We start from the raw sequence: 111,391 nt of genomic DNA on the forward strand, positions 1-111,391 counted from the left end.
CCTGGCCCCTCTTGAGCTCTCCCTTTTTAGTTTTATTTCTCAATATGCATTCTTCCCTTCTTCTATAGGCACAGAACCCCTATTTTTACTTGGGCACAGGGACACCCAGAATGAAGACTGTATTTCTCAGCTTCCTGTGCGGCTCAACTTGACCGCACAGCTAGGTAGCAGCCAATGAGGTGTGAGGAGAAGCGATACCTGCGACTTTTAGGTCATGCACTTAAAGGGAGGGGGACATGCCCTCACGTTCCACCTTCTCCCCTTTCCACTGGTTGGGATGCAAACCCGCTCTGGTCGAGCATAACAGAAGAGGAGCATAGGGATGGAGAGGCACAAACAGAAGGATCATGGGTCCCTGATCAGCCTGGGAAGCTGAGCCGCCCTACCTGCCTCTGCACTGTGATGAGAGAGAGGCGGCCACTTTTGTCTCATTTCAGCCACTGTTAATTTGGTTTCTGTTAGAGCCCGCACCCTAAATAACACAAAAATTGCCAAAGCAGTCACGAGCTCCCTGAGATTCTAGGGAAGGGGACACAGACGACAGGAAGAGTGTCAAAGGACTTTGACATTTAAAGAATCTCGGGGGCGGGGCACTGGGGTGGCTCAGTCAGTTAAGCATCTGACTCTTGATTTCGGCTCAGGTCATGATCTCACGGTTTGGGGGTTCAAGCCCCGCACTGGGCTCCGCGCTCAGAGCATGGAACCTGCTTGGGATTCTCTCTCTCTCTCCCTCTCTCTACCGCTCCTGTGCTCTCTTTCTCTCTCAAAAATAAATAAAATAAACTTATAAAAAATTAAAAAAAAAAAATCTCAGGAGCACCCGCAGAAGACCTAAAGGATTATCCATCCACATCTACCTCCCTCAGGTCCTGCACTGTGTCACAATGTTCCCTGGGGCCACAGTGCTTCTGCCTATTTCTTCTACCCCAACATACACCCAGCTGGCCAACTCCTTCAGACCTTGGCTAAACCTGGCAATCTCAGGGAAGCATTCCACACACCCCAGACTGAGTAAGGCATCTCTGTTATACATGCGTCAGAGCATAAGCCATGTATCACTCTACTGACATGTGATACATAAGCCATGCATCACAGTACTGACAGCTTTGAAACTTTGTATTTATCTCAGTGGTAATTTGATGGTCTCGCCTTCACCAGACCGTAAGCTCGGCGACGTCAGGGACTGAATCTATCTCCTTCACTGTTGTTTCCCCAGCACCTAGCACAGTGATTGGCATATAGTAGACGCTCAATTAGAACATAAGTAGATAAAGCATGAATGAACGAATGGATGGATCCCGACCTGACAGGACAGGCTTCATGCAGGACGGTGTGAATACCGACTCCTCTTCCAACGAAGAAAAGCAGAGCTCAGAATCCTGAATCGTTTGTTGATCGCTAACGTGAACGCACACATGCGCTGACCTCCCACAACCATCGTTTTTCACCCAAGTGTGCACTTTGAAGTGTGAACCTGCCCAAAGTCACCCACCTGGGAACGGGCCGACCCCCCGGCCATTACCCTCATTTCCCACACGCGGAAACTTGGGGAAAGAGGAGGCCGCCGGCCGGGAGCACGAGAAAGGAAGGGCGGGGCAGCAGGACGGCGCTCCAGACGGCTGCATCCGGAGGCCGCGGGGCAGCCGGGCTTCCGGTCCCCCAGCCCCGCGGCCCGGGCTTCGGGGACGTGCGCGCCGTGTGGGGCGCGCACGCAGGGCGGGGCGTGCGGGGGCGCGCGCGTGCGCAGGCCAGGCGCCCAGGGCCAAGGCAGAGCCGGGGAGCTGCCGCCAGGTCCGCTGTGGGTCCACGCCGCCCGCCGCGCCGCCCGCCAGCCCAGCGTCCCCAGCCGCCGCCGCCGCCGCCGCCATGGGAGTGCAGGTGGAGACCATCTCCCCCGGAGACGGTGAGTAGGCGCGCTCGGCGCTCCCAGAGTGCCCCCTCCGCCGCGCGCATCCGCTCACCGCTCCCGTCTGTCTGTCTGTCTCCTTAGGGCGCACCTTCCCGAAGCGCGGCCAGACCTGCGTGGTGCACTACACGGGTGAGTCGGCGGGTCCGCGGGGTGGGGGGGCCCGGCCCCGGGTGGCCTGTAGCCGCCGCCTGGGGGCAGAGGCCCGGGGCGTGGCGGCGGCGGCGGGGCCCGCGTGGCCCGAGGCGGAGGCCTGGGCGGTGGCAGCGCCCCCGAGGGGGCGGCCTCGCGCCTGCCGAACCCGGGACGGTGTGAGCCGGCGGTTTCGCGCTTCCCGAACAGCCCTGTGCCCACTGCACAGATGGGGAAACTGAGGTTTGGGGAGGCGAAGTCGCCGGCGCAAGGTCACATGCTCCGGAACGGGCAGAGCCCTGGCCCCGGACCATCAAAGGATTTGTACCATTTCTGTGTCCCGGGTGACACCCAGCCTCCCCTTCCGGCCCTCCCTTGGATGGAGATAAGAAGGGCGAGGTAATTTCCAGTCTGCGGAGGGGCCTCTTCCAAAGTCGGGATTCATCCTGGTTCCCAAGGCACGGCTTTGACTTCAGCCTGGCCTCGGATGAGCTAGATCCGCTCATCTTACTTTTGAGCCACTTTGAAATCCAAGCCTCGGTAGCCACGACGGCCTGGGCTGCCTGAACGTGTAATTTCGCCCCTCAGCCCCTGCCCCCCAACCCTTCTAGGAGTAGAGGTTTTCTCATCCCCATTTGAAAGTTAAGGAAACTGAGGCCCAGTTAGGGTAACGAACAGTAATGAAAACCAAAGGAGATTGTAGACCTTCAGCCAGAATTCAGACTTCAGAGTCTGGTGCCTTGAGACCATCTTTTAACTCCATGCCCTTACAAGGTCCTCCTGGGTTGTATTGGGGAGGGGGGTGGAGGCTAAGCAGGCGGAGACTCTGTGGCTGTGGGCTGGAGGGAGGGTGGTGATTGGTGTAGCTGCACTGTAGATTCGAATAACCTTCCCTCCCCGTCCTTCTTCCCCTTTCTCCTCCTTCCCACCCTTTCCTCTGTTCCTCCTCCCCCTTCCTCTGTTTCTTCTCCTTCCCTCCCTTCTCTTTTTTCTCCTCCTCCTCCTGGGTAGTAGGCTGTAGGCAGTTGTGACCAAGCTGCTCAGGCATAAGCTTTACCCTTCCCTCCCAGATTATGGGGGGAGCCCTGTGTTAAGGGAAGTGACTTTCACTGGGAAGGAGAAGGAGGCACCCAACATCCCCTTTCCCAGGCGTTTTGACTTATTTGGCTGTTTTGTTTCTCTGGCCCTTCTCCGTGGGCAGAAATGGGGGCAGGGGGTGGAGGGAGTCAAGAACTAGAACCTTTTAAAAGGCTACCAAAGGAGGAGGTACTGCAACCCATCTTCATAGGGAACTTTCTCGTGCCTGTGAAATGAAGCTGGAAAGTGGTTCTGACGTTTTTAAATGGCCATTTTTGTAGGCCATGGTCAGCACCCGAGCCTGGGAGGTCTAATGGAGGAAAGCTTGTCAGTTTGGTTGCTTGTGATCGGTGGGATGAGAAGAGTAAGCGTTGCCTTTTGCAGTGCTGGGGTGAGTGGGCAGTTAATGCGGTTCCCACCGCCAACTTGGTGCGGACCCTGGGACTCGGAGAGGTAATGAGGTGACTGTCCCACCCCCATTTTATAAGTTAGCCATACTAGGATAACTGGCTCTATCTGTCTCACTCCTGAGTCTGTGCCCCTCAGCCTTGGCTTACCCGTCTTTTAGTGCTCATGGCGGGATTGGATCCACAGCATGTCGACAGAACCATGCCTCACTGTGCCTTTTGGTGAAATGTCCCCACACAGCACGTCTGGAGCCTTTCCTAAGAGAACAGATGGTCGTGGGACCCAGAACACCATCAGGGCTCCCAGTGCCTCTTCTCCAAGTCTGTGTTTTCCTTGAGGGTGGCACCCACCCACACATTCCCCGAACAGCCGCAGGACCCTGGCATGCATCAGGACAAAAGCTTTCTTTTTTATGTCATTTTTGATAAGCTCTACAAAGACGCCTCAGTGAGGAGCCAGCTCTGCCCCTTGCTCACAGAATAGGCTGTTCTTGGGCAGGCGGCTTTGTTCCTGTGGGTCTTTGCCACCAGCCTCCCAGGAAGAACCTGTTTGAGGCCTGTGGGGGCGTGAGAGGAATGGGTAGGCGCTTTGAGATTTCATCTGTAGCAGTGAAGGCTTTCAAGCCAGTGGGAGCAGAATTCATCTTGATGGAACATAATGGGGGTGGGGAGAGTTACCATAAGGACCTGAGGGTCTTCCCAGGCAAGGAGCCCACTGGGGCTCAAGAAGGGAGAAGAAATTCTCATAGCACTCCTAGTTTTTCTCCCTGTTTTTCTCTACCTGGTTGCCCCAGTATTCCCTTGTCGGATTCGTTTTTCTTTGCTTCTCCCAAGTGGAGATGTTGGATGTTGGAAGGCCCCTGTGTGCCCTGCCCCTCCCACCCCATGCCCAGTGTCTCCGTCTCCTTTTGAATATCCAGCTTACGTTGTTTGGCCGTGGGACTCCAATGATGATAGTTCCTAGGAGGGAAAAATCTAACTGGCCCAGGTTCAGGTCAGGCAAACACTCTTGATCCAGCCTGCTCTGGCCTGGTATCCCCTGCTGCTGACTGGGGGCAGGTCCAAAGAAAGAGCAGTGGAAATAAGGTCTCAGCCAGCAGAGACATGCATAGCCCAGGCTGACTTTGACCACATGGACATTTTAAGTGCCGCTGGTGGCTGCCAGTCGTAGCCCTGATGCCACTCTCAGGGCTCCCTCTGGTGCCTTCTGTGGCCCCTAGCAGAGCACAGCCTGCACGCGGCTTCAAAGAAAGGCCTGCGTCACCTCTTTGTGGTGCCAGAAGGGAAAACGAAAACTTTGCTGCCACCAGCCCAGCGCCTCCCAGTAGCATGACAGGCACTGAGGTGGGAGGAAGGAGGTGGAAGGGTAACTTGCCAAGTATGTGCCTTGAGGACCAAGTGGCTTCTCACAGCTCCCTCCTTGCCTCCAGTAGTTCGTCATCTGTATTGTTGAGCCTGTCCTGACACACAGCCAGGCTTGTGTCCCTTTTACTCATGTCAGCAGGCCACATGCCTGCCTTTGTCAGAGCAACCTTAGGTGGATTGAAGGAATTCTGGTTTTATCCTCTTGAAAAGTAACTGACATCATGTCCTTGGGGTTGGGTTTAAGCTGTCAGCAGCCTGGCTTCTAAACGAGGAGGACCAAGGGTCCTTCAGCCCTGTCTCCTCAGAAGGTCCACTTAGAGGGCAGCCGAGGTGACCACTGTCCTGTAGCCCTCTCCCCAGCCCCTTGCTTCTCTTTAACCTCTGTCTCCCCTCCCCTCTCCTCTCTACTTTATTCCGTCCCCCCCCCACCAGCCGAGTGTTTCTCGGCTGATCGGATGTCTGGAGGAAGGCTCACCCCCAGCAGAGGCTCCTCCAACGGGCCCCCACTTGGTGCTGACTTCAGTCAGAGAGGCTGTGACTGGAACAGGACCCTGTTTCCTTCCTACGGCAGGTGTTCACTGAGCAGCAGCGACAAGCCAGGCACTAGGGACATGGCCAGTGGACGACATAGGCAGAGACCTGATGTGGTGGGGCTTCCTTGCGTGGCAAGGCCCAGGCAGGTGCGAATGTCAGGTGGGGAGAAGCACTGTGGAGAGGTGAAAGCAGAGTGCAGGCGTGGGCAGGGGGTCGCTGCTTTTGGGGAGAGTGGTTGCCAAAGGCCTCTGACAAAATGACACGCTAATATTTACCCACGGGAAGTTGAGTGAGCGGTGTGGGTGTCGGGGCAAGAGTGTTGCAGGCAGAGGGCCCGAGGCTGGGGCGTGCTTGGTGTGGTGGGAGAATGGCAAGGAGACCCGTGTGGCTGGACCGGAGGGCGTGAGGGGAAAGCGGTGGGAGGAGGGGTGATGGGGGGGCCTTGCAGGTTGGTGACTCTCTCTCTGAGTGAGATGGCAGCCCTAAGAGGGTTGTGAGCTGACCTGGATTTTAACAGGCCCGCTCCCTTCTGGCTCCTGTGTGGACGTTGAACTTTTTGAGGGCAGGGACAGAAACAGGGTTCCGGTTGTATCCTGGGTGTGTGGCGTGCCAGCCTGGGCAGGTGGGGAGAGGTGGTGCCAGGTGGACGGTGATCCCCGAAGAGGAAGTGGGCCCTTGGCTAGGTTTCGGCTCTTGCGCCTGCCGGATAACATGTTATGAGAGCTCAGCCGAATTGTCCCACTTTTCTCAGCCTCCGTGGCCATCCGTAAAATGGGAATAAGAACACCTGCCAGGAGCAGTGACAGTGCTGCTGTTATTATACGACTGTATGAAGGCTGCTCGTGTCCCAGGCACTGGGTGATGCGTTCCCCGCCCTCCTCCCCACCCCACCCCCCCGCCCTTCCTCCCACCAGCACTGCCCGTGATGTCTCAAGTGGGAGAAAGGCAGAGCCCCGGTGTCAGCCCTCAGTTCCTGGAGTGGCCCAAACTCCCACGCAGGGCGGGGTTGGCCCTGAGACCTCAGCCTCTGTTCCTCTACAGATAGGGAAATGGGCACTTATAAGAGAGATGGGTCTGAGTGAGGATTCAGGTTAAAAAAGGCTAACCTTGGGGCCCCTGGGTGGCGTAGTTGTTAAACGTCCGACTCTTGATCTCGGCTCAGGTCATGGTCTCATGGTTCCTGAGTTCAAGCCCCGCATCAGGCTCTGCAGTGATATTGCAGAGCCTGCTTGGGATTCTGTCTCTACTTCTCTCTGACCCTCCTTCACTTGTGCTCAGTCGTGCGCTCTCTCTCTCTCTCTCTCTCTGTCTCAAAATAAATAAACTTATAAAAAAAAATTTTTTTTTTAGATAAAATAGGTCTAACCTTGCCTACAGAATAGAATAAATTGGCTAAGAAAGTTGTAGCTGAGTTGCTAAACGTGGGTACCGAGGGGGGTTGTTGGTGTTTGTTTTCCTTTCTTGTGTCTTGAGGGGCACGAGCCGAGCAGAGTTGGGCCGTGGCAGCTTGGCTGTGTAAGCCGAGGTGTTGGTCCTTTTTTTTCCATGGAAGCATAGCTGACACACGACGCTTCGTTGGTTTCAGGTGTACGACACGGGGATGTGACAAGTCCGTGCGTTGTGCTGTGCTCACCACCAGCACAGCCGCCATCTGGGGGTGTCCGTTCCTCTTCTCCTCGAGCTTCCTTAACATAATGGGGTTTTAACATTTTGGAAATAGACCTTGCTACGGAAGCATCATTTTCTTTCCTCTGGGATCGTGGTTACCAGAGTACAGAATCCTGCAGGTGCCCTTTTCTCCTTCCACCGGTAAGAGTAGGAGGCTCGCCGGTCTTAAGTGAACCAAAGGCCCCATAGCATGCTTGTGTATGTGTATGTGTGACTCTTACTTGCGAAGTTTTCACACATAGAGAAAAATCTAAACAAATAGCCACGTGCCCACCACCAAGATTCTGTGATGGTTGACATTTTGTTGAGTTTGCCATTTCTGTCTCCTTACAGAATATGCGTGTGTGTGTGTGTGTGTGTGTGTGTGTGTGTACATGTGATCTGTGGGTTTTTCACGGAGTCATTTCAGCCACAGACATCATGACACTTTAAATACTCGAGCATGCTGTAAGAATACGGATATTTGCCTTATCCTCCTACTGGTCACACCTAAGAAAATTTGAAATGACTTAAGTGACCTAAAACCAGATGCATTATTGTAACCCCCCCCCCCCCCAGTGGTCCTGAAAGTGTTTTTTCTTTCTTTAAACCAGAATTCTTTTAAGTTTTACTCATTGCAGTTGGATGTTGTGTCTACTGCCAATCTAGGAGAGGCCTCGTGCTGGTTTTTTCTTAATGGCCCTGGTTTTTCAAAGAGAACCGTCTTGTGATCTTACCGAATGAATGCCCTGCGTCCGTCCACTCGTTTTCTCCCGGTGTCATCTGGCCGCTTCCGCCTCGTGTCGTCTGCCGTCCAGTCATGCCTGGTGTTGTGTGCTCGATACTCAGCACACCGTGGGGAACAGCATTATTGGTGGTGCCGAATTTGATCTTTTCTGTAAGGGTACGTTTCCCCCTTCGCAGTTAGCAGCAGTTAGTGGGGCCCTGGGCATCCTGCCCGTGCCTGGTCTCCTCCACCTTCCCCCTCTGGTGTGGACATCATTGCTGATTCTTGCCAGAAGTCTCCATTTCATTGGCATTTGCAAAGAGGCGGTTTTAAAAATTCCTTCATACCTTCCACATTTATCAGCTGCCATTCCATAAGATAGGGTAGAGCTTAATTCTTTCCCTTTAATTTAAATCTTCATTTTAAAGAATTTGTTTTGTCATCTTTCCCAGGGGTGGCAAGAGACTTTCCCCCCCTTTATCCACTTGTTTGTTTGTTTGTTTTTAGTATATGGACTCATAGTAAATTTTCCTGAGGGCTTAAAATCATTGATACTCATTATCCTTCTTGATCCTCACGTTGTCCCAGATTCGGCCAGCAGGAGCCCCTTTGGGCTGGCTCCGGTACCCTTTTGATATGCTCGCCCTACTCCCTAGTCACTTCCTTGGTGTCCCTACTCTGGTCCTGGCATCAGTTGTTCTCTCCAGAGAGCTCTGGTTCCTTTCAGTAGGTCTCATGGGCTTTTTTTTTTTTTTTTTTTTTTTTTTTTCATTAACAGCTTTATTGGATATAATTTATGTACTATAAAAATTTAACATAGGCTTTTTAACTTGAATGTTTTTGGTGGTTAGAAACTGATTTTATGGGGCACCTGGCAGTAGAGCATGTGACTCTCGATCTCAGGGTCATGAGTTCAAGCCTCATATTGGGCGTGGAGCCTACTTAAAAACAGATTTGGGGGGCCTCTGGGTGACTCAGTCGGTTAGGCGTCTGACTCTGGCTTTTTTGGCTCAGGTCGTGATCTCACGGTCTGTGAGTTTGATCCCCATGTCAGGCTCCGAGCTGACAGTGTGGAGCCTGCTTGGCATTTTCTCTCTCTCTCTCTCTCTCTCTCTGCCCCTCCCCAACTCTCAAAATAAATAAAACATTTTTAAATAACTGATTTTATGAGGTGCTAATGGGTTCATTGTATCTGTAAACTAGGAATTGCTTGTCTGCTTTGGGATTTTCTCTAAAAATAGTATTGTCACCTTTTATTTCTCCTGGAAAAGGCTGGGGGTACTTTGGATAACTTAGGCATGTACTATTCAGTTCTCCCTTTTGGTGCTTATGATGATGTTTGTTTATTTTCATTATTTTTTTTTACCGTTTATTAATTTTTGAGAGAGAGAAAGAACACAAGCGGGGGAGGGACGGAGAGAGAGAGAGAGAGACATAGAATCTGAAGCAGGCTCCAGGCTCTGAGCTGTCAGCACCGAGCCTGACTTGGGGCTCAAACCCATGGACTGCGAGATCATGACCTGACTCTCGCATGACTGCGAGATCACTGACTGAGCCACGCAGGTGCCCTTGTTTATTTTTATTTCTATTTTTCCTCTCCTGTTCTTGTACCTACTTGAAGAACTCAACTGAGTCCTTGTGTGCCTTCCCCTAGCTCACTTTAACTTCGGCCAGATAAATACTAGCTGTGGAAAGAGGAGGAGGAAAGGGAGTGGGGAGAAACAACCCTCTCCTGGGTGCTGTCTTCTGTTCTCAGTGCCTTTTCTCTCCCCTCCCAGGAGCTCAGACCACCCTGGCCCACCTCCAGTTCCTGGGACACACCAAGGGCCCCCCCCCCCCCCCCCGAGAACTCTCTGGCCCTGTGCTTAGGTGCCACCACTCCCCACCTCAGGCAGACTCCTATCTATCACACTTACATGGCACCCCCTCAGTGGGTCTTCCCCGATTGACCCTTGGCTAAAGTGGTTCTTCACAAATGCATCACACACGTACCTTGGATTCTCCGGCAAGGCATCTGTCCATTTCCTTCATGGCCTTCCTCGCGGTCAGGTTGTATACAGTTACACCCACCCTTTCCCCAGTAGACTGCAGGCTTCAGGAGGCCAGAGGCCTAGTGGTGGTGTTCTCCAGGGCCTCTCCCCATCAGTGCCTGGCATGGAGTCTCTCAGGGACAGTTTGAATAGTGGTCACTTAGGACTCTAGCTGGAGTGGAGAAAGGCCACATTCCTGTTACATTTGGTATAACGTTTCTGTTTCCTTTAAGCTAGAATAAGAGCAAGAATCTACCTTCTGCACTTTGCCCAATCCCCGTGGATTAGTAAAATTGTGACTGTTTTCTCTCACACCTACTACACACAGGGCAGCACACCAAGCCCTTCCCTCAGTCATTCAGCAAACATGTTAGGAGCTGGGGAAGGCTTCACCCTTGCCCTTGAGGTGCTTACCTTGAGGGAGTGCCTTCCCCTGCACCTACCTTTTCGAGAGAAGGGCCTTGAGCAGCCCCCACCTGGAGTGGAAGGGCCACGTGGTCTTGGATGTGTATGGCTCGGGCCGGCAGGAGGGGAGAGCTTGCCAAGTGTGTGCAATGGCCTGGAGGGGGAAAGGGTGCCTTTGGTTTCTCTACAAGCACTCACTGACTATCGATTATGTGCAAGGCACTGTTCCGAGCACCAAGAACATAGGACTGAAGAAGACACAGTGCCCGTCCTCGTAGATCTTACACTGTAGTGGGAAAGTGGTTAACAAGCGAAGATATATTGTATGTTAACCAGTAAGTGTGAAGGAAGGGACAGGAGAAGGTTTAGTTTTAGATAGACCAGGGAAGACTTTAATGAGAGAGTAACATTTGAACCAAGACCTGAAGGGTGTGAGGGAGTAATCCATGTGACCATCTGGTAAGAGCATTTTAGGCAGAGGGAACAACAGGGACAAAGGCCCTGGGGTGGGCGTATCCCTGGTGTGTCTACAGAACAGAAGGAAACAATGTTCTTGCAGCGGAGAAGTATGAGAGTCACCAGGGATGAAGTCAGAGGGATGGCAGTGTGGGGTGGCAGCTCTTACAGGGCCTCCTAGGCCATTTTCAGGACTTGAGATTCTGTTCTGAATAAGATGGGGGGCCGTGGGAGGGTCTTGAGCAGAGGAGTAGTAGGGTCTGGCTTGTATTTTAAAAGAATGTCCCTCTAGCTGCCGTGTCAAGTTTAAACTGTAGGAGAAAAAGGGCAGACGCAGGGATACCAGGGAGGGGATTACTATGGTCATCTGGGCCCAAGCCCCAGAACTCACGCCATTATACCCTACAGCCTCCCGCCTCCGTGTTTTCTGGAAAAGAAGAAAAGCTAAAGATCATGCATATTTCTCCCATTACCAAATAGCCACTGTTAAGTATTGTTTTCCTTCTGTGGGCTCTCCCCCACCCCGCCCCATGAGATACAATGTGGCGGTATTTTTACTCATATTATGATAAAGTGGAAGATGGAGAGGCATGCCCACAAGGATTTTATTCTGGTTTGTGTACTTCCCATCATGGGATCTCCTTTGAAAATACACTTTTGGTCATAGAATCTAAAGAGATTTAGCAAAAGTTTAGGAGCATTTCCAGATAACAGAGGGGATGTGTTCTTGTGCTCAGTTGGTGCAATGGTGGGGAGGAAGCCGGCTCTCTCTTTGGGTAGGCACTTGGCCTTCGATCATACCACGTTTGTGGGGCTGTCAGAGCTCCCAGTTCAGGAAGGTTGCCCTGGGAGTGCAAACCCAGAGGCCTGGAAATGGACATGAGACATAAACTTTGAATTCATATGTCTTAGCTATCTCAGGTGTAGAGTCTCTTTTCATTCATCATGATGGGGACTAGTGGGTAGTTGATCGTAAAAATGACATGACTTCTCTAAACATTTTATTTCAAATCCAAACATAAATCGTTTACTCAAGGCCCATGTCTTTCTGTTAGGATGGCTCTTCTGGTAGAGTTTCCCGTCAAGGTTCTTGTAAAAACTAATTTGGATTCTTTTAAAGCCAAAACAGCAAGGACTGTTGGGAGGTCATCTCAACGCCCAACCTTTCTATATGCTTAAGATTTCTTTCTTCAGACATACATCCGTCTCATCCACACAGTTACTCACGAGCAGTATTTTTCAGTGACTTGCCTTTATTGAGTCTTTCCAAACAGCTAGGACCACTCTTTTTTTGTTGTTCACACTCCTGTTTCATTTTTTTGCATACTGTTTGATTATGTTTTCTCTACTCGGTAAGTATAACTGACATAAGTGAGTCTGGGAGTCAGCATAGCTGACCAGCCCTTGGTAAGCATAAAGCTCACATGGGAAAAAAGAAATGAGCATCACTAGAGACTAGGAGATACAGGCTCTTTCTCCACTCTGGGGCTGTGCATGCTGCGGTTTGTAGGAGTCTTTGGTGAGGCAGTTAAGTTAAAGGCTGTTGAGGAAATTTCTGTACATAAGGAGGAGAAGGAAACAGCTAAGCCTGGGTCGGTACATCCATTTGTATCTAGGTCAGTACAGCCATTTGAGAATGTTCCAGGTGGCTTTGAATGCACGTCTGCAGAAAAATTGGTGACTTTTGGTTCAGTTTCCCCACCTCCATTCAACCATTGTACTTTTGTACTTAAGAAAACACGTGTTGAGGGGCGCCTGGGTGGCTCAGTTGGTTAAGCCTCCCACTTCGGCTCAGGTCATGATCTCGTGGTTCGTGAGTTTGAGCCCCGCGTCGGGCTCTGTGCTAACAGCTCAGAGCCTGGAGCCTGCTTCGGATTCTGTGTCTCCCTGTCTTTCTGCCCCTCCCATGCTCATGCTCTCTATCTCTCAATAATAAATAGACATTAAGGAAAAAAATTAAGAAAATACGTGTTGAGGGGCACCTGGGTGGCTCAGTTAAGCGGCCGATGTCAGCTGAGGTCATGATCTCTTGGTTCATGGGTTCGAGCTCCGCATCAGGCTCTGTGCTGACAGCTTGGAGCTTGGAGCCTAGAGACTGCTTTGGATTCTGTGTCTCCTCTCTCTCTGCCCCTCCCCAGCTCGTGCTCTGTCTCTCAAAAATAAACATTTAAAAAAATTAATAAAAGAAAATATGTGTCGAATTGAACATAGAAATCCTTCCTCCCTCTTCCAACTGTGAATGGCAAGAGCTTTGTTTTGTTTGGAGGTTGGGATGTTCTTTGTTGTTGTCATTGTTTGATTTAGCTTTGGGTTTTTTGTTCTTAATTTAAAAACTTTCTAAATTCTGCACCCTGCAAAATGCCTATGAAAACCACCTGCAAAGATTCCATCCGCAACCGAAAACCACACTGTGAGTCACAAGCTTGAGCTGCAACAGGTGCCGGAGCCCTCGCTACCGGTGCCTTGTGCAGCCACTTCCCTTACCCTGTAGTGGGGATATGGGGGTACTGCCCCCCTGAAGCCCTGGAGGTAGCTCCATTTCTGTTGGATTATTAGTGAAATAATAACCCAGTGGTCCTCTCGAGTCTCCACATCCTGGCCTTGGGTCTTAATCACTGCTTCTTGGGCAGTGACTCGGGCCAAGTACCAGGAGCAGAGTCCGAGGGCACGTGCTCCTCAGCAGCTGCTGGCCAGGTCTGCCTTTGCTGGTTCCTTCTGAGCGAGCACACCCTGAAACAGAAGAGCAGCAGGAAAGAGCAGGCTGCTGTGGGGGAGGTGAACTTGAGATTGTTCCCCACTTTTTTTTTTTTTTTTTAAGCCCTCCTGCTCCCTCCCCAGGGATTGGAGTCTGGTTCTTCCCCAAAGGAACAGCTAAATCGTTCGGGAGGAAACTCAGACAAAGGTGACATAAAACTGTCTTGCAGCCAGAGGCTGCTTTAACACTCCCTCCTGCAACCCTTTCACACAGGCTTGTGCTTTTAACTGGAGACCCCCAGATTTTCACATTTTTTCTCACTGATTAGTAATTCAAAGGTGCTAGAAGTAAAAGCTGCCATTCTGGGATTACCCCTCAGATCCTTCCTACCGTACAGGGAAGAGGTCTAAATATGGAAGCCTCATGCTTGTCCTGCTGATTCTTAAAAATCGTGCAGGCAGAGCCAATCTTAAAGTAGTCGCGAGTGCCGCCAGCACTGCGGGTGCCAGGGGTGGAGCTGAGTACATAGCACATACAGGGACACAGCACTTTGCGTCCAGGTCTGTGACCTTAAGCTGCGTTCAGTCAGGAGAGACAAAAATTCATTCTCGAAAGGGAGACTATGGAGCCATCCCAGGCGGTCTGTGGACCATGAGGCGTAGCTTTGTGTGTAGTCAGAAGGGACATCGGTCGGTTCCGCAAATGGAGGGCCATGCCGTTGCTGGTTTCTGCTGGGAGTGCCCTTTGGAGCTTAGAGTGTCAGCTGTCAGGTCTGAACTGTAACCTCAGTTGCCTTCTCTCATCAGAGCGTGCTTTCTCTAGGAAATTACGGCACTGGCTTGGCAGGTGGTTTCACCGTTCAAGGGCTCCCGGTCCTGGCACACAGATGTCCAGAGTTGGGAGCAACTGCTGAGACTTGACGGGCCGCCTGCTTTCCTTGCCCCCTCCCTAAGCAGAGAAAGTCCCTCTCCATCCGCCGCCAGCTTGGGTGTAGGAGGTAAACGCACGTAGGATTTCAGCGAAGCACACTTTCTTCACTTTTTTTTTCCTTTCGGAAAAACCCCCCAGTTTTGTAGAGGCCTAATTGACGTTCGATAAACTGCAATTAATGTGTACAATTTCCTAAGTTTTGGTATGTCCCTTCGTTATCCTCTGAAACCTCCTCTTTCCATCCCCAACAACCACTGGTGCGCTTTTCTGTCAGCAGAGTTTGTATTTTCTAAAGTTTTGTATATACGGAATTGTACAGCGAATACACCCTTGTCTGGCTTCTTTTGCTCAGCATAATTATTTTGAGATTATGCTGTTCGTGTATCAGTAGCTCATTCTTCTTTATTGCTGAATAGTTTCCTACTGTGTGGATGTGGTTTGTTCATTCACCAGTTGGCAGATGTTTGGGTTGTTCCGGTTTTTGGCTATTCAAGGGAGGCTGCTGTGCATATATGTATATAAGTCTTTTTGTGTGGACATAGGCTGATATTTATCCAAGATGAACGGAATGGCTGGGTCGTATGGGAGGTGTATGTTTCACTTAAACGGGCCGGCCTGTTGTCCAGAGTGGTCGGTCCACTTGATATTCCCAGCAGCAGCAGCGTGTGGGAATTCCAGTTCCTCCACATCCTCACCAGTGCGTGATTATGATCAGTCTTTTTAGTTGTACTCTTTCTAATTCAGTAGTCGTCATATCGCCTGGTGGTTTTAATTTGCCTTTTTTCAGGGAAGTATCTGTTCCAATCTTTTGTCCCTTTTTAATTGAGCTCTTTCTTTTCCTATTGTGGAGTTTTGAGAGCTCTTTATATATTCTGGACACAAGTTCTTTATGAGGTACATGCTTTCCAAAGGTTTTCTCCCAGTCTGTGGCTTGACTTTTCATTCTCTTAAAAGTACGTTTTAAAGTGCAGAAGTTTTTAGTTTTGATGACGTTCAGTGTATCCTTTTACGGATGGTGCTTTCTGGCCTCATGTCTAAGAAATCTCTGCCTAACCCACAGTCACAAAGATTATTTCCCTGTGTTTTCTTCTAGAAGTTTTATAGGTTTCATGTTTACAGTTTTTGGGTTGATACTTGATGATGTGAAGTATAGGTCCATGTTTTTACTTTTTTGCCTATGGGTGTCCAGTTGTTCCGTCCCAGTGTCATTGTCGTCTTTGGACCTTTGGTTTGAATCTTACTGCCCTTCTCTACTGATTCTAACAACTGTCAGCTCTGGGTGAGTTTCAGTTGATTGGTTAGTCTCTTTCATTGTGGGTCGTGTCATCCCGCTTCTTTGCATGTGTGCTAATCTGGATGCTAGACATTGTGAATTTTACCTTTTGAGGTGCTGGCTATTTTTGTTCCTATAAATCTTCTTGAGCTTTGTGCTGAGAAGCACTTAAGTTACTTGGAAACAGTTTGATCCTTTTGGATCTTGTTTTTATGATTTGTTAGGTGGGTCTGGAGCAGTGCTCAATTTGGGGCTGATTATCCCCCACTCCTGAGATGAGATCTTCTGGATATCCTCCTACTCAGTGCCTCATAAACCATGATTTTCTCCAGTCTGGCTAGCGGAACAGTCACTGATCCCAGCTCTGTGTAAGCACTGGGCACTGTTCCTTCTAATCCATCCTTTAGATCGTTCTTTTCCTGGCCTTAAGTAGTTTCCTTAAACGTGTGCTGATTAGTTTTCTGCTGAATACTCAAGAGGGACCCTCTGTAAATCTCCGGGGATTTCACTCTACACTTGTCTCCTTCCTGGTTTGTGTCCTTTGGACTCCCAGCTGCTTTGAGCTCCATCCAGGTCCCTCTCCCCGGAAATGCCCAAGGCTGTAAGCTGGGCATTCATAGGGCTCGGCTCGCCTTGCTAGTTCCCCATCTCTCAGGAATCACTGTCCTTTGTTGCAGTGTCCAGAGTCTTGTCTTAAAAACCATGTTTAGCTGTTATCTGGGTTATTTCTCTGTCTCTTGCTCTCTTTTCTTTTCTTTTTTTTTTTAATTTAATTTTTTATTTTTTTTTTACATCCAAATTAGGTGGCATATAGTGCAACAATGATTTCAGGAATAGATTCCTTAGTGCCCTTTACCCATTTAGCCCATCCCTCCTCCCACAACCCCTCCAGTAACCCTCCATATTTATGAGTCTCTTCTGTTTTGTCCCCCTCCCGGTTTTTATATTATTTTTGTTTCCCTTCCCTTATGTTCATCTGTTTTGTCTCTTAAAGTCCTCATATGAGTGAAGTCATGATTTTTGTCTTTCTCTGACTGACTCATTTCACTTAGCATAATACCCTCCAGTTCCATCCACATAGTTGCAAATGGCAAGATTTCATTCTTTTTGATTGCCGAGTAATACTCCATTGTAGATATATACCACATCTTCTTTATCCATTCATCCATCGATGGACATTTGGGCTCTTTCCATACTTTGGCTATTGTGGATAGTGCTGCTATAAACATGGGGGTGCATGTGTCCCTTGGAAACAGCACACTGTATTCTTTGGATAAATACCTAGTAGTGCGATTGCTGGGTCGTAGGGTGGTTCTGTTTTTAGTTTTTTGAGGAACCTCCATACTGTGTTCCAGAGCGGCTGCACCAGCTTGCATTCCCATCTCTCTCTCTTTTCATGACGGAGGTTTTGTTTTGTGTTTTATTTCATGTGTTTATTTCATGCATTTCATTTTGTTTTTGTTTCTATGTGGGTTTTGTTTGTTTGTTTGTTTCGTGGGAGGGTAAATCTGATCCCTAATACTCCACCTTTGCCAAAGCTATTTTGATGTAACAGCTTCTGTCATATTCTGCATTCGGCACTGACCAACCTAATTCACACTCTAGAAAACACTGTACACATATCCATTTCTCCTTCTTAATGGACACTGCTTCCTCTCCTACATCACCTCCTCACCTGGCCTGACAACTTACAGGCATATATAAGGTGGTCTTTTCCTCCCCATTGGGGAAGCCCTCCTTCTAGCCCCTCCTTGCCCGTATAGCCTGTGCCAGTTGCGTGGCATCTTGCGCAGCTCTAGAGGTGATGTTTACCCTTCAGACTTAGATTATAAGATAACCCCTCCTCGGGCGTAAGGCACCCCACCATTACGAACACCACCACCCACCCTTCCTTAAGAAGATTTCTCCTCCAAGGAAGTGGGAGTAGGTGAGATTGACAGGTGGGAACAGTAGTCTGAAGTTGTGGAGCAAGGCTCATGTCCTTGTCCCAGGAGAAACAGCTCATCTGAAATAGGGGAGGAGAATAAGGATCCTCAGCAAAGCTCCTGCTTACAACCCCTTTACTTAGAAATCCTTCTTGGTTTTTCTGGTTTCTTAAAGTAGTAGGGAAAGGCTGTGTCCTTCAGTGTCCCAGAAAACCTGAAGAGATCTGGGGCTAGACAGACATGCTCCCAGACCCACAGTCTCTGCACTGAAGAGCATCCATTTCTCCAGGTTGGCTCAACAGCAGGTAGCACCTTGTGTGTTTGGCCTGGAACTGGTCAGACAGTAAGCATCTGGAGATAGCTTGGCAATGCATTTAATCAGGTATGAAAGGGAAGTGTAGGGAGTCTGTCCCCATACGCTGTGGTTTCTCATTGCAGTCAGAACATGATCTTGCCCTGGTTGGGGTCATGTTCCTATTTGGCTGAAAGAGGCTAATTCTTTTGTAGATACACTGTATTTTTAAAAATTTTTTTTAAATGTTTGTTTATTTATTTATTTAGAGAGCACAAGCAAGGGAGAGGCAGAGAGGGAGAGAGGGATATAATCCCAAGCAGGCTCCGTACTGCCAGCATAGATCCCCATGTGGGGCTTGATCCACGAACCACAAGGTCATGACCTGAGCCAAGATCAAGAGTCAGACGCTCAACAGACTGAGCCACCCAGGCACCCAGGTATACGATATCTTTTAAACTGTGAGTTGCAAGCCAGTAGTGTATTATGACGTAAATTTAGGGGGTCACAGTCAGCTTTCTTTTTAAAAATGAGAAGTGCATCCCATGTCGTAACTATTACGTGTAAGTCTTGTTTTGTTGATAAACATTTATGTGTCCTGGGTCCTGGCAGGGCACGCTGGTCTGCTGTCAGAACGGTGACGGCTCTTTGTGGTGTGAGTTGTTGAGCTCCAGTTTTACCCCCTCATGGCAGCACTGCAGTGGGGTGTGTGTTGCGTACATATCCAGTAAAGGGTCACCTCATACCTGTTCGGTTATTTTCAGTAATATTTCAGCTGACTTAAGGCAAAGCAGATTTTTAACCACCTCAGAACCTAAAGCTTGAGGGAGGCAGTGTGGGGCTGGTTCATAACAATGGGACAACTACTCTGTGGTACTCCTGACCTTCTCATGGTTACAAAGTGGCTGCCAAGGCTCCAGACATCACATCCTCACATGATGGTGTTCAACAAGAAGGGAGGGCAGGAGTTTTCTTCCTGAATGGGTTTCTTTTTTTTTTTTTTACCCGTGAGGCAGGTCTTTCCAGCAGGGCTCCAGTAGACTTCGCAGTTGATCCTAGTGCCCAAACTGGCCCATGTGCCCACTCCACACCAACCCTGGTGAAAGGCTTAGATTGATTCCAGTTCATCTCCTGGGCCATGCTGTTGCTGCTCCTGGAAAGTTGTTCAGTTGGAAAGAGGGATGGGAGTACTTGGTCTGGATTTTCCAAGGGTGTGGAATGTGCAACAGCCTGGGTTCCAGATGGCCCTCTAAGCAGGTTTTTCTGTGTGTGTGTGTGTGTGTGTGTGTGTGTGTGTGTGTGTGTGTGTGTGGTGTTGTTCTTGTTTTTAATTTTTCTTTTTAATGTTTATTTTTGAGAGAGACAGAGACAGAATGTGAGTGGGTTGAGACAGAGAGAGAGGCAGACACAGAATCCGAAGCAGGCTCCAGGCTCTGAGCTGTCAGCACAGAGCCCGACACGGGCTCAAACTCATGCACTGCGAGATCATGACCTGAGACGAAGTCGGACGCTCAACCGACTGAGCCACTCAGGCGCCCCTTTCTCTGTGTGTTTTGTCCAGCCAGCCTTCACAGGCAGGGCTCAGAGGTCAGGGACCACCCTGTCTTCTAGGCTCTTTCCCAGGGGGCTTCCTCACCTAGTGATTTACATATCAAGTCTGCTTAGGAAGCCCTGGGGCTCTATTCAAGGTCTCCTTAAAAGAACACAGACCAGGAAGAGGCTGTTTCTGGTCTTTGGTCTCCTTCATAGCTCTCAGTCCCCATTGGGCTCAATGAAAGCCTTTTGCTAGAGCAGGCCCCACTACCCACTGACTCTGACCTTGGGTGAGTTAACTAAGCCTTGGAGTTGATTTCCTTATTTTTGTTGCAAGCAGTCTCGGTGGGTGCATGGAAAGGCTGTCTGGCTGGTCAAAGAGCGGATTCTGAGAATCCAGCTCATTGTCTGCTCTCACCCTTGATGCGGGGTTCAGTTAGGCTGGGTTCCGTGTATGCAGTAGAGCCTACAGGGGAATGTCTACAGTGAAGGTGGACGCCTATTCTCCCAGCTACTCATTTATAGGAAACTGTTCAAGTCCTGTCATTTGTCACTTCTTTCATCTGGTGGTAGTTGTGTTCTGGTGGAGAGATGAGCTCCGTGTACGCCCCAGCTTGCTGGTCGTGGGGCCTCAGTTGCTGGCTGTGCACTGACCTGGCAGGGGTGGGGCCCCGTCCTCCCGTCTGCCTCATGGTCCTCAGCTCCCAGCTCTAGGCTTCCGGCGGGGTCAGCACCCCCTCTGCTTGGGACATCTGTCTGCCTTCCTGCTCCGTGAGGACAGCAGTTCCCGTTCCCGCCACTGCCCATTTCCTATTCGTCAAAGTACAGCTAGTCTGGTGGCTCTGATAAAGCTCTCAACTGCTCTCTGCTTCCCTATCCCGCTTACAAGTCTTGACATTGTTTTTTAAGTTGGGATTTTGTTAGGGTTTCCCTCCTCCTCTAGAAGTGGCCAAACTCAACAGAATTCTGTGTTTCACGGGGTCTCCTGAGCGATGCTTAGAACCGTGGAGGCCCCCCACCCCCACCCCACGGCCCCCAGTGAAACCTGCTCTGTTAGCTGTATGTCAACAACTGGCTTGCCCTTCCAGTCTGGGATGGACGACTCTCCCGTCGGTCCCTCTGGCTTCCCAAGAACCCACCGCAGACGGTCGTCTTTGAAGGAGGGGCTGCAGGTGTATGTCCCTGTTGTGGCATTCACCCTCTGGCGTCTCCACCTCTGCAAGTCCCCCTTTGAATAGTGGCTGCCATTGTGGCTCGTCCGGCTCCCCGGACACGGGGGTAGTCCAATGAACGTGGCGTTTGGACTGCTAGTCTAGCTTGGGCAGGCGGCTTCCCTTCCCTCTGCCTCAGTTCCTTCCTCTGTGAAATGGGGACAGTGCTGGTGGAGGATCAGGTGCGTGCAATGTCGCTGACTCCGGGTGGAAGCCCTGCCCGCAGTTCGGCTGGAGCTGCCTGGGGGCCACCAGGAGAGGTTTGCGGTGGCTCTTGCATGGCCGCCTCTCCGGCCGTCCGACGCCCACTGGTGTCCTCCAGTTCGGTTCGGCTGTGCTGCCGCCCGCCATCAAGGAAGGCCTGTTGCTCCTGGGCTGTGTGTGACTTTTAGCTGTTGCGTGTGCCTCCGGGGCCCACGGCGACTCTTAGTCCGGGGGCAGGGGTGCCGGGAAGCCCCGTCAGGAGCGCGCAGTTCCCCGTTCTCACACCAGGTAGACAGCCGCCTGCCTCTGGGGCCCGGCCCGCTGCTCGGAGGCGGGAAGAACATGCGCAGACCCGGGTGGAGGGCCCGTCCCAGCTGCGGAGGCCCCCGGAGGACGCGGGACGCCCTGCCGGGCCCTTCAGCGCTGGCGTCTGGGACGGCCACTCTGCTGCCGGCGTCTGACCGGTCGCGCCGTCACTCCTTGTCGCTCATGTTACAACTGCCCTTTTTCACAGGGATGCTTGAAGATGGAAAGAAATTTGATTCCTCCCGGGACAGGAACAAGCCCTTTAAGTTTATGCTAGGCAAGCAGGAGGTGATCCGAGGCTGGGAAGAAGGGGTTGCCCAGGTATGCTCTCGTTTGTTTTGTTTTGTTTCCTAGTGTTTACCTTTTAAATGATGCTTGTGGCTAGGACATTCACGTGGTTCAGAAATCAATGAAGGTGTAAGTGGAAAATTTCACTTCCGTCCCACCCCGTCTTGCCAGTCCCCTCACCCCCAGGAAGTCATGTTACTAACGTTTTCTGTAGAGTTTCTTCAAACACGTACTTTTTTTCCCCCCGCTGTGGACCCACACAGTGTTCTGCCCTTTGCTTTTTCACTGAATCTCTCTTTCACGCTTTATATATCTGCACATAAAGAGGGGAGGAGGCTCTCTTACCACATTCCCTTAGGTGGGTGGACAGTAATTGACGTGATCGGTGCCCTATTGATGGTCATCTCCAGTGCTTTGCTGTCATAAACAGTGCCGCGGTAACCAGTCTTGTGTGGACTTAATTTTACATTTGTGTGAGCGTTGCCGTAGGCAGACTCTCAGAAGTCGGGGTGAGGGCTTCACTGGCTGTGCACGCTGTATTTTGACACTTTGCCAAGTTGCCGTCCGTAGGGATTATACCGAGCTGCCACCAGCAGGCTGTGAGGGGGCCTGTCTCCTCCCAGCCCCTCCAGCACAGTGTGTCGTTAAACTTTTGGATTCAGGACAATACAGCGAGTGAAAAAAAATGTGGTCTTGGTGTGGTTTTAATTTGCATTTGTCTTATTATTGGCCCTGTTGTGTCAGACCGCTTCCGAGAGGTCATACTCCTGGAGAGAGTCATTTTGTTTGTCTTGAGTCCGTTTCCTCGGCCCTTCCTCCCCGTTAGTGTAAACAGCTTTTGTTCTGCCAACATGACAGAATTCCCAGTGGACAACAGGGGACCCAGGGTTGCCAGATTTCAGTTGGGCTCTAGCCTTCCATCGAGCCCAGCAGGTTTTTTCTCGGCGCTGACCAGGTTCCAGCGTCCTGAGACTCGGGGCTTTATGTCAGCCCTGTGTCATAGGTAATTAGTCTCTTTCCTTCCACCAAAGAGAACTGAAATGTAACCAAAGTGGAGAGAAAGATTTCTGTCTTTCTCTTTTCCAGAATACACACTGATTTATCTCCAGATGAACTGTTTAACCTGCAGAAACTTTAAGCCACCCCACCCCCCAAGCGTCTAGATTTCTGTTCCTGCAGGGCAGAGGGTTGGCAGTGCGAGGAGGAGAGAGGATCTTCATGGTTTACTTCCCTTTGGAAATCTCTGTCCCCACTGCCCTCGTCTGGCTGGCTCTTGGTCTGTAGCCCATCCCCCAGCGACCATGCCACCCATTGTCCACACCACAGCCATCTTCTGTGGCTGTTCCGGCACTGGAACAATAACTGCGTTGTGTTCCAAGAGCCGTAGCTGCCCCCGAGATAATGTTATCAGTCTATTTTACATCCCAGGCTTGGTGAGGCCTCGCGGGTGTTGGGGAGATGCCCAGCCTCCCCCCGGACCCACAGCTCTGTCACTTGTGAGAAGTCTGAGTGGTCTGAGACCTGCATAGAGCATCTTTGAAACTCCACGGGGTATTTGTTTGAGTGAGTTAAAAGCACAGGAAGAAGGGGGGTTATCTTGTGCCCCTTTTCCCTTTCTTCTGAGATCGTTGTTTTGCTTTACATGTTTACAGGTGTGCAGTCCTGCCACAGGTACTGTTTTGGCAGCTTGCTTTTTTTCCTCTGACTGTGTCTGGGCCATCTTTCCGTGTTAGTGCATTTAAGGCCACTGTGTTCTTTCTGGTGGCTGACCCATGTTGCAGATGTGCCAATGAAACCACTCCCCTTATAATGAGCATTTCGGGTTGTTAGAAGATTCTGGAAGTAGAATTGCTGAGTAAAAGGACATGATCTTTTTTAAATTTTTTAATTTTATTTTAGAGAAAGAGCGTGAGCTGGGGAGAGGGGCAGAGGAAGAGAGAGAGAATCTCAAGCAGGCTCCATGCTCAGGGCGGTCTGAGGCAGAGCTCGATCCCACAGCGCTGGGATCATGACCTGAGCTGAAATCAGAAGTCAGATGCTCAACTGGCTGAGCCTCCCAGGCGCCCCAGGACACAAACGTTTTGAAGTTCATTAGATTAAGCCATAATGCTTTTAACTAGTCTTATCACCGTAGTTCTGCGTGTCCTCGTTTCCCAAAGGAGAGGGGAACACGGTTTCTGAGTTGTGTTAGAGGAGCGCAGCCTGCAGCTCTGTCCTTAGTTGCTGTCTCCTGGGCTGGGTCAGGGAGCCAGGAGTGCACAACGGAGGGCTTAGCGGAGAGTGCTGGAAAGGTGGGCAGAGCAGAGAGCCTGCTCACCGTTCAGAAAATATATATTGAAACTCACTTAGTGTAAGTTTTGATTTGGAAATGAAAAAGGACAAATGTATTTTTTTTTTTTAATGTTTGTTTATTTTTGAGAAAGAGTCAGAGTAGGGGAGGGGCAGAGAGAGAGGGAGACACAGAATCCGAAGCAGGCTCCAGGCTCTGAGCCATCAACACAGAGCCCGATGCGGGGCTTGAACTCACAGACTGTGAGATCATGACCTGAGCCGAAGTCGGACGCTCAACCGACTGAGCCACCCAGGTGCCCCCAAATGTATTTTTTAAAGTGAAAAATTTCCCTCCACCCTGGCCACTGTACTCTCTCCTCCCCATGAAAAACCTGGTATTATTTGTGTCCTTCCAAAGGTGTTTTCTGTTTATCTAGGCAAGGTACAAGTATATAAATATTTCCCTCTTTTTACACTATTGGTAACGTACCATACATGCTTCTTTGTAAAACTATGTTTTTTAAAAAGTTTTCTATATGTCTGACTAGAAGTATAAATAAAGTACAGAAAAAGTAGACTACCCCATATATTACCTTCTGTGTGTGTGTGTGTTTTCTTTTAAAGCGGAGTTTTGATCAGAATACTTTTTTAAGAGTGTAGGTGCCACACACATATGCTTTGGGTGACAGGCCACCAAAGGACTGAGTGGTGACACTTCTGTGGCGCTGGCTGCCCAGAGCCGGGTCAGTAAACCCTGGGCAGAAAGGTGGTTTTTATCCGCCATTGGGCCCCTGAGAGCCAGATGCAGGGATCGTGCAGCCTGACTGTCAGCCTCCACGTTCCGCACGGTCGCTGTCCTCGCCCCGCTATGCCGCACCAGCACACCCCGGTAAACGGCCCTGCTTCTTACAGGGACAGCTGGGGAGGGCGTCCAACTGAGTCTCTCTCTTTGTTCTTTTCACAGATGAGTGTGGGTCAGAGAGCCAAACTGACCATCTCCCCAGACTACGCCTACGGTGCCACCGGCCACCCAGGCATCATCCCACCGAATGCCACCCTCGTCTTTGACGTGGAGCTTCTGAAACTGGAATGACAGGGACAGCCCCCCTCGAGCCCCCTGTGCCCCGTTCTTGGGTGAGGAGCTGAGTGCCCAAGGGCCTCCTACCGCCTTGGCACCCCCCCGTTTACCGCCTGTTTGCTGGGTAGCAGAACCAAAAAGGCCTTGGGTTTTCCCCCTGCGTTCTTGCTCTATTGGGTAGTGTTTCGATTTTAGTTACTGGTATACACCTCAGATGCCACGGTTGGTCATCCTGGGGAAAGGAAAGCCACGTGCTGTTGAGCAGACTCATTGGGACGGGGCCGCTGATAGTAGCTGTTGAAATAAAGTATGTTTTTGTATATAATTTGCAAACTAAAACCGAGCTGGGAACCGGAAATACGGCCGGCATTTTGCTGGCCGTATTTATAATGCTGGCATTTTGGTTCTGTAGAAGTAACACTGTTAAGGACTACACCCTAGTGTGTGCAGCCCCCTCGCCATGTAGAGTGTGGTCACTGCCTGTCAGAGGGTGTGAGAGAGGCACTGTCACCCGAGCCAGCTGCCTCGGGGGCAAGTCCAGGACCCTGGAGCGCTCAGGCCAGCTCATTTTCCGTGCATGGGAAGCTGAGGCCAGGGCGTGCTTTTGAAATGTAGAGGACACTCCCAGACACTCCTAGGAAAGGACCTTAGGGACCATCAGCCTTCCTGCATAACAGGTGAGGAAACCGAGGCCTGGAGAGAAAGACCTTACTCGAGGTCACTTCCAGACCGTGGCAGACTAGCACCAGAACCCCTTCCTGGGCTTGTTTTCCTTCCTTTACCCTCATTTCTAGGAAGCCAAACTCCATGTCGTAATGACTCATAACTTTTCATGTGGGTTTTAGGATCATAAAACACACGAATGGTGTCATCTTTCCAGCTGGCCCCAGACCTCTACTTTTGCCCCCTTCCTGGCCCTTGGAGCCAGAGGACCACAACTGGGGCCTGAGGGAGAATGCCTTTGTTCGAAAGTGGTCACAGGTGGCTGCCAGCCTGTCTGTTATGGTCTAACCTTGTCCTGCTGTGGACTCCGTTAAGCACAAGGGCTTTTGAAATTCTTAGCTCTTTTCCTCTCCCTGTGCTTTGAGCCCTACATACCTGGGTCATACAGACCTGGGCCAGTTTGCTGACCTTGGCTTCTGTACTTGTCATTCTTACTAGGAAGGAACTCCTTACAGAGCCTCTGTCTGCCCAAAGGTCTATACCTAATCTAAACCCTCTTTCCTGTTCTCTGAGAGTTAAGCCCTTTGGATGTAAAAGTATTTGAGGAGAGCCTTGGGATTATCTTGATTTGGGTACCAGCGTTCTATAAATCTGGTCGGATGGAGGCGGAGGAAGGAAGGGAGAGAGGGCTGTGAGTCACCCTGGCCTACACCTCCCCACACACGGCCAAAGAACATCTCAGACCCTCTTGCAGAGCTCTTGATGGAAAGCCCAAGGGCAGATCTGGAAAGTTGTAGGTTGGAGTAGATGAATAAAGACTGCAGACATTGTCTAAATCCCTTCAACATGAAGGATATACCAACGTGGGGTTGTGCACACGGAAGTCACCTGGGAAGCCTCCTGATGCCCAGGCCACACCTTCGGCCACTTAACCACAATTACTGGCAGTGGGATCCAAGCATTGCAGTTTTTTAAAGCCCCCCAGGTGATTCTTGTGTGCACCCGGCTTGGAGACCCAGTGACCTTGGGGAACTGTACCGTCACTGCTCTCCTCAGCAGGTAAACGTAAGCTTAGGTTCAAAACAAAACAAAAAAACTGCCAATTGAGGCAGGAAGGAGCCTGCTCACCTGGGAATCCAGCCCAAGCCCGGCCAAGCCCGGCCAGAGCGGAAGTGGCTTGTTCAAAGGGAGACCTGGGAACTCTTGGGGGAAGGGACCTGCCGTGGCAGACAGCCTCGAGTCCGCCCCCGCCGCGCACGCAGGGCACTGTGCTGCCGGAACTGACAGGTTTTCTGTCCCCAACAGATGTGCCGTGGAGGGATGTGGCGCCTCCAGATGCGCACACGCGAATCCGTATGGAGCTTTTCCTGATGTTCCACTACACTCTTTGTATAAACATCGACCCCGACTGAATGTGTTGTCACCCGGCTTCGCTCTTTCCCTTTCTCCTCGTATGTGTGTTGACCTAAACTATCTGCCGTAAACCTCAAGTTACTCATTTTATTTCGTTTTCGTTTTGGGGTGAAGGTTCAGTTTCAGTCTTTTGGATCTAGGTTTCCACTTAAGTATTAGTCAAGTATTAACAGCACAAGTAATGGGTTAATTTTAGAATAGGAATTGGTGGGGGTGGGGGGGGTTGCAAGAATCTTTATTTTATTTTATTTTTTTTTTTTTGGATGAAATTTTTATCTATTATATATTAAACATTCTTGCTGCTGCGCTGCAAAGCCATAGCAGATTTGAGGCGCTGTCGAGGGCCGAATTATCTCCAAGTTGAGAGATGTCCTTGGGTTGAATTAAAAGCCCTACCCAAAACTGAAATGGGGAGGGGGAGGAGAGCCTTTGCCTCCACTGCCCTGCCCCACCCTCCCCTTAAACCCTCTGCCTTTTGGAAGCAGATGGTTCTCACTGCGATGTTGGACACTACAGGTATCTGTCCCCAGGCCAGCAGGGACCTCTGAAGCCTTCTTCGTGGCCTGGCTTCCCCCCACCCCCCACCCCCCACCCCCCCCCGCCCCTCCATCCTGTGGTTTTTCTAACGGATATTCAGGACTTTTGTAATCTCATAGCTATCCAAGCTCCACTTCCTAAATTTTAAGAAACTTTAATCGAAAGTTTAAATTGAAGGTGCTGTTTGTAGACACTTAACACCCGATGAAAGCCCAGCCATCATGACAAACCCTTGAGTGTTGTCTTGAGAAAAATGATGCTGGTCATCACAGCTTCAGCATCTCCTAGTTTTTGATGTGCAGCATTGATGTTCAGCTCCCCCTGCTGATCTCAGAGTTTCCTGCCTTTTCCTCCCCCCTCTCACCCCTTTGCTGTCCTGTGTAGTGATTTGGTGAGAGAAATTATTGCTGCCTATCCCCCACCCCCACCTCCCTGCACTATGTATAAGTTCCAAGTTTTATTATTGCAATAAAAGTGCTTTATGCTGGCTTTTCTCAGCGCTGTGTGATGGCGGTTACTTTCAGGTGCCTCCTCGGGCCGTTTGGTCCAGGGGGTGGGCTAGGGGCTGTGACAGCGGGGATGTCGTGTCGGAGGTTGCGTTTTGGCAGAAGGACTGCCGCAGGGATGTCCTTCCCTGTTGGCCCCTCTGGGGGTGGGGGGCAGTGGTACGTTTGTAACTCCACTGGTGGAGAGAACTATCAGGGAGCGCCCTCCTCCCCCTGCCGCACACCCTCAAATGTCTTACCCAATATGTGTTCTGAGTAAAGCGCTCAGCCGGGTTCTCTGGAGTTACCAAGAAGTTGGAGGCAGCGACCAGCTGTTAGGAGATGAGCCACCACCCAGTTGATGTGCTGCAGCAAAGTGATGGAGGGTGACGAAGGGAAGACCGGGGCTTTGAATTGGTGTTCCTTGGTGACATTGGGGTGGAGGTTGTTTGTCATGTGGGGAGGCTGGCTGCTAGCTTCCCCAGCCCCTACCCTGTGTGTGTGAGCAATACCCCCCTCCTCCCTTGTGACGGAGACCATCGGTAATACTCCCACACCTTCCGCAGGTGCCCTGGTTGAGAGATTTTTCTGGAGAGAGCTTGTTCAACGAGTTGCCTGACGATTTTCCAAATCCATCTCTTTGTTTGAAGTCACTGGAGCAATATTTCGGGGTCACAGCTCGTTTTTTCCAAAATTCCCTTATAAAAATCATCGAACGACAATGAGAGATTTTTATAGCGAACCTTTGTATACCCCCCCCCCCCCCCCCCCCCCCCCCGCCGAGATTCTACCATGAACACTTTACTGTACCTACTCCTCACACATCCCCCCGTCCCTCTCCCGGTCTATCCTTTCGTATCACCTTTCAGAATAAATGCCAGACATCACTACAGTTCCCCCTAAATACATATTAGAATTTAGCGTTTGTTTATACTCACTAAGGTTACAAGCTGAAAGGGACTTTGCAGATGTGCTTATGCTCCGGACCCGAGGTGGGAGGTTATCATGGATTACGTAGGTGGGTCAGTAGAATCACAGAGTCTTGAGGAGTCAGGGGAAAGACATCTGAAGATGCCTTGCCTGCTGGCTTTGAGGATGGAAGAAGGGACTAGAAGCCAAGGACTGTGGTGGTCTCTGGAAGCTGGAAAACACAAGGAGACCTTTCTCCCCTGGGGTCTCTGGAAGGAACCAGCCTGGCTAATAGCACTTTGGTGTTAGCCCGATGAGACCCATTTGGGACTTACGACCTCCAGAACTATTGATAAATGTGTGTCGTATTTTTTTTTTTTTAACATTTATTCATCTTTGAGAGACAGAGACAGAGCATGAGCGGGGAAGGGGACAGAGAGAGGGAGACACAGAATCTGAAGCAGGCTCCAGGCTCTGAGCTGTCAGCACAGAGCCTGACGTAGGGCTTGAACCCATGAATGCAAGATCATGACCTGAGCTGAAGTCAAATGCTTAACCGACTGAGCCACCCAGGCACCCCCAAATGTGTGTCGTTTTAAGTCACCAACTTTGTGGTAATCTGTTACAGCAACAATACGAAATTCAAATGGGCCCTTTCTTAGTTTAATTTTATTTTTAATTTTTTTTTTAAAGATTTTTAATTTAAAAAATTTTTTTAAATGTTTACTTATTTTTGAGAGAGAGAGACAGAGAGAGAGACAGAATGTGCATGGGGGAGGGGCAGAAAGAGAGGGAGACACAGAATCAAAGCAGGCTCCAGGCTCCGAGCTGTCAGCACAGAGCCCGATGTGGGGCTCCACCTCACAGACCACAAGATCATGACCTGAGCCTAAATTGGATGCTTAACCGACTGAGCCACCCAGGCACCCCTTAAAGATTTTTATTTTTAAGTAATCTTTACATCCATCATGGGACTTGAACTCACAGCCCCAAGGTCAAGAGTCACATGTGCTACCAACTGAGCCAGCCAGGTGCCCTTCTCTTAGTTTTAATGTATAACAGAACAGAATAATAAAAAGTCAGGATTCAAAAAACAAATCTCTAGGGTCCTACCACCCTAACAAATCACGCTTTAATTTTTTTCTCCTTCCCTTTTAGTATTTCCCTGGGCACTTAGAATTTTTAGTTCTAATCACAGCCTAGTACAAATTTTGCATTCTGGTTTTTTTCCCCTCCACGTAATGTTTTATTAAGAGGATTTGTCCATGTTGCCATACGGTCTTTATAACTATTTTGAAGAGGGGCTGTAAGTAAGATCAAACGAATGTACTAAATTTAACTACCTTGCTAAAGGATATTTATTTTTTAGAAAGTCATGACTCAAGTACAAAACAAACACGTTAAAGATTTTATTTAAGTTGTTCATTAATGAGAGAACTAGTAAGATGTTTTAATTGGTTCAAAGGAGAATCCAAAGAGGAAATAAAAATATAATAAGCCCAGTAGGACTGCTGAAATGAATTTGCTTAGTAGACACAAAACTGGCAAAATCGGCCAATATCCACACAGTAATAATCGGTTACATTTAGGACTTTAGAGTGTACAATTTGTATCTGTATGGACAAGAGTCATCTACATTATCTGTTTCCCTCAATTTACATCATTATAAAGTTGCTTAAAGAGCGTGTGGACTACGTTGAACACCCCATTAAGTGCAGACGGGTTAGGGGGGACCTGTTTCAAAGTCTTGCCACAGTGTTTCCTGACACCCTGTTCTTGGATACTTGGGGTAGTTCCAATTTTTTGCTGTTATTAAAACAAAAAGCCAGTATGTCTTTGAACGTGTTCATTTTTTTTCTTTCCTAAATAACCTTGATTCTATAGGATAACATACTAGAAGGGAGATCAGAGGGTCAAAAGAGATTTTGATTCTCAGTTCCCATTGCCAAGTTGTATAAGCCTTTTTCCCACACATGGAAAACAAACCCCACCCGTGTCCCACAGCAGAAAATATCACTTCCATCAGCTCCTAAAAAAAACCTCAAACTTTCTTTTCCAGATGCCCTCCCAGCCACCCACTTTTCCCTCATGTTCACTGGTGAGAATGAAATCTGGAGAATTGGCTGATTTGGACCAGTTGAGGACTCTCATCCCTTTGCTGGGGAAGGGCTCAGCCGCCCCCCCCCCCCCCACCGCCCCCGCCCAAGCCCAGAGCCCCTGAGGTCAGCACTCTGTTAGTAAGGAAGCAGGGGGTATCCTTTGGGCCCAGCCAGAGCTTGTTTAGGCTGCTACTGGCCGTATTTTCATTGTTTTCCTTCTTGTTTTATTTTTGAGAAGCGTGGCGTTTCTATCCACGGCGCTAGGATTCAGGAAGACTTTCTAGTTCTGCTTCTGCCGATTGCTAAGGCTTAGACACCGGATCGCCCTGTTTCTGAGGTTTTCCATTCACTGAATGCACTTGGGGTGAAGACCACGGGGTGATGGGTCAAAACGAGCAGATGCATTTTAAGATCACTTTCAACTCTACAATTGTAATGATTTTAAGTTTGCTGATCATGTAAGGAACTTTCTGCAGGAAAGCAGCCACCCCCCCCCCCTCCCAATAACCATGATGACAGCTTGATTACAAAAAACCATTCTGTCGACCCCCACTTGTTCTAGGAAGTTGCTGGCCACAGAAAATCCTCCGCCCTTTCCTCTTTTGAAATGTCCCCCAACTGCTCGCGGGCCCGCCTTGCAGCCAACCGAGGATGGCCAAATGTACTGGAAGACCAGCGAGTCTCCCTTCACCCCACTAATCCTACCCTTGCAGATCAGTTTTCAAGGAGACAGTATTTCCTTCTTAGTAAAACATACTCCCTGACACCGTTGAGCCCCCGCCGAAACAAGGGTGGGGGCAGAAGGGTCCTCTCCACAAGTTTATGTGTAAACCAGCTTTGTTAATACTGTCTTGGACCCAGATTTATCTTTGACACGTGTGGGATGTGTGTCTGTAAGAATAATTCCCTTACCGCGTGCCTACTCCCTGGATATATGTGGGTTCACTTTGATTACGGTGTTGGACTACCGTGGCTTCTTAGAAATCACCAAGAAGCCATGGTTTCGGGGTTTTCACTCAACTCTCTAATTAAATTTGGTGACTTAGTGAGGGACAGCTGACACCAAAATGGATTAAAATAAAAATGCCAAGGGCAGCGCTCTCCTGGCTTCCGCCCAGAGTGTGTCTGATGAGTTCCATGCATGCGTAGGGCAGACTGACGACGGACCCATCAGAGGCTGGGCTTGCAGCAGCTGTCCGGCAGGGCACACAGGGAAAAACAGCTGTCCGCTTTATTAGGAAGGTAGAAATGTTTGCCAGTGGGTTTGTGGAACGGGTACACTATTGGGTCTGTGTGATAATTACCACTGTAGTTTTGCCTATTCTAAAATTAATTCATCCATTTCTCAAGGCAGCACATGCCCAAGATTTAGGGATATAAATTCAGCTAACCACAGAATAGATTTATGGTATGCCAGCCCTGTGATTAATGTTTTTCTAGGTGTCCGGAGTAAACACAGGCTAGGACAGAGAAGGGCACTGCTGGTGAGGACCTTACATGCTAGTGGAGAGCCCAAAACGTGAATAAATAAATAATGTCAGATATCCAAAGTGTGAAGTACCTCACTGAGGCTTGGAGTGATGAGTTAGGGGTGCTGGGAAGGTAGGAAGGACCAGTAAGTGTAAGGGGCGGAGTTGGGCAGGAACCAGGTCAGGCAGGGCATTAAATGTGACAGGTATCATGAGTATGATGGGTGTCGTTGGTGGATTTCAGCAGGGGAGTGATGCCTCTGTTTTTAAAAGATGTCTCTGGAAAGTGGAAGAAAGACTGAAGGCTGTTGTCATGGTAGGTAGTCTCCAAAGATGGCCCTCAGTGATTCCTCCATTCGCCTGGAGTCTGGGCTGGCCTCGTGGCTGCTTTGACCTATAGAAGACAGTAGAAGAGATGTTCTGAGACTTCGAAGCCCAGGCGTTAAGAGAACTGCCAGCTTCCACTCCCTTCCTCTTGGAACACTAGCTCTTGGGCCCAGTCTACACAGAGAGGCCACATGGTAGAGAATTGAGGCCTACAGCCCAGAGTCCAGATGAGAACCCAGCCAACCGCCAGCACCAACCGCCAGCCAGGCTCAGTGAGCCACTTGGACCTTCTGCCTACAGATGCCCATGGCCCCAGCAACATCGCATGACTAGAAAAACCACCTCCCTCAGCTCAGGAAAACCTAAGAATTGCAAGATTTAATAAATTGGTCTTGAAGTAGCTTATTTCCTAGCAGCGGATAACTGAAATGGGGGCAAGGGTGGAAACAGCACACCAGTGAGCCAGCTGTTGGAGTCGTTTAGGCCAGAGATGATGGAGACTGCTAGAATGAAGACAGTAAGTAGTTAGATTCAGGACACATTTTATCAGTGTAACTTTCAGGCTGGACTGTGAGAGAAGTCAGTAGAAAAGCAGTGTGGCTCCTTGCCTGGCTCTCCTAACTCCGGACGGCTCCCTAGAGACAACTATTTAAAACTCTTAGCTCTCTCTTTGACAATGAGGGCCATATTGCACCAACTGCTTATATTGGTTCGGGGAAGGTTGTTTTGTTTTGTGTTAATTTTTTTATTTATTTTTGAGACAGAGACAGAGTGTGAGCAGGGGAGGGGCAGAGAGAGAGGGAGACACAGAATCCGAAGCAGGCTCCAGGCTCTGAGCTGCCAGCACAGAGGCCGACGCTGGGCTCGAACCCACGGACTGTGAGATCATGACCTGAGCTGAAGTCGGATGCCCAACCGGCTGAGCCACCCAAGCACCCCTGTTTTGTTTTGTTTTTGAGAAAGAAAATAAGATCAAGTCTTTGAATTGAAAGAATCTTCTTTTAAAAAAAAAGACATCAACACAAAGGAAATTGAAAAAAGATTTTTTAAACGTTTATTTTTGAGAGAGACAAAGCAGAAGCGGGAGAGGGGCAGAGAGAGAGGGGGAGACACAGAATTCAAAGCAGGCTCCAGGCTGTCAGCACAGAGCCCAATGCAAGGCTCGAACCCATGAACTGCGAGATCATGACCTGAGCCAAAGTCGGATGCTTAACCGACTGAACCACCCAGGGACCCCGAAGGAAATTATTAACAGATGTGACCACCTCGAAATGCAATAAAAACCAAAATTTCTCTACCCTGAAACACACCATAAACAAAAGATAAGCCATAATGAAGAGAAAATATTTGCAAAATATAAAAAAATCTCCTGCCCTAAATACATAATAATATGCAAACAAGTATAATAAAACACATAAAGTAAATATATAAAATAAAGAATATATAAACAATTCTAAAGAAAAAGGCAATAGAAACACCATGAACTTGCTCCAAGAATTTCACATCACACTGCTGTGTCTTGATGCCTCACTGAGATATTTTCTCATGTGGCCTCATCCTCCAGTAGATGTGCCCAGCTTTCGCAGCATGGTGGTCTCAGTTCCATTGTGGTCTCTAATCCAGAAGATGAGAGGAGGTCATTTCAAGGCCACTCGAAGAAGATCACTTTAACCTGGAAATGTGTCCTTTAGTCTGGAAGTTTTTCTTGCATTCTTTCTTGGAGAGCTAAATTTTCCACAAATGTATTTTCTCCCAAAACATATTAAAAGGGTGGCATTTCTCTGTCTCTCTCAAAAATAAAATAAACATTAAAAAATTAAAAATATTGCCAACCTTGCACTGGTAGAAAACAAAACTTGGTTCTGTATTCCTGTATGAAAACCACTTAGCCCTTCATTTGTGAGAATATAGAGTATGTGAAGATAGCAGTCAGAGAAATCATGAATCCACTTTGTGCATGTAACTAGCCAGGAGAGAATCTGTAAGGTCAGGTCACCCCCCCCCCCCCCCCCCCACACACACACACCATAGCCAGCGTGTCACTTGCCATCACAAAGTGAATCAGCCACCTGGAGTACCAAATGTCTTCTACCGAGGATATGAGTGCATGGATTGGACAGAAGACATGAGGGTGTGGATAAGAGCATTGGTGAGGTACCCAACTCATCACAAGCCACCAGGAATTCAACACGGAGGGATGGCATTAGTTAGGCATCCCTGTGATCTGGTAGTTATTCTTGCATAAAATGGAGAGCACATTCATACTCCTATTACTAATTCAGAGGACACAGACAGCAATGTAAGATCGAAGTTAGAACCCCCTAAACTCTGCCAAGCGAATGACTGTTTTCATGTACTTTGGTCTGAGCACGTGATTAGTAAGTACACGACAGATCGATGCAGGCAGATCCAGAAGAGACCATCCTTTTATTCTGAAATCATATCCTACCCATGCCTTGAAGTAAGTACTAAGTGACGGATCTCGTCTTCCCTTGGATCAAAGAGAAGGAGCTCTGAGAGCAGAAAACACGGCAGGAGCTACTGGGGTCCGTTGGCTTTTGGGATTTGCCAGGTAAGGGCAGAACATGGCGACAGCCCAAACAAAAGCATACAAACATATAATGGACTTCTACTAAGCAATGAAAAAGAATGAACTGCTGTTACACCTGGTGATAAGGATGAATCTCACAGACACACTGAACTAAAGAAGGCACCCTCTGCCCCTCTCTCTCTCTCTCAAAACTAAATAAACATTAAAAAAAATGTAGGGGCTCCTGGGTGGCTAAGTTGGTTAAGCATTCGACTCTTGGTTTCGGCTCAGGTCATGATCTCAAGGCTTTGTGGGTTTGAGCCCTGCGTCAGGCTCTCCGTGGGCAGTGTGGAGACTGCTTGGGATTCTCTCTCCCTCTCTCTCTCTGCCCCGTCCCCACTCGTGCTGCCTCTGTCTCTCTCAAATAAATAAATAAACTTAAATAAATACATAAGGGGGGGGCACCTGGGTGGCTCAGTCGGTGAAGCATCCAGCTTCAGCTCAGGTCATAGTCTCGTGGTTCGTGGGTTCCAGCCCTGCGTCAGGCTCTGTGCTGACAGCTCAAAGCCTGGAGCCTGCTTCAGATTCTGTGTCTTCCTCTCTCTCTGCCCCTCACCCTCTTGCGCTCTGTCTCGCTCTCTCTCAAAAATAAACACTAAAAAAAAATTTGTTTAAGGCAGACTTTTATCAAAGAATACGTTCTTTGATAGTTCGATTTTATCTGAAGCCCTGGAAAAGATAAGTGTAATCCATAGTGACATAGATCAGTAGTTGTCTGAGGCCTGGGATGGGGGAATTGATCGGGAAGGGGCACAAGGGAACCTTTTGGGGAGATGGGAATGTTCTATATTTTGACTGTGGTTACATGGGCACACACCTTTGTTAAAACTCATGGAAATGCACACTTCAAATGGAGACATTTTATTGCATGTAAATTATACTTCAAAAAATTGACTTAAAAGAAATATACAGGGCTTCCATTTCCAGACAAGATGAGTCAGTCGATTCCACCCTGTTGCTTCCACTTAAAACCCAAAACTTGACAATATATAGAAAGCAACTACCAGACTCCTTTGACGGTGGAAAAAAGGTGAACTGGCGAGACAACTTGGGTCTCAAGGGATGACTTAGCTGGGAGTCCTCACGGGCTTTACTGCTTCCTAGATCCCAGCCTGAGCACCAGAGAAGGTGAAACCGAAGACCATTACCAAGCACAAAGTCCCAACGAAAGCCCGCCTTCCGGAGTCAAAGGGCTGGGAGGGACAGCAATGAGAGACATTCCTTTTGACAATGTTTGCCTTTCTCCAGGTGAACACCATGAAATAAGCCACAGCCCTCCCTCTCCCAGCAAGCTTTGGGGAGACAGACTGGTGTGGGGCTTGTCCACCACCCGTGCTGTGCACTACCGGGTAGGTAGTCCTCTCTCTCCTTACCGGTGACGACTGTGATGTGGAGGTCCATCAGTCAGCCCCATTCTGCACAAATGTGATCAGCGAGGATCCCCTGCCCTCCTTCCCCGTCCCCAAAGGAGTGTTGTGACTGAAGGGTGGAACCCTGTTGCTATCCTTGCTTAGCACTAAGCAAAGCCAACAAAGAGGCAGTATCCACCCCCACACAGCTAGATTGTGTGGGGCGGGTTTCAGAGAAGAGGGAGCTGTAGGAAGAGATTCTTTGAATTTGCGTCTGAGGTCCAGGGCATACCCACGAGTGAAACCCGCCCCCCCCCCCCCCCGGAATTAGCAGCAAAAAGCTTTGAGAACTGAATTACGATGTGGAATACTGTACAGTTCCAGATCGGCCTCTGGGTAGCACACAGCAGGACAGACCAAAATAGTGCCGATTCGAAACTACATTGGTATTACATTGACATTCAAGCTCACAGACCACAAGAGTGAGCCGTGGTGTTCATTCTGAACTTGAACAAGTTGAATGCGTACTAAAATAGATTCAAAAGGGAACCAGTGGGAACATAATACCCAAAAAGTCCAGGATAAAATAAAATATTATGCATCATACCAAAAGCCAGAAAAAGGCTGAACTGGAATGAGAAAGGGCAGTCAACAGATGCTAACATCAGGGGCCTGCCTGGCTGGCTCAGTCGGTAGAGCATGTGACTCTTGATCTCAGGGTCGTGAGTTCGAGCCCCATGTTGGGCGTAGAGCCTGTTTAATGAGAGCAAAACCAAAAACCAGATGCTGACATCAAGATGACAGAAGTTGGGGTTATCTGACGAGGATTTTAAAGTAGCTATCCCCAAAAAAGGAGAAGAAGAAAGGGAGAAAAAGAAAAGCTTCAGCAAGCAACCATGAGCATTCCAGAAACAGGAAAATAGAAAATTTCCGCAAAGAAAAAGAAGATATAAAGAAAAACCAGATGAAAATTGTAAAACTAAAAAATACAGTAACAGGACCAACAAACTTACTGATGGACACTGTGAGCCATCGGAGATGACAGAGGAAAGAAGCAGTGACTTTGAAGATAGATCACTAAAACTTTTACAACTTGAGCAAAGAAACCACAAATGAACAAAATGAACAGAACTTCAGGGGCCTGTGGGAAAATACCAACATCCGTGTATGTCACTGGAATCCCACAAGGAGAAGAGAAGGAGTGCGGTGTAGAAAATAGACTAAAATAATAGCTGAAAGCTTCCCACTTTGGGCAAAAACATAAACCTACGGGTTTAAGAAGCTGCGTGAATCCCAAACCAGGAAGTCATAAAAATCCTAAAATAGTGTGCACTAACAAGAGTTTCCAAGGTTGGGGGACGAAGGAAAACAGAGATATCTGGTCAAATGTTACAAACTTCCAGTTACAAGATGAGTAAGTTTGGGGGATCTAACCTACAGCATAGTGACTATCGTTAACAATATACTGTATTGTGTACTTGAAAGCTGCTAAGAGAGTAGATCTTAAATGTTCTTTGCTAGCCAGAAAAAAAAAAGTAATTATGCAAAACGATGGAGATGTTTACTAACCCTATTGTTGGTAATCATTTTGCAACATATAAGTATGTCAAATCATCATGCTGTACGCCTTAAGGTTACACATTGTTACATGTCAATTATATCTCAGCAAAGCTGGGCAAAAGAATGAGGTGAAAAGTAAAAAGGTAAAAAAACCTAGAACAGAGTATCTAGGAACTGTGGGACATTTACAGAAGGTGTAACGTACACAAAACAGGAAAACTAGAAGAGAAAGCAGAAGACTGTGATGGCTTACGTTTTCCAAAATTAATGATAGATACCAGACCACAAACGCCGAAAGCTCAGAAAGTACCAAGCAGGGGCACCTGGGTGGCTCGTCGGTTAAGCGTCAGACTTCGGCTTGGATCATGATCTCCCAGTTCATGGGTTCGAGCCCCGCGTTGGGCTCTGTGCTGACAGCTCAGAGCCTGGAGCCTGCTTCGAATTCTGTGTCACCCCCTCTCTCTGCCCCTCCCCCACTCACACTCTGTCTCTTGCTCTCAAAAAATAAATAAAACATTTAAAAAATTAAAAAAAAAAAGAAAGTACCAAAAATCTACACCTAAGCATAGCATATTCAAATTTCAGGAAAAGAAGGGTGTGTGGCTGGCTCAGTCAGAAAAGCATGCAATTCTTGGGGCGCCTGGGTGGCTCAGTCGGTTAAGCGTCCGACTTTGGCTCAGGTCACGATCTCGCGGTATGTGAGTTTGAGCCCCGCGTCAGGCTCTGTGCTGACTGCTCGGAGCCTGGAGCCTGTTTCAGATTCTGTGTGTCTCCCTCTCTCTGACCCTCCCCCGTTCATGCTCTGTCTCAAAAATAAATAAAAACGTTAAAAAGAAAAAAAAAAGAAAAGCATGCAATTCTTGATCTCAAGGTATGAGTTTGAGCCCCACATTGGGTGTGGAGACTCAGAAAAGTAAACATTAAAAAAAGAAAAGAAAAGTCAAATTGCAGGAAAACAAAGAGAGTATCTTGAAAGAAGCCAAAGTCGGGGGGGGGGGGGGGAATGCACCTTACCTATTGAGGAACAAGGATGAGAATTACATTAGACTTCTCATCAGAAACCACGCAAGCAAGAAGAGAGTGGAATGAAATATTTAAAGTGTTGAAAGAAAAACACCAGTCTAGGAGCACCTGGGTGGCTCAGTGGGTTAAGCGTCCAAACCTTGACTTTGGCTCAGGTCATGATCTCAGTTTGAGAGATGGAGCCCTGAGTCGGGCTCTGCGCTGACAGCCCGGAGCCTGCTTGGGATTCTTTCTCTCCCTGTCTTTCTATTCCTGCCCTGCTCGTAGAGGATCTCTCTCTCTCTCTCTCTCTCAAAAAATAAACTTAAAAAAAAAAAAAAAAAGTAAAAACTTCAACTTCGTGAAAGAATGAATGTTCTTCATTCTTTCTTCATTCTGGTTCTTCATTCACCAGAAACAGCCAAAATGTTCCTCAACTGGTGAGTGGGTCAACAAACTTTGTTACAGGCAGACAATGGAGTATTATTCCCCAATAAAAAGAAACGAGCTATCCAGCCGCACAAAGACCTGGAGAATCCTTCAATGCCTCGTGAGCTTGGGGAAACAGAGATCTAGGTCATTGGAGGGCTGGAAACAGAGGTCCTGAAGCCTCAGGAACCAGGGGATTCAACTTCAGTAAACATTCCTTTTGAGGAACTGCCTACATGGTGATGTCCATTCTCCTGGAACGAATCCTGAGTACAAAAGACTTTCCGGCACAGCAAGAACTCGGCCTTTTTCCTCTGCTCTGGAAGGATCCTACCTACTCAGAGAAAGTAGCAACTGGGAGGCCCCACCGAGAACCCTAAGGAAAGGGCAAAGGGGGGCCAACACCTGCTTTGCCTGCTCTTCCGCTGGGGCCACCTTGCTTCCCCGAGATCTACCCTTAGCTGAATCTGTAGGAAATTAGGGTGTACGTTTGAGTCAGTGTGCTGTTCCGGGGGATCCGGTGTTCCCACAGCCCTGCGGCGGCGGGTTGGAGAGCCATCAGCATGAAACTGGGAAGGAAGCAGAGGTTCCGGACAGCGAGTGACGCTGCTTTCCAACCAAGCTCTGCTGTAGCACAGCCCATCAGAAAGGAGACGTCTGAGTGACAGGCTTGAAAGATGTCACTTGGGGCCCCAGCCGGGGCTGTGGGGCCTCTGCAGCAGCTGGACATTAGGAAGGCATTTCTTAGAGGCTGGACACGGGGTGGCCACAGTGGCAAACACGAGGTAAGTCCAATGGCGGGGGTCACTGGGAGTTGGGGGCATCCAGAGTGCTGGAGTTGCGCCCCTTCATGCGAGGGGCCCCTATGGAGCATTCAAGGCCTAAGGAAAGCTAGGCAGCCGTAGCAGCAGGCGAGGGGGGTTTGACTTCTAAACAGGGGCCCAGGGTTGGGGCCAGCCATGCGTTTGTCACGTGCTTCTGCCCCTGGGCCTGACATCTCTATCCTCCGGGCTGAGTAAGGCTGGGCGAAGGATGTCCCATCGCATCTGAAGCCCAGAGAAGGTACAACTTCCCTAAGATACACAGCATGTTATAACTGAGTTAGGCCTAGGACTCAGAAGGCATGGCTCCCTGTTCCAGGCTGCCTCCCTCCTTCCCTCCCTCATTCAACCCTTCCTGGGGATGCCCACTGGCTAAATCATTATACGACAGCTTGTCCTATGATACACACTGGGTTCCACACGGAAGTTAGTCCAGAAACCTCGTTCTACGCCTGGCTCCCAACACAGCCAGACTCCACGCCAGGCATTTGCTTCCTTTTTACCAAAAAAAAAAAAAAAAAAAAAAATTAATGTGACTTAGAAGTATTAATTCATTACTGTTTTCCTTTTCCTATTTACAAAAGTATAATTTTGTGGCATTTAGTTTATTTATTTTTTTAAATTTTTTCATGTTCATTTATTTTTGAGAGAGAGACAGAAACAGAGCATGAGCAGGGGAGGGGCAGAGAGAGAGGGAGACAACAGAGTTTGAAGCAGGCTCCAGGCTGCGAGCTGTCAGCACAGAGACCGACGCGGAGCTCGAACTCAACAAACTGTGAGATCATGACCTGAGCCCAAATAGGTCGCTCAACCGACTGAGCCACCCAGGTGCCCCGCATTTAGTTTATTTTTGACTGCCACCATTATATATGTGTGAAGTCCAATAAAAAAATGTCACAATCTGCTTTTTTTTTCTGCCCATTTTCCTTATTATTCATTTTATTTCGTGATTATTAAGGTCAATAATTATGTCGCATAGGGGCAAGGGAGGGAGGAAATGGCTGTTGCACAAAGGCTCTATGCCAGGTTGTGATCAGCCCTGACCTTTCCAGAAACTTCACGCTGACCCCATGAGATGGGCTTTTGTAGCCCGTTTTACAAGGGAGGACGCTAAGTGGCAGAAGGGGGATTCAAACCCAAGGTCGGCCTGACTCCAAAGTGCACGTCCGAAATGCCAGCAAACGTTGAGATCCTGCCGGAGCAAGGTGTGGGGAGGTGGGTGGTCAGGGACGGCTTCTCGGAGGATGCGGCGGCGGGAGAGATGCCCACAGGGGCGGGCAGTGAAGCATGAGGACATGTGAAGAGTCAGGGAACGGGCACTTCCAGCCTGAGCTCTGTCACTCCCTGGCTACATGGCCTTGGACAAGTCCTATCTCTTCCGAGGCCTTGGTGTTTTCTCTCTGGAGTTTTCAAAGACCCAGGGTTCCACAAATCAGACCAAGACACTGAGTGTCTGGGCAATGAGCTTGGCTGGTGAGTGAGCTTGACATTACCCTGCCCCATGTCTAAGAACTGGGCCCCCAAGTCCCCCTGGCCCAGCCCAGCCTACACCCTTGGAGGTGACCTAGGACATGCCCCCTTCTTGCCTCTGATGTCAGGGTCCTAAACCACCAAGTAGGATTATCCTGTTGACCTCCAAGGGTAGTTGTGAGAATTAAAATATCAATAGCTGATACGTATCGGACAATCCTTATATGCCAACGCTGTGCTAAGAGTTTTACACTGATGTTTCTCAATAAATCTTCCCAGCACCTCTGTGAAGTTGTTATTCTCACTGACAGATGTGGCAACAACAGAACCAGAGTGGTGATATTACTTGCCCAAGGTCATATCTCTGTCCTGCTTAGCTTGGTGCCTGTCCCGCAGGAAATGGTAACTCCATCGGAACTAGTTCTGACACATGGGCCCCACACTGGCATCTTAACATTTCTGGAATGAGGATGTTGCCCCACAACTGATGTCCGAGGAACATGTGAGTCAGCGGGCGGAGGGTGACCAGGGGACTTCGCTGTCTGCTGTCCGGTTGTTCAGGGAGCTGCAGTCAAGCCTGATGGAATTTTACCAGATTGGGTCCTTAGATGTCACTTGACGTGACTTCTAAATTGATGCCGCGTGGAAATACAAGGCTATGAAGTATACAGAAGGCTATGGCCAGACAGGCAGTACAATTGGAAGTACAACGTGCCGAATGGACCCAAAGAAAGTTTAGACTCTGGATGTGAAGAACTTTGATCCGATCACCAAAGGAGACGATTTCATAAATAAAAACATACTACTGTCAGTCTTTGAAGGGCTTTGATACGCTTTTGTCATCAAAAAAGCTCTTATTTAAATGGGTATCATATTTGCCTTGAAAAAATGACCTTCCTATTGATGGCGCCATAGAGTCAAGAAAAATCCAACAAAGCAGTCGTGATGCTTCCGGTTGTGAGCAACAGAAAACCCACTTCAAACTGGCTGGAAGTGACAAAGGCGTATTGGCTCCCGGTCATGAAAAGCCCAGGGCAGTTGGCTTCAGGCACAGCTGGACTGGCGGGAGGAAGCGAACGGCAGCAGGTAGATCTCTCGGCCCCCAAGCTCTGCCTTCTCTGCCGCGGCTCCAGTCCCCGTGGAGGCAGAACGGATGCCAGCGACGCCAGCCGCCAACGCTCCCAGGTTTTACGCTTCCAGACTCCTCAGCATTTGGGACCAAACCTGAACCTGACGCCGTTGGCTGGCATTGGGTCACATGACTACCCTGGACAGCTCAGGGAACGGAAGGTAGGCATTGCCCCGTCTGGTCACCTTCCTCCCAATGGACTCAGGCATGGAGTCCACTCCACTCACTGTACCTGGCCGAGGTGGAGGAGGGAGGCTCCTCCCAAGGAAACTTGGGGGCTGCTACCCTAAAGACGGGAAAGTGGATGCTGGGTGACCCCCAAGTAGCAGCCGTCCTTGGAAGGCAGTAATTACCGGTGAAAGGAAATTTTGGAGAGGTGACTTCTACCAGATCATCCCCCTGACAGCTCAGGTGACCCCAGAAAGAAAAAGCACCACTGCCAGAGCCCCCATCAGAGCGGGAAGAGCCCTTGGAGGTCCCTGCCGAGGTAGGATTAGGAAGCTAGAGGAGGGAAGGACTGGTCCAAGGCCATAAGACGGCCCATAGTTGGGAATGAAACCAGAACACAAATCTCAGGTTTCCTGGTTCCACACCCAGTGCTCCCAGCTGGCCTGTGAGGGCCAAAGGGGGCTCTGGAAGGGGACCTCAGCTGGTTCATCACTCTTGGATGAGAAGCCCCTCCACCTCTCCCGAGAGTTTCTCCCAGCAGCCTTAGTGGAGTGTCTTTAACAAGTCTCCTGGGGCACCTGGATGGCCAAGTCAGTTGAGCATCAGACTCTTAATCCCAGGGTCGTGAGATCGAGCCCTGAGTTGGGCTCTGTGCTGAGTGTGGAGCCTGCTTAAGATGCTTAAGATTCTCTCTCTCTCTCTCTCTCTCTCTCTCTCTCTCTCTCTCTTTCTATCTCTCTATCTCTCACTCTCTCTCTCCCTCTGCCCTTCTTCCCCAACTCGTGCACTCTCTCTCTAAAATAAAAATAACAGGGACGCCTGGGTGGCTCAGTTAAGCATCCGACTTCGGCTCAGGTCATGATCTCGCGGTTGGTGGGTTCAGGCCCCACATCAGGCTCTGTGCTGATAGCTCAGAGCCTGGAGCCTGCTTCAGATTCCCTCTCTGCACCTCCCCTGTTTGTGCTCTGTCTCTCAACAATAAATAAGTGTTAAAAAAATTAATAAAATAAAAATAACAATAATAAAAGTAAATGAAAAATAAATAAAAAGCCTCCTGCTCTCCCCCCGCCCCCACGGCACTGGGGTCTCCCAGTCTGCCTCAGATGGAAGGGTGAGAAGTGCCCTAGATTTGCTCAGGCATTCTCTGTCATCGATGGCGCTGATCTAAGCCCTTGATCTTACGTTAAATGCAGGAAGCACAGCCCCTCTTCCAGCTCCAGCTGTCCCATCCTTTCTGGAGCTTCTGGACCCCCCCGCCACCCAGCCAGGCTGGGCCTTTATGGGTCTTCCGTGGCCCTGGGCCGGACCCGATTCTAAGAAACCTTCAGTGTGTCCACATATTGTGTTCAAAGCAGGACACCTGGTGAGCATGAACCCACCAGCCAGGCTGTCTCCAGAACTCCTCTGGGGGAGGGGCTTGGACGCAGCAATCTCATGTGGGTGCGGGAGGGGGCCTGCCTTTAAGCCTCCTTTGCATAGTAAGCAACTTCTATCCAGAAGATGCATCTGTTTGGCTGGCAGAAGGGCTTTTCTGATGGACATGAGGAGGGGGTTAAGCACCCATCCGTCCACCCCTTGGCGCCACCATGGTCATCATCAATTTAGATTAGAGGAAGCCTACCTTAACTCGATGACAGGGTGCCAGTGGTGGGAATCCAAGTCCCTTAGCGGGTGGGGAAGATGGGGTGGGGCGGGGTACAGGACGAGATCTTCCCTAGCACGTCAGGACTTTGAACAAGGATCGCTGAGGGCTGTATTTATGACACAGAAAGCTGTCAATGATGTAAGTGAAAAGGAAAAATATGAGAAAGTACATATATATATATATATATATATATATATATATACACCATGAGTGTGTGTGTGGGTGGGTGTGTGTGGGTGTGGGTGCGTGCACGCGCGTGCAATAACTAAGAGCTCAGGATCTGGAGCCAGATTGTCTAGGTTCAGATCTCACTTTCACCTCTTCCTTACCTTGGGCATTTTACTTAAAACTCTGTGCCTGCATTGCTTCATCTGTAAACTGGGGCTAAATCATAGGGGTAAGAGGAGGATCCCATGAGATAAACCAGGTACGGTGGAGGCAGGTCCCGGAAGACAGTAAGGGCTCAGACGGTGACATCCGATAATCTCGTTCGTCCCCTGAGCAGGGACCCCGTTCTCAGAGTGCCGGTGGCGGGGCGGGCCGCACCCTGGCTCCGGAACCGGGGCTCCCCGCCGCTGTCGGCCCCCCATTGTTGCGCCTTCCTGCTCTGCGAATCCGCCGCCGGGGGGCAGCTCGGGGCCGGGGCAGGGGACCATCCGGCCCGGGCGCCCTCCCCGCGCCGTTCTGGGCGCTCCGCCAAGCCCCTCCCGCCGCCAGCGCCCGGGGACAGAGCACTGGACTGCGAGTCCTGGGGCCTCAGTCCTACTCGGCCCAGCGTCTCTGGCCACCCGGAAAACAGCGGAAAAGCCTACCCTCCAGGGCCGCCCGCGGGTTAAGTGAGATCGCGGGTGCACCGGGGCGGGCACCTGCCCTGGCTCCCCACCTTGAGCACGTCTGTCCTCAGATACTGTCTTGCTCGCGTGGACTTTGAGAATGCTGCTCGCCCGCCCCCCGGGGTGCAAGGGGGACCGATGCAGCTCCTGGTGTCTGGGCCTGAGTGAATTTCTCAGAATATCCTGCCTCTGCTAACCCCGCTCAACCTCTCCCCGGCACAAGGCAAAAAGTGGGTGAAAGGGCTGGGCAGCTTTCCCAGGCTGGCAGCAGGCAGAGACCAGGATCTGGAGTCCTTGCATCCTGGCTCTGCTGCTGAATTGCTGTGTGACCTTGAGCAAGGCCTTCCCTCTCTGAGTCCCAGCCTCCCTCCTCTAATGGCACGGGAGGACAGGTGTGGCCCCTCACCCTGGCTGCCCCGCTGGCTGCCTGGGGCACCACGGGAAAGTAGTTTGATCCCCTGGGCTCAGTTTATCTTTTCTGCAAAATTGTTATGCCCACACAGATTCAGCAGATAACACCTGATCTTGAGATGCCTCTTTCTGCTGCCCTCTGCCCCGTTTCTCTGCTCAGAAAGCGATTTGAGTCTTCCAAAGGGGAACCCCAGCCTCAGGATTGTCCCTCTGCACTGGGCAGGACCACGTCTGGCTTTTGATATGGGTTCTCCCCACCCCCCAGCCCCAGGAGGCAGAGGGGCTTCTGTGGCCACAGGTTGGCTTTCAGTGCTGATGGTGCAGGAGTGAGCCACCCGTCAACAGAGGAAGTTTACTCGGGATTTAAGGAATGAGAAGGAATCGGGGCTTACAAAACCTGTTCCTAGAGTACCCTCTTGCTGCCTTCCTTCCCCCTGCTCCCTTTTCTATCTGCCCCCTGGTCTTGTGGACTGCCACAGAAACCCCCAAACCCTCTCTGTTATGCCGAACGGTTGATCTGTTCCCAGTTTCTATGGGGGCAGCGGGGGTTGCTTGGATACCCCCATAATCGCCATCAACCCTTTCAAAGCCGTCCCAAATAAAGTCACTCCCAAAGAAATCTTAGGAATATATTGTGATTTTGTAACTGCCCCCCTTAACGCCTCCCCCCAAGCCACTCTCAGCCGAGCTTCTGTTCTCACATTCACCCTAATTCATCAAAGGGCTTAGTACGGCAAAAAGTTCTTCCACCAAAAAAGTATCACCTTCCAGGGACAGCCACTGGGAGTATAAAGGCACACTTCCCCATGTGATCTTCACTAAAATTCCACCTTTTGGGAAATGCTGTTCCGATTTTTACGGAAGTGGCTGGAACTGGAAGGTAGGACTGTCAGGCACCACAGCCCCGGGCTCTGGAACGTCGTGTCTTTCCTTCTCTCCAGTTCCCCCTCGCCCTAGGTAGGTTCAGCTGGGCTGTGTGCCGCACCCCAGGGCACAGCTGCTCCCACTGCCCGAGCTCTGGTGGTCACAGCTGCCTGGCAGACACCCCAGACGGAGGCCTGAGGTCCTTGTTAATGTCATTCTCCATATTCCTTCCCATGCTCTGCCCTTCATGCATGTGGTGGGACTACGCCTTTCTGTCCCCTGAGATTAGGTGGGGTCATGTGACTAGCCATGGCCAAGGAAGTGTGAGAAGTGACATCTGTCACCTCAGGGTGGGACATTATTGCCAGGTGGAGACCCCGTGACTACTGACAGCTTTTGAGATGGTGGCTGCTCCATTGCCCTGGGCCCCGGAATGGGAAGCGGTTGAGAGCCCTCCAGCCCTATGTGGACATGCCATGTACATGAGAAATAGTGTTAGGAGCCACTAGGATGTGGGGCTGTTTGTTAGTGCAGTGTGACCCAGCCTACCGAGACTGGCAGAAATCTCCAGAAAGCAAAACCAAAGTGGAAGGGAGAAACAGTGTGGGGGACATTCTGTCCCTAAAGACCTGTTTTGTGTTCTTTCACGAGATGGTCAGTCTGGTGAGAACACAGAGGAGACTTGTTATTTATTATTATTATTTTTTAAGTAATCTCTACACCGTGTGGGGCTCGAACTCACAACCCCAAGATCAAGAGTCGCACGCTTTCCCAACTGAGCCAGCCAGGCGCCCCAGAGGAGTTTCTAACACTCACAGGTCCTAGAGACAGGAGGCAGGAGGCACACAGGCCATGCAGGACCTCGTGGAAATACACCAGGGTAGGCGGGAGGCAGAAGACAGGAGGGGGTGTGGCTTGGACCACGGCATTTATTGGGGTTTCCATGGGAAAGGCAAGACAGGGCAAGGCGGACAGTTTAGGATTGGCTAGTTTGAATGATTTCGGGGGGCTCTGAGCTGTATGGGTGGTCTCTGTTTGCCTGATAGCTGGCTCTGGGGTGATCGAGGAGATGAATACTGCCTCCTGGGGCTCACAGGCCTGAGAGAGGAGGTCTGGCACGGGTCTAGAATACCAAATGCCCAAACCGACTCTACATGGTGCCCCAGGACCGGCAGGGACCAGGGTGACACTGGGCTGGCCCTTTGTTGGATCTTAGCACGTTGGGCATGAGCGGCTGAGACAGATCGCTGCCCACCCAATATCCATGTTCCCCCTTTTCCTTCATAACAGAACCCCAGTGTTACCTGGCAGCGTGCCCAGCCCGCGGACTCCATTCCCAGATCCGCATGCAGCTGTGTAGCTGTGTATCTAGATTCTTGCCTAAGTAAGTTGAGGTCTGCTTCCAGGTGGGCTTCCTGTAGGAGGCTGACCCAGCGAGAGGTGTCGTTCTTGTCCCGCCCCCTCCCTCCTGCCGTCTGGACTGTAGCTGTCGTGTCCGCAGCACTGGCCGCCGTCCTGGACAGTGTAGGTCCTACGCAGTGAGCGTGACAATTGTGAAGGGCAGGGAGACGTGGCATAGGATGAATGCTTCACAAAACATCCTATAAAAACGGACTCCCCGGGAAGGTGTGCCACATGTCTCACGTGGTTTGGGGCCCAGCTAGAGAAGGCCCGCGGTATCAGGTATGTCACAGAAGGGCCTTGACAAGAGGGATCTCTGGGCAGGTTGAGGGGACTGGGATCATTTTCTCCAGGAGCAACTGGACAGCCCGGGGAGTGGGGCTCTGAACATGCCTTCTAGAACTTTCTTCACCTTCATTTCTGCCCCAGTCCCCCAGACCTCCACCCCACAGCCATCCCCAGGACTACTGCTCTGCCAGGCAAACATTCGTTGTAGGGGGTGGTTTTCCCACCTGGGTTTCCATGCAGGTTGCAGAAGGGCGGCCAGGATGTGAGGCAGAGAGAGCTGCCCAGTGGGGAGAGACCCCAGCTCTGCACTGACTCCACCGTGAGCCAGATAAGCACCCCAACTGTACTCAGGTTTCCCGTCTATAAAATGGGGCAATAATACCAGCCCCACGCCCCTCCCAGAGTGCTGGGGGATCATCCTCCTCTGTGCGAGGAGGCAGGCTGGAGGCAAGGGTCAGGCAAGCGTGCAGTCGGGCTTTGTGGGCTAGTCTCAGTCCCAGGAGGCACAAGGCAATGACACATGCGTGGGTGGTCAGGAGCCCTGGCCACGTGTCTGATGGACTTGGGGTCAATAGTGTGACCCGCCACTCGCACGAGCCTGAGCTTTCTCACGTGTAAACGGGGCATTATTCCTGTAGACAGGATTAAAGTAACGGATGTGAACCACTTAATGCAGTGGCTGGTGCACAGAAGCCCTCAGTGACTGGTGGGTCAGCCCCATCCCTGGTCTTAGTGGACACCTGTCATTTTTATTGGCTGCCCTATTTTCAAAGCCCCTTCCCGTATCAGATGAGTCCCCCACCTAATGATGCTTCCAATAGAGGAGCCCCAGTGTACCAGCATGCTTTGCGGTGAGGGCCTGGGCACATGACCCAGGTGCGACCAGCCACAGGCCCCTGCACAGACCTTTGGAGGAATCCGTGACCCAAGGAGGCAGGGGCACATAGGCCCATTCTGGTGGTGCCTCCGTCCAGTTTCTGGAGTCATCAGGGACAGAGGTCTGCAGGGACTGACCACGGCTGGGTGTCAGCGGGATGGGCTGCCCGCTCAGTGCCCCACGCAGGGGGCCGAAGCCATGAGAACTCCAAGCTGGGCCCTCTGACTCTTCTAGCCCGTTGGCTCCCCAGTGGTGTTCGGTAAGTTCCTTTCCTGCTTAAGTAACCCGCGGCCGGTCTCTGCTGACCGCAGCCACAAACCCCCGCTGGCTCTGCTCCCCGCGCCCAAGTACTGACCCTCCCTTTTGAGGCTCTTCCCTGAATTGCTGGCCTTCCCTTACCCCAAGCTCCCTGTGTGTTTGGTTGCTCTCTCTGTGCCTCCAGCCAGAGCCTGGCTGGAGCAAAACCAGCTTTTGCTGGGAAATCCCAAGAGGAGACCCAGGCCCAGATCTGGAGTTGGCACCAGCACCTTTAAGGATACACATTCGCAAGGGGAAAGCATGCAGGTTTTGGGTTCCAATCCCCGTTCTGTGACTTCCTGACGGGCGTGACCCTGGCTCCACGGCCTACCCCTGAGCCTTGGTTTCCTTTCCTGTTACAACACTCTGGAGGTCGCTTTTTGATAGATTTGGGGGGGTCAGAGGAGGTCGGGGAAGGGAAGCCCCGCACCCAGCGTGTTGTTGGCATGGGACTGAGAAGAAACTGGGTCAGGAAGACGTGGCAGAGGGTAGCGTTCGTGTAATTCATGTCAGAATCACCTGAGAGGGGACTCAAAGGCAGATTCGTGGACCCCACTCCCAGAGTTGGATGTGGCGAGGCTGAAGGGGCCCCCGGGATCTGTATTGTTAACACATGTCCCCTCCCCCCCCCAGAGGTCTGTGCTGCCAGTGGCGGGGGCCACTGCTCTTGGGAAGCAGAATGGAGGGTGGTGAGGGCCCATGTGGCTGAGCCAGCACAGTAGTGGGGCCCCTGACATTGGTTTCACTCTCACCAGAAGCTTCTACAGTAACCTTCTCAGGCAGAGTCCAACTTGGACTTATGTTCCAGAAAGGATGCAGGGAGTTTCTGCAGGGTTCATCTTTGATCACATTTACAGCAGTAATGGATCCTTTTCTCACTTCAGCAAGGCAGTAATCCGATAACATAGATACTAGAATGGTCCAAGTTTAGTTAGCCCTTCCCATGAGCCAGGCATTATGCAAGTACTTTATCTGTGCTAATAAATACAAGGTGAAATTTTTCTCCTCATCTCTCAGGTGGGGAAACCGAGGCCCAGAGAGGTAAAGTCACTTGTGTAAGGTCGCGTGGCCAGAGTAGGGATTTAAATCCAGGCAGAGTGGGATTCCGCATCCATACAATAAGATACCACCTTGGGGTAGTGTGAGGGCGTTAGAGGTTGGGGTCTCCGGCAGGTGCCTGTGTTTCCAGGAAAGGGGCTGAGGTGGTGGGTGGGACCAAGCGGGGTACAAGTGCGAGGGAGTGTGGGACATCAGCCTCCTGGGCCTCTGACTCCCTAGGGCCGACAGCTACCACCTCAAACTTCTATGGCCAGTTGCTCAGGAATGGGAGACTCTGAGACCAGGAAGCTTTGTTCAGTTTACAGCCAAGGTCTGGCCTTACCACTCAGGCTGTGTGGCCCTGGGCAAGGTACTTCGCTCTCTAAATCTGGGGGCCGCTGGGAAGAATCGGAGATGCCCAACATGCAGAGGAGCTCCACAGACAGCTCTGCCAGCTAGCATTCAGTGGCGTGGGTGCAGCGGCGGGGCCCCGCCATCCAGAGTCCACGCAGAGGGTAGGGGCCCACAGCTGGTGCTTCTGTCTGCTCAGCAGCCAATCCTCCTTCTTCCAGGAAGAGAGAGCACCTGCCTTTTCACTTGAGCCAGATGACTTGTGTTCCGGTAACTTACAGCCAGACTGATTCCACGAGGAAGTCAGAAACTTAACATGTGCTGAGCGAGCTGGGTCTTAGGCTGGCAACATCTAACCCTCAGGATGAGCCTGTAAAGCAGGTACCGCTACTTCTATCTGTAGATGTGGAAACAGAAGCTGAGACAAGTGTACTACGTGCTCAACGTCACAGATCTGGGCCTCGGATCAGATGCCCCAAGGCAGCCCATCTGTTAAATAAGGGTGAGCCACTGCGTTTGTAACTGATAGAGGGGCATTCGTTTGTTCGTTCAGCAAACACTTCAAAGAGCCTACTGTGTGCCAGGCACGGTGCTGGGCCCTAGGGACAAGAGCCCCACAGGCCGGGCCCCTGCCCTCCCGGAGCGCCCATTCCAGACGGCACAGAGGTTTCATCCCACAGGCTAAATCCAGGTGGCAGTGGCTGTCTACGACATCTAGGCTCCGCGGGAACGGCCGGCAGGGCGCTGTTAGGGGGTTTCTGAGCGTACAGCTGCATATTGGGATACCCGTGTCTTAGACTTTTGAAGATTGTTCACACGCATGTGTAACAGCAGAACTATATCCTGGTCGGAGCACAAGTTCCCATTTTTATCCTGAAAACAGCCGCTATAGATCTAGTAACTAGGCCCTGTCCTCAGGGAGCTTTGGGTTCAACTGGCAGCCTGACGTACACAGGAAGAGTCTGACCCGGAGCTCAGAGGCTGGGAAGGCCCCACGGATGCGGGTGACCAGGGTGCCCTCCTGGAAGAGGAGTGGTCTGGTGGGGCAGGGGAGGCGTTCCAGAAGTAGCAGGCAGGCACAGGTACGGACGTGTGAAGTGTATGTGAGACCGGGGGGGGGGGGGGGGGGGGGGGGAGATTCCGCCTGAAAAGGCAGTAACGGGACAGGCTGTGGAGGCCCCATGTCCGGTCTGGGAGTTCAGTCCTGACCCTTTGGTAGGGAGCCACTGAAGACTGTGGGCAGGGGCATGACCCCGAGAGATCCTCCCGGGTAGCTGGATGCGGGGAGACGTGGGAAAGGGAGGTGGCCAGAACACCGCGGAGTGGAACGAAGCCCCTGCATGCAGGGGGGGGTGAGGGGACCTGAGTTCTTGCCCCAGCTCTGTGCTGACGTGCTGTGTGACCACAGGCAAGTCCCTTACCCTCTGGGTTGGCTTCCTCTCAAAGACCCTTTCAGACTGTGACCGAGTGAACTGAGATGTGTGTGTGTGTGTGTGTGTGTGTGTGTGTGTGTGTGTGTGTGTTGGGGGGGCGGTCACGTGGTTCATTTAGACTCGCTATTTCCTACTTTTCTTTGGCCTTGAAGACCTGGCCTGGTCCATCCCCCATGGCTTATTGCTTCAGACCCATATGGCTCAGCCTTCAGGTATGTCCACACCTCAGCTTCAAGTGGCATTTGTCTCACTGAAGAGAAAACATGACCTTGGAGCCATTTTCCAGCTGTGTAACTTGAGAGGCACTTTGCCTGTCACACCTACTTAGCAGGGAGGATATAAGCCATTGAGACGATGCCTTTAAAACACAGGGGGCAGTAAGTGCTCGATTAGTGGCAACTGCCTTTCTTGCTCCGGTTCCTGTTCCGTTTCCTGCGTAGGACTCTTGGCTGTAAGCCCCCCAGAGGCTGGCAGTGTCTCCTCCGTGGGGCTGAACACCAGCTGGGTCCCCAGTCAGGATGTGACGGACGCCCAAGGCTAGTGCAGCTCTGCCCAGGCCCGTCATGGGGACTATGACGTGAGCCTGCCTGTCCTGTGAGCGGTCTCGATACTCACCCCACCCTGGGTGGGTGCCCTGCGTCATTCCTCACGGGACTGCCCAGCACGCAGGTCCCCAGGCCCTCTCCAGGCACCAAATGTGACAGGCACCTGTGTCCAACCAAACCCAATAGGACCTGAATTATTTTCCTCCCACTTTGCTATGTGATTTTATTTGACTGTTTGGGAGGATAGGTAATACAGTCGGATCTTTCCAAATTTAAGAGGTACCAAAGAGGGTACTAGAAAAAATCCCCTCCCACCCCAGCACACGGCTTTTGTTGCTCTTTCTGCAGACAACCTATCTAAATTCCTTTTTATTTTTATTATTTTGAAAAGTTTATTTATTGTTAAAATTTTTTTTTCTATGTTTATTCAGTTTTGACAGAGACAGAGCGCGAGCGAGAGAGGGGCAGAGAGAGAGGGAGACACAGAATCCGAAGCAGGTTCCAGGCTCTGAGCTGCCAGCACAGAGCCCGACGCGGGGCTCGAACCTGTGAACCATGAGATCATGACCTGAGCTGAAGCTGGAGGCTTAACTGACTGAGCCACCCAGGCGTCCTTAAATACTTTTTTAAAAACAAACTTAATTTGCTCCCTGCCTTACAAAAATCATGAGCATTCAAAGCAAAAACTAACTTTAAAAGCAAACCCACCCCACCCTCAGCACCTTGGAACACATACCCCGCCATCCAGACTTTCCAGCATTTTAGTACATGTCCTCCCAGACTGTTGGCAATGCATATCCGCTTTTCAAAAAAAAAAAAAACAAACCCGAAAACCAAACACAAGATCAGAATCACAACATTGATTTTTCAATATCTTGCCAGTGTCTCAGGAACATTTCCTTGCTGTCTTCCCTTAAATGACATTAACAGCTTTGTGACCTTCTGAAAGCATGGATGTGTTTAACCAGACCCCAGGGATGGGCATTTGGGATTTCCGGATTTCCCTGTGATAAGCAGTGTGGTGATGGGACCTCAATGCCTAGTTTATTATAACACATTCCTAGAGGGGAAACGCTGGGTCACAACTTACGGCCGTTTTTTAAGACCCCGGATACCCATCAAACCGTCCTCATGTTCAGCAGGACGGGACGTTCAATCCGATTCCGATTTCCTCAAGGCCCAGAAGTCTTGGTTCCTACCCCTCCCAACAGCAGCTGTGTGCCCCTGACCCCGCCTCCACATCTGCACTAAGGCCCAAGCCGTGCTCTGGGCCTTGTGACCTGCCTGGTTCACAGGCTCACGGGGCTCTTACCTGGGTCCACCCGGCTGAGTCAGCTGACAGGGGGCGGGGCGGGCACCACCCTTCCCAGAGCCAGAACCTGGCTGGGACAAGGGCCACCACCCTCCAGGGAGGGGAACAGACTCTCTTGGCAGTAGCCGGAAAAGGACGTTCGGCAGCATCTGGCCGGCAGGTAAGAGCGGGGGCCTGTACTGACTGGGACCGAGTCAGGCTTGCTTTCTCGCTATCCTGACCCTCCTGGGTTCCCAGGCAGCTTCCTTTCAAGGTGCCTCCCTCTGGGAGCACAATGTGAACTGGCGTCTCCTTCTCTGACCCCAGCCCGGGGTCAGTTCGAGGGCCCAGTGATCTTTATCCAGACACCGTGAGGGCTGCGGGCTCCTTCTGACGGCCTGTGCCAGTGTTCGAGAGATGGGACCCCCCCCCACCCCCACTCTGTTCCTTGAAGTGTGCTTTTGGAAGGCCAGGCAAAGAGTGGGTTTCCACAAGGCACTGGGAGTGCAGGCCTCGGTTTCTGTTACTTGTTTTCTCTGTCTGAAGCGGTTTCTAGCAACTTCCCTACCACGGCAAGGAAAAAGCTGCTGGGGAGCTGGGCCAGTGGCCTGACCTTCTCAGAACTGGTTTCTTCCTGTGGAGACTGGAAACCTCTCCCCCCACTCCCCACACACACCGTCGGGAGAACTGAATGAGCTCATGGCTGTGAGGGGAGAGTCTGTGCCCTCCACACAGCACAGTCTCAGAAAATGGTGCTTCAGACGAGGCTGCCACACTGGCTCGTTACCTGGGGCGGCCCAAACTAAAACAATTCTTTTTTGTTTTTACCTAGTTTTTCTTTGTCTAAAAATGTTGATTTCCAAACCAGTAACGATTCTGACAGCACCATCGCTGCTTACCAGGGCTCCCTGCGTCCACCCCTGCCCCTCTGGTCTGTTCTCCAAACGTCGACAAGAGGGGGGGCCTGTTAAAATTTAAGTTGGACCATGTCCCTCTGCTGCTCAACGTTCTCCAGTGGCTCCCATCTCAGCAGAGTAAATGCCAAATCCTGGGGAACTGGCCTGCTCACTCCTTCTGTGACCTCTTCATCACTGCTCCCCCTCCGAACGATGGACTCCAGTCTCACCAGCCAGATGACCTCGAAACAACAGGCGTGCCCACCTCAGGGCTGCCGCCGCAGTGGCCACGCCCTCCACCTCGTCACTCTTCCTGCTCTTCCCTACCCCTTTAGGCTTTTACACAAGTCACTTGCCACCCCCACCTGGCAGTGAGGCCCTTCTGGACACTCCACCCTCCATCCTGCGTTATCTTTCTCCCCATCACTTCCTACCACAGCAAACACACTTATCCAGCTAGAAAGAAACCCTCCTCAAGGACAGATTTTCCTTTTGCTCCCTGCCTCAGTACCTAGAACAGCCCAAGGACGTAGCTACTCAGTAAAGGTCCTGAATGAATAGCTAATGATGACTGCATGCCCTTTACGTGCCAAGTTGCACTCTATACAGATCTCTCTTTTTAAGGACCTTTAATTTTTTTTTTTTTTTAACATTTATTTATTTTTGAGAGACAGAGCGCAAGCAGGGGAGGGGCAGAGAGAGGGAGACACTGAATCTGAAGCAGGTTCCAGGCTTGGAGCTTGTCAGCACAGAGCCCGACGCGGGGCTCGAACTCACACACCGCGAGATCGTGACCCGAGCCGAAGTTGGACGCTTAACCGACCGAGCCACCCAGGCGCCCCTCTTTTTAAGGATCTTTACATCCCCACGACAACTCTGTGATGCAAGTACTGTCACCCTGTTACCTGTATCACAAAAGGACACTCACAAGGGACTTGTCCGTGCTTATTTGCACCAGCGAGAGGCAGCAGTCCGAATCCAGTCCTGCCTGCCTCCCAGGATTTGCTCCTGCTCTGCCTCTCCAGGGCCTGCATTTGGGAGCACCTGCATTCCCTGTAGACGTTCACGGCTTTTCTCCAGCATGCGGTACAGCCCTGAGGGGGAGGAGGGTACCTGCTGGTGGCCTAGCAACAGCCTCTTCCTTTCTAACTCCCCACTTCCTGGGCTAATCTGGCCTTCTAGGAGCTATTCCTCTGACACTAACCCACGCTTCCCTCCCGCACACACTGTCTTCTGAAGGGTGGATGAGCTGTCCACAGGAACAAGTAGGAGTCCTGTAGTTTCAGCCGGTTGGAACAAGGTGTGCCAAAGGAGTGTTCTCATCCCAAAGTCCAAAGATGGAAGCTGACGCCCTTGTCAGCCCTCTTGATCTCCAAGGACCTGACTGCTGGACTGTTGTGGGTGGTGGTATTGCTTATATCCAAAAAAAGCACAGAAACTCAGGGATGGAAATTCTGTGAAGTGCAGGGGGAAGGAAAATTCCTTTGAGAGAGATGGGTTATTTTCCTTTCAGAGGAGCCAATTAATTGCAGGAAGCCGGTACTGAACTGAGCACTGTCAGAGCGTAGGAGGCAGCCTTTCAATCTACCTCATCAGGGCACTGGTTTGTTGTTGTTTTTTTTTTTTTTTTTTTCCTCCCTTTCTAGGCCCAGGGTTTCTCTTCAAAGGACTTTTTTTGGCTTTCTCTTCCCCCTCTGTCTTTTCCATTCCTTTAAGAAACAGTAGCTGGATGCCTGCTGTGTGCCAGGCACTGGGGAGGGAGATAGGCAAATACAGCACAGCACAAATCCAATCCAGGAGGGAGGGAGGAAAGAGGGAAGGGAGGGAGGTAGGAAGTTGGTTCAAGAGGGTGGAAGTGGAGTGTGCTACTCCAGGGATAGGGAGGCCCAGACCTAAGGGTCCAGCTGCCTTCCAGATCTTTATTACCTCATTTTTTCCTAGCTTTGCTGCCCTCTACAGCTGGCTACCAAATCCATTTCGTGGCCTGAGCCAGAAATCTGGTGTGAGTTCACCTCAGCTTCTGTGCTTGGGAGCCATACCCAACTCCTGCCCTCAGGATAAATCTCTAAATTTCAACGTGGAATTCACATCTCCATGACCTGACTCTTGTTACCTTCTGCCGTCACACCTCCTCACTTTCCACACTCACCCTGCATTTCATTCATTCCAGACTGCCTTCTGATACTAAAACTCACTCTGCTAGTTCATGCCTCCATGCCTTCTCAGGTGCTGTTCCCTGTCTTGAATGCCATTCATGCCTTCTCCCTCCCCCTTGTTCCTCTGGTGAACTTCAATTCTAAACTTTCTGATCCCTCAATTCTAAGCTTTCCCCCAAATCCCCCCACACGCACAGAATTAGGCAAACCTCTCTTCTCTAGACCAAAGAATCTCATAGTCACCTATTCATCATTCATCCCAAACCATCGGGCTTTCCTGGTTGCCTTAGCCTTTTGTCCTGCATCCCATAAGCCAAACTGCCCGAATCCCTTATAAGAAGCAGTGGGTCCAATTCGGCTGTGGGAAGTGATCTGCCCGGCCAAGCACAAACCCCTATCCTGGGTAGCGGGGCTCACTCAGCCACTATCGGGTGGGATCCCAGGGTGAATCTGCGTAGGGGTGGGGGGACACCTGCAGCTAAGCACCTGGTCAGAAGTCAGCGCCAGGCAAGGAAAAAAACAAAACAAAACAAATAAACGGCGAGAGAAAGTGGGAGGGCCGACGATGTCACAACAGGTAGGAAATACTCGAGAACTGCTTCGGCAGCCTTGGCGAACAAGAGGGACCTTCTTCTCCAGCAACAGGCAGCGAGGAGCGGGGAGCGCGGAGCGCAGGAGTGTCTTTACCCTTCTCCCCTCCCACAGCTGCCTTAGAACAGAATCTTCTCAGCAGGAAACGGATCAACCGCCTACTCCCTCCTCTGGAGGCCGTGAATGGCCCTCTGGAGTCAGCGGCATGGGGTACGCGCGCTCCTTTTAAAGCTCGATTTGAGCCGCGCAGCCTCCAGTCCAGTAAAGAGGGGTCAAGGGGCCCGATCGAGCCTTCCCATCCCTTCCTCTGCAGCTTTACCTGATTTCTTTTTGTGGGTGCTGGCGCCAGCCATGAGCACCTGGATAAGGCGAGAGGCCGGCTGGATTCTAGCAACCCAGCCAGCTTACCACCCGCGCAGAGAGAGGAGACCGCCATTTTCCACCCCGCTACCGCGGGGCAATCTGGGAGCCATCGCGGGCGGCGCGCGGGCCTGGGTGGGTTAGGCGCATGCGTTCTAGATGCGGCAGCGAGCCCTCGCGGCCTGGCGGGGTCTCTGCGCAGGCGCGGTAGCCCACAGCGGCCGCGAGACGTCGCTTCCGGTCCGGTTTGAAGCGAGTGGTGCAGCCGCCTGGGAGTAGTTTGGAGATGTTGAGCGGTGTGACAGATTGGGAAACTGAGGCTGGGGTGAAGAACAGTCCCTCGCGACCAGCGGGGCCTTCACCGGTCCCCAGTGCGTGGAGTTTGTGCCTACCTGCGGAAGTCGGGGAAATTGAGTCTGAGAGAGGAGGCGGATTCGTCCGGAACGGTGGTTCCCCGGGGGTGAAAAAAAATCAGTATGATGCCCTGTATTTGTTATAAAGGCGACACACGGGCAATGAAAATAATTTATAGTAAAAGACTATGCACCTCACTTTGTAAAGGCTGGAACTGGATTACACCAGGTGATGTTTGTGCCTAACGTAAAATGAGTAAGTTTGGACTTAAGACAGTGTTCACCTGAATTTTGCCGACAGTTTGTATTTGACTTCTCGAGTCAAAGGCTAGATATTTGTATACAAATGTGTAATTCGGATGACAGCCACAATGCAGACACACATGGGCGTGTTCTGGTGACTCACCGGTGGTGAGAAGGACTGACACTGATTTTCCAAAATGGTGAACAAAACAGAGTACGACCTCCCTTGATTAGCCTGGTATATGCATTTCTGGATAACATATTGCATATTAAAACCAGGAAAAACTCACTGTATTTTTTTTTAAGTTTTTATTTTTGAGACAGCAAGTGGGGGAGGGGCAGGGAGAGAGAGAGAATCCCAAGCAGGCTCTGCACTGTCAGCGTAAAGCCTGATGTGGGGCTTGAACTCACAAACCCCTGAGATCATGACCTGAGCCGAAATCAAGAGTCGGTCACCTAACCCAACTGAGCCACTCGGGCACGCCAAAACTCATCGTATCTGTATATAAGATAGGTTGCAAGCAGGCTTTTTTGCCCACATGAAGGTTTGGAAGGACGCTGGGAAAATTGCACAGGATGGAGGACAGTTTTTTATGGTGAACCATTCTGTGCCTTACAAGAGGTCCAGGTGTCTGCTCGCTGTGTCTTAAATGTTATTAGTGTCCCCTCAGTCTTGTGACACCCCAAGTCCCCACACAAATTTCCAATCTGTTCTTGGAAAACCACTGAGTTATTCAAGTAACAGTTTTTGCCACCATGCATGTATGGTGGGGAGGCACAGTGTAGTGAACAGACACAGCCCCTGCCCTCGTGAGGCGGGGTCTAGTATGAGAAAATACCCAGATGTTAATTGTGTAATATGATAAATAGCTTGATGATAGAGGCAGCACAGGTCAGGGTTAGGAACACGTGGAGACCCAGCCAAGTAGCAGGGGGTCCGATGGCCTGAAAAAGACAACCTAAGAAACAGCATTGGAGCTAAGCCTTTAAAGACCACCACATAGCAAAGGGTGGTGTGCCAAGCAGAGGGACCAGGACGACTAAAACAGGCCCAGGGTCCCCGGCACGCCGTAGATACCCAAATGCTGTCAGTGGATAGAGGGATGATTGAATGAGACCCAGCCTATTTGCTGGCTAGGAGCCATTCCCCGCTGTATCATAAACTGTTCAAAGTTGGGGGAATAGCTGCTTCTCGGTTCTGCCCAGAGCCCAAAACTGAGGTGGGGCTCGCAGAAGGTGGCAGTGGCGAAGGTCCCAGACGCAGAGAAGGTGTTGTGTGGTCCTGGCCTGGGGGTGACTTCCAGGAAGTGGATCTCCAATTCTGCTCTCCCAGAGGGCAGCCGCTAAAAATATAACTGCTGTGCTGCTTCAGTGTTAGAAAAAGCAGGGCAGGGTTGGCCTCTTACTTTCATATCTGCTCTTCATGCATGATCCTGGAAACAGTGACTTGTTTTTGACAGATGGTACCTGCTGAGGACTGTCCCAAGATAAAAATCTCCCCGAGTGTGTGCAGGGGAAGGCCACAGACAAAGGGGTCTGTTCCCCCAGTGGGTCTAAAGGGGTTCAGAGCCAGTCTCCCTCTCCCCCTGGGACAATCTCTGTTCCTTTTGAGGGTATCATTTCTGCTCCAAAGACTAGACTAGGGCAAGGGTCTGGAGCAGCCTGCCTTCAGGAGCCAAGCAGGAAGTGTAAATTGCCAGCTGGAAACTTTGGGAACCAAGAATACACAGGCAGCCCCGTCTAAGAGGCAGAGATTGCAACGCGGCCTGGACTGGGTGTTGCCATGCACGATCTCTGCTCTCGCGTTGCCAGCTGTTTTTGTTTTTTTTTTCAATACAAATTAGAAGTGAAGAATCTTATTTTCCCAGACTTTAAAAGGTCGGCACTAGCTCAAACTTGAAAAAACAGAAAACGAGACTGAGAGGTGAGCGAAACATATCTGGGACCCCTGGTCTTCATGTCCATCCTAGGAAGGTGGCGTCATCAGGACATCAGAACAGCTGTACACAGTAAAGGGGTGGCGGGGGTGGTCACAGGAACTGAGTGGGCTGTGTGCCAGGGGTGATGGGACACCAGTCCCGCCTGCCCAGGTGCAAATCCTCTGGGCATCTTCCCTGAGTGACCCACAGGGGCCAAGGTCGTCCTCATCCATCACTGCTCCTTCTCCTTCTGCACCTACTGCCTTGACCCTTCACGCACACCATTCCTTCTAATTTGCCATCAAATCCCTTCTCTCCCGCATCCCACCCCTAAGCCCCAGGCTGTTGTGCAGACCTCCCCACCTTCCCGCCTCTCCCCAGGGGCTACGACATCTGCCAGTGGGCCTTGCCTCCTCTCTAGTTGTTCTCCACATGTAGCCAATAGGCCTTCCGCATGAGCCTGGGATGTCTTACCCTTGCTTCAAGCCCCCTGGTGGCTCCCCACTGCTCTCAGTGTCTAGTCCACATTCCCTGAAGTGGCCCACATGGACTTCTGATTCCTCCAGAGGTTGGAACTGGTAGCTCACAGGCCAGATGCAAACAGATTTTATTTGACCTTGCAGAGTACTTCGTACATTCAAATTGGGCTACTGCCTAAATGCAAAACTCAAGACACTGCATTTCATGAGATCAGAGGTTTACAAGGAGAAGAGTGGAAGCCCAGGCTAAGATTAAGGCTGGAAATGGGTGGTATACAGTAGGAGCTCAAATACCCAGAGATGAAGAGGGGTGTGGAGGGTGGGGGAGGGATTCTCAAGTACCCTGTTGCCTTTCTGTTGTAACTAAGACCCCACCTACTTTAACACTGGACTGAATTCTGTGTAGCTGTGGGATGGTGTTGTGCACACCCCTAACAAAGGCCAGGTATGCAGACGGTACTCGCTATGAACCTGCCAGATTGAACTTGGATCCTGAGTGATCAGACCTCATAAGCCCGCCTGACCTTTGAGACATGACTGGGAAGGACTTGGCCCCTAGTCCTCCTCTTCCTGGCCAATATAGCCCAGAATCAGGTGAACATGGTGGGATGGAATTTTGCAAGGGTGGCGATCACGGGCTTGGGAACAAAACAGACTTGGGTTCAAACTCAGCTCCCCCATCTCTAAAACGGGGACAATGCCTTCCCGATAATCTTTCTCATCCTGAGAGTCCTGAGTGGTACACATGGATGGGAGGTAGATGCCCATGCTTCCTGTCACCCCTCCTCACTTTCTGTGCCCTGTAGAGTGTTCCAAGGAGCAGACATGTCCACGCTGTACCCATCTCTGGAGGACCTAAAGATGGACCAAGCCATTCAGGTAAGCCACCGGGCGCGTGTTAGCCTAGGCCCCCTGATGGGGCCTTTGTGACTGCCCCAAGGTAAGTAAGGGAGGCTTGCTTGTCTTGGAAGGCGTTGTGTGTTGAGGGCCCCTGGGCATGCAGGTCGCCACTGTAGGGCCTGCTGGTGGACAGGTGTCCAGAGGTTAAGGGAATGGAGTTACAGCAGGAATGGAAAAGTCCAAGCAGCTGCAGCAGACAGGCCTCTCTTGTGCCCACTCTGTCCCAGTGCTTCCTCCAATTGGGTACAGGTAGACTCCATACTGTAGACAGGCTTCCAGAGTAAACCCCAGGGGTCTGGTGTTTTGCCAGCTCATCCACAGAAGCTCCTCTTCTTTCTATCCACCTGTGGTTCCAGTGGGTTTTGGGAATTTGGGACTTCTTGACTGAGAATTCGGTTGGGAGGGGCCTCAGTTGTTCTGGCTGTCCCAGGTAGTACGTGGGACCTGACAGTTGGCGGGTCACAGGCTGTGAGGAGAACCTCCCCCAGAAACAGGAACACCTAGAGAGACCGCATCTACATACCTCCCAGGTTCATGGACACCCCACCTTAGGCCCACCAGCATAACCAATGCCCTGACCCTCAGCCTCAGGGAGCCCCAGGCCACAGCTGACCAGTGCTCCCCACCTGTCCCCAGGCCCAGGCCAGAGCTGCGCCCAGGATGCCCGCCCTGCCAGTCTCCCAGCCTTCAGGTGAGTGAGCAGGGCAGGGGTGTTCCTGACTGACAGTGACCTCTTGTGGCCACTTCCAGGCACTTGCCTCTTGTCTGTCGCTGTGCTGTGGGCTTCCTGCACATTTACTCCCAGCAGAACCCTTTGAGGGGGACCCGAAGGCCACTAACTCCCCTGATTTGGGGCTACCTTCTGTGGCCGAGTGAGGAGACCAAGATGTTTGTGGTGGTCCTTTGAGTTGTTGGTGGAAGTCGTGATTTAGGTCCTGTAGCAGCTCAGTTGACTTCAGGCCACTCTCTCCCTCCTGGCCACCATGCGGTTTCCCTGGAGCTGCCCTGGGGTTCCACACCGGCCTCCCACAGCCCCCACAGCCCGTGGATTTCCTAGAAGCTGGGGTGTCACAGCCCCAGCACCACCCCTGCGTCGGATGTCCAGCTAGTGCCAAAGGAAGTCCATTGAGTTGAACAGCAAAGTGATCTATGAGGGATTCTGTGTCCCAGGCTGCTCCTGGGGAGACCCCTGCCCCTCAGCCCTTCTGAGGGGAGAACCCACATCACCAGCAAGTGTTCTGTGCATTCTTGGAAGTAAAAAGCATCCCCAGGCCCTGTTTCTTAATACAAACGAGTGACCACATGGGAGCCAGGCAGGTGTGGCCAAGCTCACACTCTTGAGTAACACCTTTCCTCTTCCTTCCCTTCCTTTCCCGTCAGTTTTGTACCCAAGCCTGGCGGAATTGGAAAATTATATGGGTCTTTCCCTCTCCAGCCAAGAAGTCCAGCAGAACCTGCTTCAGATTCCAGAAGGTGCTAGTGTAGGTATTTGTCTCTTGCCTAATGTCGGCACAGAATCTCCCAACTCTTCCTCCTTGTTGGTCTGGCATTCAAACCGACTGGAATCTCCTCTTCCCCAGCATGCCTGTGGCTCTGTTTCTTGATAGCACTTTTCATTTTGAACCATTATTAAAAGTGCTGTGGGGTTTCCTGCAGACCTGGGTGCTAGAGGGCCACTGCCTGCCCTTTGACCTGTGGCTTCAGGCTGCTGGCCTGAGCCCGCTGGATGAGAAGGGAGGGCAGGGCATTAAACCCAGCCCAAGCCTGCAGGCTTCGAATGAAGGAGCTGCCTGTGCCTTGAGAGCAGGTGCATGGACGGCAGAGCCGAGGGGCAAGTAGCTGGTCACCCAGCTCCGGTCCCCAAATAAACCATAATGCTTGCTTGATTCCTTCTCTCCATGGTTTTAGGGAGCAAGAGAAACCTTGACACAGAAATGTTCACTCCTGAAAATAGGTTCACTTAGAGACTCAGTCCTCACTGAAACTCCCTCCCAAGGAGCTCCAGCATCTCCTTGGGCCTCTGTCAGTGTGCTTGTCTGCCGTCCATCCCTGAACTGGTGAAAGTCAGTGGCAGAACCATGATGGGAACCGCTGTGGCCACACACACAGCCACTGGTGAATGAGGGCCTCATGGGAGAAAACCCATAAGGATGAGGGCGTGTGGGGCCCTGAGCAAAACTGGTGACACCTGGGTGTTTCTGCCCAGTGACCCTTGACAGTCATGCTGTAAAGTACAGACATGAAGCAAGGAAAGTCATGTTCTGTAAACTTCAGTTTGAAGCCTTTGATTTGATTCCTCTCTGTTACCAGTAATTAGGACACGAGTGTGTTTCACCTAAATATTGATAAAAATATGACAAATGAATTCATTTTTCTAATTTTTTAAAACTTTTAATCTTTATTATTATTTTTATTTAAAAAAGGTTTTTTTAAATGTCTTTATTTATTTTTGAGACAGAGAGAGACGGAGCATGAGCAGGGGAGGGGCAGAGAGAGGGGGAGACATAGAATCCAAAGCAGGCTCCAGGCTCCGAGCTGTCGGCACAGAGCTCCAAGTGGGGCTCGAACTCACAGACGGTGAGATCATGACCTGAGCTGAAGTCAGACGCCCAACCGACTGAGCCACCCAGGCTCCCCTAAAACTTTGTATCTTTAAATAATCATAGATTCATGGGAAGTCACAAAGATAGCACAGAGAAGGGTACAGAAGATTGTACCCTCCCTCCAGTTTTCCCAGTGGTTATGTGGGAAGTGGCTGCATAACTACAGGGTAAAGAAAGGGGGTCTTTTGTGTTGCTACAGTGAGTGTCTGCAGTGGGATGTCACTGTTATCACCTGCATAGATAGACTCACGTAAGTACCAGTGCAGCTGAGGCACAGACTATTTCATCATCACAAAGGTCTCCCTTGGGCTGACCCTTCATAATCAGGCCCACCTTCTCCCCCTCACCATCCCTCATCCCTGGCTGCCACTAGTCTGTCTTCTGCCTCGATAATTTTGTCTCAGAATGTTATATAAATGGAATCCTTTCCAGATTGGTTTTTTCCACTCAGTATAATGCCCTTGAAATGTTTCCAGGTTATTGACTGTATTAATAGCTCATCCCATTTTACTTATTTGTTTTTATTTCTTTATTTCTTTTAATTTTTTTTAATGTTTATTTATTTTTGAGAGACAAAGACAGAGCACAAGCAGGGGAGGGGCAGAAGGAGAGAGGGAGATACAGAGTCCGAAGCAGGCTCCAGGCTCCGAGCTGTCAGCACAGATCCCAATGCCGAGCTCGAACCCATTGAACTATGAGATCATGACCTGAGCCGAAGTCGGATGCTTAACCGACTGACCCACCCAGGCACCCCTGTTTTTATTTTTTAAAATGTTTGTTTATTTTGAGAGAGAGAGAGCATGTATGTGTGTATGAGCAGAGGAGGGGCAGAGAGAGAGGGAAAGAGAGAATCCTAAGCAGGCTCTGAGTTGTCAGCATGGAGCCCCACATGGGGCTTGATCTGATAAACCTGTGAGATCATGACCTGAGCCGAAGTCAAGAGTCAGATGCGTAACTGACTGAGCCACCCAGGCTCCCCTGTGCTCATCACGACAAGTGTGCTCCTTCGTCCCCATCACCTATACCCCTGCCCCCCACCCACCTCCCCTAGTTCACCCTATTTTGTTGCTGAGTAGTATTCCACGGTATGGAGGTACTGAGGTTTGTTTAACCCACTGAGGGTCGTTTTAGTGGTTTCCAGTGTGGGGCTATTACAGACTAAGTTATCGTGGGTATTTGTGTACAGTTTTTTGTGCAGACATACGTTTTCATTTCTCTGGGATAAATGTCCGGCAGTGCAGTTGCTAGGGTATATGATAAGTGCATGTTTACATTTAAAAAAAATTTTTTTTTTACTGTTTATTCATTTTTGAAAGACAGAGAGAGACAGAGCACAAGCAGGGGTGGGGTAGAGAGAGAGGGGGACACAGAATCCAAAGCAGGTTCCAGGCTCTGAGCTGTCAGCACAGAGCCCAACACGGGGCTTAGAACTCACGAGCCGTGAGATCATGACCTGAGCCGAAGCCGGATGCTCAACCGACTGAGCCACCCAGGCGCCCCTATAAGTGCATGTTTACATTTTTATTTATTTATTTATTTATTTTTATTTTTTTAACGTTTATTTATTTTTGAGACAGAGACAGAGCATGAACGGGGGAGGGTCAGAGAGAGGGAGACACAGAATCTGAAACAGGCTCCAAGCTCTGAGCTGTCAGCACAGAGCCCGACGCGGGGCTTGAACTCACAGACCGCGAGATCATGACCTGAGCCAAAGTCGGACGCTTAACCGACTGAGCCACCCAGGCGCCCCATGTTTACATTTTTAAAAGAAACTTCTAAACTATCTTGAGAGTGACCGTAGTGGCTGTACCATTTTATTTTCCTGCCAGCAACACGTGTCACTCCGGCTCTCCCTCACCAGCATCATCACTAATTTTAGCTGTTATGACAGGTGTGCAGTGATGTCTCATCGCGGTCTTAGTTTGCATTTCCTTGATGGCTCATGATGCTCAACATCTTTTCCTGTGCTGTTTACAAGCCGTAAATTCTTTTCAGTAAAATGCTGTTCGTAGGTTTTGTTCATTTTCCTCAATGGATTGTTCGTTTTTTTAAGTCCAGTTTGGAGAGCGCTTTATTCTAGAGTCCTTCGTCAGACATGTCGTTTGTAAAAATTTTCTCTCAAATGTAGCTTCTCTTTTCAAGCTATTAAAAGGATCTCTAGCAGAACAAAAGTTTTTTAATTTTGATGATGTTCAATTTATGGATTTTTTTTTTTTCTTTCGTTGATCAGGCCTTTCTGGTCTATCTAAATTTTAGTTAATTTTTGTGTAAGGTGTGAGGCTTAGGTCAGGGTTCATATTTTTGTTCTTCTGATCCATGAATAGAAAATACCTTTCCATTTACTTAGATCTGCTTTGATATGTTTTATCAGTCATTTCTTGGTTTTTGTTTTCAGTATACACTTCTTACATATGTTTTGTTGGATCTGCTCTTGTTTTTTATTTTTGAGTGATTATAGTTGGTATTGTACTTTTTAAAAAGTTTTTATTTATTTTGAGGGAGAGAGACAGCATGAGTGGGGGAGGGGCAGGGAGAGAGGGAGATAGAGAGAAACCCAAGCCCTGATATGGGGCTTGAACTCATGAAACTGTGAGATCATGACCTGAGCCAAAACCAAGAGTTAGACACTCAACCGACTGAACCACCTAGGCGCTCCTAGGCGCATGAGTTTCCATGCGTTCACTGTTAGTATATAAAAAATACAGTTGATTTTTGTGTGTTGATCTCGTATCCTGTGACTTTTCTGAACTCAGTGATGAGTTCTAGGAGTTTATTTGTAGATTCCTGGGAATTTCCTAGTAGACCAACATAGCATTTGCAAATAGGGACCATTTTATTTCTTTTCCAATCTGTATGCCTTCATTTCCTTTTCTTGCCTTATTCTTCTGGCCAGTTGTTCGAGTACCGTATTTAACAGTAGTGGTGAGAGTGGGCATCCGGCCTGGTTCTTGGCCTAGGGGGAAAGCGTTCATTTTTATACTTTTTGCTTAAATTTTTTTCAAGACAAAAACCAAATTGAGCCTCCCCCCCCCCCCCAGTTGCTCACTATTTGCTGTGAAATTTTCTTTTATTTTTAGGTGGATTTTAAAGGGGTCCTCTCCTGATGCCAATGTACCTTGCAAAATGAGGGTCCCCTTTCTGTATACTCATCCTCTCTCTGTCTCTCGTCATTTCCCTGGCTGTTTTTCAGCGGTGTAGACTTTGACGCCCCCTAGTGGCTTCATGGAGCCATGTCCCCTAGCGGCCCCCACAGAGGAGTGTGGTCTGGGGATAGGATAGGGCCCAGGGACCACTACATCTTCCTTTCCCCATCCTTACGAGGCCCCAGGGGCCGGCTGACCCCACCCTGGTGTGTGCAGATGGTGGGCTCTGGCCCCTTGCTGGGCCAGCTGGTGGCACCGGTGTCTGGGAACAGCCAAGGTGCGCGGCGTGCAGAGATCAAGCCTGGAATGCGCGAGATCCACCTGTGCAAGGACGAGCGTGGCAAGACGGGCCTGCGGCTAAAGGCCATCGACCAGGTAGGGCTGGGGGCTGGGCAGGAGAGAAGGGGGCATCCCCGAATGTATCAGCCACCGGCCCAAGATGGGGCAGCGCGGGGCCCTGTCTGCGGTAAGGAAGGTACAGAGCAGGCAGGGGAGCCGAGGCGCACCCAACCCCAAGCCCAGGCTCTTCCTCTCAGTCTCCATCCTGCAAGGCCCTAGGGCTGACACTGGGCTCCAGCAGCAGGGACCCTCCACCTGCCCCTCCTGGGCTCCTGCTACTCAGAGCCTCCCGCCCTCCCTCCCCTCCATCACAGGGATCTGGCTTCCAGGCAGCTGTCTGTAGACAGTGGAAGCCAGGGGTGCCGATGCCATCACAAGAAGCCATGCAGTCTGGGGGTTGGGGGTAGAGCCTCCAGCCAGGGTTGAAAGCTGCTCCCTGGCTACGCGGCCTGGAGCGTTTCTTCCCCAGGAAAGTGTTTCCCCAGGAAAATTGCTGCCCTGCCCACGCAGAGCTGTGGTCCCCGTGCCCCGTAGCTCCTAGGTGGTCAGGAGGAGAACAGCAGCACAGGGACCTGGGCACAGACCGGGCCGGGGAGCTGACTGTGGAGCCCCGCCTCCCCCAGGGGCTCTTTGTGCAGCTGGTGAAGGCCAACAGCCCTGCGTCTCTCGTGGGGCTGCGCTTTGGAGATCAGATCCTGCAGATTGATGGGTGTGACTGTGCCGGCTGGAGCACAGACAGAGCCCACCGGGTGTTGAAGAGGGCATCGGCCGAGAAGATCGTCATGGTCGTTCGGGACAGGTGAGTGGCCTGGCCCCCGGAGCCTCTCTGTCTGCCCCCAGCCGCGTCCCAGGCAGCTCATTGTCTCTGCCCGCCAGGCCGTTCCAGCGGACCGTCACCATGCACAAGGACAGCACGGGCCACGTTGGCTTCGTCATCAAGAAGGGAAAGGTCGTCTCTGTGGTCAGAGGGAGCTCCGCAGCCCGCAATGGGCTCCTCACCAACCACTCCGTGTGCGAGGTGAACGGGCAGAACGTCATCGGGCTGAAGGTGGGCCACACGGGACCGGAGGGGCTGGGAGGTTGCCGGGTGGAGGGGAGGCTTGTGTCTGTGGGCAGGCTGCTGCCCCGTCCGAGCCTCCATTTCCTCATTCTGAGGTTGCTGCGAGGGTTCAGTGAGACAAGGAAGGTAGAGCTCTGAGCACAGTGCCAGGTGCGGGCTAAGTGCTCAGTAAATATTCCTGTTGTCACTACCACGTGGAGGCCAGAGGAGAGGCAGGAGGGGCGAGAGGCGAGAGGGCACGTGCAGGACAGGACGCCGGGCTGGGCAGCTGCTTGCAGGGCACCTCCCCCCTCGGCACATCTACTTGCACACTGGCTCACGGTCAGTAATAGGGATGCTTTAGAAAATGACTGTTCGGAAATACACTCTGACCTCTGTTCATCTTTTGAGGGTGTGTGTGTGGTGAGTTTCATCTTTAAAAAGCAAGAAGGAGGGGTGCCTGGCTGCCTCTGTCGGTTAAGTGTCTGACTCTTGATTTCGGTTGAGGTCATGATCTCACAGTTTGCGGGATTGAACCCCGGGTTGGGCTCTGCACTGGCAGGATGGAGCCTGCTTGGGATGCGTTCTCTCTCTCTCTCTCTCTCTCTCTCTCTCTCTCCCCCCCCCCCACTTCCCCCACTTGTGCTCTCTTTCTCTCTCTAAAAAAATCACTTTAAAAAGCAAGAAGGAGCAGGGGTCTAGGGTCTAGTGGACACGGACTGAGGGGTGGGCACCTTCAGGGAACAGACCACAGAGATGGCAAGTCACGTGGCTTGAACAGGTCACCCTGAATAGTGGTTTGATCCTGACTCACTGCACCTCGACCGAGAGCAGTTCTGTCGCAGGTGTGATTTAGAGTGAGGGTCCCTTCCTCACCCGAGGCCAGAGCTCCAACCTCCCCAAGCCCCCACCCCCGGCAGAAGTGGCCTGAGCAGCGGCTTCTCACTCCACAGCGGGCACAAGCTTTTCAGCCCGTTCTCGGCCCCTGTCAAGGGCCGGCGTCAGGCCATCCCGTCCCTTATGTGCTTTCCACGCTTGACAGTCTCCCCCCTTCTTTGGAGGCTTGCGCTCTTGGCTCATAAGCATTGTGGCCAGGAAGTTCTTCCTGATGTGGGTCTAAGATGCCCCCCACTGCGTATTCTCCCCTCCCTTGGGGGTCAGGCCTTATGCCCCCAAAATTGGCTACACCAGTAAGGATTGCGAGTGGCCGTTGCTCTCGGGTCCTAGAGAATCCACTCCTTTCCAGGCCTTCCAGTTCTTTGATCTTCACTATTCTGGAGAACAGTCAGTCTAAAATGTGCGGCAAATTCTTCCCTGCCAGAGGCTCAAGGCATCGTCATGAACTTGTTAGTTATCCTGGCAGACCATGGTGCTGGTTGCTCTGAGGACTGGGTCTGTTTCCTGAAGGGCCCCAGGTCGCTATGCTTTTTGAGATGGTTTGCTTCTCAAAGCTGATCTAGTTCCACCCTGTCACTGTCACCAGTCCGATCTCACACGTCTTCTCCACTTGTCCCGCGACAACTAAGCGCACAGCCAGGTTCGATGTATGTGAAAGGTCAGCGGTCTCAGAGTAAGAGCCGAAGCTCTTCTGTGGCCATAGCTTTAGAGTTTGATCTATCTGGCCCGCTTTGCATGGAGGCTTGTCCTTTCTTGTTCTCCATGGTCTGAATGGTATCTGTAGGCCTTTCTCTTTTTACTGGTCAACCGGATGTAAGAGGAAGAGGTCCCACGAGGGCTCGGCTCAGCTGGCTGGCTGCCAGGAGCCCACTGGGTGGACAGGTGCACCTAATGGTTCCTGCGCATGGTAATTTTCCTTGTGCTTTGGGGCCAGAACCTGAGTGTGACTGCGTCAGGGAGATGGGATAGAAAATGTGGGCTCTGGGAGCTCTCTGGTGGGAGGGGCGAGCAGTGCTGACACCCTGGTATGTTCGGGCCCACAGGACTGGCCTTCAGGGTGAGGGTGGGCAGGGGTCCTCAGGTCAGCGGGCCTGCGTTCTTGCTCAGGCCCGGGCCTGTCCTGGGTGTCTGCCTGGGAGTCTCACCTAGAGGCAGCAGGTCCTCCGGCTGGGGCCGCGCTGACCCCTCCTCTGCCCCCGGGGTGACTGCTCACTCACCTCCTCCCCAGGACAAAGAGGTCACAGAGATTCTGGCCACGGCCGGGAGCGTTGTCACCTTGACCATCATCCCCACCGTGATCTACGAGCACATGGTCAAAAAGTAAGGCTGCCCCCCTCCTGCCTGCCCCCTCACCCCCCTGCCCACAGCCATACCAACCTCCTCAGCCTCCTCAAGGCTCCCGGCCTGCCCTCCCCTGCCCTCCCTTCCAGGGAGCTGGTGGCTTCTGGCGATTTGAAAGTCTCAGAAATGGAAATAAAGGACCCCGTGGGGGATGTATGGGCTAGTGGGGAGGAGAAGGTGCTGCCGGTTTGGGCGACTGTCATTGTTGCTGTATCTAGGTTGTCCCCGACCCTGCTCCACCACACCATGGACCACTCGATCCCAGATGCCTGACGCCAGGGGAGGGCAGCGCAGCCCTCCCACCCTCCTGCAGGGGAGAGCAGCGTCCTGCGTCCTCCGGGTTCCAGGGGCCTGCTGCCGGGGGCGGGGTCGTCTGGAGGGGGCGTGTCCCACGCAGGGTCACGTGGGGCGGCCACCGATACCGGGCCTCCGCTGAGCCTCTGACTCTGAGCTGGACTGAGGCCCACAGGCGGGGATTCTCTGTGCGGGTTTAGATGCCGGACACGTAGGCAGGTCGGCGCAACACTTCTTAAAGTTGCAGCTGGGGCTCTTGCAAGATTTTCGCCTCCACCAGAGACACAGTTCCACGTTTTGAGAGAACAGAACTACATTCTTTGAGAGGATTTTTTCTTTTTCCTGTACTTGCCGTGTGTCACAAACTGGCCAGAGTCCTAATCCTTCACTTCTTTTGAATAAAGATTTGATTTTGAACAGAAGCCCTTCTTCAAAAGTAATTGAAAATTCCAGAATCCTTGGTCCCGTGACCCACCAGGCCTGGTTTTCTTCTAAGCAGTGGTGAGACCGCCGCTTTTTCAAGACACACAGGTCTCTGAGAGCCTGCCACCGTCACGTGCTGCCTGCAGGTCCGAGGCAGGGGTGACTAGAGCCAGGGAGCGGTGCGGGGCTCTGGAGGAGGGGCACCGGCTTCGGAGCACCCCTGCTCAGCCTGTGTCTGCATCTGCCGAGCAGGTATGAGATCCACTTTGGGAGGGGCCGCAGGGGAGGGGACGGGGTGCATTTACAGGCCCTGCCAAGTCTGACCCTGAGGCAGGCTGGGGGACGCCCGTCTGGATCCTTCACGTGACCCGGGAGGGGAGTGATCCCAGCTGCTGCGACAGATGCGTGGCTGCATGGAACCTGCACGCGGCTCTCTGCTTCCCTCCAGCTCAGAAAGGATCTCTTTCTGCTCAGCTTTTCCCAGCATGCACCCTGGGACTCCCAGGTTGGCAGGGACGGTTTGAGTCCCCTTCACCCCTCCTCAGAAAACAGACACGACATAAAGAAAACAGGCCGAGGGTCTTGCTGCGTTTTCATGCTTTAATTCAGAGCTGTCTGCTGCAGGTACAACTCTGTCTGAACAGGACAAAGGAGACAAAGTGAAGACCCTCCCCACCTCCCCCCTTCCCGTGTCCCCTAAATTCTCTGTCGAGGGGATGGCCGAATGGAAGAGTACGCCGTGACATGTTTGCACTGTCCCCCTAGGTCAGAGTGGGGGTCATGAGTTCCCTGGGCTCCGGCCCTCAGTGGGCCCTGGTCCCAGAACTTTGTCGATGCCTGCCCCTCCCCAGGGCGCTGTCAGTTCCCCGGTGCTAGTGACGACTGGGAAGGGTGTTCAGTGAAAAGCTTAAGTTATCCCCTTGGGAGATGCTCGGAATAAACTCCGCTGGAGGCCAGCTCTCTGTGCAGAGTCCCAGCCCCAGCTCTGATTCCTGCCTGAGCCTGGACCAGAAGAGCAGCAGGGAGGCCCAGGCCCGGGCCCTCCAACTAAGCGGAAGCCACTTCCGGCTACTGGGCTCTAAGGGACCAGCAGTTCCAGGAGGTGGTTCCTGGGAAAATGTCCCTTAGGATCCAATCGGCTCCAGCTGGAGGCTGGGGAGAGGAGAGGCCCCGACGCGATTTCTGCTCCAGAAGCCGAGGGCAGGAGGGGAAGGCCACAGCCCAGCAGGAGGAGGTATTAAGCAAGAAGGAAAAGGGGAGCTTTGGAGGAGGAGCACTGTGCGGGCGGCCCGGGCCCCTGGCCTTGCCCTCCGGCCCCACGCTCTGTGCCCTGCGTCACCAGGGCTGGGAGCCCGAGCCGGCAGGCCGCTGTGCCTCCGGCGCCCGGAGCCGCACACGCAGCGCTGCCCCTCTTGCATAGATGCGGACACTGAGCACACACACGCACACACGGAGGGCCGGGCCCGGGCCGCCAGCCAGGGGCCCCCCAGGGTCCATCCCAGGGCCGCCGCCTCTGCTGACACGGAGAAGTAAAGCCCCTCAGAGGCCCCAAAAGAGAAGACCCTCAATGCTGTGGGCGGGGGCCCGGCAACCCAGAGCAGCAACAGATGGGGGCAGCGGCCCCACTCACCTCATGCGCCGCCCTTGGCGAGGGCCTTCTCCAGCAGCCCGGACCACGTCCACCAAAACACAAGACACGACAGGAAGGCCACAGATAGCAAGACACAGACGAGAGCAGAGGGGCTACGCGGCTCGACTAGATTCCAGTGGTGAAAAATATATAGATTTTATGTTGTCAAATATAGCCATACATTTATTTTCTCGGCAAAGCTTTGACTGTTTCTAAGGAGACGCTACGCAGCTTCGTGAGTACACGGCACAGGAGGCTGGGTCCACGGCCAGTCCCGGCTTGGCTTTGGATTGGGTTTGTCCACTGCCCCTCCATGTCACGACCCCAGTGTCTGTGGGGTAGCCCCAGCCGGGCCCCAGGAGTTCAGGTGTGGCTTGGCTGGGGTAAGGGTGCTCCACAAAGGATGGCTGGTCTGAGGCCCCCAACCGGTGGGGGGAGCTTTGGAGGCACAAAGCATGTGGCAGAGGGGGCTGTCGCCCCCATGGCTGGGCTGGCTGCCCACGTCCAGTGCATGCAGGTGCCCCCCCCCCCCCCCGCCCCCGAGTGGAGGGCGCAGAGAGGAAAGGCGGAGCCCATAAGTCAGGCAACGGCTGTCGGAGCAGCTGGGGTGGGCAAGCAGCCTTGGCAGAGAACCGGAGGGGCCCCTGGGCTGGAGGGACGAGTAAGACACGGGGGTCCCACCAACCCCTCCCAAATGCGGGGCCCAACCTCTGAAGGAGGGGCGACCAGATGGGTGTAAGCCCCACCAGGGAGAAGGAGCGGTTTACTTTGTAAAATAACAGTGGTGGTAAAAGGTCAGCAGCTTTGCCGGGGGACCAGATGTCCCAGGGAAGGAGGGGGGCAGGCCAGGGAAGCTCCCAGGCCAACTGGCCTCAGGCTGTGAGTGGGGAGGCTCAGGGCACCCCCGCTTGCCCCGCCCCATCCCTGCCTGGGAGACATCCCAGGGCACCCTGCTTTGGCCTGGACGAACATCATGGCTTCAGTATCCCATCTTGCCATCCATCCTGCTGGAATTCCTTCCAGAGGCAGATAGGTCAAAGTTTAGGAACCCTCGCCCTCGAAGGCAAACAACCCCTCAGTGGAGACGCTGGGGTGCGTGAGAACTGAGCCCCAAAGTGAACATAGTGCAAAGCAGAAGTTGGGCCTAAAGCCCCCAGAGCAAGTCGGGGTGAGCTCCAGGGGCGGTCGTGGCCTGTGGCTTCTCAAACCAGCTGAGGACTGTCCCCACGGTGGCGGGGCCTCATCTCGGAAGGCTGGAGGAGCCCCCTGGAGCCGCCGGCCCCTGCCTCCTCCTCGGGTGCTGGCAGAGGCTCGGGACAGGACGGGAGCTGGGCTCAGGTGTGCGCTCCGGCCCCCGGCGCTGGCCTGTCTGGCTTGGCTGTCGTGGGAGGAATGATCTGCGCCGAGAGGGGACCGGATCCCGGGGAAGGTCTAGGACGAACAAACACAGAGAACCCACGCTGCGCTCTGCCACCTCCTGCCCCTCGCGGTCTTTCCTCTGGCCCGTGCCCACGGCCTGGACGACGCTTCTGAATCCCAGCGCCGGGAGCGGCCTGAAGACGCCAGACCCGGTGGCTGCAGACACGGCTCCGAGTCCCGGGCCAGCTGCCTGTACTCTGGGAGGCGGCTGCCTCCGGGTGAGGAGATGATGCTGGCCCAGGAGGCTGGACCCAGGGCAAGGGGCGGCCTGAGAGAGAAGGCGTGGGCGGGAGGCCACCAGACAGGACGTGGGGGTGGGGGGCAGGGAGGCTCCAGGCGTCTCAGGCCCAGCCTCCCCAGATCAACACACCAGAGACACTGTGGGCCAGGGCCGCCCCACGGGAAGGTCCAGGAGGACAGGGCTGGGCCGGGGGGACCTCGCTACCTCCTCTGTCTGCAGTTCTTACAATCGGCGTGCCTCCCTGCCTTCGGTCTCTCTTCCCTTGTCTCCCGTCAAAGTTTTGGGACACCTTCCCCCCACCCCGACTCTCAGCCCCCTGACACGGTTCACATCCTGAAAAAAAAAAAAAAAAGAAAAAAACAAAACCACTTCCAAACCCGAGACCAAACAAGTAAGATGCTGCCCTCCGGGAACGAGCGAGGGGGAGAGCGGCACCCCTACAATCAGTGGTCGGGCCGCCGGAGCCGCTGGCGGGGACGCGGACCCCTCACAGCTGGGAGCCGCCGCCCGGCCCGCCCGGGCCCTGCTGGCTCAGCGAGCGGCAGCTGATCCTGCGGATGGAGTGCAAGGCCACCGTGCAGCAGCCCCGCAGCAGGGAGCTGATGTTGTAAATGGGCTGGCCCTGGCGTCGCTGCGAGCGGCACAGCCAGGCCACCGTGGGCACGGCCGGCACCACCACGGCCAGCAGATCCACGATGTAGTGGCGGCTCCAGTAGCTCTTGGGCTCCTTCTCGGCCGCGGCCACCTCCTCCTCGTCTTCCACGGGGCACGCCACGCTCACCGACGGGCTGGGGTCGGCGCCGGGCCGGTGCGGGCTCGGCCCTCGGGTGACGGGCTCGGGGGCCTCGAGCTCGTCACCCACCGTCACCACCACGGCCGAGTCGGGGTCTTTGGGCCCCGGGGGGCGGGGCTCCGGCTCCGGGCACCCGTGCCCCGATTCGGGGACCGCCCCGCAGACCTGGGCCCTGGTCACTTTCTCCAGGATGGTGTCCAGGTCCGGCTGGTACTGCACGAAGTCTGTCTGGATGGCACGCTCCTGCACGCAGCTGGCCTGCACGCCGGCCTCCGTGCCACACAGCAGCTTCTCGTAGGTGTTGCTGGCAGGGAAGCGGGGGCCCAGGCTGAAGCCGCCGTGCAGCGAGCCCTCCTCGGGGCCGCAGTCCACGCCCGACGACAGCAGGCTGCTGGCCTCCAGCGCGTCCGTCCGGCTCAGCGTGTCGTCGGTCACCGCGAAGCCGCTGTCAGCCCCGTCCTCGCCCGAAGCCCCGGGCTGCTCGCCGGGGGGCCGGTCCCCGCACACGGCCGGGTCACTCAGCTTGGTGTAGGTGGAGCTGCGGGTGAGGGAGCGGGCGGGGGACCCGCCGGCCGACTCCCCGGCGCCGTCCTCCTTGGCCATGCCGTCCTGGGCCACCTCCATGCTGTGCAGCAGCGTCTCCAGCTTCTTGTTCTGGATGTTGATGTCCACGAAGTACTTCTGCAGCCCCTTGTCCTTGTCAATGAGGTTGTTCTTGACCGTGTCAATGACCTGCTTGAGCTGCTTGATCTCCTTGCGGGCCTCCTTCAAGGCCAGCTGGGCCTCCACGCGGTGGCACTCCTCCTCGATCCAGTCCTCCTGCATGCGCGACAGCTGTGTCTTCAGGTCATCGATCTCCGTGTCCCTGCGAGCAGATGACACACACACGCTCACTGCCTGGCCCGTCACCACCACCAAGGGCAAGCAAGGAAGGGGCTGTCACTAAGGACAGAGGGCCGGAACACACAAGGCCTGACTCAGTGCCTCCTCCTTGCTCCACGGGGGGTAAGGGGGCGGCCAAGGGGGCCTCCTCTTGGGGGGGAGAAGACACGTTCGGGCCCCTCTGCATCCCCAGCCCTGGAGGCTGTCCCCATTTAAATGCAGACGACTGTCCCCATTTAAATCCATCACCTACAGAAGAGATTAGACAAGAAAAACGCTCAGTGTATACATATATGCTGCTGCTATAAAAACCAAACACATCCACTTTAAAATCTTAACGTGCGACAATAAAAACTAAACCTAAAATCTCCGCTCTAGGGGAAGGAACACGGCCCCCTATGAAATCCGGTGCTGAAAACTGTCCGCGGAGGGACACCGGGCCGGGGACGCGGGGGCAGGCCGTGGGCCGCTTTGCTTTGCTGAGGGATGTTCCAGTCGCCATGTGGGGAGAGGCTGCCGATTTCACACCTTCCCTCAAGTGGGGGGGATGAAGAGTGGAGGGTGGAACAGAGGAAAGTGATGACAACAGATGGCCCTCTTTTAGTCACACTCAATGTCTCTGCTGTGTATCTACTAGGAAGAGGGTGGGCCCAAAAGATGGACAAAAACGCACGGGCCACTCCCAAGAGGCGACGCACGTGCCAGGCACACCAGACACAGGCGTCTGAAACCCCCGAGTCACAGATGAATCCGGGGTGCGGGGGACGGAGGCGAGTTAGGCAAACATCCTATCAAGTCTGGAGGTAAAGGCAGCGCGAGATCGGACAGGACGCAGTGAAAGCAATGAGGACGGAGGAAAGCCATTCCTGAGATGGGAAGTCCGGTCGGGGGGTGCCCACCGCAGCATCCCTCCCAGCCATGTGGCCCACGTGCCCCGAATTCACGGAAATGCAATCCACGCGTGGCTAGGCCATCACTCTGAGGGTCAGGAGTCCACCAGGGACATCATTCCAGATCAAGCGCCACGTGCTTTTCAGAGTCAGATGGAATGTGCAGTTCAGGAAATGAGGCCAGGACTCATGGTCACAGGGACCGGGATGAGGGGCTGTGGTGGCCGTGAAGGTCGGCGATGGCATTATCTGGAAAGCAGCGGACTGGACCACCCAAAAGGACACAACTCCATGATGGAGCTGCTCAGAGTGGCAATACTAGATGTACCAGCAGGCACGGGGGACCCTAACTGGGACTCACTCTACGGATACCCTCTGCACTGGCGCGGAGTCCTGGGAGGGAGAGGGAGCTTGGAGGAAGGGACTGGGCATGCTCAGTGTGGCCGGGCCCTTCCCCTCTCTCCTTGGAGCCAGTAGGACCCCAGGCCAGGGAGCTGTGGCTTCCCCACCCTGTCTAGGACGTTACATTTGAACCGAGCCTCGAAGGAGGAGTTCGCCAAGGAAGCAGGACGGGGGCAAGGCCATCTCGGGATGTGGGGACACGGCAAACAAAAGCACAGAGTCTAGAAGCTTCTTTAAGGAGAAGGTAGGTGACTGCAGGAGGCAGGTATCAAAGCGAACACACGGAGAGCGGGCCGTGTGGCAGGGGGGCAAGCAAAGAGCTGCCGCAGGTTCCCGCAAGCGTGGCCAGGGATTTGAGGTGTCGGCACGTCCATGCCAGGGCGTCGTGCCCAAACCACACAGGGCAGACGTCTGCTCCAGCCGCTGGACCAGCCCCAGAAAGGAAGCGACGTGATGGGCTGTCTGCTTCCTGAGGACATTAGTGCAAATGGCCAGGCAGAGCCAGGGCATCACTGAGAAGATGATGGGAGCTAAAAATAGAAATCCCAACTCTACAGTCGAGGAGGCCCACAGAATGCCACCTGTAACTTCCTGTGGTTCAAAACCACAACAAACCCAAACCGGATTGGCTACTTGGCAGAGCACTGGTCACGGAAGGGGTGCTCACGCATGGCGTATGCTTCTCTTTATATGCCGTGTCCAGGATAGACAAATCCAGAAAGACAGAAAAGATTAGAGGTAACCAGGAGCCTGGGCCGTGGCTGCGGTTGTGAATGGCGTTTGTTTCTGGGGTGATGGGAATAGTCTGGAATTAGATACCAGTGATGGGGGCACGATCCTGTGACTATACTAACCATCACTGAATTGTACACTTTGGATAGGGAAACTGTAGGGTTTTTTAAAAAGAGGAAAGAAGCCATGCTCGCGGTGGCCTGCCCTGGCCCTCAGTGCCCGGCACAGTGTGGGATCCAGCTCCCAGCGGCTGCGGATTTGAACTGACACAGCGCAGAGGAAATGATTAAGGTGATGAAGAGATCAGAGGGCAGTCCTGAAGCTTCAGTCATAAAGATTGAAGCCGCTGGCCCAGAAAGGTAGCAGCTGAGAGGGTCACGGTCTGCCCTCAGGTCTGGAGAATGAGCTCAGATGGGACCATGGGCGGCCGGGGGGCTGGGGTCCCCTGGGCTGGGTAGGAGCTCAGGAAAGGTTTCTCAGGATCTCACATCGTCTGTAAGTAGATGAGCAGAAAGGCTTATGGGGCCTGAACTGGTGGGCCCAGAGCCCCCACCCCCCCACTGGTGACTCCTTGGGTGGAAACAAACAGGGGCTGAGGGGGTGTCCCCCCCCCCAACAGGGAAGGTGAGCCAGGAGGGATGCCCTGTGGCCCTGCTCCCCAGGTGGAAGGGAGCCAGGGGGTAAGAAGTGGCCAAATGGGGCTGCCAGGCCCAAAGTGGGAGAGCACCACCTTAGGGTGTGGGGAGGACTGGCTGGCTGTCAGGGGAAGCTGCCTGCAGTCAGGGAGAGCAGCTGAGGGGAGCATAGGGGCGGCTGAGGGCTCTGGAAAGGGGCTCCCCCAGGGCTTTGCTGGAAGGAAAGGGCAGGCCGGGTGCCGGGAAGCCCTCAGCGGCTCCTTCCTCCCGGAAGTGCCCCAGGGCCCTGGGTCTCCAGGGCAGTGTATCTCCAGGGCTGCCCACCCACCCCCAGCCCTCCGCCAGCGGCTCACCGGTCCTGGAGCCGGTCCTGCGTGTCCTTCAGCCGCGCCTTCAGGTGCCGGATGCACACCTCCTTCTGCTGCAGTGGGGTCAGGTACTGCTCTGGGGTGGGGGGCTTGACGCCGTGGTTGTCGCTGCACAGTGTGTACTTCATGGAGCGCCTGCGTGGGGACACATGTCAGCGCGGAGGGAGGAAGAGGTCCCCAACCATCACCAGACAGCTCCGGGCCAGGCTTTCCTCCAGGAGCCCGGGTGGGCATGAGAACACCCAGACCTTCCGGAAGGTAGGTTCTGTTAAAGCTCTTCTGGGGGCACCTGGGTGGCTCAGCCGGTGAAGCATCTGACTTCCGCTTAGGTCGTGATCTTGCGGTCGGCGAGTTTGAGCCCCGTGTCGGGCTCTGGGCTGACAGCTCGGAGCCTGGAGCCTGCTTCGGATTCTGTGTCTCCCTCTCTCTCTCTCTCTCTCTGCCCCTCCCCTGCCCACGCTTTGTCTTTCTCGGTCTCTCAAAAATGAATAAACGTTAAAAAAATAAAACCTCTTCTGCGTGAAGACCACAGTGGGGAGCTCGGGGGTCCTCTAGTTGGGGTGGGGACACACGACAGCACACGCACAGCCTGGCACCGTGTTCTGTGCCCTCCTGACGCTATCGGTCAGCTCAGTCCCAGTGGCGATCCCAGAATTCATGTGTCCAGGCTCCTAACCCAGAGAATGAGTTTGGGGGCCAGAGGCCGGCGTGGGCCCCCTCCCTGTGTCATTCCCCCAGGGCCTGCGTGGCAGCAAGGACTCCCCCCCCCCCCCCGCCCCCCAGTGCAGGAGCAAACACCCCCCAGAGCCGAGAGCTGTCACCGCCTGGCCTGCAGGACCGTGGGGGAAACAGCAGGTGCAGACACGTGTGCACGCACAGCGGTCTCCAAACACACTCTGACGCCCTGCTTGCCATCCTCACGGACACACGAGTTTGCACGGCCATGCACACGTATTTCCTTGGAGTACACATCTGAGTACGATTACCCCGGTCCGTCTGTGTCTGCGGGCCCACCTGCGTGTGCGCACACCCGTGCCCATGCGTCCTGCCACCCCGCAGCCACCCTCAGGGGCCACTCACGCGTACTAGGACACCAGCCCACACGCGGGTTCACGCAGATGCACGCAGACCCTTGCCACCCGCATACGCACTCGTGTTCTGAGGGCACACGCAAACGCACGTGTGATCGCTCACCAGCTCGGGGCTTCTCTTTGTTAACGGCTGAACCCTGAGCTGGCAGCAAGCCGGGTGCCACATGCAACCTGGCCCTGGGTGGCACAGATGTGTGTGTGTGTGTGTGTGTGTGTGTGTGTGTGTGTGTGTGGTGAGCACGCCCTGGACCCAGCTCAGCAAAGGTGGAGGGATTCCCACCCAGTGGAGGGTGGAGGGCCAAGGCTTGCACCCAGTGGAGAGCACCCGATTTCACCAACACACGCGGCCCAGCCGCCTCGACTCACAGCTTCCTGCCTGCGGGTTGTTCTGTTCATGAGGAAACCTCCTTGGGTCTTGTCTTAAAAGCCTGGGCACGTTCTCACACAGCGTGGCAGAGGCCTTGTGGCCGTCCGACTCCTGCTCCTTTAGGGGCCGGCCAGCCCCGCTTCTAGGGAGGGGCAATGACATCGCCAGGTCTGACCCTGGTTCGCAGAAGCAGCCACCCTGGAGGGAGTGTGAACGTCTCTGTGGGAGCCGGATAATGTTTGTGGAGGAAAGAAGTCTTTCTAAACCGTCAGCCATCGAAGAGAATGTGTAGACAGAGGCAGAGAGAAAGAGAAATGATTTTCCTCTACTTCCTCGCCTCGTGGTTCCTAGGTTTAACTCCGGTCACATCACACGCTGGCCTGTTTTTCCGCGTGACAAGGGGCAGAGGGATGGCGTGGGTCGCGAGCCGGGGACTCCCCCTCTGCGGACTCTAAGAATCTCCTTCCGAGAGAGAAGGCAGCCAGTGGGGGCCAGGGCCCCACGCTGCGGACATCCCGGCGGCTGCCACGCAGGGACTCCAGCTAGAGGGGCGCCGGTCTGTGCCGAGTGACAAGGGGCTTCTCGCGGGGCCCCGGGCTCCAGGATCAGTTAAGCCAGCGCAGTTGAGAATTATAGAACAAGTAGCCATTCTCACGCTTCCTATGCGCTTTCATGGGTTTCTCTCTAATGTGCTTTTTTGCTCTAATGTAACACTTAACACTCATACGTTCTTAGTCACTAGCTCTATCCTTGAAGGGGAAAAAATATGTTTATATATAACCGAGAAGAAGAATACACCGTGATTCATGGCTCTCCACTATTCACGCCCCGGAACACCTGGCTGTTTGCACCGAGGCCACAGCCAAGGCCCCGCTGCTCACCCGCAGCTGACACTGTCCACATGGGCAAGGAGACCCTCTCACGGGGATTTCTCAGCCTCGGGGCTGGGGCCGCCCCCGTGGACTGCCGTGATGACACGCGTTGCAAAAATCTGCTGTGAAGAAGTATTAAAGTTGCCCGTCATATACTTTTCAAAGGGAACGCATCCGTCAGTGCCACTCACACCTGCTGCGCGCCACCCCGAGCTGGGGTTGCAGCCAGGAGGCTGAGGCGTGGGTCCTGCACACGTGTGTCACCCGTCACGCGCGTCGTGGCGGAAAACTCTGAGAACAGCCGTCTCGGCCTGATCTGAGCATCACTTCGCACCAATGACACCGTCTCTGCGGGAAGGCCAAGGCCAGCCTTCGCCAGCCTGGCGGCCCAGGACCCCCAGGTGGGACCAAAGTCCTCACGAGGGCAGCGGCCAGTACGGGCCACCGGCAGACATCAACCCACAGAGACCTGTGGGATGTTGGCCCCTCTTTACAGATAAGGGAATGGAGACTCAGAGACGGGAAGTACGAACGCCAAGGCCGCGCTCCCCCGGCTCCACTGGGGAACGAGGATGGGCCGCCATTACGGCTGTCCCTCCCTGGTTTTCAAGGACGCACAGCTTCCCTTCACCTGTCTCCCCAGCCGATCCTGCTTTTCCCGTTACGTTCCGCCATTCCCTGAGGGCACAGCCTGGCAGGTGCCACGCTGTGACACACTCCGCTCTCCTGACCAGCTCCACCTCGGTCTCTCTCACAGGGGCCCCTCAGGACAGCGGGATGGCAGATGCCGAGAGTGGCTTGTCCCTACCTATCTTGCCTGGCACCACCTGCCCTGCAGCCACGGCCAGTGCCAGCTGGCAAGGCGGAGACAGAAGTCCCGGGAAAGGTGTCCCTCCTCAGGAGGCAGGAGCGCCTTGCACTGGGCCCTTGTTCCTTCTGGACCCGATGCTGGCCTGATGCCTGGAGGGGTAGGAGCCTCTTGGAACGGCAAGGACAAAACCGTACCCCAAGGACGGCGGGGCAAGAAGACGGGACGGGGTCCCAGACACTTCCGGGCCCTCGCTCTGAGAGCATCACAGGGTGATGTGCGGCTGGCGGTGTCACATCCCTCCCTCAAACAGGAGGAGCTGAGGCTCTGGGACAGTGACCCGCACAGCCAGTGACGCTGGAGTCCTACAGCCCCGGCCCGCCCAGGGCGCCCAAGTGTGCAGCCAGCAGGAGACCAGGCACAGGGGAGGCCTTACCTGGGCGTGGGGCTGCTGTCGCTGCCCTTGCAGGAGCCCGAGTTGCTGCTGCTGCTGAGAGAAGAGGTGCCGTAGGCGTCCCGCACGCTCACTGGCGGAGAGGTGCGCCTGGAGGCAGGGAGAAGAGGCAGGTGCTCGTTCTGGCTGGCGGGCAGCTGCGGACACTGGGCGAACACCGCCAGGCCGCTGCGGCCCAAAGGGCCCCCGCTGAGGGGTCGGCACCGGGGAGAGAAGCAGAGGGGAGAGGGGGACGCACAGACAGGGGTGACAGAACAGACAGCGCAAATCAAGATGGAAAACCAGGAGCAGACCGGTCCTCCTGGCTCCCCAGGACAGGAATGGAGGCTGGGCAGGGCCAAGGGCAGCGGGGGGGGGGGGGGGGGTCCCATCTGTCTCGCCAGGGGTCCTCAACTTTCAGGGTCCCCCAACCCCAGAGGAGGGCCCTGAGTGGGCTGAGACAGGTGGGGCAGAGCAGGGCAGGCAGGGGTAGGGACAAAGGTCAAAGTCAAGGGGGCAGGGGGGCCTGAGTGAGCCAGAGTGGATGATGGCGTGAGTCCCCTCCGGTAACTGTGAAGCGTAACAACAGCACTGGTGATGGTAGGAATCCAGTGGTTTGATTCTTCAGAGAACTTTTATATCTACTGCGTCATTTGAGCCCTTAAATAGTTCCAGGAGGAGGTGAGTGTTGGCCAGCCCAGTTTTAAAGCTGGGGAAATGACTTGCTCACGGACACACTGCATGTTGGTGGCAGAGTGGGGACGGAGACCCTCCCTCCTCCCGCCCTCTGAGGCCAAGGGGGAGACTCACCTGCGGGATCCAGCAGAGGCCCGTCTACTGCCCGGCAGGGACATGGCCATGAGGCTGCGGGTCCGGGTGAGGGGCGGGATGGGCGGTGTCCCCGGGGCTGAGGAGAGAGGGCGCGTTGGGGAGGCCGCGGGGAGGGCCGGACCAGGCCACGTCATCCTCTCGCTGGGGCCACTGCCTGGCATGGCTCTCCTCTCGCCCTTCAGCAGGACACCCCAGGACTGAGCGAGGGCCCGGCCGGCAGGCTCTGGCCACAGCTCCCTCCACCAACGAAGTTAGCACACTCCTGCCACCTGACTTAAAATCTCGAACGTCAGGGCCTCGGGGGCAGCCGGAAATCAGAGATCCGACCCTGTGTTCTCCAGACGATCGAATGTGGAGGGCGAGCTCGAAGGCCTGGCCCAAGGTCACACGGGCTTCGGGGCAGGGCTCCTGACTCAGCACAGCACTGAGTTCTCTACACTACAAGCCGGGACCCCCGATCCCTGACTCGGACCCCACCCCACGGTAGACAGTCCCTCCTCGGCGGGGGCTGCAGGCTGGAGGACTCCTGGAGCAGGACCAGGAACCCCAAATTAGGCTGGGCTAGTCGTGACGTCACCTTCCCAGGGCGCCCGCTGGCGTGTGGCTCAGGGCTTCCTGTCTATAGGGGAGACAAGACAGACCAACATACCAGCACACGTGTAGAAAGACATACGGATACACACGAATGTGAGAAGGTACTATGTCCCTGCCCTTCTAAGGCAGGCCACACACATCTCAGTGAACATGCTCAGGGCCCGCCCACAATGCAGCACGTGCAGCCAGGCCATCCCCCCCCCCCCCCCCCCCGCCCCAGCATGCATGCTACACACAGGCAAGCCTGCACCCATTCATGCAAACACGCATGCTGATTTGGGCATGCGTCAGGACCTCAGAGCACAGGCTCAAAGCAGATGAGGAAGGGGGGTGAATGGGTACAGAAGCCCTCCTCTGGGGCGGGGGTGGGGGGTGCTTGGCAGGCTGGACCTAGTAGGAAGTGACCAGGCCTGTAGGGACCCTTCCTTGGCACTCTTGACAAGTGGGTAGGGGCTTAGGCTCCAAGGGCAGCCCTAGAAGGGTCTAAGGAGGGGAGAAGCCCCATGGCGGGCTGAGCGTTGGCTGTTGTCGGGAGGCCTCCGGCACTGGGCGTCACCCCAGACCCCTGGAGTCCGAGGCAGGCGGGCCTGGGCTCTTTGCGCCAACCTGCTAGTCCTAGGCCAGCTCCAGAGACCCCAGTTCCCTCCTTCTTCCGTGCTCAGAGCAGGGACTGAGGCCAGCAGCCTGGGTTCCTGGAGACCTGGCCAAGGACACCATGCCCCAACCTTCCCCCATGCTGGAGAGCAGCTTTCACCGAGCCCCGCTGCGCGCAGACCCCGTGCCAAGCACGTTACGTACAGTGTGCCATTGACTCCTCCCAAAAACCCTATGAGGAAGTGCTGTGATTAGTCCCCTCACAGATGAGGAATCCAAGCCTCCCAGAGGAGGGACTTGTCCCAGTCACGCCCCCAGAGTGTGGGCAGGGCCAACATCGGAACCAGGCCAACACCAGACGCCCGAGGGCCTGGGTCTCAGACTCCGGAGTCCCCTGGCTGGCCCCACCCCTGGTCACATGGGCCTCCCACGTCCACGTCCTCCCGGGAGCCTGGTCAACCTGCCCGGTGGCGGGGCTGCCTCCTGAGAGGACAAAGGCGCTGCTCAGGTGGCCTGTTTCCTGGCCGTGACACAGAACGTGGCCTGTCCCCCCGGAGGGCCTGGACACAGCCAGCATTGTCTGCCCGGAGGTGTCAGGTGCCGGGTGCAGGAGCTGCCGACACCATGCCCGTCACCTGAGCTGCTCGCCCCAGCTCCCACCCATCATGCCCCAATCAGGCAGGGCCTCCGGGCAATGTAGGGCCGACCCCTGAAGGAGGAGCCATGGGACCGAAGACAGTGCTCCCCACACTTGTCAGGAAGGCTACCAAGGGCTCCGGGCCTCCTGGGCACAGCTTGGGGCCGACAGGGGGGTGACGCGTTATCACATGTGGGCCCCAGCTCACAGAGCCACAGGGCCCGACAGGCCCTGGCTTCTCGTCCCAGGCAGCCCGGCTGCCCCAGCCACCCTCCTGGCCTCACCCCCTTCCCTTGTCGCTTTTGGGGGGATGCCCTGAAGAGGCTGTGCCTTCAGGAGGACTTTTCAGCAGAGGCAGGACTCAGCAGGACTCAGATCCGAGGACAGGCCTCGCTCTCCCAGGCCAGCTTGGGTAAAGGTTGCTAAGGAGCGAGGAAAGTCCAGGCGGAGTCCCGGGCCTCTGTCCTGGGAGGCAGGCAAGTTGCCTGGTTTGCCTTGGAGCTGAGTGTGGCCTCAGTACAATGACAGCTTTGTCTCCTCTGTCCCTGCTCCTACCTGCTCGGCAACCCCACACCTCCCTCCTCCTGTGCTCCCTCTTCCTTCCTCTCTGGCCCAGGGGGCGGGAAGGAGACAGTGTTTGTACCTGGATGGACCTCCCGGTCTCCTGGGAGGCCAGAGCCAGCCATTCATTCAGGACAGGGGTGGAAGAGGCATTTCCCCTGCTGGGACAGCACCTTGCAGGCGGGGGGGATGGGGGATCCCTCAGGGGAGGGCAGAAGCCACCCAGGCCCAAAGGGAGCCACCTCTCCAGGATCCTACTCAGAAGCCTCGGTGCACCCCGTGTGCTCTCTCGGGTCCTTCCTCCCCCTCCAGGCCCCAGAGAGGAGGCGGGTTGCCATGGCGTCTGTCTCCGTGCCGCCTGCCAGCTCCCCGGAGTCCCACAGCCCTGTCCCCTGGCAGCCAGAGGCTGCCACTTGGAATGAAAGGTGGAAAGGAAACCCTTCACCGTGGGGCGCCGGACTGAGAGTCTCTTCTCGCCTCAACCCCAGAGTAAACCCAGGCCCTCGCTCCGGCCTCCCTCCATGTCCCCATCCTGCCCACATCATGACCACGCTGCTGCGCCCCCGCTTTGATCCGTCCCTCACACACCCAACGGTCTCCCAAAGGCCTACAATGGGGGTCCAGGGGATACAGCAGGATCCAGGAAACAGGAGACAGAAGGACGTAAAAACAGAGACAGATCTGGGCTCAAATTCCAGCTCTGCCAGTCTCCACACGCATGCCTTGGGTGAGCCACACCACCTCTCTGAGCCTTTGCTTCCTCATCTGTGAGTGGGGCCGTCGTGGGGTGCACCTCACGTGGTTACTGTGGCAGGATAACGCATGCCCGGGGCTCAGCCCAGTGCCCGCCACACAACACACGCTCGAAAGTGGGAACTGCCAGTATAGATAAGTGCAACGCAGTGCGAGCTTCAAAACAGAGACCCATTCGAGGCATCACGTGGCCTCACGAGGGTCAGAGACAGCTCCTCCAAGAGGAAATTTATGCTGGGTCTTGAAGGATGAATAGGAGTTCGGCAGCAGGAGAAAGCGGGTGGGAAGGAAGGAGAAGGCTGGGCAAAGGCAGTGAGTTGTTCAACTGCATGGCATGGCTGGAGAGCTGCTGAGGAAACTAGGGGGTCTGGTGAGGTCAGAGGCCCAGTTTAGACTTGCAGTTTAGAAAGCCCCCCGGGGTAGGGGGCCTTTGTGGAGCGTGGCTGGGAAGGGACAGGAATACAGGCAGACGACCAGTCAGGAGGTTATCACGAACTTCCAAGTGGGAAATCAGAAGAGCCTGGGTCAGGGCTGCAGGAGCAATGGAGAAGAGCATCTGGAACCTTGAGAGGCATCAGGGGCCCCCGATTAAGTAAAAATTGGGCACGGCTCTTGATTCTGGCATTCAAGGCCCGCTTATCTATACCCTTGCTAACATTCAAGGCCCGCTCACCCATACCCTTGCCAACGTGCTGTCAGCGGCCTGCTGACCCCCAGGAAAGCCCCATCAGTCACTCTGGCACCTCCACGCGGGCTGTTGGCCCAGCCTGCAGCACCCTCCCTGCCCTGTTCTCATGCACGCATCACACGCCTCCTGCAAGGCTCTGACCTGCACGGCTTTCCCCCTGGACTTTCCCATCACTTACTGTCATGACCACTTAGCATGCCATGCCTTGGGTTGAAACTCAGGGACCACCACCCTCTGGGGGACTTCATAAAAAACAACACAACCAATGCACAATGGTCTGAGCATGTCTGGTAGGCCAAGGGGTTGGCTTAGATGGTCTCTAAGACACTTCTGGATCCAACCTTCCGTGATCCTGAGCTGTTAAGGAAATGACGGACTTACAATGAAAGCCTCATTCTCCCTCAATGACTAGGGCTCCTGGGTTTCAGTTTCCACCTCGGTAACACGAGGAAGCTGCATTTCTCTGAAGAGACACCATGGCAGTTTACTCAATCAGCGAGTCGTGGGGGGAGAGACCAGGCACTTGGGTTAATCCAATATTCTGGCTAAGTGAAAGTCCCTGTATGTACTATCAATGAGTTTTTGCAACGACTCGGCCATCAGTAAAAGAAGAAAGCCATCCTAAAACCCCAGGGAACAGAACAATCTGTCTCTGATGACTCAGGCCTCCGACAGCTACGGAAAGCAGAGGACGCAACCGACAGAACAGAGCTTGGGAGGGGTCCTCTCTCTGCCAAGGCAACACGAGAATGCCGAACAGTGCTCCCAGCAAACAGCAGAGCGTCTGGTGCTCCTCGAATGCCAGTGTGGTGCAAGCCTGGGCTGGGAGCGTGCCAGCAGCCGTACTCCGAGTCCCGGAGGATTAGTGCTCCGGGGGCTATCCGCGGCCGGGGAGCTCGGTAAACCTTCCGCTGGCTTCGTGACCCCGGCTACTGTGGGTGTCCAGCCCCCGAGAAACAGATGGCCTTTCTTCCTGAACCTGGAAAGGCATTCCTCCAGCTCGCTTCCTCCGTCCTGCGCAAGCCGCCCTCAGCGCTGGAGCCACAGGTGGGGGCCATCGGACTCCTTCTTCTCACTGCGACAGCCCCAGCACAGCGGCTGGACGGACCCCCAACCCAGACGCCAGGGGTGGGAGAGGGGTGCTGCCCCAAGCAAGCAGGCCGGGGCTGGGGGCTGCGACGGCCGCCACGCCACAGTCTTCAGCGACTAGACTCAGATTCCGGACCTGAGTGAGCGTGGAGCCCGGCTTGGTCTTCAGACCCCCCAGAGGATTTGCCTCTGGGCCTGCTGAGCGGTGGGCTCAGGCCTCCTCATCACCTGCAGAGGCTCCCCTTGTATCTGTTCCACATATGGAAGGCCCTGCCGTGAGACTGCTTCTCTGAGAAAGGTTTTGCAGGCTTAACCGCGTACTACGTATTTTCCACAATGAGCTACTTCGCATCTAGTGGGAGGGCTATCATCAGACAGACCAAGACGAGCGTGGGCGAGGCTGTGGAGGAACTGGAGTTCTCACGCACTGCTGGTGGGAAGGTAAAGTGGTGCAGCCGCGGGGGAAAGCAGCACGGCAGCTCCTTGGAACGTTAAGCGTAGGGTTAACGTGTGACCTGTCAATTTCCCTGCTAGGTCGATATCCCCCGGAGCATAGGAAACCGGGGTGCAAACAAGAACTCGTTTCGCAATGTTTGTAGCCACAGCGTTCCGCACGGAGGGAAACAACCCAAATGCCTGCCAGTGTCCAACGAATGCATAAATAACATGAGGGACAGGTAGGTAACGGAATATCACTGAGTCCAAAAAAAAAAAAAGGCAGGAGGTACGGACACCTGCTACAACATGGATGAACCTCGGAAGACGCTAAACGAAAGAAGCCAGATGCAAAAGGCCACACGTTATATGATTTCATTTATATGAAATGTCCTTGGCAGGCAAATCTATAGAGACCGAAAGCAGATGAGGGGTTGCCAAGGGCTGGGGGAAGGAGGAGCAGGCGAGGACCGCTGGCAGGAGTCTCTTTTGGGGATGATGACAATGTTCTGGAATTAGACAGTGGTGATGGATACACACCTCTCTGGGTATACTAACCCTCCCTGGACTGTACATTTTAAAAGGGGGGATTTTATGGTGTGTGAATTATTGTCACAATAAAAAGCACATTTTTAAACTGCCATAATATATATTTTAAGCTATTTTTTTAATGCCTGTTTTTGAGGGAGCGAGCGTGAGCGGGGGAGGGGCAGAGAGAGAGGGGGACAGAGGATCCCAAGCTGGCTCTGTGCTGACAGTGCAGAGCCCCGAACTCACGAACCGTGAGGCGGCCTGAGCTGAAGTCAGATGCTCAACTGACTGAGCCACCCTGGCACCGCCACATAGTATATATTTTACGTGAACAGTTGTAAAAGGACGGGGATGGTCCAAAGAGGGAAAGGGAATCACTGAGATGGGTCAGCCAGTTGCTGTGGGGTGGGAATAGAAGCAGCCCTCCGCCCTCCACCTGACTCAGGCAGCCGGGCCCGGGGGGCCTCCCTGGTGCTCCTGACCCTGGGTCAGCCCAGAGGAGACAGGAGACCGTGGCTGCCCCTTTGGAAGCTTTGCATATCCAACAGCCCATCTGCGCCTCACCGGTCCCCTGCGCAGGGAGGCCCGGTGGAGACGGTTCCCACTGACACATGGGAAACCTGAAGCCGCAAAGGTGGCAAGATTGCCCAAGGTCACACCTTGGCCTTCCAGGTTGTAGGCGCCTACATTTCTACCGCATCACGAAGGTCTCATCACACAATAGAACTGGGACACATATCGTTATGCTGCAGAAAACCAGTTTCCCAGGAGACCCTGAGGCCGTGGTGTTGATGAGGGGGACACCACCGAAACGGGAGGCAAGCAGAGCAAGGCTGAGCGTTGAAAAAGAAATTCCTCCTGTGCCTCTCCCCAGCCAGCACCTCCAAGACCCCAGGCCATGTGCCCTCCTGTATGGGGAGGGGGCGGCAGGGGAACACTGGGTTCCATCCCCCCTGCCTGCCTGCACACACCCATGGGGAGGCGGGGGAACCGAGGGGCTCTGGTGCTGGCCCCAGCTCGGTGGCTGCCTGGCAAGGGGACTCTGGCAGATGGAGACCCTCAGCGACCTTGGCCGCAGCATATGCTTTCCTGGGCTTCCTGGCTGATAGAGCTGTCAAGCCTGAGCCTGGCTCCTCTCCCTGCCTCCTCCTCCTCCTGAACTTCCAGCACCAGAGGAAGAAAAGATGGTGGGGCCGCCACGTCTAGGGACTCTGCCTTTTGTCCAGGTCCCTGCCTTGCCCCCTCCCCCACTCCCACATCTGTCCCCAGGTACCAACAAGGCCAACCCACTCTCAGAATTCCAGGGTGGAAGGGGTCTTGGCCAGACTTCGTCACAACCCATCATTGTACGGAGAGAAAATGAAACCCAGAGGCTGTGATCTCCAGTGATGAGGCTTCTGCACTGCGGCCCATCACCCCCCCTTCCCCATCCTCCTTTGAATCTAGGCAGAAGTTCCATAAAATGAGAACAAGAGGGGCAGCTTAAGTAAGACAGTCATGGAAGGAAGCCTAGGGGTGAGACAGAACAAGTCCCACCCCGCCCCTGAGAGCAGCTCACAAATGACCTGTAGTAAAATAGACGCCGAAAGCGAGGCTGGGGAAGAAGGGAACGAACACAGCCTGACCACGAACAGCAAACACCGCGGCAATAACGAGGCTCAGAGTCAACTCTGGGCCTCCTGGCTGCCATTGCGATAAAGGAAACCATGCCCAGTGCTCTTGTTCTCATGATTAAGGGAGGGCAAGAGGCAGACCAGGTCTTCCGGGAGAAATAAAGATCTTAAAACAGAGGCTACAAGAGACATTGTTGCATGGGATTTGCTGTGGGGGAGGAAGACTAGGGAACCAACAGGGAGAGTCCTAAGACAGAGGAGAGCCAGTGTCCTCTTACCCAAGGTGTCCTGTGTGTGTTGTGCCTTGGTGATGAGAGACTGAAGGACATGAGGAGCACAAGGACCAGAGGCCTAAAGGGATGTAGACATGTCCTCCGATCTGCCTGGGACCACAGTCCCTTTCTGCGGGGACAGCGCCCTCCTAATCTGAGATCAGCGCACTTCCTGGGAGGCACATAAACTCATGCTGCCTCTGGCTCCCCCTCCCTCCCTTCCCTTCTCTTCCGACAAGACACGGCATGACAATCTAGTCCAACTGCCACATTGTCCTATAGCCAGAAAACCGCAGACTCGCCAAAGGCCACAGTGTGAGCTGCAAGAGCAGGGGACTGAAGGTGGGCCAGCTGATTCCCATCCCACCAGCCACTCTGGACGTGTGGCTCCTGGTTGAAGCCAAGTGCCATCCGTCTCCTTGCGGCTCCTGGCGGCTCCACGTGGGGACACCAGCTCCGCTCACCCCACTGTTCCTGTTTGAGCCCAGGAGCCGTGCCTGCCCCACGTCAGCGTCCTTCATGTCTCCTCCCGGGTCCCCTTTCCTTCCCAGCTGCCAGCTGCCCGGACATCCTTAGCAGCTGGTCCCTGTCCGGCTGATTTCTACGGGCATTTCTTGTGTCAGGCTGAAGTCTCTCACCTTTGCCGAGGTCCGGGGCCTGCGGCAAGACCCAGTATGGCTCACACTCGCTGTAGGAGGGTAGGTGATTACAAACCCTTCTCTCGGGAAGCCTTCCCTCCCTGGAGGAGCTGCCCAACCCCTTCATTTACTGAAAATGAGGCTTTAAAAACACTTTGAAAAGGAACTTCTGCAAACATCTATGTTCTATTTTAAAAGTCCTTCGGAAGAGGTTAAAAGGCTTAATCTAAACGAAAGAAACCATGGCTTTGGGCTCAAATATACCTGGATCTGAATTCCAAACTCCACCATCCGCTATATGACAGTAGGACTTTACTTCTCTGAGCCTTAGTCTATCTGTAAAATGGGGCTACTTACAGTGTGCCTGAGTATGGTTATGGTTAGCAATGACGCAAGCGAAATGCCTAGCAAGAATCCAGCATACAGAAAGCATTCCACACACAGTGGAAATTATTTACTAACCAAAATCTATTCTCGCTTTTAATCATATATATTAAACCTTTATCCCAGTCCAGAATCTAATCTGAAGTGTTATATAATAGCTGGTATCTCCGGGGTGCCTGACCACAGAATCATTTACACACACTTAGGTCTACGGGCCAAAATAAAGAAGGAAAAGGAAAAAAAAAAAAATCACAAACCAGTCATTGCCTACCAAACGGCAGAATTTCAGGACATCGTCACTTTGATCCGACAGAATGTCTTAAAAATGAATGTGTCCAAAATAGGAGTTCCTGATGGGAATGTGACGCCTCTGAGGGCCTCCCTGCTCCCTCTCTGGCCCCAGCCACCATCTCTTCTGGGGGGCTGCAACAGTCTCAGCCCTACAACTTCGGCACAGTGGCCAGGGGATCCTTTTAGAGTGTGAAATCTGGTCATGTCTCTCCTCCGCTCAAAACCTTTCCTGATGGTCCCATCTTGGAATAGAAGCTTTGGCTTCTCTTACTTACTCTGGCTGAGGCTGAGCCCTGCATCCCGCCCCACCCTCCACCTCTCTCTGACCTCACCTCTTGCCCCCCTCACGCATGGCTGTTCTGTCCACACTCGCACTCAGGGCCTTTGCACATGCTGTTCCCTCCCAGCTCTCTCCCTCCTGCAGGTCTTTACTCCAAGGTCACCTTCTCAGTGAACCTGCCTTGACCCCTTTATTTAAAATACAACTGGGGCATCTGGGTGGCTCAGTCGGTTAAGCATCCGACTTTGGCTCAGGTCATGATCTCATAGTTTATGGGTTTGAGCCCTGCGTCGGGCTCTGGGCTGACAGAACCTGGAGCCTGTTTCAGATTCTGTCTCTCTCTCTCTCTCTCTCTCTCTCTCTCTCTCTCTCTCTCAAGAATAAACATTAAATTTCTTTTTAAATACAACCCTCCCTCCCCTCTTTTCTCTTCATGCTCTATTTTCTCCACAGTCCTTATGTGAAGACATTTATGCATTTACTTTGTTATCTTTGGAATAGAAGCTGCAGGGAGGTAAGGATATTTGTGCATTTTATTCTTTATCTAATTTGAAGCACCTAGACCAGTACACCTAAGTACATCATAGGCCCTCGATAAATATTTGCTGAATACGAGTGTCTGCGTGCACTTGGGTTGAGGTCACCACCCAAGTAAGTGCAGGTTTCTGAGCAAATGAAAACAGGGGCAAAAAAAAAAAAAAAAAAGCTCTATGGCACTTTGTTTGTATCATGACAGTCCTTTCTACACACGGTGTCTTCTTTAGGGGCTGGTCTCTTCTACTAGAATCATCTGAATCTTCAGTAGGTAGCAGGGACTGGAGTGCAACCCACTTAGTAACCGCATCTTCAGGGAAAGGATGAAAGCTGTTATTTAACTGGCATCTTGCCAGGCACCCAGGATTATTCTCTCAATTCACGCTTATGTGTCCCCCACAGGTTGGGGTGCGTTCCCTCCATTTTACCACCAGGGACGCTTAGGTTCCGGGGGCCAACTCACATGTATGAGAAAAGTGTGACAAAGTTAGGACTCAGGACTGGTTGCAGCTGCCCCTCCAAATCACATCTCCACACCACAAAATCCAGTTCGTTGTCCCAACTACTCCTAATCCTGACAGCAGCCCCCCGGAGAAAGATGAAGGAAACAGGACTATAGTTGATCCTCATTATCTGCGGATTCTGTATTTGCAAATTCACCTACTCGCTAAAAATGATTTGTAACACCCACAGTCAACACCCACAGTTCTTTCCCGGGAGGGGTGGAAAATGTCAGTTTCCTTGATGTGTAACTTCCCAGCTGGGGTGGAAGGCAACCTTGTTTCACTTCTTATACTGCAAACAAGTGTCCTCTTTGTGCCACATTTTTCACATTTTGGGGCTTTTTGTTGGTGACTTTGCTGTTTAAAATGAAAACAGTGTAGTGCTGAAAAACCGTCTAGTGTTCCTGGGCACAAGAAGGCTGTGATGTGCCTTTTGGGAAAATACGTGTGTCAGATGAGCTTTGATCAGTATGAATTACAGCGCTGTCCGCGTGAGTTCGATGTGCATGAAATCAACAGCTGACACTAAAGAAGGTGTCTTTAGACAGAAACACACACAAAACGAGGTTCAGTATTGATCTGTTGATGAAAACGGTGTGACCGGAGGCTCGCAGGAGCCTCGCCCTGTGTTCTCCCTCAGGAACAATGGTTCAGTATTCACTAATTCAGGGTTTGCAGCGGCTTCACAGAACATACTACTGCAAATAACAAGAGTTGACTATACTAAGCCCAGCCATCCAGTGCACAGTTCTGCACACAATAGGTCTAGCTGTGGCTATGCGTAAGCATGTACACGCAGACCCACTCGTGTGTGTGTGCTCCACTCCATGTACTAAACACTGCCATTAGCACCAGCACTGGCAGGTCCCCTCCGAGGGGTGTAATGACCGCATTCAGGAGCTCGGGAGGTAGAACCAGATGCTCCCAGATCCAAATCCAAGGGCAGCTGGGAGTTGTGTGCCTTCATGCTGGTCACACCCAACTTCCTTGTAGATACGGGAGGTTAATCAGTGTCCTGATGATAAAGAGAGGTTGTGCGGGACAACTGCCAAGCACAGAAGCCACAGCTGGGATACAGTATCCAGCAGGCAGCTGGGCAGAGCCTTTTAAAGCCCATGTATTTGCCTAGGGCAGGTAAGGGGGGCCCAGGAGAGCCACTTAGGGCCACCTCCTCCTGAGCAGACTGGCCTTCCTCCTCTTACAGACCTGGACATCATTCTGCCTAGTATGATCTCCAGGAGCATTTGTAGACTAGGAGTCCAGGAGTCAGAGGGTCAAAGCCAGAAGGTACCCAGGGGCAGGGGACTCCAGAGGTCCCAGACTGGCAGCCCAAAGGCCATATCATGCCTATGGACCACTTTCCCTCAGCCTGCACGTGTATGTGTTTTAATCTGAGTCAACATGAATAAATCGAGACATTTCATATTTTAAAAAAGTCCGGATCTCTGTCTTGTCTTATGCCACCCAAAAGATCTTGCCTCTCTGTGTCTGCTTTCCTGCACGGCACTGACCGGCTGAGGCTGGGAGGTGGCTCCTTTTCGCTAGTGTTCTTATCAGTGCCCTTGTACTTACACCTGGACTGTTTTTCGCTTGTTAGCTGCCTAGCACTGGAGTTTGGAACCTCTGGTCTAGTCCAATCTCACTTGACAGGATCTGAACTCAAGGGTGGGTGGTACTTGCCCAAGCCCCCAGGTAAATCAGTGGTGGTGCTGGGACTTGAACCCTAGACCTGCAGCTCTGAATCCAGAGCACTGAGATGCCCAAGGAGGCTGGGGACGCGGAACGGGGAACTGGGGTGAGGGGGACATCCTGTTCAGGAAAAGGCTGCTGGGGCCAGAGGGGTAAGGCAGAGAACACCAGCTCTGGCTTCAATCGGCAGAAAGTTCTCTTCTTCCCACCTGCTGGCAAACACTGACCTTCCCTACCCTGTAAGATAAACTGCTGCACGGGCTCTGTTGACACAGTGTTCTCAGGTGCCCCTCTACCTGTCCTGTTCCACCCCCTAGCTCCCCCACCCCTGCCTCAAAGGCAAAGATTTTCATAATCATGGGGGGGGGGGCGGGGGGGCATGCGGAGCCAGAGGTGGGTGGGGGGAGTGCTTTGTCCTAGGGCAAAGCCTAGTTCTTAGCAAAGGACTGACCGCGAGCTTTAGCTTCCTTATCTGTAAAATGGGGGTTTCAATTATGAAGATTTAATTAGATAATGCACAGGAAGAGTCTGGCGCATACCTCCCAGTGAACATTCGCTTCTTTCCCTTATTTTATAAACCAAGGGCCTGGAGACAAGTGAATGATTCATTCCAAGAAGGTCACAAAATGAAAAGGGATTCCCTTAGCTCCCATGGGGTAATTTTAAAAGGTTAGATATAGTTACATTTGTGAAAATATTTATTATAGCTATAAAAGTAGCACACACTTAAAAAAAAACCCTCCAGTTTTGTTGTTCAAAGACGAGCCCCTGATTAGTTTCACTGCTGCTTCTTCCAGTCTTTTTCTTTTTTTTTTAATTTTTTTTTAACATTTATTTATTTTTGAGACAGAGAGAGAGCATGAACAGGGGAGGGTCAGAGAAAGAGGGAGACACAGAATCTGAAACAGGCTCCAGGCTCTGAGTTGTCAGCACAGAGCCCGATGCGGGGCTCGAACCCACGGACCGCGAGATCATGACCTGAGCCAGAGTCGGACGCTTAACCGACTGAGCCACCCAGGCACCCCTCTTCCAGTCTTTTTCTAAGCAGAGGGGAAAAAATGTCTTTTAGGGGAGGTGGGGGTTATTTTTATGTGGTTATAACCCTGGTGTGTATGCACCTTTGTATCTTTTAAAAATTTAACATAGCTTAAGAATTGCCTGTGCCATGGCATATTCTTAATAAAAAGTTCTGTTTTTAAAATATTTTCTTTTTTTTAAAGTAATCTCTACACTCAATGTGGGGCTCAAACTCATAACCCTGAGATCAAGAGTCGCACGCTCCCCCCACTGAGCCTGCTGGGCGCCCCTATAAAGAGTATTTTACGGGCTGCATGATTTTCCATTTCATGGGTCATCATGGTTAACTTCTTCCCTTGTTGAATATTTAGTCTTTCTCACTACCAAAAAGAATGCTCCAACGGATACCTTTGTGCATAATTGTTTTTCTGTATTTTGAACTACTTCCTCAGGATAGATCCCCAGTGGTGGGTTTATAGCGTCAACGAATACGCTGCCAAACTGCTTTCCTAATGGGCTGAGTTACCAGATGATTCTCCCACCCATAACACATCCACATTGGCTGTGCTTCCCGTTTCACAAAACCACTGGCACTGAGCTCTGTCTCCTAAAGGGCAAGGCGTTCAAGCTCAAACACGGGAATTATCCAGGGTGATTCTTCTGAGTCTCTTCGGCTTTGGGGCAAGTAGGGTCACCCCCAGTGGCAAAGGGGTGGGGTTAACTCCCGGAGAGACGTAGCTCAAAAGTAGCCTAGCTCCAAGCAAGACTGAAAGCAAGTCCCCCAGAGCCTCTCCCATGTCCCAAGCACAGCACCCCTTCCCCGTGTGGCAGCTCTGGCAGGCCCCTTTAGTCAGTGTCCACCTAGCACCTGCCTGCTGTGTGCCGGGTCCTTGAATGGTCCCAGCACTCAGATCCTGTCGGTGAAGGGCTGGGCTCAGGAGGGAGTAAGTCCCTCTCCAGAACTCAGGAGGAGGTACCTGTGAGCGGGGCTCTGAAGGATGAGCTGCCTGTGCAGGAGCATTCCGGATGCAGTGGGGGTGGGGGCCAGCATTATGGAGGCGTGGAGGAGGTGGTGGTGAAGGAGGAGATAATGGTAGAGGAGGGGGAAGAGGAGGAGAGAGGAGAGGGGAGAGGAGGAGGGAGATGGGAAGGAGGAAGAGGAGGAGAAGAGCTACAGGGGTAGGGGCCCAGGAGAGTAGAGAGGGAGGCTGGGTGCTGGGGGAGGGCCTTTCACGCCTCTGGGTTCTGAGCAGAGGAATGACAAGGCTGGGATTATCTTATGGAAGCTAATGCTGTACCAGCTCTGCGGGGAACGGGCTAGAAAGAGGAGGAGAGGCACCAGGAGACCCTAGATGGAAGCAGGGGAGAGGGAATGAGAGAGGCAAAGATGGCTTCCAGAGAAACTGAGGACAGAGGCTCCTCGAGGCCCAGAACGGAGGGGCTGTGGGGAAGGAGGGCGAGGGGAGAAAAGTGATGGCGCCCAGGCATCTGGGAAGGTCAGGGGCGATAGACACTAATCCTGCCTACCCAGTGTTCAGTCTCCCCCTTAGTCACAGAACCCTGTTGTGGTTCCGGGGTGGTGGTACACCAACTTAACCTGCACAAGCCTGGAGGGTGGCAGGGGCAGTTCTGGGAGTGGCAGCACCCGGCCTGGGCTTGCGAATGTGGCTGTGGTCGCTTAGCCCTCAAGGGCCCAGAGACAAGCGGGCATCATGCCTCCAGTGGCTCGGGTCTTCCCAGATGCCAGGAGCAGAGTGGACTCCGAATCGAGGCCTAGCAGACACGTGCTGAAGGAAGTCAGGCCAGGCCGCCAAATAGATGACCCAGAAATCCTGAGAACCCCATGAGGTCGGTCAGTCTGTGTACAGGAAAAATGGCCCTGAGAGGGCTCCACGGTCCATCTCTCCTGGGACACAGCCTGGCACAGAGTCGGGAGCCAGGACATGCAGCTCTGCCACCAACTGAGTCACAAACCTAAGGGCACGACTCTCTTGACCCCTTGGGACCTCAGTCTCCCCATCCACAAAATGGCGATAATACCCCCTCCCTGATGGAGCTGCTGTGATGTCCCAGGATCTGCCTTCCTTGTCAGCCTGCTTCCCATCACATCTTCTTCCTAACCATCTCCCCTGAGCTCACCCTGTGGGCTCATGCTTTCGCTTATGCGGTGCCCTCTGCCTAGAAAACCCTTCCAAGCTCTCCGCCTACTTGTCTTCCAAGTTCAATTCAAGCATGGATGCCTGTGTGTAACTTCATGGGAGACAGAGTTCATGCTCCCTCCTGGGTGGTCCCTTGCACACGCTCCCTTCAGAGCCCTTCTTCCACCAACAGGACACAGACTATTTGCACACATGGTCACCTGTGGACCACAATCTTCCGTTTTTTGAGGGTTTCTAAGAGCCCCCCCCCCCTCCCCCCCCCCCAGCCACAGGCATCTGGCATAAGCAGCATGTGGGCTGCCGGCGAGTGGTCAGAGGGCTCTGGCACCAGAGGCGACGATGCCCTCAACCAGGCACCACCCAGCCCCGAGCAGAGCAGGAAAGATCGCCCAGCACAGCTCCAGCCCGCACATGCCCACACCTGGCCCAGTGTGAGGTCAGCAAACCTTCCTCCTCCTCTGCCTCCCAAAGGCCTTTGGATGGCAACAGACGGTGCTAACACTGCTCTGTGTCCTTGGAGTTGGGACGGTCAGCTAGAGAACTCCACTGGCCTCTTGCTCACGAGCTGTGCCCACCTTATAGACAGCTGAGGGATGCTCAGAATTACCTGACTTGCCTAGGGTCAAGGAACAAGAGGCATAAAGTACCGCACCGTGGGCCCTCCTCCTCTTGAGATCAGATGCCACGCCCCATGGGATCTCAGGGACTGAGAAGCTGTTGAGATGTGTGACCTTTAAGAACCTCTAGGAGCCGTCCTTCTGGATTCTCCATACAGTGCAGAAGACAAGAATCCTTCAGAAGTAGGGGACCCACAGGAAGCCAGTCTCCCTGTGAGTCTCTCTCTCTCTCTCTCTCTCTCTCTCACCCACACGTGCACATGCACACCGAGTCTGAAACCCCCACTGGGCCCTCTAGGGCAAGACACAAATTGGGAGAAAATATTTGCAGAATATGTATTTGACAAAGAACTTGCATCCAGAACGGATGAAGAACTCTCACAGCTCAGTAATAAGACCAACAACCAAATGATTAAATCTTTAACCGTGGGCCAAACGTCTGAACAGAAACTTCACCAAAGAAGATGCACGGATGGCAGATAAGCACACAAAAAGATGTTCAACATCATTGGTCATTAGGAAAATGCAAATTAAATCCGTAAAGAGAGACCACTGCACACCTGTTAGGATGGTTAAAATTTAAAAGACTGATCATAACCAGGGTGCCTGGGTGGCTCAGTTGGTTAAGTGTCCAACTTCGGCTCAGGTCACAATCTCACAGTTCATGGGTTCGAGCCCTGCGTCGGGCTCTGTGCCGACAGCTCAGAGCCTGGAGCCTGCTTCGGATTCTGTGTCTCCCTCTCTCTCTCTGCCCCTCCCCTGCTCACGCTCTGTCTCTCCCTCTCTCTCAAAAATAAATAAACATTAAAAAAAAATGTTTTTAAAGACTGATCATACCAAGTGCTGGTGAGAATGTGGAACTGGAACTTTCATACACTGATGGTGGGATTGTAAACCCAGAGTGGGGGTATAACCACTCTGGAAACACTTGGGAAGTTTCTTAAAGAGTTAAATATATATTTGCCAAACGATCCAGCCATTCTACTTCACTCCTAGGCATTATCCATACAAAGACTTACATGCAAATGTTCACAGCAGCTTTGTTTGTAATAGCAAAAAACTGGGAAAAAAAAAACAAACAATTGTCCATCAGCAGATGAAGGGATAAACTAATCGTGTTTTTTCCTTTATCCATATACTTGAATACTACTCAGCAATAAAAAGGAATATATTGATATGCAAAACATCATGAATCCCAAAATAATTATGCTGAGTGAAAAAGTCAGACCCCTCCCCCCCCAAAATCACATACTGTATGATCCCATTTATATAAAATTCTAGAAAATGCAAATTTATCTATAGTGATAGAAAGCATATCAGGGGTTGTTGGGGGATGGGGGAGGCATGAGAGGGAGGAATATTACAAAGGGGCAGGAGGAACCTTTTCAGGATGATGGGTTTATTCATTATGTTAACTGCGATGATGATTTTAGGGGTTACACGATGTCAAAACCTACCAAATCACAGACTTTAAATACATGCAGTTTGGGGCTCTGTGCTGATAGCTCAGAGCCTGGAGCCTCCTTCAGATTCTGTGTCCCCCCCCCTCTCTCTGCCCCTCCCCTGCTCATGCTCATGCTCTGTCTCTCAATAATAAATAAACGTTAAAAAAATTTTTTTTAAATATGTGCAGTTCATTGCATGCTGCCTTCAATAAAGTTGGAAGAAGGAGAGAGGGGAAGGGGCCAGGGAAAGAGGAGGAGCACACAGGAGTCTTTCTTAGGATGCCAGGCACACGCACGGACACACACACGCAGACACTGAGTATGAAACTGCTGCTTGGCCTCTAAGAGTCTCTCAACCCAGGATTCCATCTAAAAGGGACACCAAGCTACTTGTCATTTGCTCAATGCTTTTCCAGAGTCCTCTCCATGTGCCTGGCTTGAGCTGGGCACCGGGGGTTCAGAGATGAAGCAAACCCAGTCCTTGCTCTAGGAAGTTCATTCTTTGCTCGAGGAAGTCCATTCTGGAGCAGATTTCCCAGAATTCAACCTACACACTTAGCCACACGCCTCAAGCACACCAGCTGGGTTCCCTTCACACCTCCCCTGAGGTCTTTCTCTGCTCTAGGCTTCCTCCACAAGCAGAGGCCAGCTTTTCCTCTGTGCTGGCCAGGTGGCAGGGCTGTCTGTGGAGACACCGCTCGCTGTTTAGACCTCAGCACAGCCCAAGCAGAAAGCGGCGGACCCGGGCTGCAGGGCTGGCGTGACTTCTGCAGAACGGTACCTGCCCCTCCCTCTGAGGGGCTGCCAGAAGCCTCTCCTGACGCCTGTCTCTCTAGGGTGGCTTCTGTGCCAGGCCTCACAGGCCGTCAGCCAAGTCCCCTCCTTCTGAGGCTGCAGACCAAGCTTCCAGAGACCCTGTGGCTGGGAGGCCCGTCCAGCGCCAGCTTCAAGGGGGCAGTCTGGAGGCCTCAGGCCCTAGAGACGCGATCCTGACAGAGCTGCTGAAAGGGACACAGTTATGGCCTTTGAAGCTGTGGGCCCAGAAGCAGATCACAAACTGCCAAAGTTAAGGACGCCATATGCCCTGACCCAGGCCTGCTGTTCCAGCCTTGTTTCCCTTCTTTGCCCTCACTCTGGAACTTTACATGAAAGGCACAGAGGGACAGCCTGCCGCAGACACATTTTAATATGCGCACTTGAAAATGTTGCCTGGTTGGCCACATTTTAAAAACAAGGGAGATCACAAACATCCCATTTCTAGCTTATAAATCAGAAGGCCTGCAAACACCAGACCCACTCTCTTGCCTGGGAAAGGTGGCAGGAGCAGGCCAGCAGCCACCCTCTTCCAAACAAGCACTTTCCAGTTTGCTGCAGTCCCTAAACAGCCCAACGGACCTGTTTTGCCTCTGTCAATAACTGCCTTCGAGGCCCCTTGCCTCACACATTTGATTCTGGCATAAAGACCTAATGACCTTATGAGGTAGACGGCATCATGTCCCCATTTTACAGAATAGGAAACAGAGCAGCGTGGCTCCAAAGCCAAATACAAGAACACTGGTCGGTGACTAAATGAGTGAACCATGGACCGTACTATTTTTAATAAAGCAAAATGTATTTACTTTGAAGGCATACCTTTTGCCCCCCCCCCCCCCCCGATATTATATAGTCTCCTTACTCTGGGGACAGAGGTGTTAAAATGCTCCTTCTTTCACTCTACCGCAGCGATAGTAAACAGAAATCTCTTTAAGTGTCACTTGAACGTCCTTATCGGGCAAAATAAAAAGTTGGCAAACCTAGGATGGATTCCCAAATGTACTGATCTTTGAAATCTAAGTGTGAGAAGCACTGCTCTGCTATATAGCCTGCTTCTGCCATTTCTCCTGGTTAAAGAAGAAGAAGAAGAAGAAGAAGAAGAAGAAGAAGAAGAAGAAGAAGAAGAAGAAAGAAAAAGCAAAAAACCCACCCCTCTCGGCATCTCATCCTATCTTTGAAGAGTTGGCTTTTGAACTGAGCATTCCCCAAACCTTCTCTGTCCAGCAAACCCACAGAGCATTTGTTCATGCCTCTTGTTATATTTATCTCATTCTTCCTCAAGTTACGGTTATCTATATCCTACCCACTCTTGCACCCCCTAAAGCGGTGACAGAACAGCAGAAACTGCTGAATTGTTGGCCAGTCAGCGCTTCAAGAGAACCCCACCTCTGCCTGGCATTTTGTAGGTGGGGAAGAGCAAAGGGCCTGGCCTCAGGCCACCCAGGGAGTTGACAGCAGAGCCAAGGTGAGGACGGGAGTCTCCCGATGCCTCGGTGCTGGCTTTCTTTCCACTTCTTTCCACTTCACCAGGCTGCTTCCCAGAAATTCCCTTCTGCTTGGCTCAGCACCTCAATTCAGAGGACAGTGCTGAGCATGTGACAAACACTTCATGAATCTCTGTCCATTAGGAGGTGCAAAGCAGCCAGGAGAACACAGGCCTCCTCCTCTCCAAGGGCCCTCAGCTCTAGCTTCATATCACCTGCATCAAGCCTTCACTCAGCGTGAGCTGCCCATCAAATAAAGAAATGGCCCTCCGGCCCCTGGTGACCTGGATGTAGAAAGACCCCATATGGCTCAGGAATACAATCCCAATTAGGCCAGAGTTATGATCCCAGCCCTGCTGAGTAACCTTGGGGAAATGCCTTCACCTCTCCAGGTGTCAGGTGCTCCAGACAGGTGGAAAGCTGAGAATAGATACGAAGAATTCCCCAAGCCTACTGGCTTGGTTATTCAGCACTAGACAGGCTTTCCAAGAGGAATTTCAGAGTCCTTTCTCTAGAGTGTCTTAAGGACAGGAAAGGTTCTCGTCCACCTGGGACAAATGGATTATTCCATTAGAGCTGTGCCAGAGTGAGCTTGAATGGCTCCCCCCTGCCCCCAGACTCTGTGGCCACTTTTTGTGTTGCTGGGGTCAAAAGCCAACATATCTTTTTCTTTTTTTATGTTTTATTTATTTTTGAGAGCAAGAGAGACAGAGCATGAGCAGGGAGGGGCAGAGAGAGAGACAGAGACAGAATCCCAAGCAGGCTCCAGGCTCCGGGCTGTCAGCACAGAGCCTGATGAGGGGCTCGAACTCACAGACTGCGAGATCATGGCCCGAGCTGCAGTCGGATGCTTAACTGACTGAGTCACCCAGGCGCCCCAAAAGCCAACATATCTTTAAAACAGTTTGGAACTGCCCTAAGCTGGATGGATGAGGATGATGCTGATTCACAAACTCAATTCAGAAAACAAGGACACGATGATGGCATCATCTCTATAAAGCCTTCCTGATCCACTGAACAGGAAAGATCATCTCCCCTCTCCGACACCCCACTATATACCATTATCAGTCCACAACCCAGCTCCTAGACGGTTTGTCATACCTACATGTTTAGATGTTTGTCTCCTACTTAGACATCGGTTTCTTGAAATGAGGGATCACCTCTTACTCTTTCCTGTACCCCATGCACTTAGCCCAGGGCCTGGCTAAGAAACCATAAACGAACGCTGAGCCATGTTTAGCTAGACAAGGAAGCCCTCCCACCTCTATTCTGGGACAAGGTGGCATTTAGTTATTTTAGAGCCCACGGATGCATCCAGTCCATCTGCAGGACGGGAACGCCAATTTTCAGAGGGACACTGGCTTACCCAAAGTTATTCAGTTAACGAGAGGGCTCAGACTCGAAGCAACCCTTTTGACTCTCAGTACGGTGCGCTTCCAGCTCTTTCTCAGCCTCTCCAACACATTAGCTGTGTAACTCTGGGCAAGGCTCTTTGTCTCTCTGCCCTGGCTTTCTCTTTGTGAAATGGGTAAAAACCATAATGGGATTGTCTCAGGGATAAAACAGAGCACAGCACACAGGGAGCACTCAAAAAGCGTGTCTGTTGTGACTGTCATTCATGACCAGCCCTTCTCCTCAGGGAAAGGGCACCCACCACCCATCAGCAGAGCAGGGCTCAAGGTGAAAGGAAGTCTTCCCAGCCCCGACCTATACACAAGTTCAAGCAGCAAGTTCCCTGCAGTCATCAGTTTGGGGAAGGGCCTGATCTCCGCCCAAGAGCACACACAACTCACAGGGATGGCGGCAAGGTATGTATGCGGAGGCAGCGAAACCTTTGGAAGAGCATGCTCTTCCGGGTCAGACAGAGCTGGTGTCAGGTAACAGGCTGCCCTTCCTGGCTGTGCCATCTTGGCAGCCACTCTCTCTAAGCCTTGGGCTCCTCGTCCTTCAAATAGGTATAATTTGTTATGAGGATCACCTGAGGTAGGTAATGGCCTGGTACTCCATAGATGATACTAAGAGTAATAATACTTGTCCCATTTTTATTTAACCAAATGCACGCGATAAAATGTCCAAACCAGAAAGGGCCTTAAGGATCCAGGAGCCCAGTCCTGTCATGTTATAGCCGGGGACCCAGAGGTCGTGGTTGGCCAAGGTCACACAATGGGGTGCTGGTGGAGTGAGAGCCAGGGCTGGGGGTCTCCGGATTTTCTACCGCATGTCCATTCTGGCCCACTCGATTCTCCTCATCTGTTCCTCCCATCCCCACCCCCACCCCCCACCCCCCAGCACAGCGAGGGGAAGAGTCACGTTCTTTCCAACCCTCTTCCTTTCACACTCCTCTGAAACCAGCCAGCGCTATCTGTTTGCCAACGTCACAGTTCTCCCAGGCACACGGGGCCCCTTCCAGCCTTGAGGAGAAGGTAAAACAATTGCTGGCTACTGGCAATAGCAATAATAACAGTATTAGTAATTAACAGTGATAATAATGGCAACCAACAACCTGCACAGTGCCCTGTGCTTAACAGTGTTTTTCCTACAAACGTCAGCACATTCCACAGTTTCTCCCTAACCTCGTTGGCTTAGGGGCATAACTGCCTCAAACTTATTCAACACTTCCTGAGCACCTACTTTGTACCTAGCCACGGGCTAGAGGTTAGAGAGGACAAAGATGAGGCCTCTGTTGGGAGGAGTTCACGATCTAACGGGGATTTAGGGCAGGTGGGGACATAACTTCACTTGGCCCAAATGATGCAGCCACAAAATGCCCTGCCCCAGCCTATGGGGAGCCTTCTTTATCACGATGCCAAGGGGCACAGTGTATCTGTGGAATAAATGGGAGCAAGGAAGGGCGAGGCCTAGGCTGGAAAGGGCAGCAGGAGGAAAAACAAAGAATAGAAAGTCCAGACACCAAACACTCGATTGCCTGTCTCAGAGAGGTTCTAGTGGGAGACTCCAGGGAGGGCAAGGGAGCAGCAATAGGACCCGTATGGAATCAGGAGGCCTCGGCCCCTGACCCCCGCCAGCACACAAGATTCTGATGCTTCTTGTCCCTTAGGGACTTTGCCCTCGGATGCCAAGATTTTCCAAACCCAGTGCTGGGGTATATATGCCTCCTTGGGACCATCATTCGCTAGAATGATGTCACAGCCCTTGCAGTGGAAATGTTTGTACCTCCTGGTTGCTTCCTAGGCCCTCAGCCCAACACACTCCAGCATTCATTATCCCCTGGCAGGGACGCCATCCGCAGGGATGTGGAAGAGATTGGCAGGGTGGGGGAGGGGGAGAGAAGAGGCTAAAAGCAGCCACCCCTCCCCTCTTCCTCCAGTCTATCTCTCAAGTCCTGAGTCCCTGAAAACCTACTATGTGCCAGGCACAGGCACTATTTTAGGTGCTTTCATATACATCTCATTTCATCATCCCATCGACCTACTCAGGCATGTATGCCTCTTCCCAGATGTGCAGATGAGGAAACTGAAGCTTGGGGGTGGGAAGTAACTCGAGGAAGGTCACCCCAGTGACAGCGTAGGGATATCAATATAGGACTGTCTGATGCCTCCGGTTCCACGAGGCTCACAAGGTCATGTTTCACTGGAGAAGTCCACAGTTGAAAGAGACCAATTGAGGAAACCCCAATTATTTCATAAACCCAAGTTTAAATTCTGGGTTGCTCTGGTAGAGAGATCCCTGACATGTCAGAGCTACCTGAGTGGCACGTGACAACCACACAGACCATCTAATCCAACTCCTGCATTTAACAGATGAACAGACAGACACCCACGCCTAAAGAATTTTAAGATGGCTACTGGTGGCCTCCTAGCAAGCTAAGGGACTAGAACCCGAATCTCTGGCACTTTCCCTACACCACCCTGCCTGCAGAGATCACCTTTTCCTGATAAGCTCCTGCAGCCCATCCCACACCGCCAGATGGGCAGAGAAGGCAGAGGAAACAGGCAGCTGTGTGACCAGGCCTCTCCTCAGTCTGTCTGCAGGGTTGAGGAAGAGAATCTGGGGCTTACCAGGCTAGTAGGTGTTCTGCTGAGCGGAAGGAGAGAGCATCCTACCCCATGGAGGGTCCAGAGAAACAGACTCAGATCTCCTGCTTCAGGGGTCATGGGCATGTTTTCCAGACCTACTGCAGGGCCCTGACGCTTCTCAGGGGGGAATGTGGTAAAGAAGCAGTCGTTGGCACTTGACCTTGGGTTGGGTGTGGGGTTCCACCCGTCTCCCACCCCTAGGTACCCTTGCTCCTCCTCAAAAAAGGAAAGGGGCTTAAATATTTGCCAAATGCTGAAAGAGGAAGACATTTAGGAACGGGGCGGTCCCTAGACCTCTCCTAATCGCCCACCTTGGGCATCTTCCCCGCTGCAACCAGCATCCTGTAATTAGTGATTTTCACGGGTTTGGGGCGGGGTGGTGGGGGGGAATGAAGGGAGGGTAAGAATGAGTCACAGTTAACCCCTCCTCGGCCGATGCCCTCTGAGGGATTCTACCGCAGCGGGCGGTCGCCAGCGGCCCCCGCCCGCCCGCCCGTCGGGTGCAGCGAAGGGCCCCCTCCGGGCTCGGCCGCGGCCTCCTCACCTGAGTCCGCTGGCGCTCCGCAGCCCCCGCCGGCTCGCACCGCTCCGGCCCCGCTTGGCGCAGCGCCTCTGCAGTCGCGGCTGCAGCTGTCTGGCCCGGATCAGCAACCTGCGGCGGAGGGGGGAAAACGCACAGACAGGGGCGGGTGAACGCGGGCGGGGACACCCGAGCCCCCCGCAGCTGACAGCTGGGCCGCCGCAGCCAGAAAGCCTGGAGGGCAGGCTGCCTGCCGGGCGCTCGGTCCTGTCTGCTCCCCGGCGCGGCCCGCGCCTCCCCTCCCCCCACCCGCACTCGGCACTCGGTGGGAGCAGCTGGGCGGTGGGCCCCGAGGTCCCCGGGATCGCTGTCATCACCTGCCGAGGCTTCCATGGCTTCGGCTGCCCTGCCCAGGCCGCCGACCTGCTCTCCGGAGCCCCTGCTGGAGGCGGCTCGCCAGGGCTGGGGCTGCCGGGAGGGAGGAAAGGGGAGGGTGAGGTGGATGGAAGGGACCAGCCAGTGGGCGGCTCGCTGGCAGCTGCGTAAGCGGCCCGTCTTCACTTTCCTTCTTAAAGAGATAGTTTGCATCTTGCCTCAGAGGGTGCGGGAGTGGGGGCGCGAGCACGCACGGGGTGGGGTCCTGTCCCACCTACTGTGTACAGCCAGCCTGTGTTTAGAGTTGGGCATTGCGGCCGAGAGGAAAGCACATTGTCTGCCCACTGACAGGCTGTGTGATCCTGGGCAAGTCCCTGCACGTCCCTGGTCCTCAGTTTCCTCACCTGCAACGTGGATTGATGATACCGATCTCACTTCCTGGCACGCTGCCGGCTTATGCTAAATAGTAATGGCATCTGGATTCCATTCGGAACATTTTTCACTCCCTCATTTTTCACATCCGAGTACCAGGTTGCTTATTTAATGCGAACAGCATTTGGGCTATGAAGAAAAATGATGGCAAGAATCTTAAATATCTGAAAAGTCACGTTTGTCTTTGAAGTATTACGATGGCGAATCTTTGAAAACATGGAAAGATAATCACAACCTAAATTAAACGTTCATTATACACCTTGTCCCTCTGTGTTCCATCTGCTATTGTAAGGGAGACAAGGGGACCACAGGAGACAAAGGGACCTTGAGGACCCTACGTGACATAGTGATTTCCTCCTCTCCTACTCCCTTTGCCCTAGTTTTGCTGGATTTCCAGCTAACATATTGTATACATACCATCTGTCATTGTCACCCCCACTAGAACGTACGTGCCATGATGGAAGGAACCCTGCTATATTCCCAGTGCCTAAAGTAGTGCCTAACACATAATCAGGTGCTCAGTAAATATGGACTAAATGAGAGAGAGAGCAAGCATACATTGTGCCAGGGCCCCGCCTTCCCTAAGAACACTAGGCCTGATGCCATCCTGGTCTCCTAAAACTCTTATATCCTTAAATCTCTGTCTGCTCTTGGTGAGGCTGAACTTGGTACCCTCTACCTAAGCTGATGGAGAAGCATTTGTATAGTGATTTTACCAATTTTATATCTTGACTCTGCAGGACTGGCCTGGTGAGAAATAGTTAATATTTATAATGTACATGAAAAAAACAGTTGCTTTGAATTTAGTGTTACTTTTCAAAGTTAAACCTTTTTCTGGAGCTCAAGTTTGGGGGTAAATCCACCACTCTATAACAATGCCTATAATTTTGAAACATATGCCTATAAATTTTTTTGGCTCTATTTCCCCCTCTATTCCATTAAATTGAATTTTCCTATCAGATGGCCACCATTATGTTATGCTTTGTGGAAAAATATGGCAGAGCAATTGTAGCAGGAATAGGAAATTGTAGTTGAAAAAGCCATGTGAAATAAGGTCTGCTGTCTAAACAAAACAAAAACAAAAACAAAAAACAAAAAACTAATGCTTGTATTAGCAAGTCAATGCATAAGTTTTATCTGCCCTAAGGCCCACTTAAATTATGTAAGTGACTTCTTTACATTTAAAGCAAAACCGAAAAAAGCCATGCAATTAGTTTGCTTGTCAAGAGATAATTTCTAAGATCCTTATTAAAAAATTGTCTGTCCCCATGTTTTTTGTTTGTTTTGTGTGGGGTTTTTGGTGGGGGGAGGTGGTGGCTTGGTACTTAGAAGACTACATTTCCCAGAAACCTCCACAAGGAACTTCCCCAATCAAGAAAGCACCTCCACCCACATTACTTCCACATGGGATGGTGTTATCTAGGGAAGAATTCTCTCCTTAGCATCGTCAGACGTGATGGAGAAGAGAGCCAGTAGTTAGTCATAATGTAAATTACAACAAATGAGGGTTTCAAGCATAAACAAATTATTCTAAAGAAATTAGTAGTTTTGTTTGATACTATTTGGGAAATATTTAAATTTGCTGTTTCAAAAGCAATTTTGGTTCCAGTTCTGGGTAAACACACTGCTCCTACGGAATGCAGCGATAAA

At 52.7% G+C, this 111,391-nt stretch overlaps 3 protein-coding genes, 2 long non-coding RNA genes and 1 other non-coding gene across 14 annotated transcripts in view; 3 read left to right on the top strand and 3 right to left on the bottom strand.

Annotated features, from left to right (window-relative positions):
• The window catches only part of LOC132666185 (uncharacterized), a 5,964-nt gene extending 4,347 nt beyond the window's left edge, over positions 1-1,617 (bottom strand). Inside the window, exon 1 of the long non-coding RNA XR_009604554.3 lies at positions 1,304-1,617. This is a non-coding gene — a long non-coding RNA (uncharacterized LOC132666185). The remainder of the gene's footprint in view (positions 1-1,303) is intronic.
• Positions 1,618-1,755: 138 nt separating this feature from the next.
• Positions 1,756-27,802, top strand: FKBP1A (FKBP prolyl isomerase 1A). Its single transcript, XM_060614122.3, has 5 exons — positions 1,756-1,903; positions 1,991-2,038; positions 21,264-21,376; positions 24,579-24,748; positions 26,661-27,802. The coding sequence occupies exons 1-4, from the start codon at positions 1,867-1,869 to the stop codon at positions 24,705-24,707; spliced, it is 327 nt and encodes a 108-aa protein (XP_060470105.2). The 5' UTR covers positions 1,756-1,866; the 3' UTR covers positions 24,708-24,748; positions 26,661-27,802.
• Positions 27,803-32,583: 4,781 nt separating this feature from the next.
• LOC132666289 (uncharacterized) lies at positions 32,584-45,333 on the bottom strand. The gene is made up of 3 exons (XR_009604601.2): positions 45,087-45,333; positions 44,734-44,884; positions 32,584-32,661 (listed from the first exon to the last, which is right to left on the bottom strand). It is a non-coding gene; the product is annotated as an uncharacterized LOC132666289 (long non-coding RNA).
• Positions 37,208-37,280, top strand: TRNAK-CUU (transfer RNA lysine (anticodon CUU)). Its single transcript has one exon. It is a non-coding gene; the product is annotated as a tRNA-Lys (tRNA).
• Positions 45,334-50,921: 5,588 nt separating the features above from the next.
• On the top strand, positions 50,922-72,361 carry SDCBP2 (syndecan binding protein 2). Of its 6 annotated transcripts, XM_060614181.3 has the most exons (10): positions 50,922-51,619; positions 53,527-54,567; positions 62,190-62,262; positions 62,920-62,974; positions 63,664-63,764; positions 68,246-68,404; positions 68,992-69,167; positions 69,245-69,416; positions 71,533-71,624; positions 71,864-72,361. In XM_060614181.3, the coding sequence occupies exons 3-10, from the start codon at positions 62,209-62,211 to the stop codon at positions 71,916-71,918; spliced, it is 864 nt and encodes a 287-aa protein (XP_060470164.1). In that variant the 5' UTR covers positions 50,922-51,619; positions 53,527-54,567; positions 62,190-62,208; the 3' UTR covers positions 71,919-72,361. The 6 variants fall into 6 exon arrangements, with proteins under 6 accessions (XP_060470164.1, XP_078300311.1, XP_060470154.1 ...); XM_078444185.2 differs by lacking the exon at positions 50,922-51,619 and having other exon boundaries at positions 52,284-54,567; positions 69,245-69,386; XM_060614171.3 differs by lacking the exon at positions 50,922-51,619 and having other exon boundaries at positions 52,290-54,567.
• Positions 72,362-74,201: 1,840 nt separating this feature from the next.
• Positions 74,202-109,424, bottom strand: SNPH (syntaphilin). 4 transcript variants are annotated; one of them, XM_060614123.3, is made up of 6 exons: positions 109,312-109,424; positions 108,959-109,066; positions 84,736-85,375; positions 83,929-84,135; positions 80,340-80,489; positions 74,202-77,310 (listed from the first exon to the last, which is right to left on the bottom strand). In XM_060614123.3, exons 3-6 carry the CDS (start codon positions 84,915-84,917, stop codon positions 76,140-76,142), a joined length of 1,710 nt encoding a protein of 569 aa, XP_060470106.1. In that variant the 5' UTR covers positions 84,918-85,375; positions 108,959-109,066; positions 109,312-109,424; the 3' UTR covers positions 74,202-76,139. The 4 variants fall into 4 exon arrangements, with proteins under 4 accessions (XP_060470106.1, XP_060470126.1, XP_060470117.1 ...); XM_060614143.3 differs by having other exon boundaries at positions 83,929-84,036; positions 84,736-84,832; positions 109,312-109,423; XM_060614134.3 differs by having other exon boundaries at positions 84,736-84,832; positions 109,312-109,423.
• Between the last annotated feature and the right edge of the window lie 1,967 nt (positions 109,425-111,391).

The sequence above is a fragment of the Panthera onca genome, chromosome A3 (genome assembly GCF_046562875.1).
Source record: "Panthera onca isolate mPanOnc1 chromosome A3, mPanOnc1 haplotype 2, whole genome shotgun sequence".
NCBI classification, from domain to species: domain Eukaryota; kingdom Metazoa; phylum Chordata; class Mammalia; order Carnivora; family Felidae; genus Panthera; species Panthera onca.

Excerpts from the sequence above, each read along its gene's own strand:
- FKBP1A (XM_060614122.3), top strand. The coding sequence starts at position 1,867 with ATGGGAGTGCAGGTGGAGACCATCTCCCCCGGAGACG. Across the intron at positions 1,904-1,990 it reads GACCATCTCCCCCGGAGACG|GGCGCACCTTCCCGAAGCGC; the intron begins GTGAGTAGGCGC and ends CTGTCTCCTTAG. Across the intron at positions 21,377-24,578 it reads GGGAAGAAGGGGTTGCCCAG|ATGAGTGTGGGTCAGAGAGC; the intron begins GTATGCTCTCGT and ends TTCTTTTCACAG.
- SDCBP2 (XM_060614181.3), top strand. The coding sequence starts at position 62,209 with ATGTCCACGCTGTACCCATCTCTGGAGGACCTAAAGATGGACCAAGCC. Across the intron at positions 62,263-62,919 it reads AGATGGACCAAGCCATTCAG|GCCCAGGCCAGAGCTGCGCC; the intron begins GTAAGCCACCGG and ends ACCTGTCCCCAG. Across the intron at positions 68,405-68,991 it reads GGCTAAAGGCCATCGACCAG|GGGCTCTTTGTGCAGCTGGT; the intron begins GTAGGGCTGGGG and ends CGCCTCCCCCAG.
- SNPH (XM_060614123.3), bottom strand. The coding sequence starts at position 84,917 with ATGCCAGGCAGTGGCCCCAGCGAGAGGATGACGTGGCCTGGTCCGGCC. Across the intron at positions 84,136-84,735 it reads GCCTCTGCTGGATCCCGCAG|CGGGGGCCCTTTGGGCCGCA; the intron begins GTGAGTCTCCCC and ends CCGACCCCTCAG. Across the intron at positions 80,490-83,928 it reads GACAGCAGCCCCACGCCCAG|GCGCTCCATGAAGTACACAC; the intron begins GTAAGGCCTCCC and ends GTCCCCACGCAG.